At 51.6% G+C, this 138,452-nt stretch overlaps 3 protein-coding genes across 5 annotated transcripts; all 3 read left to right on the top strand.

The window, feature by feature from the left end:
• Positions 376-42,252, top strand: PADI1 (peptidyl arginine deiminase 1). 2 transcript variants are annotated; one of them, XM_003127647.6, is made up of 16 exons: positions 476-567; positions 17,342-17,522; positions 18,305-18,377; positions 19,254-19,315; positions 20,910-21,027; positions 21,112-21,237; positions 23,838-24,010; positions 24,163-24,266; positions 25,200-25,323; positions 25,716-25,823; positions 27,447-27,598; positions 33,330-33,474; positions 34,230-34,323; positions 35,582-35,661; positions 36,647-36,772; positions 39,945-42,252. In XM_003127647.6, exons 1-16 carry the CDS (start codon positions 476-478, stop codon positions 40,176-40,178), a joined length of 1,992 nt encoding a protein of 663 aa, XP_003127695.3. In that variant the 3' UTR covers positions 40,179-42,252. The 2 variants fall into 2 exon arrangements, with proteins under 2 accessions (XP_020951085.1, XP_003127695.3); XM_021095426.1 differs by lacking the exon at positions 21,112-21,237 and having other exon boundaries at positions 376-567.
• On the top strand, positions 44,542-80,536 carry PADI3 (peptidyl arginine deiminase 3). The gene is made up of 16 exons (XM_003127646.3): positions 44,542-44,661; positions 53,024-53,204; positions 55,393-55,465; positions 58,486-58,547; positions 59,799-59,916; positions 60,976-61,101; positions 65,423-65,601; positions 65,800-65,903; positions 66,019-66,130; positions 68,338-68,445; positions 69,895-70,046; positions 72,042-72,186; positions 72,280-72,382; positions 74,618-74,697; positions 76,777-76,902; positions 78,598-80,536. The coding sequence occupies exons 1-16, from the start codon at positions 44,570-44,572 to the stop codon at positions 78,829-78,831; spliced, it is 1,995 nt and encodes a 664-aa protein (XP_003127694.1). The 5' UTR covers positions 44,542-44,569; the 3' UTR covers positions 78,832-80,536.
• Positions 106,232-136,598, top strand: PADI4 (peptidyl arginine deiminase 4). Of its 2 annotated transcripts, none has more exons than XM_003127648.3 (16): positions 106,232-106,342; positions 114,973-115,153; positions 117,763-117,829; positions 119,332-119,399; positions 120,838-120,955; positions 122,995-123,120; positions 125,063-125,241; positions 125,403-125,506; positions 126,953-127,064; positions 128,783-128,890; positions 130,775-130,929; positions 132,216-132,357; positions 132,557-132,659; positions 133,416-133,486; positions 133,941-134,081; positions 136,115-136,598. In XM_003127648.3, exons 1-16 carry the CDS (start codon positions 106,251-106,253, stop codon positions 136,346-136,348), a joined length of 2,001 nt encoding a protein of 666 aa, XP_003127696.1. In that variant the 5' UTR covers positions 106,232-106,250; the 3' UTR covers positions 136,349-136,598. The 2 variants fall into 2 exon arrangements, with proteins under 2 accessions (XP_003127696.1, XP_020951087.1); XM_021095428.1 differs by having other exon boundaries at positions 125,066-125,241.

The following is a 138,452-nucleotide window of genomic DNA, read 5'->3' on the forward strand; positions in this document are numbered from 1 at the left end:
ACCTCCATATGCCGCAGGCACGGCCCTCAAAAGACCAAAAAAAAAAAAAAGTGCAAACCGCTTACTGGCACAGAGTCAGCTCTCGGGAAACACTGACATCATTACCGTGTGGATTCAGGCACCAAGCATCTGAGGACGGGGGGGAGGGGACTGCTGGGGGGGCTTGGTAATTTTCTGTTGGCAGCTGAGCTCCCGGGTCCCGCTGAAGCCTCCCTTCCCCATCCTCCGGAGAGCCCTCCCCTCGGGTATCTCCTCCCTTAGCCTCTTAGCTTGACGGGCCTGAGTGAGGAAGGATGGGCATGGAGCCAGGAGGTGGGGACCAGGCTCAGGCAGGCTAATCAGGTCACAAGGTGAAATTAAAAGGGAGGAGGAAAGCACTGACCCATCAGAACGCACGCTCCTTCCTGGCAACGAGGTGCCCAGGAGAGGAGCTGGGGAACCAGGGTGCACGGAGGTTGGGAGCTGGGGGGACAAGATGGCCCCGCAGAGACCTGTGCAGCTGTCCCTGAAGAAGCCCACCTATGCCGTGTGTGTCGTGGGAGTCGAAACGTATGTGGATGTTCACAGGTGAGAACCCAGGGGCACCCAGCTGGTTGCAGAGGGCTGGGCTGGCCCGGAGGATGCGTGGTGATGGAGTGGGCCCCTGGTGGAGGGGTCAGGCACCTTGGAGGATGCTGGAGGGAGACTGTTTGGACAACAGAGCAGCTGGAATTGGCTGTGGCACCTGGGAGGGAGGCACTAGGGTATCAGGTCCATTCTGGGGCTCTGGACCCTGGGCATTGTGGCCAAGTCTTTGGCCTCCAGCCCCTGGATGAGGGTTCCAGCTCTGAGCCCAGGGGGAAGGTTTTGGGGTCTGGGCTCTGCATTCTGACATCCGAGTGAAACTTGCGTGAAGCTTTGGCGTGAACGGTTGCTCAAAAGGGGGAACAGATACGACCTCCCCCAACTTCGCTCTGAATTTCTTGCCAAGAGGACCCATCTCTCTGAAGGGGAGGGGTGGGGTGTGTGGCTGCTTGATCCTTGGAGGCCAGCCAGGGTGACTGGGATCAGGAGGGAGTGGTTAGGGAACGATTCAATGAGTTAATAAGGGAAAAGTCCTTAGAACAAGACTGGGGCTTCTGTTTGCCCTGATGCTGATGAGGGTGAGGATGGAGATGGGGGTGAGGATGGCAGTGATGACATCTGAGGGGCAGGGGAAGCATCGGCTTCTCCTGTGGGGCCAAACCCTCCCTGTCCTGGCTTTACCCAGATGGGGGTCCAGGGACCTGGCCCAGTGCGTGGTTCCGCACCTGACTACTAATGGAGTTGAACCTGGGGGTCTCTGGGGGCAGTTCACTCTCTGTCTGTGATCCCCATCTCTATCGGATCAGATGGAATGAGATGCCCTGCAGATGGAGGGGTGAGCGGTCAAGGTAGGAGTCTCCCTCCCAGAGGACATGGGGGATGGGGGCTGATACGAGGTGGGATCTGAGTCCTGTCCTGTGCTCTCCCAGACTGGTTAATGAATGGCCTCAGGGAGCCTCTGCCCAAGAAGCCCTCCCTATGCCCCTCTCTGGGGCAATGCCCTGGCTCAGGGGGCGGGAGAGGAAAGCCAAGAGCCTGGGAGGCCAGACCTTGGCTCTAAGTCCTACTGGGGGACTGGGCGCGGGACTGGTTCTCTTGCACCTGAGTGGCCAGCAGAGATTCCTTTTTCTCCTGCCTTTTTAATGTAGGGTTGCCAAACTTAGCAAATGAAAACACAGGTGCCCAGTTAAGTTTACGAAGAAAAAAAGGTTTTTTTTAAGTATATCTCATGGGACGTACTTGTCTTTTAAAAAATTGCTATTTGGCTGAAATTCACATTTAACTAGGAACGCTGTATTTTATCTGATGACCCTGCTTTAACACCAAGAGCATGGAAGGGGGTCTCAGTGAACCTCTAACTTCCTGATTGCTGATCCCTGTTCTTATCTGAGGGGATGGCTCATTCTGGAAGTTAATTTCAAAACCTCAGGTCCTATGTGGTACAGACGGAGGTCAGAAGCATTTGACTGGGAGCCAGAAGACCTGCGTTCTGGTCCTGGCTCTGCAGCAGACTTGCTGTCTGGCATGGGGCCAAGTCACTGGACCTCGCTTCCTCCTCTGAACCCCAACAGGATGAGCTGAGTCCCCTCTTCTGTTCAGTGTGGAGGGAAAACTCTGAGTCTCTGGAGTTGGATAGACTCAGGTTCTCATCCTAGCTCCATGCGTGGCTGTGTGACTGTGAACAAGCTGCTGCACTTCTCTGAGCCTCAGTTTTCTCATCTGATAAATGGGGAAGCAATAGCTCTGATGTCAATGGGTTGGGGGAGGGTAAACGCGAGTGCGCCTATTTTTGCGCCCTGAAAGCGGAAGGCGCTTACAGATCCCACGGGCTCTGTGGGTTCCCTTTCCTCTTTGATCTCTTCCTCCCATCTCACAAGGTGGGAGATGCAGGGACAGATCGGGGTGTGTGTGGTGGGAATGTGGGGTGATGCCATCTGCAAATCCTCTTGGGATGGCCAAGCACCTTAGCATCCTCAAGTGCAGGCCCTGGTGCAGGGAAGCTGCCTGGTTGTCTGGAGCAGCTGTGCTCTGGTTGACTCCGGAGGGAGGGGGCTGCTTAGGGGTCTGAGTGAACACCGTGAGAACCCTGCACCCAAGAGCCCTTCAGGAACTTTCTCCCTGGATGGTGGTGGTGACTAGCGTCAGAGAGTCTCCAAACTGGAAAAGAGAAGTTTATTCTGCAGCAAGTTGGTTTAAAAGTAGACCTAAAGAAGAACTTCCAGCTCCTGAGATCTCAGAAAAGTGGAGAAAGGTGTGGTAGGATTGTCAAGACAGGCAGACGAAGGGGCCTGAGGATTGTCAACTTGGGAAGGTTTCAAGAGGAGCCTGGAGTTCACACCAGGGCCTGGGCTGGCCGGGAGGAAGGGGCTATACTTGGTGATGAACTTGGGGCTTCCCCACCCCCATTGCCAGGTGCGGCTCCAGCTGAGGCCGAGCAAGGGGCTTCTGTTTGGCCTTGCTGGTAGAAGGGAAAGACCCCTCGGAAGAGGCGGTGTGCCGGTCCCCTGAGCTGCCTGGAGTCTGAGCCCTCCAGAGCCAGGGGAGATGGGCGTGTGTGCGTGATATCACAGGAAGTGATTAATTCCCCCATGTGCTCTGTACACTGGTCATTTGGAAAAATATTTGTGCTGGGGTAATTGTGTGCCCCCAAGGTGTCCTGGAAACCTTAGAAACCCCCTGACTCAGCAGATCCTACTTCCTCACCCCAGTTGGCTAGCTCACCATCGAGACGGCCCCTGGGCCTGGCCAGACCACCCTGACTGTCCAGTCCTGGCTCCGAGATGGCCTCTGAAGACTCACGCCAAAAAGAAGAGGAGGTGTGGCCTGAGGAATCCATTCATGTCCAGCCTGGGCTCCCTGTGTGCCCAGAGATCAGAGTCAGAGCTCCAGGCTGGAGGCCATAAGGCACATTTATTCTTGGGGGCGGAGGACAAGGCTGGCTGCCTGGGGTCAGGGACATTCTCCTAGTTTTTTTTCTAGGCCTCCCCCAGCCCTGCAAAAGCATCAACGCAAAAGAGACTCTTCAGATCTGCTGGAATTCAAGGAGACAGGTTAGGGCATCTCAGACGAGCCAGAGAGAGGACCCAGACCGTTTGCTTTTTCTTTCAAAAACCAAAAATGCCAAAACAGTTATAAAACATGTGGAGTATATATATATGTACATACATACATATATATATTCTTAATGTTAACATTGAGTAAATGAGTGCTTTGAACTTGCACAGAAGTACAATGAAGCATAATTGTGCTCCTTGCAGGATAATTATAGGATTGATGCCGACACTAATTCCCAATGACTGACAGGCTCCGAGAGCCGGGCTGGGACCCAGGTTTAAAGCCGGGTGAAGATGTCTCCTCCTCTTCGTTCCCTCCAGTTGTTGCATCAAGTTCCTTGATTGGAAGTGATGTTAAGGCTTAAATTTGAGGCCTGTTGGAGAGGATGAGGCCGGCGTCCCCCGTAAGTTCCATAGTCATGAGAGGCTGGGGGGCTGCAGGATCTGGGCGTCAAATGCTGTAGAGTGTGAGTTCTTGAAACGTGTTGATGTTTTGGCATCAGGGAGGCCATCAGAGATCAGCCACCCCTGAAGCCTACAGATGTCCCTGCCTCTCTGGTCCCAGTTGCCACCTCCCATCTAGAGACCAGTTGATAACCCTTTGTCAATTGTCTTTCCTCCCCATTTCTGGCTCCGTAGCGCCCCGCCCCCGACCCCCTGTTCACCTTCCCAGCATTCTGGTCTCTGTATCTCTACACCCCTTACCGGCTCCTCTTCCCTCTCCTGCTCCTATCTCTTCCAGCCCCCGCTTCTCTCTCCTCCCCGCCCCCCAGCCCCTGCCTTCCTCTCTCTGTGGGTGGGCCGGGGGCCAGCCAGTGGACCCTGAGAGAGGATATGCAGGGAATGGAGGGGTGGTCCCTCACCTGTGATATCCATGCTTCCTCGACCCCCGACTACCTAACCCGTGATGAGTGGTCCTCTCATTTGCTCTGTCCAGAGAAGCTTCCTTGCCTTTTTCTGTGGCTTCTAAGCAGCTGTTCAGCTCCTTCAAGTGGTCCTGATGCTCAAAGACATGTGGGTGGTGGGATGCGGGGCTGGAAGGAACTGGCAAATCCACACCCAGCCAAGGACGACAGCCACCTGGGGATCCAGGAGGGGGACCTCAGCTGTGGTCCAGGACCGGTGGGGGGGATTCCAAATCCCACCACCCAGGGGCTGGTGCCCAGGGAGCTGGGACCTGCCAGAAGTGGGCAGGGTCTGGCCCCGCAGAAGGTACAGACCTGTGTTGGGCCTCCAACTGCACCCTTGGCCCCAGAACAGAGAACCTGGTCACCCTGCTTTTGAGTCCAAGGCCATGTGAAGCCCCGCCAAGCCCTTCTTCATCACACCTTCCCAGAGACCCCTCCTGCCCCCATCTGGGTTGCTGGTGCCCTTGCTGGGAGGGGTGGGCAAAGGAAAGAGCAGAAATTCCTCAGGAGGATCCTGCGGAGGGTGCGGTCTGAGCCAGGCTGCCAGTCACCGGGGAAGAGTGGGCTGGACCTCGGTGAGGAGGAACGAAGGCTGGGCACCGTCCTGACTGGGCCCCAGAGGAGGAAGCTTCGTTGGGGTGGGGCCGTCTGACAGTCAATCAATGACTGCTGAGAACAGGATGGCCGGTAGTCACAACCACCAGCTGGGAGTCAGGCTGGTCCTTGCAGGCTGTGTGACCTCGGGCCAGTTATTTAGTCTTTCTGAGCCTATTTCCTCCCACCCTGGATGGGGATAATATCTCCAGGTGACTGTACCTGTGCCCTGGGCCCACATTTTCAGATGAGAACTTGCATACTCCATGGAGCGCAGCTGTGCATTTCCCCATTTTGCAGATGGGGAAACTGAGGCTGACAGGGAAGAAGTGACTGGTGACTCTGACTTTCCATTCAGGGCTCTTCTCAAAAAGGCATTCTGGCCCCCAGCCCCATTGGCCTCTGCTGGGAAGGCCTAGGGGTGAAAGCTGCCACCCCCCAACTCCAGCCCCCATTCTTGGGCCCACTCCTCCTGGCAGGCTCCCTGGGTGCACCCCTAGCTGAGCGATGACAGCATAAGGCACCATTGATCCTTATCTCTGGGAAGAAAAGAAAGAGGAGGAGACACAGCCTACACCCTGTGTGATTCTACACTTAGGGGAAAATCCTTGTCTGTGACATGGTTTCTATGGGGTGGCAGCCATCACTGTCCCCGACCTCGTCAGCCACAGACAGCACTCAGGGAGGACCAAGGACAAAGCCACGTCAGGGTCTGAAACTTCTGTGGCTTTTACCCTGCTGTGGTCCCTTAACAGATGTTTCTGGACACTGGCTCCTTGTCCAGCTGTGTATTGGGTTGAGGCACTGGGAGATAGTAGAACCCACACCTGCCCCCAAGGGGCTCCCATCTTAGTCTGGACGCGGATGCTAACAATTGCGTAGCTAACAGGGTTTTAGGTCAGGCTGGAGAGTGAAGGGAGATGGGTGAATCCTCTTCCCCAGTGTCTGCCTGCTCCCACAGCCCCCGTGACAGTAACGACAGTGATGGCAGCGCTGTTCAGTGCTCCTGGTACTCACCGCACGATCTCAATTAAATCTCACAACAAGCCTATGAGGTAGCGACTCGTGTGATCTTCATTCTGTAAAGAAACTGAGACACAGAGAGGTCAAGAGACTTGCCCCAAGTCACACAGCCCACTAGTGGCAGAGCTGGGATTTGAATGCAGGTCTGCCTGATCCCCAATTCTGTGAGTTCAGCCCCAAGAGAGCCCATTATCTGGGACTCTTTTGTCTTGCTGGGTCAGTGCAAGGGGTAGGTGGGGGCAGGGCAGAGGATGAGCTTTGTTGTCGTTTTGGAACTTTGGACCTGAGTGGGGTCAGATCTCAGCTTTCCACTGTTACCCTCTGTGTGGCCAGGCTCTGAATTTCGTTCACCTTCTGTAGAATGGGGAGAGGAATAATAACCGCCTGGCTTAGCAGGCAGGGGCCACGGGGATGGAAGTAAAACAGAGTAAACGCACGTTGGGGACCGTGTGGTCCCTGTCCTGGGTGGATCCCACGAGGGCAGAGCCAGGGGTGATTCATCTCTGCTTTCTTGGTGCCCAGGGTGGCGCCTGCTCAGGAAATGCGTGTTGAGGTGGAGCAGCTGCAGCACTCCTGGAGCTCTGTGTGCTCCTGGGGAGCTGCCTCCTTTAGGGCTGGAGTCCTGGGGGGCCGGCTGGCTCTGGGGGACTGTTGGCCATGACGGACGCATCTTGGCTTCTGGCAGAAGTGACCACAGAGCTGGCGGAACCAGAGAGGACTTGTGGGCTTTTGCTGGCGGGTCCCAGAGCATTTCTTTCTTTTTTTTTTTTTTTTTTGTCTTTGTCTTTGTTGTTGTTGTTGTTGTTATTGTTGCTATTTCTTGGCCGCTCCTGCGCATATGGAGGTTCCAGGCTAGGGTTGAATCGGAGCTGTAGCCACCGGCCTACGCCAAAGGCACAGCAACGCGGGATCCGAGCCGCGTCTGCAACCTCCACCACAGCTCACGGCAACGCCGGATCGTTAACCCACTGAGCAAGGGCAGGGATCGAACCCGCAACCTCATGGTTCCTAGTCGGATTCGTTAACCACTGCGCCACGACGGAACTCCCAGAGCATTTCTTGTTGGCTTCAGTCCAGGAACAAGTCCAGGACACCAAGAGGGTGGCATTTCCAGGACTCAGGGTGGACAGGTGGCTGGTCAAGTGTGAAGAGGAAGCCACAGGCCTGGCCGGCCTGGCCTGCTCAAGGGCTGCCAGCCAGCCGGCTTGCTCGTCAGCCTTTTCGTCTAGTTCTGCGTTGTCCTCCCTTCTGTCCTGGCCTCTCCCCCAAGCATGGTGCCCTGGACAAGACTCCAGGGCTTAATAATCCTCTGCCACCCCCCACACACACACTCCCCCAACTGGAGACTAGGTCAGTACCATCCAGTCCCCCTGTCTAGACCCTAGGCTGGGCAGAGAGACCCCCTGACCCCCTGAGCTTGTCCCCAGGGGCTGGTGATGTCCAAGTGGCAGGTAGGATGGACAGCAGAGGAGGGACTTCTCCGTGATGGCTGTGTTTCTAGAGAGACCAGGTGGTTAACATCCAAGTATTCGAGATAAAATATGGCCCATGGAGCCCCAGTAGGAGGAAGCTTTTGGATGCAGGTTGTAGCCAAGCAAAAGAAAAAGCTTTCTAATCTCTCTCTCTCTCTGAGCTGTCAAAGCACAGAGGACGGTAGTGAGCTGACTGTCCCAGGAAGTGTTCAAGCAGGGAGTCTTGCAATGGGCAGGGAGCTGGCCAGGATGGCCTCTGAGAGCCTTCTGACCCAAGGCCTATGAAGATACTCTGTAGTCTCATTGTCTTAGGGCAGAAAGGGGCCAGAAGGTCTTGGGTGTCATCGTCCTGTCTTCGTGATCTTCATCCCAGCAAAATTCAGGTGCGTGGAGGGGAAGGAAGGGACATGGCTTTCCTGTCTCAGCCCCCAAGCGGTCATATTAAGAAACCCGTGTTGTATGTAAAGTTTCAACATTTTCCTTTTTCCTTCCTACATTGTCCTTTTTTTTTTTCTTTTGGTGGCCACACCTGTGGCATCCTACTTCATCTTTGACTGTCTCCTTCCTCCGGGCCCCACCAAGGACATGCTCAGGGCATACACACTCATTTTAATGTTGGCTGAGACGGCATAAGATAGAAGACAAACCTGCTGCTCCTTCCTCCCTTTGCCAGCTGTGTGACCCTAGGAAAGTTACTTAACCTCTCTGAGATTTCTTCACCTGCTAAATGAGGAGAGCAACATGTACCTGAGAGGTTTGTTGGGAAGTAGAGATGAGATGACAGTTGTCAAAAGCTGAGCATGTGCCCGGCCCATAGTAGTGTACGGCAGCTACCCAGCAGCGCTGCCCCGCAGCGTACCAGCTCTGGCAACAGCCCTGTGGCTGTAGGGTACCAGCTCCAGCAGCTCTGTGGCTGCAGTGGATCAGCTCTTTTACCTGGCGAGACACCAAGCGAGCACTGGGAGAGTTGGAGAACTCAGGTTTATTACGCCGGCAGGCTCAGAGGAGATGGATCTCCAGAGTCTGAGCCCCGAAGAAGGGTTTCACAAGGCTTTTATGGGCTCGCTCGTCCGGGTCCATGCTTGGCTAGTTGGACCGGAGTGACGTCAGGCAAGGTGGTAGATGCGGAAACAAATTTACAGGAGCAGGCGTGTGGGGGAGGGGTGGTTGGGGCCATTGGCTGGACTTTGCTTAGTTGTCATGGCCGGGGTCTCTCCTTTCTACATTTTTATTGGGACATTTTCTCCTACAGTAGGTGCTTGAAAATGCCACCCCTGGATATCACCCAACTCCAGCATCACTTGTGAAAATGCCATCCTTATGTCTTAACGGGAGGTTGGGCACACAACTCGCCCAAGCAAGTGGGCATGGCTGGGAATTATCTCTTGATCTGAAATTCCCCATCCCATCCTCTGTGCCTCCTTTTGTGAGATTCTCTCAGAATTGATGCCATTCTCTTGGCAGCCTCTTTATTAACCTGATGAACCAGGTCCTGCTCTCGGCCCAGGGCACGGGAATGTGACAGGGTGAGTCAAGGCGCTGCCCTGTGTGACAGGTGGGCCGTGAAGGGGCCACAGGGAAGCTCTGAACCAGTGACATGGGAGCACAGAGGAGAGAACACAAGGTCCTGGACCCAGTGGGCTGGGCTGCTGGGGGCCCTGGGGGGAGTGGTGGGAATGGTGATGATGGCACTTAACACTCGTTAGGCACCTACTGTGTGCCAACTTTAAATGCACCGTCTCATGGAATCCCCCCACCTGCAACAGCTCTAGGAAGCAGCTCTCTGAATTATATCCATTTTATGGAGGAGGAAAATCGAGGCTCAGAATAACTAAATGACTGGATCTGAGGCCATACTTCACTCCGAGGAAGGGGTGACGTTTCAAGTGGGTCTCCAAGAATGGAAAATCTTGCCCCTCCCCCTCCCATCCTCAGCCCACTTCCGCAGAGACCGGGCAGAGGGCAAGGTGAGGGCACAGGCTCACAGGTTCATCAGCATGACAATGAAAATGACAAGAAAGGTAATAACAAGCATGACACCTTTCAGACCAGGCACCTCCCGTATGGTAATGACTTAGTCCCTTTCATTTAATAAAGGGGTGCTTTCAAATCCATTACCTCACTTGATTCTGAGTTTGGGGACATGCCAGGGCTGCCTACTGGGTTTTGGTTGGGTCTGGGGGCTGCGTTGTGAGACTTGACCAAAGGGAAGCAGCTGAGGGGTGGGTAGGGGGCAGTGCGTGGGTTGGGAGGAACCTGCAGAGCAGCTCAGGAGAACCGGTGAGGCGGTTCCCACTGTGGGGCAGCCTGGGGCTCACTCCAACTCCCACACCTGCCTGTTACACCCCCCAAGAGCAGCCCTTAATCCACAGCCCCACCCATGGATCCAGGAGCCTGAGAGGTGAGGAAAGGCATTTTGAACCCGGTCCCCAAGGCCTGGGGCAGGGGAGGGATAGGATGCCAAGGCGATGAGAATCGAGGTGGCCAGGTGCCTCCCTGGCATAACCTAGGATACCAGCAGCCTCCTTTTTCTCAGAGCTCCCGCTGGGACAGGCCCCTTTTCACCCACAAGGAAAGTGACCTGGATGGGGTCAAGGAGCCTGGAAGGCAGAGGGGCAGGGACCCTGGGCCTCAGCCCTACCCATCAGGTGCCTCCTGCAGGAAACCTCCTTTTCTCCAAAATCCATCCTTGCAGGGACTCACCTGGCACCTGCACGGGAGAAAGAAGCTGAGGCCAGGATCCCAGCCTCCCAGAGAGGCATGAGCTGCCGAGCAAAGTGAGAGTAAATATAGGCTGTAGGAGACCAGGCTGAGCTCAGAAGGTCCTGATAGCCCCCCTTCTATAATAATAATAATAATTATTATTATTATTATTTTCTACCAAGACTCCGATTCAGGGATTGTGTGGCCAGAGCTATGACTTGGAAATGACAACTTTGGCTCAAAGCTGAGGATTGGGTCCACGGAACCCTGGTCCCCTAGAAAGAGCCCTGTCAGTGATAGCAGTCCTAGAGTGGGGTGGGGTGGGGGCTCTCCCAGGAGCTGGGTGCTTGGGCAAGGGCAAGGGCCCTGGGGCCAGGTGGATTGGATTCAAATTCCAGCTTAACCAACCTGCCAGCTGGGCAGTCCAGGGAAAGCCACTCCACTATTGAACCCAACTGGAATTCCCCCCCACCCCGCCCCGTAAATCCCATCGACTGACATAGGGCTATGATGGAGAGAAGCGCAGCGTTTATTGCCGGGCACCAAGCAAGGATACAGGCAGCTAGTGCTTATAAGGCCCGAACTTTCTGAAGGCTTTCAGGGAAAGGCTTTCAAAGACGAGTGTGTGGGGGGGCGGGGTGGGGGGGCTGTGGGGTGTGCAGTCAGCTCGTGGACTGTCTTCTGATTGGTGGGTGGTGAGGTAATCGGGAGTCTGATTACCAGCTGATGATGCATCATTAACCTTCTGGTTCCAACCCTCTGGGTTCTCAATTTCTTCCACCTGGTGGGGGTTTCAGTAGCTGCAAAGCAGCTCCCAGGACAAGGCTCAGTATATTATCTACAGCTTCTGAGAAGGCACTAAACGTTCTTGACTTTGTTTAATGGCTAAACTATCATTATCATTTTTTTTGCTTGGCTGTTTTCCATTGTGTCTGCATTTTATCATTTTTCGGGTTAAATTTACTCTTTGGAACTCAGGGAAGGCCTAAAAAAGTTTTCCCGCAAACAAGAGGCAGGCAATGGACATGGGGGGCGGGGTGGGTCTGTCCTGAAAAGGCTCACAGGGTCCTGCCAGCTCACAGTTCCACGGTCCTGGGTTTCCTTGTCCTCATCCATAAAACAAGGGTGTCCTTACTCCTTGCCTACGTGGGGGACAGCACTGGGGGCTGAGATGACAGTAGCTTTAGTGAAAGTAAATCGGGAAAGGTCCCTGACTTCTAGAGGGAGAAAGAGGAGAGACAGACAATAAGAAAATATGTCAAATAAACATGACATGTCAAGTGACAAGGGCCACGGGTTGAAATGAAGCTGGGTCATGGGGTTCATGGTGTCACATTGCCTTAAATAGGGCAATCAGTGAAGACCCCTGGAAGGAAATGAGGTCGTGAGCGCCCAGCGGATGCCCTTGAGCTGAGCATTCTTTTTTTTTTTTTTTAAAGCAAAGTTTAGGAAGTCACTTTATTTTTTAAAAATTCAATGCATTTTATTATATTTATAGTTGTATGACCATCATCACAAGAGCTGAACATTCTGAAGGAAGAGAACTTAAGTCCAAGTGCAAAGGTCCAAGGCAAGAGGTGCTTGGCAGCTGGAGGGGGAGCTGGGTCTGCAGGAGTGAGGGGGACACCGCCAGCTCGGGGTAGACCATGGGGCCCAGGGAAAGGCTGGGAGCTGGAGGGACACAGGATGACCCTTGTGTTAAAAGGATCCTCTGCTGCTGTATTGAGAAGAGGCCATGGGCAGCGGGAGAAGCCACCAGGGGGCCAGCCTATTGTAAAAATCCACGGGGGAAAGATCCAGGGTGTTGGGCTTGGGGAATGCCCAACATTGAAGGTGGAGCTGATGGGGTTCGATGGCAGCTGGATTCGAGTGCGAGAGCAGGAGAGAAGGCCAGGATACGTCCAAGGATGGGGCGGCTATGGACTGACTTGGGCAGGTTTGGACGGGGCAGGAGGAGGGATGCAGGGCTTTGGTTCTGGACACGTTACATGCGAAATGCCTGTTCAACACTCAAGGGAGATGTTCAAAAGACAGCTGTGGGTCTGGAGGTGGAAAACAGGGGCTCTAAGTGGCAGGTGGAAATCGCCTGAGGGGGGCGGTGAGCATCAACCGAGAGGAGCCAAGGGCCAAGCACAGAGCCCTGCGGCCAGGTGAGCTGTAGCCACTCGGGCACACGGGCAAGGGTTCTAGCGAGGAGCTTCTGCCCGTTACTAGTGTGTCTATTCCAGCCACGCATTTCAGAACTGGGGGAATAAAACCACAGGACGGGCTTGGGGATCCACTGGACCCACTGTGGGTCAGACCTGAGCTAAACTCTGGTCATCACTTGACCTCCATAAGCCTCTACTCTGACTGGTGGCCACCGTGATGTTTTGGGTCTCCCAGAATTAGTGCCAGTTCAAAAGCCAGCATCCAATAAAATTGGGAAAGCACAGAGTCACTCTGGTAAAAGGCTGTAAGTCCCTATGGGGAAGGCTGGGAGAAAGTACAAATTTTTAGCACTGTAGTGGGATTCTTCCACAGGGGGACCTGATTGTCCATCTTTTAAGATGGTTATGAGTCTGTCGCCAAACACAGCCATTATTTAAAATTAAACTACATATACTTACCACTAAATAAATCACATTAAAAACAGGGAGTTACTGTGTTGGCTCAGCGGTAATGAAACTGACAGGGATCCATGAGGATGCAGGTTTGATCCCTGGCCCAGCTCAGTGGGTTCAGGATCCAGCGTTGCCATGAGTTGTGGTGTAGGTTGCAGATCCTGCGTTGCTGTGGCTGTGGTGTAGGCCGGCAACTGCAGCTCTGATTCAGCCCCTAGCCTGGGAACCTCCATATGCTGCAGGTGCAGCCTTAAAAAAAGCAAAATAAACAAATAACATTATATTAAAAATATAGGTAATAAATACTAGAAACATAATTATTCCAAATTCCTAATTATTTTACTACATTCTACCATTATCTACACTCTGTGATCACTTCTCTCTGTGTGGTAGGATAGCTGTATATGAGGGGCTATTGTGCACCTCTTTGCAACTCTGAGTGCAATGATGTTGCCATGGTAACATGAAATTGACAGTAGCGGGCGAATTTACACCATGGGAATTGGTAAAGGCTACAAACCAGAACTTAAAATTTATTTTTTTACTGATGAAGAAAAGGTTAGTAAGGCGGATTAAATTGGAAAGCATAAGATGTCTGTACCTGCTACATTGAGATTAGCACAAAAATTTGAGGAGGCACTCTTCCAGTGTTTGCTGGCAACTCAGCAAAGAATTGCTCATGGGTTTGAAGGAGTAAAATCTGGCATCTTCATTGTTTCACATTCCACTTGAATGAAAATATAACTTGACGTTCATGTCACCTAAACGTATGACAATAAATTTATTGGGGAAAGAATTAGCAGATCAAGATGCAACTCCTTTTGTGGAATGGAGGTTAAATTGCAACCATAGATGTTCCCATTGTGTCTCAGTGGGTTAAGAACCCTACTCAGTGTCCATGAGGATGCGGGTTCTATCCCTGGCTTTGCTTAGTGGGTTAAGGATCTGGCATTGCCATAGCTCTGCCTTGGATCCGGCTTTGCTGTGGCTGTGGTGTAGGCCAGCAGCTGTAGCTCCGATTCGCCTCCTAGCTCAGGAACTGTGTGGCCGTAAAAAGAAAAACAAAAAACAAAAAACGAGTTGCAACCATAGGTTGGTTCCAGTCAAAGGAGAGGCGTTTTGCAAGAGTCAGTGAGCTGTGTAGAATTTACAACAAATTTAGCAATCAAGAGTAATGCGTGTTGTACTACTATTTGTATATTGTATGCTACACATCATTCTTATAAGTAAAATTTTCAATAAACTATGTATATGCACAGAGGGCTCGCACCCCCCACCCCAGTGCTGACGGTTAAACGTTTGCCAGCGCCCCACAGCCTGGGATGTCCTGGAGTTAGAAGAACAGGGTGTGAGGAGGAAGCAGCAGAGGAGACAACCAGGGAGGTGAGAGGAGAGCAGGAGAGCCTTGTGTCCCAGGGGCCAAGTAGACAGCGTTTCCAGGCGGACTGCTGATCAAACGCCTCTGACAAATCACCCAGGGGGTTTTGGGTTTGGCAAGAGTGGTTTCCATGGTGATGTGGGGAGGAAAGCCTGATTAGAGGCAGGTTACAGAGACAATGGGAAGAAAGAATTAGGCAACAAGTAGATATGACTCCCGAGGAGTTTCCCTATAAGGGAACTGAAGAAATGAGGGGGGATGGGTTTTTAGGATGGATGGTATTCACAGCACATCCGTACATTGGTGATTGAGGGCAAGAAGGGCCAAAGCTGGGGCACTGGCCCTGAGTAGGGTAAGTGCACTCAGGGCAGGTTGGGGCAGCCCACCCATTGTCCCAGGAGGGCAGGGGCACAGGGCTCAGAGGCAGGTGGGCTGGCAGGTGAACTGGTGGGACCAGGGAGGGGCTGACTCTGAGTGAGGAGGGGGAGGACATGAGGAGGTGTCTGGGATGGTTTTCTAGGACCATGAGAGAGAAGAGAACCCCCAGAAATATTGGAAGACTGCTGGGCAGTGTCAAGGGTCACTTGATGTCAGCGGTCATGAATCTAAGTGCGCCACCGTCAGCTGCGCAGGTGCAGGTGTGGGGGAGGGGAGAGGTGGACTTGATTGTGGCTGGAGCTTTACCCGGCAGTATGACAGAGGGAAAGATATGCAGCAGAGCTGTTGAGAGTGACCACGATGTGGGATTATGGGGTCTGGGCTGGGGAGGGGCAGAGAATGTAAGGTTTGAGGGCTGGTGAGAAGAGGCAGAGCCAGCTCAGCCTTCAGAGGCTGCAGGTCCCAGTGAAATGGAAAGCCTGGTGGAGCTGGTGTGGCGGAAGGAGTGAGCTGGTGGGCTAGGAGGTGGTATCAGAGTGGGTGCCTAGCAGGGGACTTTGTTGTGGGTGCAATTCTTGGCAATGACTATGTCTGGGTCCACTCTTGGGGGAGGGAGGCTGAAATCCCTGGAAGAGAGGCAGTCACGAGAGTTTAATATTTGGGTGCATTCTCAGGGGTCCAAGAAAGGATGGAGGTAGGAGGATATACCCAAGGACTCTTTCAGCTCTGGCATCTTTGCATTAGATGGATGTCTGCAAGTGGACTTGACCTTGAGTGCTGACCTTGAGGCTAATAGCTCTGCCCTGGGAGATGGCAGTGGAGAATCCTGACACAGCAGAGAGGGAGAAACACTGGCATGTAGTTCCTTGTCTGACTTTCCCTCCAGACTATGGGCTCCGCATGGCCAAGGGCCTTATGGAATCCTGGGGCCCAGCCTAGGGCCAGGACAGGGAGGCAGACAGTTCAAGTTTATTCGGGGGATGAAGAAGGACAAGATGTACCCCTGGAGCTCCTGTTGGCTGGGCTCCGAGTGCCCTGAAGCCCGAGTTTGCAGAGCATCCCCTTCTGAGTCTATGGCCCAGGAAGGCTGGCCCCTACCTGCTGTGGCTCAGAGCAGCTGGTGGCTCGGAGCAGCATGCAGACCCAGGAAATCCATGCCCCCGGCTGAGGCCTGGAAGACCGAGGGCTTCCTGAGCCCTATTTTCTGGAGCCGAGAGCTCTGAGGTATCAGGTGGATGAGGAGAAGCTGGTGCTAGATACTGGCATTAACCAAGTTCTGTATCACTGGGTACAGATGGGCCTGAATCCCCCTGCAGAGCAGGGGAAACTGAATCCATTCCTTCATTTCACAAGTGTTAATGAGCATCAACTACACGCCAGACACCGTTATAGCTGCTGGGACATGGCAGGGAACAAAATAGACAAAACTCCGGGCCCTCGCGGACGTAAACCTTTCAGCAGGAGAGAAGGACAATATGTAACAGCATGATTAAGAGTCCGAACAGGAGTTCCTGTTGTGGCACAATGGGATTGGCGGCATCTCTGCAGCGCCGGGATGCAAGTTCAATCCCCAGCCTGGCACAGTGGGTTAAAAGATCCAGCATTGCCGCAGCTGCAGCATAGCTCGAAACTGTGGCTCAGATCTGATCCCTGGCCCAGGACCTCCATATGCTGCAGGGCAGCCAAAAAATGAAAAAAAAGAAAGAATCAGAGCTGAGTAACAGGGAGAAGGAGATGGAGGGAGAAGGTGGGGCAACGTGTAGCATTAAGTAGAGGGATGGGGAGGGGGCTCACTGAGAAGGTGACATTTAAGCAGATCCCTGAGGAGGGTCAGGGAGGGAGCCTTGTGGACATCTGGGGGAAGAGCATTTTCTGCAGCGGGAACAGCCAGTGCAAAGGCCCTGAGGCAGGACAGCCTGGCAGCTTCATGGAACAGCAGGAAGGCCAGTGTGCCTTGAGCAGAATAAGTGGAGGGGAGCGTTGGAGTAGGGGGAGGCAGCAGGGCGATCAGGAGGGGCCTCGTGTGCCATTGTGAGGACTTGGCTGCTTTTGAGCATAGGAACAGCATGATCTGACTTAGGCGTCCTGGGCCTAGGAAGACTGGTGAGGAAGCCGCCCAGCCCTGGGGGGTGGGGGTGGGGCAGGGATGGCAGTGGAGGGGGTAAGAGTTGGTCCCGAATGGATTTCTTGTTGGGTTAAAGAATTTGGAAGCATCAGAGCAGGAAGCTTTGGGGGAGGGGTGGGGATGGGGGTGTCCAGAGGTTTTGGTCTCTGCTCTCTGGAGCCTCAGGGGCTGCTGTGGGAGTGGAAGGGTTAAATGGTATGACTCAGCACCACCCCCAGCTCCCTTTGGTCTTTCGTCTGTCCAGGGTTCTACTGAAAGGGCTCAGCCACTAAAATAAAGCTCAACAGCCATTGCTTTGCTCCGAGCCCTTCATGTTACAGATGGGGAGACTGGGGCCAGGGGAGGATGCTCCCAGGGTGGGTCCCCTGGGAACCAGTGGAGAGCTGGGATGGAGCTGGGATGGTCTGCGGGCCAGTGGCACTCCCCCTGCAGCTCCCCAACCCTGCCATTGGGGGTTGCTGCTTGCAGAGCTTGGCGGCCCCAGCCTGCTACCCACGGCCCTCCCTCCCGAGCCCCTGACCCTTTCCTCTCTCCCATCAGTGATGTGCCCAAGGGCGCTGAGACCTTCGGGGTCTCTGGGAGCTCCGGGGTGGAGGTCTTCATGGTCTACGACCCGGCACGGGTGGCAGAGCCCACGGGCAAGGCCCGCTGGCCCCTGGACGCCCGTGTGGACGTGATCGTATCTGTGGACGCAGCCAGTAAGGCTTTAAATGATCTCAAGGTAAGAGGCCACTTCCCCACAGAAGAGCCCCCGCAAAGCACACCCGCCTTCACGCATCACCCGCACTCAACCAAACCCTGAAGGGCTGACACCCACATCCACACGGCGCTTCCTGATATAACTCCATAGACACCCTTAACACCTAAGGAAGCAGGAAGCCTTCTCTTTCACAGAAGACCCCCCCCCACTCGCCCCCAGGCACCCACCACAGACCCAGTGGCCCGGCCTGATTCATCGATTCAGCCTTTTCTCCAACGACGCGGAAAAGGCGGGGATTGTGCAGCTGTGGAGGGCCGAGGCCCTGGGCTCAACTCTTGCCTCTGAGCCCTGCCATCCTGGGCGCTCCCCGAGCTGGCCTGGGTCAAGCATTTGGCACGGGTTCTAGGCCATGGGGGAGGCTCTGCGAGCATTGGCTGGTATTATAGGGGAGGGGGTCATTGTTGCCATTCTACAGATAAAGAAACAGAGCCCTGGAGAGGTTGGGTAACTTGCCTAAGTCACTGGTGGCAGCCTTCCCTCACTCTTCTCTGACATCCCCATGGGCTCCTGAGGTTCCCCAGCTGCTCCCTCTGGGACCCATCGCCACCCTGTCTGGCTCTCCCTGCCCCTCCTTGCCCCCCTGCCCTGGGAGCCCTGGAGGTACCCACATCCTCTCCAGCTGGAGAAGGCTGCTGGGGACCCTCTGTGTCTAGGCACAGCTGTGGGGTGTTCCCCCCCACCACCACCACGGCCATCTCGAAGACTGGGGGCGTCCTGGCTTAAGGCTGACGGTGTCCCCACAGGTGAAGGTCTCCTACTTCGGGCAGCAGGAGGGCGGTGCCCTGGGCCACAGTGTGCTGTACCTCACAGGTGCCGGTGAGTAGCCCTTCTCCCCTTCCACGCTGGCGGCTTGAGGGTCTTAGGGCAGCCCCCAAGTGCAAGACCCATGGCCAGCTTCCTACCGCATCAAGGAGCCTGGCTGCTGCAGAGGCCTTCAGAGGCTGTGAGTTTCTTCCCAGCTGCTCTAGAACCTCAGGGGTGGAGCCCCAGCCATACTTAGGATCACGAGAATCTAGAAAGTGCACTGCCAGGTGAGTCACCAGCGAGACCCACACCAAGCCTCCATCAGCCAGAGCCCCGCCCGTGACCCGCACTGGAATTCCAAGACAGCATGAGACCTTCGAGTGGCCACATGCCACCTTCAGCTGGACCTTCGGGCAGCCCGCAGAGGACTAGGGAGGCAGCATCTAGACCTCAGGCCTGGTCCCACCACCAGAGTCAGGGGCCCCAAGAGCTAGCAGTTCAGCACATGTAGCTGAGTAAGAAGTCTGAGAGCCATGGAGTTCCCGTTGTTGCTCAGTAGGGTATGAACCCGACTAGTATCCATGAGGATGTAGGTTCGATCCCTGGCTTTGCTCAGTGGGTTAAGGATCCAGTGTTGCTGTGGCTGTGGTGTCGGCTGACAGCTGCGGGTCCAATTTGAACCCTGGCCTGGGAACTTCCATATGCTGCAGGCATGGCCGTAAAAAGAAAAAAAAAAAAGAAATTTGAGAGCCAAAGCCTTGGGTCCCTCCAATACCCAGGACCATGAGGGGCTGACACAAGGGCCTCCACCTGTTGGATGTTGTCCCTGGAACAGGGCTCCTGGGTTCTCATGAGTTTAGGGGGGATGGGAAGGGGGGAAAACTTGCCCCAACCTGGACATTATGGCGTGAGGATGGGTTTGGGGACCCCCTCTCTGTCCCTTTGCAGACATCTCCCTTGACGTCGATGCAGGCCGCACGGGCAAAGTGAAGAGGAGCCAAGGTGACAAGGTGGGACTCTCCTGGCTACCCCAAGATGGCAGGGTTGACAGAGAAACCTGGGGATGGTCCTGGGGTGAGGTGGGCTCTCCCAGCAGAAGGGTGATGGATTCCTAGGTCTGTGGTATCCAGCACTGCAGGGAGGCCATCCAAGGACAGTCAGATGGGCACCCGTGGGCTCTAAATTACACTGTGTGAGCCACATGCTGTGTGACTCCTGGAAGACAGCTTACCTTCTCTGGGCCTCTCCTGTGCCACCTTAGAACCAGGATTGGTTTTTTTTGCTTGATGTGTCTTCTATTTGCTGGGCTGTATTTGGACCCCCAAATATGGTAGGTGCTTCATAAAAGATTGTCAAGTGACTGAGTGAAGGCTTCTGGTAGAGAAGGCTGGGTGGACAGCCCCAATTAGACCCTGAAGAGTAAGGAGGAGGATGGGGTGGGCTCAAGGCATTATCCCGCAGGAAGTATCTGAAAGCCATCCTGGGAGGGTAGAAGATTTATGGAGGGAAAAGTCCTGGATCACATACAAGACTTTGTGGACAAGCTGGGGCAGGGCTGCCATGGACGGCTCTGCAGGTTGTTCACTGCACAAAGTTGCTTGGGCAGGGTGGTGCGTGGGACCTATGCTACAAACCGTATCTTGGGCCTTGGTACAGGGCAGCATGTATCCAGAGAGGTGAACAAGAGTGCTATATCTATCAGTCCTCACATGAAGTCCTCCAGACCTGAGTTTGAATCCCACTTATGTGACTTGAGGCTCAGTTCCCCAGAGCCTCTTTTCCATCTTCTGAGAAATGGGGAAAGTAAACCCCGGTTTGCAGGGTCTGGTGAGGATAAAGTGGAGGCATGTCGGTAAGCGCTTAGATCCTGAGGCAGGGCTCCAGGCATCTTCCTCACTTCTTAGCTCGGACCTCTTGCAGGCCAGTATGGGACCGGCCCCAGGAGGGCACTGAGATAGGGAAAGTCTCCCAGGGGTTCTCCAACCCCACCAAGGTCAGGGTGAGGCAGTCTCCATTCATCAAGTAGGGCTAGAGCTCAGCAGCTGGCAAAGGCCATTTCTGGATTTGATGACATCATCCTCCTTCTTCCAGTGAGATGGCTGGATGGGGGGGGTCACTGTATGGTTGTTCAGGTTGTTCACTGCACAATCATGGAGTGGCTCTGGGTCTAGATACCTGGGTCTTCTGTTCCCAAATCTATGATCCCTCATTAAATCTTTTTTTTTTTTTAATTTTTTAGGGCTGCATCTTCAGCGTATGGAGGTTCCCAGGCTAGGGGTTGAATTGGAGCTGTAGCTGCCGGCCTAGGCCACAGCCACAATGCAGGAACTGAGCCTCGTCTGTGACCTATACCACAGTTCAAGGCAATGCCAGATCCTTAACCCACTGAGCGAGGCCAGGGCCAAACCCGTGTCCTCATGGATGCTAGTCAGGTTCATTAACCACTGAGCCACGACCGGAACTCCCTGCCTCATTAAATCTTTAAGCAAATGCAGAATACAAAAATCTCCAAGTTAACAAAGCAACCAGCTCTAGCCATGACCAGAACCTGTTCCCAGAGACTCCTGGGTCTCCCTGATCCCAAGGCCTCTTGTTTTGCCGCAGAAAACCTGGCGCTGGGGCCCTGAGGGCTCTGGGGCTGTCCTGTTGGTGAACTGTGACCGGGACAGTCTCTGGTCCAAGGGGCTTGACCTTGCCAACACCCAGCTGACATCACTGGATGGTGAGTAAGAAGGGGTAGAAAAGGCCATCCAGGGTGAGGGTGTGGGTGGAGGGAGGGTTGTCTCATGGGCACTGCTCTCTCTAGACCTGCAGGACATGTCCCCAATGGTGCTGAGCTGCGGGGCCCCCGAGGAGCTCTTTGACAACCACAAGCTGGTCTTGAGTGTGCCATTTTCTGATTCCAAAAGACTGGGTGTCTTCTGTGCTAGGGGTGAGTGGCCTGGGGGACCTCTTCCTTCCCTGCTCCATCCTCTGCTTCCCCAACCATTTCTTTCCTCTCTTATCCATGTCTCTCCTTTCTTCCATCACTGTTCTATAGCTCTCACAAAAGCTTATGAACAGCCTTTCTATCAGGACCTGACGTATCGTCCAAGAAAGAGGTTCCCAAACTAGACCCATTTTACAGAGGGGAAAATTGAGACTCAGACACATGAATTCACTGTCCTAAGGTCACACAACCAACAGGAGGTGGAGCAGGCATTCAAAGCCAGTCTCTTGGGCACCAAAGCCCCTCTTCTTTGCACTGCCCGACCCTTCCCCCAACCCCATCCCTCCTTTGATTGATCAGCATGGAATGAGTTCTCGATGCATGAAAAGCACTATCCAGGCTGGGTGAGTTGGGGGCAGGGACTAGCAAAGCTGAGGCCCAGGTCTGTCCTGAGAATCCAGTTGTTCTGCCAGAGAGTTTATTAATTGAAGTCTGTGACTTAAAAAAACAAAAAACAAAACAAAAAAACCCCCACAATCCTTAACCCTGAGGTGTCCTTACTCATTTTTATAAATAGCAAAAGGCCACTCCTGCCCCTTCCTTCTTCATCCTCCTCTATTCAAACTCAATGAGCCTGGAAAGAGCCAGAAGGTTCCTTGACTGCACCAGCTGATGGAAGATTAGGCAGAGGTCTGGCTTGAAAACTCTTGTGATATAAGATGGAAGCAAAGTCTCAGTGAGTGAGCCGACAAGCTTTCCTGTTGCAAGTGAGCAAGCACGTGCCAGGGTGACACTTCCCAGACAACCCTCAGGACAGGGGAAAAGGGGACGGGCCAGAACGATTATGTGCCAGGTGCTTTCAAAATAAAATCGAGGTGAGGTTCACATAACATAAAATCAGCCATTATATTATTGTTTTAATTTTTAATTTTATTTATTTATTTATGCTTTTTAGGGCCGCACTTGCAGCATATGGTAGTTCCCATGCTAGGGGTTAAATGGGAACTGCCCTGCCGGCCTACACCACAACCAGAGCAATGCCAGATCCTTAATCCACGGAGCGAGACCTGGGTTTGAACCAGCTTCTTCATGGATACTAGCTGGGTTCATAACTGCTGAGCCATAGTGGGAACTTCTATTTTCATTTTTTAAATTAACCATTTTAGCCGTTCCTGTCGTGGCGCAGCAGAAACAAATCTGACTAGGAGCCATGAGGTTGCGGGTTCCATCCCTGGCCTCGCTCCTTGGGTTAAGGATCTGGCATTGCCGTGAGCTGTGGTGTAGGTTGCAGACACTGCTTGGATCCTGCGTTGCTGTGGCTCTGGTGTAGGCTGGCAGTTGTATCTCCAGTTAGACCCCTACCCTGAGAACCTCCATATGCCACGGGTGCAGCCCTAAAAAGCAAAATAAATACAATTATCCCTTTTAAAGTGAGCAGTTCAGTGATATTTCCTATGTTCTAAGAGTTCCCGCTGTGGCGCAGTGGGGTAAAGATCCAGCATTGCTGCACCCGTGGCGTTCCACGTGGGGATTCAATATCTGGCCTGGGAACTTCCACATACCTTGGATATGGCTGAAAAAAAGAAAAGAAAGAGAGAGAGAAAAGACAGAAAGAAATCCAGTCGGACATTCTCAATGTTGTGCAACCACTACAAAAGTTCTAATTCCAAGACATTTTCATCTCCCCCAAACAAAACCCTGTATTCATCCAGTCGCTCCTCTCTGCTCCTCTCTGTGGGGACTCTCCAGCCCTAGGCAACCACTGATCCAATTTCTGTCCCTACAGATGTACCTGTTCTGTGCATCTCGTACAAATGGAATCATACAATAGGTGGCTTTTCATGTTGGGCTTCTTTCGCAGGTGTAGTGTTCTCAGGTTCATCCTTGCTGGAGTGTGTATCAGTATTTCATTGCTTTTTATGTTCGAATAACATGCCAGCATATGGATAGATTGCAATTTATTTATCTATTCACCTGTTGATGGACATTTGGGTTGCTTTCACCTTTTGTGTCAGCAGATTTTTTAATTTTTATGTATTTTTAAAATTTATTTTATTTTACTTTTTTATTTTAGGGCCGCACCCATGGCATTTGGAGGTACCCAGGCTAGGGGCTGAATCAGAGCTATAGCTGCTGGCCTACACCACAGCCACAGCCACGTGGGATCTGAGACCTGTCTGTGACCTACACCACAGCTCCTGGCAATGCTGGATCCTTAACCCACTGAGTGAGGCCAGGGATCGAACCTGTGTCCTCATGGATACTAGTCAGATTAGTTTCTGCTGAGCCATGGCGGGAACACCTGTGCCAGCAGCTTTTATTTCCTTATCTGGTTTAAAGCTTACACCACCCTTGTGAGAAACAGAATGTTATCCCATTTCACAGATGAGGAACTGAGGCTCAGAGAGGTTGGGTCATTGAGCTGAGGTCACACAGCTTCCACATGGCAGAGCTGGAGAGGAGCCCAAGTAGATCCAGTACAAAAGTGGCTCTGCCCCTGGATTCCTGGCCTCCAGTCTCCTGTCCCCACATCCTCATAGCCCCACTCCCCTGTCCCGGCACTGCCCCCACCTGCCGCCCGTGCTGACTCTGGTTTTCCCTAGGTGGGACTTCCCTCTCGGACTACAAGCAGGTGCTGGGCCCCCAGCACCTGTCCTACGAAGTGGAGCGGCAGCCGGGGGAGCTGAAGATCGACTTCTATGTGGAGGGGCTCACCTTTCCTGATGCTGACTTCTTGGGGCTGGTCTCTCTCAGTGTCAGCCTGGTGGACACCAAGGTATGGACAGCGTCGGGGGCTGGGTTGGGGGGGTGATGGGCTTCAGGGACCCATTTGGAGGCTCCAGGGCTGGGAGGCTGGGGGCTTGAGGGTGGGGCTTGAGGTCAGATGGGGCTCCTGCAGGGCCCACTGAGTCCTCATTTTCCCCCCAGACCCTGCCAGAGGTGCCCCTCTTCACAGACACCGTGGCCTTCCGCATGGCCCCCTGGATCATGACCCCCAACACCCAGGCCCCCCTGGAGCTGTATGTGTGCAGGTGAGGCCTCACCCCTCCTGTAGCCCTCCCGCTATCTCTGCACTAGAGATAGGGAGAGATTGTTCCACCGGAGGGCACCCACAGGCACAAGTTGGGTACAGGACAGCAGCTGGCTTGGGCCTGTCAACCCTACCTGCTCTGAGCAGCTAAGGTCCTGGCTGTGGTCCCTGGCTCCAGGGCCAGCACCCCTGCCTCTAAGCTTGTCCTGCCTGTAGCAGCCTCAGAACATCTTGGATTTATTCCAGGCAGTGGGGCCAGGCCCTGTTCAGCCTCCTGGGCCTGCTGAGAACACGGGACCCTGGCCTCCAGGAGCCCATGTGAGTCCTGGCCCAGCCTGGGTCTGGTCCTTCTTCCATCTCTCAGAATCCTTGTCAGGCCCCTTGATGGACAGGTGAGCCTTGACTGGCCAGGCTGCTCCAGGCTCTGCAGCAGAGGTTGGACCAGGGGAAAGGGCCCTGGGTAACTTGGAACCCAAGTCAAAAGGCCGGGAAGGGTGTGGCCAAACAGGTTTGTTCTGCTGACATGGGTTCAGATGTTCAGAAGGGAACTCTTTCTTTCTGTTTGCTCCTTAACCCCTACCCCCTGACTCCTTTGTTTAGGTCTATGGTGAGAAATGGGAAGTGATGGGGCTCCCTGCCCACTTCTACCACCTTAGCCTGGCAGATCCAGACCCCAGGGCTTTGGTGCCCTGCCTCTGGGCACCACAGCCCTGAGCTTGCCCCTCCCCATGATTGGAGGACATTATCCGTCTCTGTCATTAGCCTCCGAGCCTCTGGAATGCAGGGGCGGTGTTTGAACCCCTGCACCCAGGGGCCACTCGGGGCCTATCACGGACTGCATCAAAGCCACCCCATCCGTTCTCTGCCTCCTGGCCCTAAGGCAAGGCCACAGTCAGTGGTCATGATTTCACTCCCCTCTCCCTGTGTTTTGCAGTGTCGTGGATGCTCATGGCTCAAATGAGAAGTTTCTGGATGACATGTCCGACCTGGTGTTGAAAGCCAACTGCAAGCTGATTGTCTGCCCTCAGATTGAGAATCGAAATGACCGCTGGATCCAGGTGGGTGCCAGAGCCACCCTGGCGAGAGAGGCAGCCTGGGAGACCCGACCCTGTCCTTTACCTTGGCTTTGGGAAAATGGGCCTGTGTGGGCTCCTGCCCAGCCTCTGTCTCCCTAAAGAAGCCAGGGCAGCCTGGGCCCAGGACTCAGGGTTGGGGGTGTGCTGTCTAGGGGGTGCTCCCCCACCTGTATCACCCTAGTCTCTGCCGCTTCCCTCCAGATGCTCAGGTCCCAGGCAGAGTTCTCTCACTGCACCTCTTTTCCCTGCCTCCTGCCCTCTCCAGGACTTGGGGAAAATCTGTTGCCCTGCCCTGCCCCAGGCCTGGGGGGATTACCCCATTCTAAATACCACACCAAGGCCGCCACTGTCATCTTTTTCTCTCCCGTTCCCAGGACGAGATGGAATTTGGCTACATCGAGGCCCCTCACAAATCCTTCCCAGTGGTCTTTGACTCTCCCAGGAACAGAGGACTGAAGGATTTCCCTTATAAGAGGGTCCTGGTATGTGGCAAAGGGCAGAGTGGGGACACTTTGGGTGGTTCCTCCTATAGGACATCCAGTCTTGTCTGGACCTAGTCCTCTAGGGGCAGCAAAATTACACAGGCAGTAGGCTCTGGCGAATGCAGTCCGTTCAAAGTTTGGGAAGAATATGTAAATGAAATGCAAATAAAATGCAAATCACCCCTGTTCTGGAATGGGTGGGCCAGCAAAATCCTCCTTGGGGGCCTTTTCTCCCCAAGAGGGAGTAAACCTAGGAATCAGCCCTGAGACCAAACTGCCTTTGGGGGGAATGTACCTCTAGTGAGCCCTCGTGACTCTTGCTTTTGTGAGCTGGGGCCTCTCTTCAGGTAATGAAGGTCTTCTGAACACCTACTATGTGCCAGGCACAATGCCGCCTGCTGTGCACAGGAGGGCAACAAGAGCCACTCCAGCAACTGTGTCCTGAGGTCTGGGCTCTCCTAGCTTTACATGGTTGCTCATTTAATCCACGTGGACTCATGGATACATGCTATTATTATTCTCTCTTACTGAGGCTCAGAGAGATTAAGCAACTAACCCAAGGCCACACAGCTAGTTAGTAGTGGCACCAAGATGCAAAATCAGAGGGGCTGCTAGGAGTTCCCCCTGTGGTGCCACAGGATTGGTGGCGTCTCAGGAGAGCTGGAACACAGGTTTGATCTGCAGCCTGGCACAGTGGACTAAAGGATCTGGTGTTGCTGCCAGTCACAGCTGTGGCTGGGATCTGATCCCTGGCTGGGAACTCCATATGCGGTGGGGTGGCCAAAAAATAGAAAAAAAAAAAAAAAAAAAAAAAAAATCAGAGGGGCTGCTTCCACGGCCCCTGTGCTTAACTGCTGGGCCAAACCTGTAGGCTTTTGAGGTGAGTCTGGGTTCCAGAGCCCACGTCTCTGCCTGTTTCCCAGCCCTCCTCTCGCACCGCCAGGACAATGCCAGTGTCTAATGGGGAAGTCCAGGAGCTCATGGGCACACAGAGTGGGACATTGACCCTAGCTTGTAGGGATCAGGGATGAGTCCCTGGGGAGGTGACAGTGAGCCCTGCAGCCTGAGTCGTGAGTCTGCGTCAACCCAGGGCCTGACCCCAGCGCTGTTTCTACTGATCTCTGGTCTGTCTTCATCGTTTCCTTCTTTCCACTTTCTTTAGGTTAAGTTTGCTATTCTTTTCCCAGCTAGAAATGGAAGCTAAGATTTTTCACCCCTTTCTCTTCCTCACATACGTGTTTAGAGCTGCGACAGTTCCTTATTAGAGCAGCTTTGCTGGCATCCTGCCAGCCTTAATGGGCTGTGTTGTTATCATCTTTCGCTTCAAAATATTGTCTAATCTCCCCTTTGATGTCGCCTTTGACCCATGGCTTCCTTAGAAGCGTGTTACCTTCTTTCCAAACATTTGGGGATTTTCTAGCGATTGTTCTGTCCTGGGCTCCGACGTTAATAGCACCATTCTCAGGGCACAGCGAGGATTTGTGAAAATGGACAGTTGGTTTTGGGGGGATGGGAATCCCCCAGGACCACCCCTCGCTGCCCCACCCCCGCCCCAATAGCAGTCTCTTCCGGTCCTAACTGACTCCTCCTTCTGGGGGGCGGGTCTCACCCGTCCTCCCCCAGGGTCCTGACTTTGGATATGTAACCCGGGAAACCCACTACGCTGGTGTCTCCGGCCTTGACTCCTTTGGCAACCTGGACGTCAGCCCGCCGGTCACGGTGGATGGCAAAGAATACCCGCTGGGCCGGATCCTCATTGGAAGTAGCTTCCCCAGGTGAGAAGCCAGGGCAGTGGTGGAGAGCGGCAGACCGAATGCAGCCTCCACCTCCGACTCCCGCATCCCCGCATCACAGACACGACTCTGACGCTCCGCTCCGTCTGAGAAGTGGTCCTAGCTTCCTGCCTGGAATCCTAGAATGGGAGCCTCAGATCCCTAGAGTCTTAAGTTTGAAAGATCACATAATGTTAGGGAAAACTCACATACTAGTGGCCCACAGTCTTTTGGCCTGCTTTGGATTTAATGAGCAAAATTAGCCACCAATGTTAAATATACATATATCAGGAGGCCACACATAAAAAGCCAGATTTCTGGCTGCTTTTGAAAAATCAGAAGAGCTGGGAGGCAATGTGGAATTCCATGCAGAGGTAGGAGATGGATCTGTTGACCTCTTCTGGGAGATCAAAATAGTTGCTATCAGAGTTCCTGTTGTGGTTCAGTGGGTTAAGGACCTGAGGATGCTGGTTCAATCCCTGGCCTCACTTAGTGGGTTAAGGATCTGGCATTGCCACAAGCTGTGGTTACGTTTGCAGAAGCAGCTTGGATCTGGTGTTGCTGTGGCTGTGGCATAGGCCAGCAGCTCTAACTCCAATTCGACCCCTAGCCTGGGAACTTCCATATGTCGCAGGTGCGGCCCTAAGAAAAAAAAGGAAAACTAAAGTTGCTGTCCTAGCAACAGCTTGAAAGGGCCAATAGGTCACCATGTGATTGCAGGTGAGTGGCTGGTCAGGATACCAGAATGACAGAGGTGACTTGATGGGTCCCACCCTGGACAGATATCATCAGCCAGTTATTTAAGCAAGTTATTTAGGGTTTAGGACTCAGATGACCGCATCTGCTAAATCCCCCTCGGTGGGTCCCCACCCAGCCTGTGGGCAGTCAGAAATGGGGTGTGCAGCACAGGGATGCTCATGGGATCCCTGCTTCCTGCCTAAAGATTAAACCCACCCCAGGCCCCAGAGGCCACCTTCTCATTTGTGTGGGGTTGGCATGGAGCCCAGGTGGGTCCCAGCTCACCTCCCCAGGCCCTGGCTATCTGCTCTAGGGCCCAGAGCAGCCAGGCTGTCCTGGTAAAGTCAGGGTGGCCCCGGTGGCCTCAGGGCTCTGAATCAGGTGAGGTGAGGCTTCCTGGCACCAACCCCAGGCATGACACTGGATGCCCAGGCTGGGTGCCCCAGGCTGAGGTTGGCCAGGACCAGAGGCGTATACTCACCTTGCCAATGACTCATGCTCAGAACTACTACTCTGGGCCAGATCCTGCTCACAGCCCTGGGGGCAGAAGGGCCTCGGGACCTCTGGGCACTCATTCTGTGCTTCAGGGAGGGACCTGGGAGGAAGGAGCCCAGGCTTTGAAATCTGATGAATTTGAGTCTGAGTCCTGGCTCTGCCACTTCTTAGATGACCACGTGATTTGGGGTACACCACCTAACTAGGGCCCACCACAGTGGCAGGCACATAGTAGGTGCTTGATTGATTCATTTAAAATATTTATTGCATGCCCACCAAGTGCCAGGCACTGTTGCAGGTACTAGAGAAAAGGAATCAGTGGACAAAGATACATTATTAAATGAACAAATTATTTTATGCTTCGTGCCTCAGTTCCTCTTCAGCAAAATGGGCCTATAAAGAAGGCCTGTTCTAGCTCAACGGTTGCTGTTACTAGGCATGAAGGATTCGCATTAATTACCTTCCGACCGCTTAGGTTTGTTTAGCTGGACCCCTCGTAATGGATCTGCCTTGAAGCAGGTGTAATTCAATGGATAAAAGTTATTGATCACCTGCCTGCTGTGAGCACAGCCTTTACCCAGGTGACTGACTGCCTTTAACTCTTATAATAGCTCTTGAGGTTAGGACGACTATTCTCCTAATTTTACAGATGAGGAAGTTGAGGCTTAGATAAGTGAAGTGAATACACTCATTCATGCTCTCATTTATCAATTCAATAAATATTTATTGAGACTTTCGATATGCTGGGTCTGGGGTCCAGTGCTGGGGACAAAAGAAATCTTTGGGAAACTCCCAGGCTCTGGCAAGGACCCCAGAGGGGAAGGTGTAGGGTCTCCCGCACAGCTGGGCCCCACTCCATTGGCCATTATGTTGAAAACAAGCAACAAAATTTCTTGGTGGACAGATGGGGCCCTGAGGCTCAGAGAGGGACAGCTGCTGCCTGGGACCACACAGCAAGTTAGTGGAATAGTCAGAATCCAGGTCTCCTTCCTTGGAGCCCAAATTACAATTTAACACCCAGGTGGCTGTGCTAGGATCCTATTTCAGCTTCAGATCTCAGCAATGAACAAAACAGATGACCTACATACATGCTAGCAGAGAGAAACAGACAAGAGGCAAACCTAATAAATAAGTAGGGATATAAAACATTCAGGGAGTTCCCGTCGTGGCTCAGTGGTTAACGAATCCGACTAGGAACCATGAGGTTGTGGGTTCCATCCCTGGCCTTGCTCAGTGGGTTAAGGATCCGGCATTGCCATGAGCTGTGGTGTAGGTTGCAGACGCAGCTCGGATCCTGCGTTGCTGTGGCTCTGGCGTAGGCTGGCGGCTACAGCTCTGATTAGACCCCAATCCTGGGAACCTCCATATGCCATGGGAGCAGCACAAGAAATGGCAAAAAGACAAAAATAAAATAAAACCATTTTTGGTCATGTCTCTGTAGAAGACAAATCTCTTCCTGATCTCAAATAAATAAATAAAACCATTTTTGAACAATTCTGCCTCCTGGTGGCAGCTTTGTTGTGACTCAGAGGCCAGGTCTGAGGCTTCCCAGGGCTGGAGTCATCCAGTCCATCCCCCTGCCACCAGGCAGAGGGCTTCAGGGAGTCCCAAGGAGGACTCTGCCCCTACTCCAACTTTATGTTTCTGATTCCTGCCATTTTCTGCTCAGGAACAATTTCTCTACTTCACCACCTTACTGTTTTATTTTTTATTACTTAATGAATTTTATGACATTTATAGGTGTACAACAATCATCACAAACAAATTTTAAGGCATTTCCATCCTAAACTCTCAGTGCATCCCCCACCCCCAACCTGTCTCATTTGGAAACCATGAATTTTTCAAAGTCTGTGCGTTAGTATCTGCTCTGCAAAGAAGTTCATTCTGTCCTTTTTCAGATTCCACACGTCAGTGATAGCATTTGATGTTGGTGTCTCATCATCTGACTGACTTCACTTAGCATGATAATTTCTAGGTCCATCCACGCTGCTACAATTGCCATTATTTCTTTCCTTTTAATGGCTGAGTAATATTCCATTGTGTATATGTACCACATCTTCTTGATCCACTCCTCTGTCGATGGACATTTATGTTGTTTCCATGTCTTGGCTATTGCAAATAGTGCTGCAATGAACATTGGAGTACATGTGTCTTTGTGAGTCATGGTTCTCTCTGCATAGATGCCCAGGAGTGGGACTGCTGGATCGAATGGTAGTTCTATTTTTAGTTTTCTGAGGAATCTCCATACTGTTTTCCACAGTGGTTGCACCAATGTACATTCCCACCAACAGTGTAATAGGGTTCCTTTTTCTCCACACCCTCTCCAGCACTTACTGTTTGTAGACTTTTCGATGATGGCCACTCTGGCCGGTGTAAGGTGGAACCTCAGAGTGGTTTTGATTTGCATTTCTCTAATCATGAGTGATGTTGAACACCTTTTCATGTGTTTTTTTGTCCTTCTGTATGTCTTCTTTGGAGAATTGTCTGTTTAGATCTTCTGCCCATTTTTTGATGGGATTGGTTTTTTGTTTTTTTTTTTGGTATTGAGCTGTAGGAGGTGTTTATAAATTTTGGAGATTAATCCCTTGTCACCATCTCAAGAGAGGTCTTTTTAAATTGCCAACGCTATATTAAAACAACAGAAATACAAGGGAAATATTTGCCATGGACAAATCAGTGTTGTCATATGTCACTGCTTTTTGGGTCTCCCTTGTAGTTTTATTGATGACATATTCAAGTTATATAGACCGTGGACTCTCAGCTGTTCAAAGCCTTAAAGTCATTCACACATATTTTTTGAGCATCTGTTCTAGAAGAGGTCCTGGGGTTACATCAGTGCACCTAGACAAAAAATCCCAGCCCTCCTTGAGCCTCCATTCTAGTGGGATGCCAGACAATAAGCAAGGTATCAGGTATGCCACATTGTACCAAACGCTGAAAAGAAAGATAAAGCTGGGAAGGCAGTTGAGGGGTTGTTGCCACTCCTAACATCCTCATAGAGAAAGAATGTCATGATTGAGTTAAACCAGGAGATTGTGAGGGATATGCCGAGTGGGCAACAATTCCTGGAAGAGAAAACAGCATGTGCAAAGGCCCTGAGGCAGAAATACATCTGATGTGTTCAAGGATAGCAGGAGGCCAGCTTGGCTAGAAATGAGTGATTGAAAAAGAGTGTGGCAGGAGGGGGCGGTGGGGGCTGTCCTGGCCATTGTGAGGACTTTGCATTTATGAGGAGGGGGATGGGAGAGATGTGAGGGTTTTGTCCAGAGGTGGGACATGGTTGACATATTTAAAGCCACCCTCTGATTAGACTGCAAGAGAGCAAAGGGTAAAAGCCAAGAGACCAGGAAAAGGGGCAAACCACTGCCATTATTTAAGGGAGGGAGGTGTCCTGGGCAGATGGTGGCAGAGGAGGAGGAGGGGAAGGGCTGAATCAAGTTCTGTCTGAGGTAGAACCAGATTGGATGTGGGTCAGGGAGATTGTCCATATGTCCTTACGCCAGACAAGCAAGTGCAAGAAATGTGACCCCCTTTTTTTGTAAAACATATTGGGGAAAAAAAATCTCTCTATAAAGGTGGTATATGTGTGTGTGTTTGCACATGGTAACATGTGCCAGGGAAAAGTGGAACGTGCCCAGATTAGCATATGTTGTTCTGACTTTGGACAAGTGGCCCTCTGGAACTTTCTAGGCTGCAGTGGCCTCATCTGTGAAATGGGGACACGGCTCTTGCCCAAGGCAGCATCCTTGCACACACAGGCAGCTTTTGGCAATGTCTCCTCCCACACCTCAGGGACCCCAGCTCCTGCCCCACCCTGTTCCCTGTTCGAGACCCTCTCAGAACCCCCGCCCTCTGCTAATGACAGGTGGTTTGAAAACACCGGGACCTCATTTCAGGAACTTCTAGGGCTTAGACAGTGTTGAACACACAAGGATGGACAGGAGCAGTTCTCTTGCACATGAACCAGCCGAGATGCCTGTCAAAAGGCAGGTTCCACATTCTCGGATGGGTCTCATCTTCCTCAAAGACTCTGAGACGTGGAGGGTGCCAAGGCCTAGGAGTCTTCAATTTAAACAAGCACCCCTGCCCCAACCAGAATGTTCCGGGCCCCACACTGGGCTAAGGTGGGGGGCAGTGCTTGCCAGGTTCCAGTCATGTATTGAACACAGGGCTGGGCGCTTTGGGTAAAGAGTCAACCTCTCTGACTCCTGGGATGTGAGGTGAGGGTCTTCAGTTCCCTTTGGCAGATGGAGGTCTTTCATTTGTCTCTGCTGCTGGGAGGGGCAGCAGGATCTTCCTGGCCTTGCGGAGGAGGCTTCGGGGTGAGGGAGGGACAGAGTCTCTTGGGCGATGGCCAGGATGGACAGTGGGTGCCTAGGAGTGCCTGGGGGCTGGGACCAGGAAGCAGCGATAAGAGAAGACCCATTCAGAGGGTGGAGGTGAGGCTGGGTGGGGAGTGCTCAGGAAGCACCTGAGACCCTGCTCTTTCCCTCCCCGCCAGGTCTGGTGGGCGGCGAATGGCCAGGGTGGTGCGCGACTTCCTTCATGCCCAGCAGGTGCAGGCACCCGTGGAGCTCTATTCAGACTGGCTCTCTGTGGGCCACGTAGATGAGTTTCTGAGCTTCGTGCCCACTTCTGACCAAAAGGTATGTCCCCTCTCCTCTTGCCTGAGCCACCTCTGCCCCTCTCTGACCTGATGGGTTGGGATAAGGCAAAGCCACCTGAAACTAGCTTGCTGCCTCTGTTCATCGGGAGCTTGGAATCAGGGTATCCTCGAGGCCAGGGGGTTTTAATCAGAGAGGGCTTCCTGGAGAAGGTCGGAACTCAGGTCAGAAAGGTACTTATTCGCTCACTACTCATACTTCCTGAGTGTTTGCTCTGATCCAAACCTCTCGGCCAAGACTCAGAAATGACACTGACAATAGGTGATATCTATTGAGCACCTGTGGGGTATGCGTGTTTTAATGCATTTAATCCTTTAGCAACCCGATGAGGTTGACCTACTCTCATTGCCCCCATTTTATAGATGGGGAACCTGAGGCTCAGAAGGGCAATCAACTAGTAGGGTAAGATTCTGACCCAGATGGTGGGCTTTGGACCAACATGTTGATCATTCATCACCTTGCAGAGGTGACCAGGGAGGACACAGTCTGCAGGGAGCAGGCAGCCTGGGAGAGATACCTCCCAGGGACCAGTAGTTGAGTTTCCTGGTGGACAAAGTGAAGAGGGACCTCCAGGCAAGGAGACAGTCATGGGCAAAGGCCTGGAGGTGTGAACCGGCTTGGAGGATTGGGAGAAATGCAGAGGGGAGATGCCATGTGCTGTCTGGCCTCTGAACTCAGGCCCTCCTGCATTTAGGGGGAACCTGTCTACTGAGCCGTTCTCCCTCCCTCTGTACCAGGGCTTCCGGCTGCTCCTGGCCAGCCCCAGTGCTTGCCTCAAACTCTTCCATGAGAAGAAGGAGGAGGGCTACGGGGAGGCAGCCCAGTTTGATGGTAAGTAGCAGCGAAGCTGTCACCCTGCTGAACCCTGCCCTCTTGTCACCAGCCCTGGGCCTTTCATGGCTATGCTGTTCACAGGCCCTTTGTCTGCCAGGCCTCAGCTCAGAGCCCAGCATCACTGGTACTTCCAGCACCTTCCTATGGGAGCCAAGGATGAGGAGGCTCCCTTCTTGGGCCAAGGATGGAAGCCAAGGGGCCAGTGATTGCCCCAGAGACAGGGTGGCCTCCTCCATGCCCTGGGATGTTCCTGGCCCCACCTCTAGGAGGGGAAAGGAACCGGAAGCCATGAACCCTCCCTTGTGCCTGTCTGCGCAGGCACTTTCACACTTTGGCTCAATGGAATCACCCACCTGCTTCTCCTGATCCCTTTTCACAGAGGAGGAGACTGAGACTCAGCAAGGGGAAGCAGCTTATCAAGGGCTACACAGCAGGGAGCAGCAGGGCCAGGGGCTCAAGAGAGGGAGGGGTGAGAAGCCAGGAGGGTGGTCCCTCTGTGGACCCTCCTCCGGGAATTGGCAGACCCTCCAAGGGCCTGTTTGGGCTCTTTGAGCGCCTCCCCACTCCCCACCAAGGACCTCAGCATTCTCCTCCAAGCACTGGAGCACTGGAAGGGAGGTGGGTAGCCTTCAGCAGAGATGGACCTGGATTCGGATCCTGGTCTTACTACTTGCTGGCTGTGAGGTCAAGGGTGGGTTCTCAGGGCTTCTGTTTCCTCTTTTCTGAATGTGCGGTGATAACTAACCCAACCCAGCTTTATTTTGCTTTATTTAATTTAATTTATTTTTTGACCATGCCAACAGCACATGGAAGCCCCCAGGCCAGGAATCGAACCCTCACCACAGCAGTGACCTGGGCCACCACAAAAACAGTGCCTGCCAAAGCCTTAACCCTCTGCATTGCAAGAGAACTCTCATTATTTTAAAGATAAATAATAAAATAATAAATATAACAGGAGCCCCAGAGCATGGCGGGTGTTCAGTAATGGTAGGTAGCCATGCCTTAATAATTAGGCCCTGAGAGCAGGAGTCCCTTTTCAAGGAGTCTGTAATCCATCCCAGGATTTACTTGCAGCCAGAGCTTGTTCCCACCCCCCACCCCCCGCCAGGGTTTCCTGTCTCTGGCTTTCTCCATCCTACCTGCAGACCCTGGCACTGAGGTAGGAGGAAAATCCTAGCCCGGATTCTGCAGCCCAGGCCGGAGGTGGCCCCAGACAGTACTCCCCGAACCGGCTACTCTCTTCTTTCTCTTGCAGGGTTAAAGCACAAGGCGAAGAGAAGCATTAATGAGATGCTGGCAGACAGACACCTCAGGAATGACAATCTCTATGCACAGGTGAGGGGGTGAGCTGAGCAACCCCAGGACCTGCTGCTTCCAGGGTAGTTCAGCCCTGGGCCTGCCGAGACCTTTGCGTAGTGTAGGGCTTCTGCTCTTGGGAACCCACAGTCTGATGGAAGAGACACAGCCATGCCAGTCTGATAGGGGAGAGCTTACCCTGCTCTGCGGAAATGATGGGTTTTCAGGGAAGAAGAATTGAGTACCCCCCCCCCGCCCCCACGCTCCCTGCCCCAAGAAGTCTGGTGAGGAGTTCCCAATGTGGCTCAGCAGTTAAGGAATTCCATTAGGATCCATGAGGATGCAGGTTCGATCCCTGGCCTCTGTCAGTAGGTTAAGGATCCTGTGTGACTGTGGCTGTGGTGTAGGCAGGTAGCTGTAGCTTGGTTTCCACCCCTAGCCTGGGAACTTTCATATGCCTCAAGTACGGCTCTAAAAAAGCAAAAAAAAAAAAAAAAAAAAAAAAAAGGAAAGAAAGAAAAAAAGAAGTCTGGTGTGATGAGAGCAATGCCTTGGGAAAATGGGGCCTCTTGGGGGCAAGGGCTGGGGTGGGTGGGAGTCAAGGAGACCTAGAGAGGTGAGGACACAGGGCGGAAGGCGGTCCCAGGAAAGGGCAGGGTTCATGCTCGCCACGTGCAGGGAATCCAGCTCAGTAAATGCGAGGAGGGCCTGTGCTTCTGCCCATCCGTGCAGAGAGCTTTTCTCCTAAATGGCTGAACTGAGCAGGAGCATCAGCCCGACTGTGGCGGGGACAGTGTGGGGTGGCGGCAGGCGCTTGCGGAACTAGAAACTGCCCAGGACTCAAACCCCAGCTCCACGCCATCCTAGCTCGGTGCCCTCGGGCGGGTCACTGGAGCCTCAGCTTCCCCATCTAGGGTAGCAATGGCACCAAGCTGTTGTGAGGCTCAAAGGAGCTAAAGGGCACAGAGGAGATGCTGCAAACTTCCTGGCTCCCTGGGTGCCTGTCTCTCTCCTCTGCCCCCAGAAATGTATCGACTGGAACCGGGAGATGCTGAAGCGGGAGCTGGGCTTGACGGAGCGGGACATCGTCGACATCCCCCAGCTCTTCATCCTGAGGGGCTCCCTCGCGGAAGCCTTCTTCCCTGACATGGTGAGAGCAAAGATCTATCCAAGGGCAGTACTCCCCGAACGGACAGAGGCTGGGGCGGGACCTCTCCGGTGTTTGCTTGGGGGCGGATCTAGTACTTCTCCATCACTAGTTCTCAACCAGGGAGATTTTGCCCCCTCGCGGGGGTGGGGGTGGGGGGGCGCATTTTGATTGCCGCACGAGGAGGGGGCTACTGACATCTAGTGGGTGGAGGCCGCCAATGCTGCTAAACATCCCACAAGTGCACACCGCGGACCCCCACAATTAAGAACTCTTCCCCCTCCAAACTGGAAAAAGGAAGCATGGTTTGGTTCCAGTGTCTCAGGCTTTTGTTCCTGGGCCTCAGCTGCCCCCCCCCTCCAATCCCCTGTGCCCTCTGACTCCTGGTTGTCTGCTCCTCAGCAGGGCTCCTGAGTTGGGCAGGGGGGCAGGTGGCAGCTGCTTCCCTGGCTGTCATTAACTCAGGCAGCTGACAAACAGATGAGCAGGTGTGATCTCACCAGGAAGGCCCCTGGGAGGGGCCTGAGCGATGCTATCCTACAGTCCTGCCCAAAGTGCCCATTAACGCCTTGGGAAGGGATGTTGGGGTATTGGCTGATGTGAGGGGCTGGTTCTGCAGGTTGGGAGACCCTCCCTCTTCGGCCTGGGGCCTTTAACTTGAATCTCTGTCACTGGACAAGCCAAAGGTTGGGAGTCAATTCTGGGGTCCTGATTGGAGGCAAATGTATGTGGTGGAGCTTCCCCACCAGGATTGCATTCACTCCTGACTCCTCTTTGTGGGGTCCCAGCAGAGACTTCAAAACATCACACCTTCGGTCCTACTGGTAGGTGGAGCTGGAGAAGGCTTTGCTGTGGGGGCTGTCCTGTGCATCACAGGATGGTCGCAAAATACCCTGGGAAGTTGCAAAATCGCCCTGCATGAGAACTCCTGCTCTAGGGCAGTGCCGTTAGAACTTTCTCAGATGATAGCAAAGTTCAGCATCCCTCCAGTATGACACAGAAGCTACCACGTGGGGCTACCAAGGGCTTCAAATGTGGCTAGTGTGGCTGAGGAATGAAATTTTTACTTTTTTTTTTTTTTTTTTGGTCTTTTTAGGGCTGCACCCATGGCATATAGAGGTTCCCAGGCTAGGGGTTGAATCGGAGCTGGAGCTCCTGGCCTACACCACAGCCGCAGCAACACAGAATCCAAGCCATGTCTATGACCTACACCATGGCTCATGGCAATGCTGGATCCTTACCCCATTGAGCAAGGCCCGGGATTGAACCTGCATCCTCATGGATGCTAGTCAGATCCATTTCCTCTGAGCCACGATGGGAACTCCAGAATTTTTGCTTTTATTTAATTTTAATGTCAGCAGCCACGTGTGGCTAAAACAGCGACTGCATCAGACAGCAAAGCTCTAACGGGTGGCCCGGCTCTGGTTCTGGCTGAGGGTGGAGGCAGGGCCCAGGACCGTGGTCAGCCCTCCTGGGGCTGTGGCTTTGTCCACACCAGCTGGGAGCCCCCTTCCCAGCACATACCACTCTGTGGGAGTGCCCCAGCTTCAGAGCAGGCCCTGCTTAGAGGATCCCAGTATGTCCTCACCGGAGGGCCCTTAGGGAACACTCAGCCCCTCATTTGTCGCATGGGGAAAGACACCCTTTGAGAGAGTGGTTGACTTGCTGAGGTCACCCAGTGAGCACATGGAGCGGCCTCCAGTCTCCAGGAGGAAGCAGAGTCAGGCTGGTGATGCTCCTGAATCCAGCTCCTGGGCCCTCCCCTGGCCCTTAGTCCCTCTGTGTGCCCCACTCCCACCCCAGCATGTGCTGGCCCATTAGTGGGCAACTAGGCAGCTCAGGGCCAAGGCCATGGCATGACCCTATGGGATCCTCCGGCTCCGTGTTGGTCCTAGTTGTGGATGGCCTTGTAGGGCAGACTAGAGGGGCTGGGGTACAGAGAGTGGGAGGGCACCAAGTCCAGGGCAGCCCACCCTACACCAAGGTGACCCAGTAACACTGGAGACAGCGAGTCCAGGGTATCCCCTTTGAACACCAAGGACGGTTCCTCCTTCCATCCATCTGGGCCAGAGGCTTCCTCTAAGAAACTTCCACACCCTGTATTAGACAGACTTGCCTTCCCAGGGTCAAGGCCCTCTACCAGTTCCCTGTGGAGGGAAGCAGGGAGGCCACCAGAGATAAACCCAGGTGTCCCCAAGGGCTCTCTGACCTTGCCCCAACTCCTCGGCACCCAAGGCAGCCCCAGGGCTACACTCGGACAGAGCTGTTATAAACAGCACGGATTTTGACATGAGTCAGATCTGAGTCAAATTCCCATCTCTCCATATTCTCTGTGTGCCCTTAATTATGTTACTTGATGTTTCCAAGCCACGCCCTAGAGGGAGGCTGTGAGGTTTAGTGATGATATATCCAGCACATAGAAGATGCTCAATAAACGGTAACAAGCCTTCTAGGAACAGTTGACCAAGGCGTGCACTGCACAAATGCACCATACCTACAACATTCACACAATGGACCTTGTAGATGCGTACATTTGCTGAACAGGTTTCTGGCAGATGATGGTAAAATCTTGTTCTAACAAAGTTGTCATAATCTAATTTTCTGATAGATGGAAGAAAGTGTTGGCGAAACTTGATTTCTATAATGTTACCATGTATGTTGCCGGCAGCCCCTGCCTGTTATTAATCCTCTCTTCCAAACAGGAATCTTTGTTCACTCTGCTTCTATAAGCCCTAATTCCTAAGTGAGTACCAGCCTTGGTAGCCTGGGGATGCTGGCAAAGATGGGGCAGGCCCTGAGGATGGGTCTGCTATAGCCAGAACCCAGAAGGAGCCTCAGGTTTAAAGCATCCCCAGCTAAACACTGTCTTTCTTGCCTTCTCTCTCTCTCCCTCTTTTTTTTTTTTTTTTTTTTTTCTTCTTTTTACAGCTGCACCTATGTCATATGGAAGTTCCCAGGCTAGGGGTCAAATCAGAGCTGCAGCTGATGGCCTACACCACAGGCACAGCAACACTGGATCTGAGCCACATCTTCGACCTACATCATAGCTTGTGGCAATGCCGGACCCTTAACCCACTGACCCAGGCCAGGGATCCAGTCCATAGCCTCATAGAGACAACATCGGGTCCTTAACCTGCGAGCCAGAGCAGGAACTCCTGCCTTCTCTCGTCTACAGGTGAACATGGTGGTCTTGGGCAAGTACCTGGGCATCCCCAAGCCCTTCGGGCCCATCATCAATGGCCGCTGCTGCCTGGAGGAGAAGGTGCGCTCCCTGCTGGAGCCACTGGGCCTTCGCTGTGTCTTCATTGATGACTACTTGTCCTACCACGAGCTGCTCGGGGAGATCCACTGCGGCACCAACGTGCGCCGGAAGCCCTTTCCCTTCAAGTGGTGGCACATGGTGCCCTGAGTCTGCTCCCCACCCTCCATCCTCGCTGCCCACCTCCTGGGTGACCCCACCAGGGCGAGGAACCTCCACCTGGCCTGCATCCCCACGAGTGCCTACAGACGTGCTGGTCGCCATGGGTACCAGGATGCTGGGATGGACAGTACACACCCTCACCTCTGGAGCGGCCTACCCAGCTCGAGAAGGCTCACCCTCGTTCTCGCTCCTCTTCCCATCCACAACCCCCAGGGGTTCTGAAAAAGGTCAACAGCCTTAGCACGTTCAAGGATGGCTGTGTGTGGCCTCGGCACCCCAGTTGGAATCCCTCCCACCCCACCCCTCTGCCCCCCGATTTGACACTCCCTCGTGTTTGCACCAGGAATGGGGCCTACAGGGCCTGGGCCTCGGTGTGAGGGTCTGGGGTCTAGGCCCCTGCTGGCTCTTTAAGACCAGGAAGGGGGGTTTGAGGTACCCACTTTCCTCTGCCAGCTGTATTCTCCTGCAGGAGACCCCCAGGTTGTGACCTTCTGGCACCCCTCAGCCATACTGACACAGGCAAATGAGGACAGAAAAACTCAGCATCTGAGGGCTTATTTAAAAAAAAAAAATAGAGGCAACAAAACCCCTTTAATACCTGCCTCTATCCTCAGAAGGGTGCTTGTTACCTGTTTAGAAAGCCTTTAATTATGAATGCTGACTGCTTCCGGCTCAAAAACGCTGCGAGGCCAAGGTGAGGCCTGAGGAGGACACACCGAGGAGGCTGGGGAGGCAGAGGAAGCTGAGCACAAGGTTAAAACCTGAGGCCTGGCTTCTGCGCCCTGGGGATCCCAGGCTTTGGATTTTGGATCCCAGAGCGAGGGGGTCTGGCTGCTCCAGCTGCAGCCAAGCGTGGGGGGCCCAGATGTTAGAAGTGGGTGGAGGGGCCATTAGGATATCTCTGAAGGTGGGGTTTAATTTCCTTTAATAGTCTTTAATTATTCCCCTTGGCTCTGCAGGCAGTGGGAGGGAAGGCTGGCCCTGTCTCTCTCAGAACCAGAGGCCTCGTACATAGTTGCTGTGTCCCTTATGAGTAACCCTTGTGGCAGGCCTGTGATTTCCCCCCTTTTTTGTTGTCTTTTTAGGCCCACACCTGCGGCATAAGGAAATTTCCCGGCTAGGGGTTGAATGGAAGCTGCCAGCCTATACTGCAGCCACAGCAATGCCAGATCCTAGCCGCATCCATGCCTTACACTGCAGTTTGCAGCAGCGCCAGATCCTTAATCCAGTGAGTGAGGCCGGGGATCGAACCAGCATCCTCACGGTACTAGGTGGGTTCTTGATCCGCTAAGCCGCAATAGGAACTCTGGCCTGTGTCCCCACTCATAGAAAGGAAGGCAGAGCTGCCAGGGACAGTTCACATCCTGGCCCTGGCTGAGGTCACTGAGATGTACACAGGCAAGCTGGCGGGGCCCCTGCAGGGCGAGCGGTGGCCCCTACCCCAGACAAGCATAGACAGGAGGGAACCAGCCTGTCTTCCTCCCCCCAACTGCCTATGAGGTCATCTCAGGGGCTTTTAGCCCCTGGGCGCCAACCTTCTGGGTTTTTCTCACTGGCCCCCCGGGTGAGACTTAGACTGAGCCAGCTGCCCTTGATCTCTTTTGGCCATGGAACACTTAGCAACCAGAGGTGCCACCAAGGAAACCCAATATATGAAACTGATGGAAACAGAACCACTCTGGTCTCAGGTGGGGAGGGCAGGGTACCTGGATGGCTCTGTGGCACCCCATGGGCAAGCCCCCGCTCTAGCCTGTGCCTTTCTGCTCGCATCCAGTTATGATGCAGCCTAGACTGAGCCAAGACGGGAAGGAAGTGGCTTCGGCAGCCAGGGGTGTGCAGCCGGGGATCCCCAGGGAAAGGGCGGCAGGTGGGAGGGGAGTGGGCACTGTGGAGAGATGGGGAGGGCGGGAAGCAAGCCTTCCAGAGTGGCACTGAGTGCCAGAAGCTCGGGAATGGCTTCTGGGCTATGGAGGGGAGCCCTGATGTTCCCTCTGAGAATGTTCCAGGTGACTGGTCACCGCCTTTCTGATTAATAAAAAATGTCAACATGCATTTCTTCCAAGTGGCTGCCTCCTTAGCTTCTGTTCATTGGGCCGTGGGGAGGAGGGAGAAAAGGGTGGGGGGCTGCTTCCAGTCCCACCCATCATGCTACTAGCTCCTTGGCTCAACTTCCACTGGCCATGGGCAACTCCTGCCCAGCTGGGAGAGCCTCCAAGGCCAGTGCCAGGCAAGCAGGCTGATACAGCAGGATGGCTGGCACATGCCCATTGCCGTGAGGCTGCCTGCCCTGCTGAGACGGTTATTGGGAGGGTGGGTCCCATCTCTGCATCCCTTTCCCATCCCTGGGCCATCTCTTCCATCTCTTGGAGGGCAGATGAGCTGGCCCCTAATGGCAGAGTGGGAGATTCCAAAGGAGCACTGGTGCCCAGAGCCAAAGGCCACTATAATTCCTTTTCATTCCCACCTCTAAAGCTACTGAGTTACCCAGCTTCGGTGGTCTGATTTCAGGGGCCTGAAAAGTATCACCCCTCACATTGTACATACCTCGTGCTGTCTCGCGTGGCTCCCTTTGACACTCACTCACTCATTCATTCACTTCATTTTAGCTTCTCTTGTGGCCTAAGAGGCAAAAAGTTGCTGCCCATTAGTCATGGACACTTTAGTCTGAATGAGCACACAGATCTCTTTCTTAAAGCTGATGTGTGTTAACTAGGAAGAGGTGAAGGTATGGGTCTACTTCCAAAGGAAGATACAGGGCTCTGAGCAGGAGGCTGGTCCTGTCTCCAGCACAGTGGGCTAATGCCCAGAGGGAAGCCTCCACTTTCTGCCTGTTCCCCAACTGTGCCCACAAGCAAGCTAAGGAGACTGCCTGGGGTTTCCTCCTGAGTTCTGATAGTTACCCAGAGCTGAGTTAGCTGCCGAGCCACTTTGTAGCCAAAAAAGTGGAGCTGTCACTGGACCCAGCAGCCCAACATCTCTCCTGGAGAAGAACATCCTTACCAGAAATTGGGATATAGGAATCCCAGTCTTAGAGTCTTGCTGAGATTATTGAACTCATGCAAATGTACCAGCTGGGGACTCGGGAGAACAGATCCAGGTCCTCACCCTGCCTCAGACTGTCAGCATCACCAGAGAAGAGGGAGGAAAACTCTGTTCAGCATCTTTGGAGCCTCTCTGGGCAGGGTGTATCCCTGTCATTATCTCCCCAGGAGCTGGCGATTAGCCGCATTTTCTACAGGTGAGAACACCAAGGCTCTGAGCAAGGGGCAAAACCCCCCAAGGCTACACAGCCAGTGCCTAATGGAGCATGGGTCCCAACCTGAGACTCCTTTCAAAGATCCCTTGCTGTTTCAGCAGGCCGAATGCCCCCGGCCTCAGTTTCCCCACCTGCCCAGTGAATATTCCTACTCTGACATCCTAAGCTCCTCCTGGCTAGAGAGGGTTTTCACCGTCATTACTTTTTCCTTCCAGAGGCTTCTGACATCTAACAGTAATAATAGTAACAACACCACCCATGATAAAATAATGCTGCGCTCCACCCTAGAGCTCTGTGCCTGTTGTCCCATTTAAGTCTCACAATAACCATTTTTCAGATGCCTCAAGTGAGGCTGGGAGCAATTAGGTGACTTGCCCCCCTGTCACCCAGTCAGGATGTGGCTAAGGCAGGGCTAAAATTCAGTCCCACCTCTAAAATCCAGGCTCTTAAGGAAAAGGATGGTGTTCCTTAATGTGTATCAAAATGCTATCGGGGTGCTTGTAAAAAAAAAAAAAAAATTCTCCTGTGATGAGGTGGGTTGAGGATCTGGCCTTGTCCCTGCTGTGGCTTGGGTCACTGTTGTGGTTTGGGTTTGATCCCTGACCCAGGGATTTCTACATGTCACAGGTGCAGCCAAAACACAAAACAAACAAACAGAAATCCTGATGCCAAGCTGCTTATCAAATTGGAGATTGTGTCTGGGAATCTGGAATTTCACGTTTCCCCAGCAGGGTACAGAAGATCCCCACTAAAGTATATCCTCTGAAAATTCAGGAAAGGGGGTGAAGAGATGAATGTGGAAAGCGAAGGGCCCCAGATCAATACCCCCCATCTCTGCACACCCCAAGACCCTGGTGCCCTGGGCAGTTACCTGTGGGAATGTACCTGCTCCCCTTAAAGTGAGAAATTAACTTCCTCTGCACATAGAGTGGAAGCAATAGGTTCATATGCAAATACTGGGTTCTTTCCAGCCAATCCTGAGCTCCTGGCTCTGGGAAGGGGCTGGGCTTCCAGGACTGGAGCCAATGAGCTAGCACCTTGGGCGGGGCTGAGGGGGCGGGGCCAGGTGCTTTTAAACCACATGCCAAGGGGTTTCGCGGCTCAAGCCGGATCCAAGGCAAGCATGTCTCTGCAGAGGATCGTGCGTGTGTCCCTGGAGCATCCTACCAGCGCTGTGTGTGTGGCTGGCGTGGAGACCCTCGTGGACATTTATGGGTAAGAACCAGAAGCCTGGAGGTTTGCAGGCCCCTAGGGTGACCCGGGGCTGACCCCCCAGGGTTCTCCTGGCCAGCCGTGTGACGCTTCCTCAAGGCTCAGGCCTGGTTTGGCTGCCCTCTCCTGAGCCTTGGGCTTAGAACAGCAGCCAGTCACGGAAGCTTGGGTCTTTGCCTTTCTCAGCCAGGCTTCTTAAAGACCCTGACCAGGGCATTTGAATAGGGGTAGAGAGGCCTGCAGTGGCTGGGCTCTGCTGCAGGGCCCTGGAGGCTGCTGGTGCTATGGGGCTTGCGGACTTCCCTCTATCCACAGGATGCTGCAGGCTGAGCTGGGGGTCTCACTGGGCTAGGAAGAGGTGTACCCCGTCCCCGCTCGCTGACTCACAGCCTATGAGCTCTGAAAGCAGAGCGTCGATTTTTTTTTTTTTTTTTTTGCCTCATCCATGGCATGCAGAAGTTCCTGGGTCAGGGATGGAACCCACAGCAGTGAAACACAAATCCTTAATCACTAGGCCATCAGGGAACCCCCAGAAAATCAATCGGTTTTTAAAAAACCACTTATACTTAACATAACATTTACTACGTGCCAAGCACTGTTCTAAGAGGCTGACAAGCCTCTTGAATTTAACCCTGGAACTTTAACTCTCAGATTTGACTTTCACAACAACCTAAGGAGGTAGGTTTATTATCAGCTTCTTTTTGTTTGACAGATGAGAAGACAGGCACAGGGAAGGCAAGCCATTGGCTCAATCACACAGGTACTAAGTGGCCAAAGCAGAGTTTAAACCCGTTCATGTCATGGCCAAGTGTCGGGTGCTTTTAGCTGTCTGCCACTTGAGGAAGAACACCCATGTATATATCCCTGCTGTGTGCCATGGCCACGGCTCTGTCGTTAAAGCCAGTGGCTGGAAGTGAGGCCACTTTCTCTCTCTCTCCCTTTCCCTCTGTCTCTCTGTCTCTGTTTCTCTCTCTCCCTCCCCTTGTCTCTGGAAGTAAAGAAGAGCTTTGGCCAAGGTTTCAGGAGCTGGGCTCTGGGAACTGCCAGGAAGCCAAATACTTTACTTTTTGAGGCATCTCCAGGGGTCCCAGCTCCAAGGCTGCTCATAGGACACAGATAATTGGGGAACTAGGAAGGGAAAAGGGAGAACCATGTCCCTGTTCCCATCTCGAAGGCCTCCTACCCTTTCCTGGACCAAGTTTCTAGCTTCGGCACTGTTGGCATGGGAATTCTTGGTCATGGGGGCCGTCCTGAGCGCTGTGAGATGCTAGGCAGCATTCCTGGCTTCCACTCTCTAGGTACCAGTAGCACAACCAGAAACCTCTCCAGCCATTGCCAAATATACCCTGGAGGGAAAAGCCACCCCTCACTGAGAACCGGTATCCCCACTAAAACTTGAAAAATTAGAGTGAACTTAGAAGCAGAGATGGGGTTGGTCCCAGGGCCCTAGATGAGAAGGGGTGAGTAGCTGGCCATGGGAAGGAACCAAGTCTGGAGCGGGCCCAGCCAAGTGTGGTAGCAGGAGCTCAAGCCCTGTTGTTGGGATAGGTGGTGGGCAGAGAAGTGTGGAAGGGGTTTGGGATGTTCCTGAAGCTCAGAGGGGTGATGGGGGGGGAATCCCTGTGCCAGCTGGTGCCAGTACCTCCCCCAGTGCTGCGTGCCCATGGGGGTGACTCACCTGCCTGTTGGGCAGATGTGTCTCTAGTTTGACCTGCTCCAGGAAGCCTGGGGCTGGCTCCTCCCCCGCAGAGCTTCCTAGAGGATGGAAGACGGATTGGGGCCATGAGAGGCAAAGGCAGCTGTGTCTTCGGGTGATGCGAATAGATGGGCCACTTTAGGGTTGGCCGAGGGGGCTGTGGGTGAGGACAGTCACAGAGTGGAGGCTGGAGCCTCTGGCACCTTCAAACGAGGGACTCTCGGGCCTCCAAGAACCACACCACCTTGGGCTGGGGGAGAGCTCCTGGTTTGTCCATTCACGCATTCATCAAGTATTTCTTTGGGGTCTAGTATGTGCCAGGCATGGGGACCCAGAGTGAATAAGCAGGGGTGGTCCCTGCCCTCCAAGAACCCTGTCTCGTGGTTCTAGCAGAGGCTGGACCACTTCCCAGGGGTTCTGGGAAAGGATTACCTGCCTCACAAGCGGGGGCAGGGCTGGCTTAACCCTGAAGTCCCTTCTGGCTCAGAGATGCCCTGATTTAGCAATCCTGGATGCTCAGACTGCGGGCAGAGAAAGGGCAGTGGGTGTGGTGGTTCAGTCCTGGCTCTGCAGCTGTCTGACCTTGGGGAAAATCACTTAACCTCTTGATACGCTCTCTCTTCCTCTGTTGAATGGAGATAATTATAATATTAGCCATGACCCTTAGAACTCGCTCCATACCAGTCACTGCCCGAGAGCCTTTACCTCTGTTAACTGATGCTCACAACCCTTCTATGCATGGGTATTATCTTCATCCCCATGTTAGAGATGAGGAAACTGAGGCACAGAGAAGTTAAATCACTAGCCCCATGTCACACAGCCAGGGAGGAGTGGCAGAGCCAGGATGCAGCCCAAGCACTTTGGCCTTCACTTCAAAGGGCTATGGGGACAATTGAATGTGACTGTGCGTGTGGAACGCATAGCCAATGCCTGGCATGGGAACATTCAATTATGGTAACTGCTACCATTATTATCACCTTCATCATTATTTTAAGGTTCTTTCCTGGCCCTCTAGACAGCCTCAAGCATTCCCCAAACCTGCCATATACAAGATGACTGGGGAACAACCTCTGAGCCTTTTAGTGAGAAGGAGGAGATGAAAAGAGGGAAATTAACACAGGCTGAGCAGTCAGGACAGGCTTCCTGGAGGAAGAGCACCAACAAGAGCCTTGAAGGTTGAGCAAAACCTTGGGGGCTCTCTCATCTCTGCTGGATTAAACCTTGTCTTCTGCTGAGCTGCAAATGACTCAGACTTGGGAAGGGGGCTTTGCTTTCCTGAGTGGGGATTCTTAGCGGGGATTGAGGAGAAGGGGGATGCACAGTGTGCTGAGCCACGCACTAGGGATAAACGCGCAACTAGGGTTGAGAACCGCTGTGCGAGTTGGAAGGGCAAAGAGCTTACCCCTTGCTCAGCAGAGATGGTCTAATGAAATGAAAAGTCTTGGGGGCACCTGGGGGCCATGAACCCTGAATTTTGATCCTAGTTCTGTCATCCTTTGCTGTATCATCTTTTTTGTTTGGTTGGTTTTTATTTGTTTTTTTGGTCTTTTGTCTTTTTAGGGCCTCACCCATGGCATATGGAGGTTCCCAGGCTAGGGGTCGAATCGGAGCTGCAGCTGCTGGTCTACACCACAGCCACAGCAATGCAGGATCGTTAACCCACTGAGTGATGCCAGGGATTTAATCCAAGTCATGGATACTAGACAGGTTCGTCAACCACTGAGTCATGATGGAGACTCCTGCTCTATCATCTTGAGCAACTTTCTGCTCCTTCCTGGGCTTCAGTTGCCCCATATGTACCCGGAAGAGGTTGGCACAGAAGAGTGGGTTTCAAGCTCTGCTCATGGAGGCCTCCGAGCCTCCTTCCTGACTTGACAAAGCAGCTCCCTTCCACGGCCACCAGATTTTGTGTGAGGGAGGAGCTCCGACCGGGCAGTGCAGAGAGCTGGGCTCTGGGACTGGATGCAACGTCAACTCTCTAAACTGGATTTTATGAGAAGGGTTTGTGTGGCCACCATTTTCCAGGAGGGACAGTGATGTCCGGAACCTGGTCCTGTTGGTGAAGTCGGCAAACTCGGGACCCAGGATCCTGGCCGCCTGGGGAGGGGCAGCTGGTACCCAGAGCCTGAGCTGCTCGAGCCTCGGTCTCCTCTGCTACCATTGATCCTCTTGCTGGGGACCTTGGTGTTCGCTGGGTCAGCCTTTCTGTTTTCAGCCACAAAGGACTTTCCCTGCAGTTTGCCAGCTCTGAAATGACTGGTTTTATTTTCCCAGAGACCATGAGGCTGTGAAGGGGGCGGATGGGTTTATGTTTGGGAAAGAAGAGCCGGCTGTGAGTCTGTCACTCACCAGCGTGTGACTTTGAGAAAGTCACCTGTCCTCAGCGAGCCTCAGTGTTCTTATCTGTAAAGTGGGGGAAATAGCACCAACATCCTTTGGCCAGGGAGCCGTCTTCCAGATCATTGCTGCCATCATCATCCTCACCCCTGAAGAGGGCATGAGTATAAAGAGAGACCTGACCTGTCTCAGTTCCCAGGAGGGTGTGGGCTCACGCTGAGTCACCCCCACACTCCCTGGGGGGTGGGGAAACTGGGTCCAGCATTTCTGAGACAGTCCATTCTTAGCCATGAACCTCAGACTTCCTGGGATCAGGATGACTTAAAATGTCGCTTCGGGAGTTCTCGTTGTGGCTCAGTGGATTGAACCTGACTAGTACCCATGAGGATGCGGATTCGATCCCTGACCTCACTCAGTGGATTAAGGATCTGCAAGATGCGGTGCAGGTCTCAAATGTGGCTTGAATCCCATGTTGCTGTGGCTGTTGGCGAGGCCGGCAGCTGCAGCTCTGATGTGACCCCTAGCCCTAGAGCTTCCATATGCCACGGGTGCAACCCTAAAAAGACAAAAATAATGAAATAAAATAAAATGCAGATTCCAGAGCTCTGCCTGCAGAACTTATGATTCTGGAATCTGCATGTTCAACACAAGTCTGAGCTTGACTACTGTGAGGGTGACCAGCTGTCCCGGTTTGCCCGAGATGTTCTAGGTTCTAGCACTGAATGTCTTGCATCCCGGGAAATGCCGCAGTCCCTGGCGAACCAGAATTGTTCATCATCCTACCGTATTTTGCCCACCATGCAACAAGCTCCTAGGCTGGCTGTGCCACTGGGTCAGTTGGGTCCTTGGGCTGGCCAGGAGGGCTCAGTGCTGGCAAGGGTCTTGGACTGTCCTGTGCATGGACAGCCTCAGCTGGGGAGAGCCTGAGGCTCCCAGCCACCTGTACCCCCAGGGCTGGGCTGGGGTGCTGTTTAGAACATGGTGCTGTGCTTGGGATGGCCTGGCTGGAGGAAGAACTTCATTCAGGTGAGCCTCTGACCACTTTCCTCATTCTCCTGGAAATGGGGAATCCAGATCCCACTGTACCTGATGCAGGCTCTCCTCCCAGAAGCCACCTTTTTGATCATCCTATCACACAGCTTCATGATGGAGCATGAGCACTGGACTGGGAGTCTAGGGCCCCACCTTCTAATCTCTTCTCTTCTGGGCCTGTTTCCCCAGCAGTGAAATGGGGTCTTGAGCTCAAGTGCTTGCAACTTTCACTCACCCCCTCTTTTCGTCTTCTCATCACCCCACTTCATAGATGTAGACACTGAGGCAGAGGGAGGCAAAGGTCACACAGCTGGTGAGCGGTGGGGCTGGGACACCTGGCCCCGGAGTCTGTAGGCTTACCCACCTGGCTGTGGCTCCATTGTGTTGCCCTCCTGGTCAGGAAACATCACTAGCTCCCTATTACATAGAGACCATAATTTAGACTTGACCTCCTAAGGCTCCACAGTGGAAATCCCTTCCCCTCAGAAGTGTCTCCTTCTTGTCCTTGGTTCATCTGTCTTCCTCCAGGGAGCCTTCCCTGGACACCCCAGCCCACCCTCTCAACCTGCTTCCATCCACCCATTACCTGTGTCCTGATTCACTTTAATGATCCCTTTCCCCATCCTGGGCAGGTGGTTTCCCTTCCCATTCATTATCACATCTGAGCCTCAAAATTGGCCGTGAAGTTGACCCAGTGGGTGTCATTATCCTACTTTATAGGTGATTTTGCAGAATCTAGGGAGGCTAGGTGATTTCTTCAAGGTCACTTAGCTGACATGTGACCCAGCCCAGTCTGACTCTTAGAGCTCCTGCTGTAGCGCAACGGAATCAGCAGCGGCTTGGGAGTGCTGGGATGCAGGTTCGATCCCCGGCCTGGCGCAGTGGATCTGGCATTGCTGTGGCTTATTTTGTGGCTGTGGCTCAGATCTGATCCCTGGCCCAGGAGCCCCATATGCCATTGGGTGGCCAAAAAAATAAAAACAAAAAACCTCAGTCTTGACCCCAGTCCTTACTCCACCGAGTTCCCAGCTTCTTTGTGCCCCTTCTGGTCAGGGCTATTTCCATCTTCATCAGGGTGTCCCCTGGCACCTCACACAGGACCTGGGCCAGGGCATGCAGGGAGTTGGACGAAATAACCCCAAACCATGGGCTGGGACCTGGGAACCGGGTGGGCTTCATACCAGAAGGACCATCCAAGGCCTTGAGCTCTACCTTGTGGATGCTTGGGGTCCCAGGAGCAGCTTGGGGTTGGGGGGAGGGTCCTAGGGGCCGTTTGTGGCCAGGTGTGTCTCCATCAGTCTGTCTCTCTGGTTCTACCTCTGTGTCCCCATGCCTCTCTCTCTAGGCTCTCCGTGTCCCCTGATGGTCTGGCTCATACACCTAGGGCACCATGCGAGGGAGCCCTGGAAATGACAGTTTTGGGAGTAGGGTTACCAGATAAAATCCAGGAGGCCTAGTTAAATTTGAGATCCAGCTAAACAATGAAAATTTTTTAAAGTGTTAAGTATATCCCAAATACTACATGGGACATACTTATACTAAAGCAAATTTGTTGTTTATCTGCAATTCAAGGCTGACTGGATGTTCTGTTTGATTAAATCTGGCAGCCCTGCTTGGGAGGAGACACAGGTGTGTCAGTGCCTCCCACCTGGTGAGGACACCTGGCAGGGCAGAGCCAGGGCAGAGCCTGGTGGAGTACAGTTTGGGCTTCATTTATTTCTCTTTTTATTTTTATTATTTTTTTCTTTTGAGGGCCACACCTGTGGCATATGGAAGTTCCCAGGCTAGGGGTTGAATTGGAGCTGTAGCCACCCACCTGCACCACAGCCACAGCAACGTGGGATCCTTAACCCACTGAGCGAGGCCAGAGATCGAACCCATGTTCTCATGGATACTGGTCAGTTTCGTAACTCACTGAGCCACAACGGGAACTCCTATTTCTCTTTTTATAAAGGTAAGTCATACTGAGAATCATGCTGGTGGAGGAGGGAAGAGGATGCTTTGAAGGAGGTCAGCTCTCCTCCACCAGGAGGCAGAGCAACGGAAGGGCCTGGGGTCGGCGGGGCGGGGGGGGGGGGTTGCAGCTGTGCAAGCTTGGGGAAGCCTCTTGCCCATCCTGAGCCTCCATTTCCCCACATGTAAACGGGAGTGATAATTCCCTCATCCTTGGGCTGTGCTGAGGATTAGATGAGCTGATGTTTGGAAAAGTTTAGCCGAGCCCGGCCCTGGTAAGTATTTAGGGGATGGGAACCCTGGGAGCTGAGTGTTGTCATTACTCTCAGGTAAGAATAGAGACTCAGGAGCCTGGAGGCCTGGGTTTGGATTCCAGCCCTGCCACTTACTGGCATCATCAGTTATTTTATTTATTTATTTTGCTTTTGAGGGCCACTCCTGGGGCATATGGAAGCTCCCAGGCTAGGGGTTGAATCGGAGCTGTAGCTGCCAGCCTATGCCACAGCCACAGCAACACAGGATCTGAGCTGAGTCTGTGACCTACACCATAGCTCACGGCAATGCCAGATCCCCAACCCACTGAGCAAGGCCAGGGATCTAGCCTGAATCCTCATGGATACTAGTTGGGTTCATTATTGCTGCGCCACGATGGGAACTCCAAGTTATTAACCTCAGTGTTCCCACCTGTAAAATGGAAGATAATAATAGTACCTATGTCCTGGGATTTTTGAGTGGATTCCATGACATAATACACATACAGAAACTCAAAAAGGGCTGGCACAGAGCAAGAGTTCGACCAGTGTTGGCTACTGTCTCCCCCAGCTGGATGGGTGTGCTGCTTCCTCCAGGAAGTCTTCTGGTCCCACAGTGGCCTCTCCCTACATGGGATCCCGCTGGCCGCCGACCCCGTGGCCCTGAGCCCCACCTGGTTGCCTTGAGGGCAGTGCTGTCCTCAGCTCCCAGCCAGATCAAAGGCTCCGAGGCAGTGCCCGTGTGTGCAGTGGGCACCCCATAGACAATTAGAGGAACAGGCTGATTTCAAACAGACTGGCTAGAGTGGGGGAAATGCAGACTCAGGGCAGTGGGACAGCATGGACTTTTTAAACGCTGCAGTTAATGCCTGGAGAATTCACAGGGAAATGTTTATGAACACAGACCCTTGGAACGTGAGGTGCATACACATGTGTGGGGTCCAGGCTTGACACCCAGGGGCTTTGCTGTGAGGATCTGAGAGGTCTGGGACAGTCAGGGAAGGCTTCTTGGAGGAAGCAAGAGCTTGCGCCAGAGCTCGCGCGTCTGAACATGGGCTGATCTCTAGCACTTCCCACGGCTCCCTATTCTTCCCAGGTCAGTACCTGAGGGCACAGAGATGTTTGAGATCTACGGAACCCCCGGGGTGGACATCTACATCTCAACCAGCAGGGAGAGAGCCCGAGAGCGCGCAGACACCAGGCGCTGGCGCTTTGATCAGGGCTCCGAGATCATCGTGGTCATGAACTCTCCCAGCAATGACCTCAATGACAGTCATGTGAGTGGGTCCCCTGGTCTGGGAGGTGATGGGAAGCCAGTGATCTAGCCCCACAATTACCAGAGCTCCCTCTTTGCCCAGAGATGCAGGGTAACACAGTGGGTCAGCGCCTAGCCCTGAACCAGCCAGCCCTGCAACTTACAAACACAAACTGTGAGTCTGCTGATGCGTCACGTGACTGCTCTGGGCCTCCGTTTCTCCATCTATAAAATGGGCACATGCATAGCACCTTCCTCCTCGTGTTGGTGTGGGGCAGAACGTGAGCCAGCCTTTCCTCCTGCTCTTCCTTCCTGTGAAAGGGGGAGCTGCCCCCCATCTTCAGTGTCGGGCCTCGGTTTCCCCATCTCTAGGCTGACGTTTGAGTCATGGTCTCTGCCACTCGGAATGAAAGAGAGAAAGCAGAGACGGGTGGGGGGGCACCGGTGCCTGGGAAGACCCCCTTTCCCTAACCCATTCCCTTCTCAGAGGCAGGATGGCCCCCTTCCCCTCCTCTCTCTGCCTGTTCAGCTGCCAGGGGTGTGTTTAACAAGGCCCAGCTGGAGGCAATGTTCTGGCCCCAGGGGAGGGGGCATTTAAAAAGCAGGAGAAAAATGTGGCGGGCATTTAGTTTGGCACAGGTGGCGCCTCTTAAAGGGGTGATGGGAACCAGGCCTTGTCATGTGGGTAGCAGGTCCCCACTCCACTTCAGCAGCGATGTTTCAGGAAACTGGCCCTTTAAGGAGCGCTGACCACGCCCCCGGCACTGGGTGGCCCTGGCCTCACCCAGTCCTCCCCGAAGCCCTCAGAGGCAGGGTCTGAGCCTCATCGCACAGGGCACAGGCGGGGTTCCCAAGGTTCAGAGCCCATGTCCTAGAGCCATGTAGCTAATCAGTGCTGAACTAGATTCCCCCTGGGGCAGGCTCACTCCATCACCCCCGCATCTTCGCCATCCACTACCCGAATGAGCCTATGCACGGACCTCGGTGAAGCAGGTGGGGCAGGATGCTATGAACGCATTTTACAGATGAGAAACTGAGACCAAGAAAGGGTGTGGCTGGCCCAAAGTCACATGATCCAGTGAGTAGGAAAGTTGTGGGCGTCAGGACAGAGGCCCCAGGTAGGGCAGGAGGACCAGCCAGCCTGTCCCCTGCACTGAGCCAGAGCTTGTGTGGACACCTCCCCATCCTGAGTTCCTTGGCCCCAAGGACCACAGGGATTGAGGAGGGTCTTTGGAATGTCCCCCACTTTTGGCTGAAATCCAGGTATGCCTGAGGCAAGCACCATTGCTGGGGTTTGACTCATGGGGGTCAGTAACTTCAGGATTTTGGGGCCCCCAGGATGGAGGGATGAGCAGCCTCTATCAAATCCTGAACCTCTGGCCGAGATGAGGACATCAGAGCCAGAGAATGGAGGGACCCGCCTCAGGAGGGGATGTCCAAGGGGAGGGCCTGTGGGCCCAAGGGGCTTTGCTGCATCAGCCTGGAGCTTCTGTATCATCATCACCATCCTGGCTTCCTTCAACCGTTATTGGGTGCGTGCGAGCATGTCACGTGTGTTCCTTCTTTCATCCTCACAGTCTATAATCAATCCTATGTGACTGTTATTAGACCTATTCTTCAGCTGAGGAGATTGAGGCCCAGAGAGGACAGTAACTCTTTCCAGAATATTCTTTTTTTTTTTTGTCTTTTTAGGGCCGCACCCACAGCATATGGAGGTTCCCAGGCTAGGGGTCAAATCAGAGCTGTAGCTGCTGGCCTAAAGCACAATGCGGGATCTGAGCCATGTCTGCAATCTATCCCACAGCTCATGGCAATGCCGGACCCTTAACCCATTGAGCGAGGCCAGGGATCGAACCTGTGTCCTCGTGGATCCTAGTCAGACTCATTTCCTTGGAGCCACGATGGGAACGCCATGAACTCATTTTATAAGGTGACACTTGGAGTCAACGGGGAGTGGAGGCTGGCCAGCACCACGCAATAGTCACCGGCAGCTCTCAGGCGCAGGTCTCCATGGAATCTCTCACAGATAGTTCCCATTTTATAGATGGGCCAACTGAGGCATGGAGAAATAAATGGCACGGAGAAGGCTAAAGGAAGATCTTGGTTGGTAAACTCAAGTGCACAGAGGTTCCTGGGACCCCCTCCTCTCCCTGCCAGATCCCCCAGGACCTGGCTTCAGCCACTTGACCCCGGGGCCCATCTCTTTACAGGTTCAGATTTCCTACCATTCCAGCCACGAGCCCCTGCCCCTGGGCTACGCGGTGCTCTACCTCACCTGTGTGGGTAAGTTGGGGGCCTCGGCCAAGAGCAGTATGCAACTGGGGCAGGGTTAATATAGACCAACAGAACAAATAGACCTGTGCTCCTGTGGGAATCATGGGACACTCAGTGACCTTTCTCAAGGTGAAAGTCAGCGTTTTAAAGCTTTTAGAAGAGGATCTCTTTTCAACTTCATATTAGTTAGAAAACTTCTCTACAGCAGAGGACAAGTACGAAGTCAAACTATGGAATAGAAATTTGCAGTGCATATGGCTGGCTTGGTGCTGGTAGATAATAGAGAACTCCAGGCAATAAGAAAGAAAACCCAAACAATTAGTAGGAGTAAGCCAAAAATGTAAACCAGCAAATCATGGTCACGAAAGCCCCAGTGGGTTGGGATTGACACGTACACACTATTTTATATATAAAATAGGTAACACGGATCTACTGTATAGCTCAGGGAAATCTACTCAATGCTGTGCAGTAACCTATGTGGGAAAAGAGTCTGAAAAAAAGAACAGATATATGTGTATATTCAAAAAAATAGATGAGGAGTTCCCTTCCTGGCTCAGTGGTTAACTAACCCGACTAGGATCTACGAGGTAGTGGTTCGGTCCCTGGCCTCGCTCAGTGGATTAAGGATCCGGCATTGCCATGAGCTGTGGTGTAGGTTGCAGACGTGAGTCGGATCCCGAGTTGCTGTGGCTGTGGCGTAGGCCAGCAGCTACAGCTCCAATTGGACCCCTAGCCTGGGAACTTCCATATGCAGCAGGCCCTAAAAAAAAAAAAAAAAAAAAAAAAGGAGTTCCCGTCGTGGTGCAGTGGTTAATGAATCCGACTAGGAACCATGAGGTTGCAGGTTCAGTCCCTGCCCTTGCTCAGTGAGTTAACGATCCGGCGTTGCCGTGAGCTGTGGTGTAGGTTGCAGACGTGGCTTGGATCCCGCGTTGCTGTGGCTTTGGCGTAAGCTGGTGGCTACGGCTCCGATTAGACCCCCAGCCTGGGAAACTCCATATGCCGCGGGAGCGGCCCAAGAAATGGCAAACAGACAAAAAAAAAAAAAAAGTTGTTACTGAGAACCTACTTTGTAGCACAGGAAAATCTACTCAATAGTTTGTAAGAACCTATATAGGAAAAAAATGAATATATTAAATAAAGAAAGCCCCAATGATCAGAACCCAAATGAAAAGATACTTAACTCAGAGCTGCCAAGGATGTGGAGCTGGGAGCTCCTAGTACGTGGGTATGAGCCCTTGGAGAGCAAGAAAGTTGCAAATGCTCTATCTGCAGGAGGCGTTTTTAGAAGCAGAAGAGTATGTACATTTAAAATTTTGATAGATATTGTCAAATGGCTCTCCCCCAAGATCATACTGCTTCGTACACCTGCCAGCAGCATATGAGAGGGCCCTGCTACTGTACCTTATCAACCTTCTCCATTTTGGCTAGTCTGGGACATCAGTGTCTCATTATTGCTTTAATTTGCTTTCCTTTAGTTAGGACTTTGAGAATAACTGCAAACCAAAACTGTACAATTAATACACAAGTGACTAAGAAAAATCAGCTCAAATACAACCCTAAAGATAGTCATCAAACAACAAGAAGGGAAGAACAAAGAGCAACAAAAGCAAATCCAAAACAATTAATAAAATGACAATGAGAACATACATATCAATAATTCCCTTAAATGTTCATGGAATAAACGCCCCAACCAAAAGACATAGACTGGCTGAATGGATCAAAAACAAGTTAGGACTGAGGCTGGGGCTCCCCCCACCTCCCCCTCCCAGAACACTCACATTCTGGTTCATTGGAAAATACGCCTGCAGAAAAGTACATAAAGCTTTATTGTGTGTGTGTGTCTCCGTTCATTAAGGAATAGTTACAAAGCAAACATTTAAGCAGGTCACCCGGGTCAAGAAATTGAGCAGGGAAATTGACCAGCACGCCAAAGTATCACCCGGCCACCAAGTTCCTCTCTGATCATAATTCCCTCCTTTCTCTAGAGGTAACCACTACCTTGTGGTGTTTTCTTGCCTTTTTCCCCCCCTCTTTTAAATGGCTGCACCCACAACGGATGGAAATTCCTGGGCCAGGGACTGAATCTGAGCCACAGCTGCAAACTACACCGTGACTGTGGCAACACAAGATCCTTAAGCTACTGCGCTGGGCTAGAATCAAACCCACACCTCCACAGCGACCCGTGCTGCTGCAGTCAGGTTCTTAACCCACTGTGCCACAGCGAGAACTCCTCTTTGCTTTTCTTTACAGTTTTATTCATCTGAATATGCTCACCCAAGTAATATTTGCTTATCTTTGAATTTTTCTGTGGATGGAATCACATTATACACATCCTTTGGGGCTGGGCTTTTTGCCCAGTGTTATGTTTGAGAGATTCATCTGCTCATTCCATGGTGGTTGGGTATATTTTCACATGTTTAAAAAGCAATTCAAATTTTTTCTCGCTCTCCCTCTCCCTCTCTCCCTTGAATGTCTCATTTGTATTGTAAAATCTCCCTCACTCTCTAGGGAGAAAGATTAAGAAGGTGGGATGGAGGCTGGGATTGGGGGAAGCTGGGATTCAGAGAAGCCACATAGCCAGTAGGTGCCAGAGCCCAGATTCACATCCATGACTGTCTGACACCAAAGTCCAGGTTCACTGCCCCATCCTAAGAAAATGAGGCAGCTTCATACAGAAAGACTGTCCAGGGCAACCTAAATGCAGTGCAGGATGTACCATAGACTGCGAAGTCTGTAGGGATGCAGAAGAGGGAGAGTTCAGGGAAGGCTTCCTGGAGGGGGCAGCATTTGACCTGGGGCTTTGCTCTGACCCTGCTTCCTCCCCAAAGCCCCTTTCCCCAGCCCAGAGAGGGAGTTTCCAGATGCTCGGGAAGTGTCTTCTTGGAAATGACCTCCATTTCCCTGGCCCCAGCTAGGCCCTGAGTCTGAGGCGAAAAGGTGGAGGCCATAGGCCTGTGGGGGCTCCCGGGGGCCTGTGGGGGCTCCTGGGAACCTGTCATGACTTACCCTCTCCCCTCTCCTTGCAGATATCGCTCTGGATTGTGACCTGAACTATGCAGGCAGGCAGGATAGGGGCTTCGTGGACAAGGTAGGATGTCTCTGCCTGGGCCCAGAAATGGGCATGGAGTTTGGAGCTGCGCTAGGCTGGGTTAAGTGGGATGAGGCCATTATAGGTATCCCCCTGCCTCCCAGCTGAGACCAAGGCCAGGGGAGCCAAATAGGAACCAAGTGTGGTAGGAGACCTTCTTTCACTGGGAGAAAAATCATCACTAAGAATTTTCAAGCACACAGGGGCCAGTCCTGGGCTAGGCCTTCCTTTGTGGGGAAAAATCCTTCTGGATTTTCAATCTACATTGGGAGTCAACAACCTTTTTTTTTTTTTTTTTTTTCTTTTTAGGGTTACACCCGTGGCATATGGAGGTTCCCAGGCTAGGGGTCGAATCAGAGCTGTAGCCGCCGGCCTACGCCAGAGCCACAGCCATGTCAGATCCGAACCTCGTCTGCGACCTACACCATGGCTCATGGCAATGCTGGATCCTTAACTCACTGAGCAAGGCCAGGGATGGAACCTGCAACCTCATGGTTCCTAGTCAGATTCGTTTCTGCTGCGCCACAAGGGGAACTCCGGGGGTTGGCAAACTTTTTCTGTAAGAGACAGAGAGTAAATATTTTAGGCTTTGTGAGCCATCCTGTCTCTGTTACAATTACTTGATTCTGCCATTGTATGGTGAAAGAGCTGTTGTCCACATGGAAAAAAATGGAGGTGACTACGTTCCAATAAAACTTTATTTGGAAAAACAGGCAGTGGGCCAGATTTGGCCTGTGGGCAGTAGTATGTCCACCCCCTAATCTAGGTGAAAAGGGAAGTCTACCAATTCTGAAACTGTTAAAGGACTTAAAGATGAATTATGGGGGCATTTAATGCATTAGAAGTTCAGAGGAGAAGGTCAAGGTGAGCTTTGGGAGCAAGGGAGACTTCCTCTCACATCCACTTGAGCTGGGCTCCAAAGTGATGCAAGAAAGAAGGCATTCCAGGTGGAGGGAGCCAAGGCCTGGAGGGAGGAATGGATCGTGGATCTTGTCATCAGGAAGTTGCTTATTGGGAAAGAGGACATTGGCTGGAGAAATAAGGCAGAGAGCCATGAAAGACAGCCTTGTAGTTTGGACTTGGTGGGGGCAGTAGGGAGCCATGGCCGTTTCTGCAGCAGGAGTGGCCCTATCGTCACAGGGTAGGGTGAAGACGAGAGATGGAGTTAGGAGACTGGCTGGGAGGTTGCTGGGGTAGGAGCCACAGGTCTGCTCTGAGCTCCCATCACCAGCTGTGTTTTGCCATTGGCAGCGGCAGTGGGTCTGGGGACCTGAAGGGTACGGAGCCATCCTGCTGGTGAACTGTGACAGGGACAATCTGAACTCTGATAAGCAGGACAACTGTGATCGGCACGTGCACTGCCTGCAAGGTGAGGGGGATGCTGGGGGCAGCCTGTGACCCTGGATTTCCAGGGTCACTGCTCAGCTACCCTGCAGGGATTCTGACCCATCTGGGCGACTCTGAAGGCGGCGCTCGGGGCCAGCGTTTCAGCTCCTGGACACACCTTGCTGTTCCTTAAAACCTGCCTCAGGCTGGCAGCTGCCCCTCCGCAACATCCCCCGGGGCCAGGGGGCACCCACAGAACTCTGAGAACGAGCCGACTCACTTTTCTCTCTCTGTAAGGGCGTGGAAAATGCTAACATTACTTGAGCACCCACTGTGTACCAGACTCCTTCCCCCAGTTCTCATTTAGCCATCTAAGCAGGAGGGCAGCCTCACCCCCAATTTAGAGATGTGGAGGTTGAGGCTAAGAGGTCAGAAGACCCCCGAGGTCATTCAGCCAGCCTGGGGTAGGTCCCAGGCTTCCTATTCCAACCCCCAACCTGGCCTCCTCCCCAGGCATCACTGGCCTGTGTTTCAGGGAGGCCCTACTTTCTAAGGCTATCTTGAGGTAGGAAGCTGGCCATGAAGGATGCTGCGGCAATGTCCTGGGTGTGGGCCAGGGGCTTCACAGACGAGACCCCCTACTCATGAAAGCGGGCATGATTGTCTCTGGTTTCAGAGACGGGAATGCTCCAGCTCAGCGAGGGGGAGGGGCTTGCCCAGGGCAGCAGTGAGTGATGCTGAAACTGAGATGGGGGGCCCTGACCTGCCTGCCGCCCAGGTAGCCTCCTTCCCTCACCTGCTTCTCCCCCACACCTGTCCTGTCGTGTGCCAGGCACCTGGCTGGCTGCTCTACTCTTCCTATTTCTCGGGGAAGATGAGGAATTGGAGGTGCAGAGAGGGTAGGAAGTAGCGCACCACGTCACACGCTCATAGACATCTTGGTGGCTCTCAATGGCTCCCAGTATTTTCACAGAGTGGGTGGAGCTGGGGCCCAGAGGCTCAGGTCTTGGCATCCTCTGCCCTGGGAGGACAATGGGCAGGAGTTATAGATGCTGGGGTATGGGAGGCCCCCCGGGTCACCTCCCTGTGTCTGGCTCCACAGACCTGGAAGACATGTCTGTCATGGTCCTGCGGACCCAAGGCCCTGCTGCCCTCTTCGATGACCATAAGCTTGTCCTCCATGCCTCCAGCTCTGATGCCAAGCGGGCACGCGTCTTCCATGCCTGTGGTGAGTTTATGCCCATCCTCCCCTGTGGGGGCAGGGACCGGGTTGGGGCCTCCGTTTCCCCACCTGGCTCTGCTCTGGCTCCTGGGCCGCCTTGGGGGTCAGAGGAAGAACAGTCAGATGTGGGAGCTCCAGGACTGGTCAGCTGGCACCCCTGGCACAGCCGTGCCCAAGGTGGTGTCATTGGATGAATGAATTTAAAACATCTATTTTAAGTATGTTTAGACATTTTTATTATTGAAACTTTTAAACATACCCCAAAGTAGAGAGAATGGTGTGAAGAACCCCCAGAGGCCAACCCCTCAGATTCAATCATGATCACGATGTTTCCTCTCACTTTACCCTTTTCTGTCTGCTAAAGAATTTTTGTCATTTATTTTTTATTGACGTGTAGCTGATTTGCAGCACTGTGTTAACTGTACTGTATGGCAAAGTGATATGTGTATTCTTTTTCATATTCTTTTCCCCTATGGCTTATTACAGGATTTGAATATAGCTACCTGTGCCATACAGAAGGACCTTATTGATAATCCTTTCCAATCCTAAACTCCCAATCCATCCCCCTGTCCCTTCCTCCTTGGCAACCACAAGTCTGTTCTCTATGTCTGAGAGTCTATTTCTCTTTCATGAGTTCATTTGTGTGATATTTTAGAATCCACATATAAGTGATATCATGTGGTATTTGTCTGTTTCTTTCTGACTTACTTTGCCTAGTGTGACAATCGCTAGGTCCATCCATGTTGCTGCAAATGGCGTTATTCCATTCTTTTTATGGCTGAGTAGTATTCCATTGTGTATATGTACCACATCTTCTTAATCCATTCATCTGTTGATGGATATTTAGGTTGCTTCCATGTCTTATCTGAGCTACGGGGAATAGTGCTGTGATGAACATTGGGGTGGATATATCTTTTCTTTCTTTCTTTTTTTTTTTTTTTTTAATCTTTTTGCCTTTTCTAGGGCAGCTCCTGAGGCATATGGAGATTCCCAGGCTAGGGGTCTAATTGGAGCTATAGCTGCTGGCCTTCACCAGAGCCTCAGCAATGGGGGATCTGAGCCACATCTGCAACCTACACCACAGCTCACGGCAACGCCAGATCCTTAACCCACTGAGCAAGACCAGGGATCGAACTTGCAACCTCATGGTTCCTAGTTGGATTCGTTAGCCACTGAGCCACAACGGGAACTCCAGATATATCTTTTTGAATTAGAGTTTTGCCCAGTGTTTGCTGAAGTATTTCAAAGCCAGTTCCACACCTCACGGCTATTTGCCTCTATAATAATTCAGTCTTCACCCGCCCCCCTAAACCCAAATTATTGCTAAAACATAGTCACCATGCAGTACCACAAGTACAGGCAAGAATATAAAATACCTTCTAAAAATACAAATGTATACAAGTAATAATATACTCACTTTAAAAATGTAGAAGTAGGGAGGTCCCATTGTGGTTCAGTGGAAATGAATCCGACTAGCATCTATGAGGATGCAGTTTCGATCCCTGGCCTCGCTCAGTGGGTTAAGAATCCACGCTGCCGTGAACTTTGGTGTAGGTCACAGATGCGGCTCAGATCCCATGTGGCTATGGCTGTGGCGTAGGCCAGCAGCTGCAGCTCTGATTGGATCCCTAGCCTGGGAACCTCCATATGCCCTGGGTGCAGCCCTAAAAAGCAAAAAAAAAAAAGGTAGAAGATATGTAAGTAAAAAATATGAGTTCCGGACTTCCCTGGTGACTCAGCAGATTAAGGATCCAGTGGTGTCACTGCTGTGGCTTGAGTGTGATCCCTGGTCTGGGAACTTCCACATGCCATGGGTATGGCCAAAAATAAAAATATCAATCAATCAATCAATCAGTCAATCTCTATCCCTTCTCCAAAACCTGACTCTTAAAATGGGTTTACCATTTTGGAGTGCATTAGCAATAAGATCCTGCTGTAAAGCACGGGAAGCTATTATCTGGTCATCTGTGATGGAACATGATGGAGGGCAATGTAAGAAAAAGAAAAAAAATATATATATATACACATACTTATGTGTAATTGGATCCCTTTGCTGTACAGCAGAAATTGACAGAACATTGTAAATAAACTATAATAGAAAAAATAAAAATCTAAAAAAATGTGTTCACTGTTAACAATTTGGTGTGTCTTCTTCCTGCCTTTTTTTTTTTTTTTGGATTAGGTGTTTTTATATATATATTTTTTAAATTTTTTATTACTCAAATGAATTTATCACATCTGTAGTTGTATAATGATCATAACAATCTGATTTCACAGCATTTCCATCCCACAGCCCAGACACATCCCCCCAACACCCCAAACTGTCTCCTCCGGAGACCGTAAGTTTTTCAATGTCTGTGAGTCAGCATCTGTTCTGCAAAGTTCAGTCTGTCCTTTTTTAAGCTTCCATATGTCAGTGAAAGCATTGGATGTTGGTGTCTCATTGTACAGCTGACTTCACTTAGCATGATAGTTTCTAGGTCCATCCATGTTGCAAAAAATGCTGGTATTTTGTTCTTTTTAATGGCTGAGTAATATTCCATTGTGTATATGTACCACATCTTCTTGATCACTCCTCTGTCAATGGACATTTAGGTTGTTTCCATGTCTTGGCTATTGTAAATAGTGCTGTGCCTTTTTTTTTTTTTTTTTTTTTTTTTCTGTAGGTGGCAAACAGCACTGGGCTGGGCTCATCCTTTTAAAAAAATTTCTTTTTAAAATATAGTTGATTCTTCCTAACATATTTTTTTGGGCCATGTCCTTGGCATTCAGAAGTTCCTGAGCCAGGGATCAAACCCACACCACAGCAGTGACAATGCCAGATCCTTAACTACTAGGCCACCACGGAACTCCCCAGCTTTTTCTATATGCAAGAAATGTGCAAAGTGGTGTGTGTGTGTGTGTGTGTGTGTGTGTGTACATATTCTATTTATTTATTTATTTTGCTTTTCAGGGCTGTACCTGAGGCATATGGAAGTTCCCAGGCTAGGGGTCCAATTGGAGCTACAGATGCCGGCCACAGCCACAGCCACAGCAATGCCAGATCTGAGCTACGTCTGCGACCTACACCACAGCTCATGGCAACACGGGGTCCTTAACCCACCGATAGAGGCCAGGGATTGAACCAGCAACCTCACGGTTCCTAGTCAGATTTGTTTCCTCTGAGCCACGGCAGGAGCTCCATGTGTGCCTGTTCTGCTTTCCAAATGGTTTCTTTCATTGAGTTACACATCCTGCACGTCTCTGTGTATTTATGTAGCTCTGCTTCACTCTCCTCCCCAGCGGCAACGTATGCCAAAGTGTGGAGGTACTGTAAATTATCTGGTCCTCTGAATGTACAGTTTTTGCAGTGTTTTGATTTTTTTTTTTTTCTGTCTTTTTGCCTTTTCTAGGGCCGCCTCCTGCAGTATATGGAGGTTCCCAGGCTAGGGGTCGAATCGGAGCTGTAGCCACCGGTCTACGCCAGAGCCACAGCAATGAGGGACCTGAGCCATGTCTGCAACCTACACCACAGCTCACGGCAGCGCTGAATCCTTAACCCACTGAGCGAAGCCAGGGATTGAACCCGCCACCTCATGGTTCCTAGTCGGATTCGTTAACCACTGAGCCACGACCGGAACTCCTGCAGTGTTTCGATTTTACAACAACATAGGTTCCTGAAGGGCAGGGACCTTGTTCATGGCTGGGTCTTGAGCCCAGAGCCACACCTCATAGATGCGTAGTAGGTGCACAGTAAATATTTGTTCAGTGAGTGAATAAATAGGGAATAAATGAATCCTTGTACATGGATTTTGTGGGAGAGATCCTTACAAGTAGAATTGCTGATTAAGGGTGAACATGACTTTGTTAGATGCCACCAAATTGCCCTCCAGGGAGTTTCTGTTGTGGTTCAGTGGTAATGAACCTGACTAGTAGTCATGAGGATGCAGGTTCAATCCCCGGCCCTGCTCAGTGGGTTAAGGATCCCAGGTTGCGATGAACTGTGATGTAGGTCACAGATGCGGCTCAGATCCCATGTTACTGTGGCTGTGGTGTAGGCCAGCGGCTACAGCTGATTCCACCCCTAGTCTGGGAGCTTCCACAAGCCACACTTTTGGCCCCAAACAAACAAAAATTGCCATCCAAAGCATATGAACACCAATCATAGAAAGGGATGCCCTCCTCACTCCCACCCCAGCCCTGCCCATGCTGGATATTAAGCATCTTTTTCTCCTTTGCCCGAGGGAGGTGAGAGGCAGGGCTTGTTGCCTGGGTTACACGTTGTTGGGGAGGTGGCACAGCCATTCTTCTCCCCAGGGCCGTGGCCACCCCTTCTGTCCCCTTCCAGGTCCTGAAGACTCGTGTGAGGCCTACAGGCACGTGCTGGGCCAGGACAAGCTGGCCTACGAGGTGCCCCATTTCCATGGCGATGAGGAGCACTTCTTCGTGGAGGGCCTCTCCTTCCCCGACGCCGGCTTCTCGGGACTCATCTCCTTCCATGTCACCCTCCTGGATGACTCCAACGAGGTAGGGTGGGCAGGACAGAGAGGGAGGGAAAAGACCTCCATTCCCGGGCGAGACGGCCACTGCTGGCATGGAAGATTCCAGACGTTTCTGGTGCCTCTAGAAACTCTGGAGCAAGCAGCTCATTCAAGTCCATGGTGGTCCTCAAACACCCCCGGGCTCTGGACCCTTGGCTCCTTCCCCTCTGCTCTTCCCCTGCAGGATTTCTCCGAATCCCCCATCTTCACGGACACCGTGGTGTTCCGCGTGGCGCCCTGGATCATGACGCCCAGCACCCTGCCGCCCCTGGAGGTGTACGTGTGCCGGTGAGTGATGGGGTGGGGAGCTGGGTGTCCTTCTGACCCTGGTGGCCCCTCTGACCCCCTCCCCCCGCCCAGGCCTGGCTCTGTCCTGAGCCCCTCTCCCCGGGCTTGTCTGCAGTGTGAAGAACAACACGGGTTTTGTGGATGCGGTGGCAGAGCTGGCCAGGAGGGCTGGCTGCAAGCTGACCATCTGCCCGCAGGACGAGAACCGCAATGACCGCTGGATTCAGGTACTAGGGCCCCCAGGCAGCACCTCGCCCGGCACTGTCCTGGAGGCAGAAGGGCTGGCTTGTCCCCACACGGGTGCTGCTGGGGCTGGGGCTCTGCTGGCCTCCCCAGGGCACTGGTCTTTTTCATTCTAGACCTAGAGCTCTCCCTGACTCTCAGAACCTTCTGGAGACTCGGGCACCCACTCACCCGCAGCATCAGGGCGCACACTCCCTGGCCTCAGCAGCCTGGACAAGTGGGTCTCCACGGGTGACTTTGTCCCCACAGGGGACCTTTGGCAGTATCTGGAGACATTTAGTTGTCACACTGAGGGTGGGAGGGCCATTGGCTTCTAATGGCTGGTGTCCAGAGATGCTGCTAAACATCCTACAATATACAGGACAGCGCCCACCCCCCGCCCCTCATCAAAGAATATTCCGGCCCCAAATGTCACTCTTGCTGAGGCTGAGAAGCCCTAATGTGGAGAAGGATTGCAACAAACCCTCCTACTCCAACAGTCTAAGATGTAGCACAGCGGCGGTGGCGGAGTGCCTGCCGGGTTTGGAGAGGGTAGCCTCGCCTCTATCTGGGGAATCAGTGAAGACTGCCTGGAGGAGGCATCTGTGCTGGACCCGATTTTTGTCGTTTATTGAGCACTCAGTGCGGGCTACGCCCAGCCTCACTTTATCTTCCTGGCAACTCCCTGTCAACACCCCCTCCCCCCCATAAAGAAGGAGCTCTCAGGGGGGCAAATGCCTAGGGCCACAGAGCTGGTAAAGGCTGTGCTGGGACTCAGTGGTGGTCCTGGCAGAGGACTGGTATGCGTGGAGGCGTGGAAAGGATGTCAGCAGTTCTCTTTGGCCAGGGCCAAGGTTCTGAGAAGGGCAAGAATTGCGGAAGGAGGCCTTGAACGCTGAGCAAATTAGTTTTCATTTCAGCTGGAGCTTCGTCTAGGGAGGTGGTTCAGGGCTGGACTCTGCAGCCAGACAGGCTGGGTTTGGATCCTGGCTATGCTGCTGACTTGCTGTGTGCCCTTGGACAAATAACTAGGTCTCTCTGTTTCTCATCTATAATATGGGGTCATCATGGTGCCTGCACAGAGGCTTGTCATGAGGACTAAAGGAGGTAATATTTGTAAAGGGCCTAGGGCAGGGCCAGGCACAAGGCAGGGTGAGGCAACCGTGAGCCTTGTGGGGGATACACAGCTCATCAGTGCTGGGCCATCTCTGCCTCCAGAACCACAGGGCTCAGGATTGACCCAGGAGTGTTTACGTGTTTGCAAAGAAGGCAGATCAGAGTTCCTGCTGTGGCACAGTGGGTTAAGAACCCGACTGCAGGAGTTCCCGTCATGGCTCAGCAGTAACAAACCCAACTAGTATCCATGAGGACACGGGTTGGATCTCTGGCCTCGCTCCGTGGGTTAAGTATCCCACATTGCCATGAGCTGTGGTGTAGGTCACAGACGAGGCTCAGATTCCGCATTGCTGTGGCTGTGGTGTAGGCCCACAGCTGCAGCTCTGATTCAACTCCTAGACTGGGAACCTCCATATGCCATGGGTGCGGCCCTAAAAAAAAAAAAAAAATGGAATCCAACTGCAGCGGCCCAGGTCTCTGCAGAGACACAGGTTTGATCTCCGGCCCAGTGCAGTGGTTAAAGGAACTGGTGTTGCTGCAGCTATGGCTTGGATTCAGTCCCTGGCCCAGGAATTTCCACATGCTATGGGTACAGCCATTGGGAAAAAAAAAAAAAGAAAGAGGGAAAGAAAGAAAGAAAAAAAAAAGAAAAAAGAGAAGAAAAAAAGAGAAAAGGAGACACATCTGTCCCTCCTCAGGTCCCCTCAGCCCTGTCCAGCCCTCAGTCCCTCATGACCACTTGTGGAGGCCAGATGTGCTGGCTGATGCCCAGCAGCCCATTTGTCCCATTCAGACCACCCTGCACACCTCTCAGTACCCACCCTGCCCTGACCCAGCTGAGGGACACCCCCAAGGCCATGTTCTAATTCATTCTGGACCTGACGCTAGGTCCTGTGTGACCCCAGGCAAAGGACCCCCTCTCTGAGCCTCTAGCCCCTCCTTCAGCCAGCAGACATCATGGCCCCTGCCCTCCTCACCCCAAGGACAGAGCAGGCTCAAGGCAGAGAACGCCCGTGAACTCTCCCAGAGTGCTGAGTGCCAGGCAAGCAGGGGCAGCTGGAAACCGACCACAGCTGGGCATCCCTCATGTTTGCAGGACGAGATGGAGCTGGGCTATGTCCAGGCGCCGCACAAGACTTTCCCGGTGGTCTTTGACTCCCCAAGGAATGGGAAACTGCAGGACTTCCCTTTCAAAAGGATCCTGGTGAGTGGTCTAGGTTGCAGCCTGGCCCTGAGGGCCGAGGGACACTACCTCGAGGGCCAGCCTGGGAGCTGTGTTCTTTAGGGACAGGCATAGAGTTGCCAGGTTAGAGAGAGGAGATGCCCAGTTCAGTCTGAATCTCAGCTAAGCAATGAGTTGTTTTTAGAATAAGTATATCCCATACCTATACTAAATAAGTGTAAGTATATCCCACATCCCATACTTATACTTAAAATCGATTTGTTGTTTACCTTAAATTCAAGTTGAACCAGGGATCCTCTGTCTTTATTTACTAAATCTGGCAGCCCTAGATGGAGAGGGGAGGCAGGACAGTGCAGCGCTCGAGAACATAGGCTTTAGGAGTTCCCTTGTAGTGCAATGGTAATGAATCCAACTAGTATCCAGGAGGATGCGGGTTCAATCCCTGGCCTTGGTCAGCAGGTTAAGGATCTGCATTGCTGTGAGCTGTGGCTGGAAAAGGGGAGATCCGGCTTGGATCCTGCCTTGCTGTGGCTGTGGCTAGCAGCTGCAGCTCTGATTCGACCCCTAGCCTGGGAGCTTCCATATGTCACAGGTGCATCCCTAAAAAGACACACACACACACACACACACACACACACAAAGCTTTGCAGTCTGAATAACGTGACTTTGTCACTCATATACTGAGCGACCTTGCTGAGTAGGTCCCCCTCTCTGAGCCTGCTTCCTCATCAGTAAAAATGCTATGTTAGCCCTGTTCTCACAGGTGTTGGTGAGGCTCCCCATGCCTACATGGAGAAAACATACAACATAGACAGCAGATATTATTACTGGCAATAAATGAAGAGGGTGTCTTAGTGGACCTCCACCCTGAGAAAAGAAGAGGGGTTCCCTTTGTGCCATAGAGAAAGGAAGGCCTCTCCGACCCTGCACTGCATCAGAGAGGTGGGAGGAGTTCTCTCTTGGGGCTCAGTCTTATCTAGTTTCTTTCTAAGAGTTGGCCCTGGAGAGTTCTCCCCTTTTCCAGAGTTGAAAAATTGAGGCTCTGAGGACCATCACCAGTCTCTTTGTCCCCAAGAATTGGCAGCTCTAGCGTAGTCAGATACCTGCCCTTGGGCTGGACTTGGCAGAAAGGCCTCAGAGGGTAAAGGGGGTGGCCGTGGCCTCAGGCTCTGTGTCCCATGGGGAGCAGCTAGAGCCTCTCAGCTGACTCCCCGTGACCACGGGGAATAACACGCTCGAACATGGCAGCAGGGCCAGGGGGCTGTGTGTCTCCCAGCTTTGGTAGGCATGGCTGTCCGAATGTGCGTCAACCATGGATAGTCAGATCTCCATGTTTGACTCAGTATTTCCCTCTGAAGAATGGGTGGCCACTCCCGTCCCATCTTTAAGGAGCTCGGAGCCCAGCAAGTTGATTCACTCTTCCTGGTGAGCCTCCCCACTCCCAGCCTAACTCAGTTTCCCTTCTACCAGGGTCCAGATTTCGGCTACGTGACTCGGGAGCCACGAGACAACTCTGTGAGTGGCCTGGACTCCTTTGGGAACCTGGAGGTCAGCCCACCGGTGGCGGCCAACGGAAAGGAGTACCCCCTGGGGAGGATCCTCATTGGGGGCCACCTGCCCGGGTGAGAGAGGAGTCGGGTGGAAGCTGAGGGTGGGGAGGGTGACGATGTGGGGGGAGGGGCCGTCCCACTCCCGGAAGAGAACCAGAGAGAAGGAGTAATGAAACTGTGGACCTGGACCTGATGGTGGTGGGAGCAGTGGCCCCTTCTCCTGACATTGGCCACACTTACCTCGGGGACTTTGATAAGACCAGAGCAAGCAGGGACCTAAGAGATCACTCGGTTCAACCCTTTCATTTTATAAGTGAGCCCAGAGAAGGCGAGTGACCTGGGAAAGGTCACACAGAAGGCAAAGTGATGACTAGACCCAGGTCTTCCAACTCAGAAAAATAAATAGATGTTGCTATCAATTAATAGTTTTAGAAGAAAAAGCTTTAAGTCTCAATAGTCCTGGGAGAAATTGCATTTAAATCAATGCTTGTTCATACTATGATGTAAATGACTAATATCAGGTCTTTTCCTGAGAGCAGAAGGGAAGGATTGGATGTGAAAAGTGAGACAGTATTAACACAAAGAGAGAGGAACAGATTATGTCCTGTTCAGCATGTGACACAGAGGTACTGATGGAGAAGAAAAGGAATTATATGGTAATAGTTATTTGCTGTGGAATAAACCAAGACAGAGCCAGCCAAGTTCAGCAAAGCACTTAGAACAGACTTGCGATCAAATAGCAGGTGAAACAAGAGGCTCTGGAGGGGACTCCCCGCCCTCAACGCATGACCTCACAGAAAGAGGACATTTGGGCCAGAGCATTAGATACTTTTTCAGAAGGCAAAAGAAGAATTAGATTTAAATTCATCAACATAAAATGCTGGGGCTGGGAGACAAGATGGCCCTCTCGCCCCACTGATGTGCAAGAAGGTCAGGCTGCAGCAAGAGAGATGCAAATCAAACTCTAGGAAGAACTGCCCAGCCCTTGATTGAATATGGGAATGAAGTCAGCCTCTTAATGTGAGGATGGGATCTGAGGGTGGTTCTGAGGATTTGCCTGGACAGTGAGACCTGGGTGGGTCACTGACCTGGTATGATTGACCTGTCCTGTGTCTGCCTCGGCAAGAACTCACCTTGGATGTAACTTAAAAATGTGGATGGGTAGATAGATAGGTAAATAGATAGACAGATAGATGGATGGATACTCTTCCTGATTACAAAAGCAATGCATGATTTTTGCAAATGTTGCTGGAATCTTGAATTCTTTTTTTTTTTTTTTTTTGTCTTTTTAGGGCCACATCTGAGGCATATGGAAGCTTTCAGACTAGGGGATTGAATTGGAGCTACAGCTGCTGGCCTACACCACAGCCACAGCAACGCCAGATCTGAGCCTCATCTGTGGTCTACACTGTAGCTCATGGCAATGCCGGATCCTTAACCCACTGAGCAAGGCCAGGGATCGAACCCGAATCCTCATGGATACTAGTTGGGTTCGTTACCACTGAGCCATAATGGGAACTCCTTGAACTCTTGTCATTCCATTGCTGTTTAGAACCACAATGTATAAGTACCTTTTTTTCTTTTTTGGCAGCCCCGAGGCATATGGAGTTTCTGGGCCAGGGCCAGGGATTGGATCTGAGCCACGACTGCAACCTACACCGCAGCTGTGGCAACACCAGATCCTCCTTAACCCACTGTGCTGGGCAGGTATCGAACCTGAGTTCCAGTGCTCCAGAGACGTCACCAATCCCTTTGCACTACAGTGAGAACCCCTTAAGCAACTTTTTTTTTTTTTTTGGCTTTTTGTGGCCTCGCCTGCAGCATATGGAAGTTCCCAGGCTAGGGGTTGAATCAGAGCTGCAGCTGAGACCTATGCCCCAGCCACGGCAATGCCAGTTCCGAGCCACCTCCTCAACCTACGCCACAGGTTGCAGCAGCGCCAGATCCTCAACCCACTGAACAAGGCCAGGGATTGAACCTGAATCCTCATGGATACTAGTCGGATTCTTAACCTGCTGAGCCACAGTGGGAACTCCAAGCAACTTTTCTCATCCCTTTGGGCCCCAGGTCAAGGGGTCGTAGGGTCACCCCAGTGGTACGGAACTTCCTCCACGCGCAGAAGGTGCAGCCCCCCGTGGAGCTCTTTGTGGACTGGTTGTCTGTGGGCCACGTGGATGAGTTTCTGAGCTTTGTCCCTGCCCCTGATGGGAAGGTAAGGACCTGGGGGACAATTCCGGGTCAGGGGAGGACTCCAGGGAGCCATGATGAGGCTGGGGAGCTCAGCCAGGTCTGCTCTCTCACACAGGGCTTCCGGATGCTCCTGGCCAGCCCTAGCGCCTGCTTCAAGCTCTTCCAGGAAAAGCAGAAGTGGGGCCACGGCAGTGCTCTCCTGTTCCAAGGGGTTGCTGGTGGGTACCAGTGCCATGTCCCTCATCCCAGCTTTCCCGGCCCCCTCACCTCTATCAGCACACATCGTGGCTTGAGAGAGGAATGGCCCATTTTAAGGCAGGGCTGTCCCCTTAAATTCGAGATCCCCTGCTTCACCAGCCACCAGCATCCATGGCAGGACGGAGGTGAATGATGAGCACCGTGGTGGATGATGGGCTTGGGGTGGGCGTGGCCAGAGCGGACACATGGCCCCTGGAGGGCGTGTGACCAGTGCAGTCACACAGGGCCCTCTGCTAGGAAGGGCCCAGCACTTGGGATGTAACACTCTGCCCTCACTGGCTTAAAAATCTTAACCATTTGTATTTTGTGAGTGAAATATGATTGGTTAATGGAGCACCTACTGGGAGCTTGGAGCCTGGATTCATAAACAGTCCCACCCTGGTCCGAACCTACCTCCAGGAGAAAAGCCTCCACAGAACTGAGACGCTCCCAAGCATAACTTCCCCCGTCCCCTTACTGCCCCTCACGATCATCACCCTGGAGCTCCGGCTGCAAAGTGGGAGAAATACAATTTTCCCCACCCCACTGCTCCCATTGGAACCATGAGGAGCCTCCTTTGAGCCCAGACCAAACCTGAAAAATCCTCCAATCCAAATGTCATGTGCCAGGCACAGGGTGGGCCGTCTTCTTCTTTTCCTGGAAGTACCCAGTTTACAGTGAACAAGGCTCAGAAAGAGGCTGAACAATTTTTCTTTCTTTTTTCCTTTTTTTTTTTTTTTTTTTTTTGCTTTTTAGGGCTGTACCCCCAGCATATGGAAGTTCCCAGGCCAGGAGTCAAATTGGAGCTATACCTGCTGGCCTATGCCAGAACCACAGCAGTGCCAGATCCGAGCCACATCTGCGACCTACATCACAGCTCATGGCCACGCCGGAGCCTTCAACCCACTAAGCGAGGCCAGGGCTCGAACCCGCATACTTATGGAGACTAGTTGGATTTGTTTCTGCTGCGCCACAACAGGAACTTCTGAACCGTTTTTCCTAAAGCCCAGATGAGAAGGACAGTGAGGAAATTCATAGCTGTCAGGCTACACATAGCCACTGTGTGGCCCTGGAGAGCTGTCACCCAGGGCAGTGGCCCAGGAGGCCCTGTGCTCCTTAGCGGTCAGCTCCTGTGTGCCAAGTACCAGGCTGTGTGGTCTGTGCATATTATCCCATTTGACCTTAGAGAGCCTTTGAGGATCACTGTCACTTTGCTTCCCACTCAAGCATGGGAGGCTTAGAGAGGGGAGGTGAGCCTGGACCCTAGCTGTCTGAGTCCATCTGGGGTGGGGGAAAGCCAGGCCTGCAGGTGGGCAAGTGGGTCCAGCATCCCTCTTCTTTCCCTTGGTCAAGGCTTCAGTCCTTCCTGAGCACTAGACTGGGGTTTGAATCATAAGCACCTCATTTCCTAGACGCAAGATCTGGGGCAAGTCTTTTTACCTCCCTGAGCCTCAGTTTCCTCATCTGTAAAGTGGGGATGATAATGCATACTGGGGAATTCCCTGTTGGCTCAGTGGGTTAAGGATCCAGTGTTGTCACTGCTGTGGCTTGGGGCACTGCTGTGGCGTGGATTAGATGCCTGGCTGGGGAACTTCTGCGTGCTGTGGGTGTGGCCAAAAACATACCTGGCAGGGTTGCCATGGGGCCTAAATGTAGAACACTGAACTCAGGGCCTGCACAGGGTCAGAGCTTAATAAATGGCAGCCATAACGGCTGTGAGCCTTTGGCTCTAACCTCCCCTTCCCTGAACTTCTCCAGGGGCATCTCATCCAGCAGGCAGGAGAACTGGGCCTGGCAGGGCCCCTTTGCCGTGGAGTCACCTCTGCATGGAGGTCAGGGACAGGGTCCAAAGGTGTCCATCAGGGCCAGCACTGGTGGGCAGGTGGGTGACCCAACTCCCCGCTCCACCACTAGCCAAAAAGAGCAAATCATCACCCACTGCCCTGGGTGTGTGTGTGTGTACATTTCCAATAAAAGGAAGCACCATTTCCACTGTCCTTAAAGGAAGGTGTCAAGTTCATAGCCCTGAAGCAACCAGCCCCTGCCCTCCGCACACACCCAGACTTGGCCAGTGGCCGAGCAGAAAGGCCAGGGAGCTGCTGACTCAGCAAGACGGGTACCTGCAGCTTGGCCCCCGCCTGACTACTTCCCTGCTGGTGGCCCTCACCGCTGGCATCATTCCCTCCCCTCCCTTCATGTCTCTCCCCGCTTCACAGGCACTCAGAATGTCAACACCATCTCCCTCAACCAGGTCCTCTCCAGTGGAAGCCTCATCAGCTATAATAAGTTTGTGCAGGTACGAGGGCTGGGGGCCCCGAGGGGCAGGTGGGCAGGGCGGGGGACCGGGATATGAACCGAGGTCTGAGGCTCACGGTGGAGCAAGAACCGATGAAGCAAAGAGGCCAGGGAGTTCCTGCTGTGGGGCAGCAAAAACAAATCCGATTAGTATCCACGAGGACTCAGGTTCGATCCCTGGCCTCGATCAGTGGGTTAAGGATCCTGTGTTGCTGTGAGCTGTGGTGTAGGTCGCAGATGCGGCTTGGATCCCGCATGGCTATGGTGTAGGCCGGTGGCTGTAGCTCCCATTTGACTCCTAGCCTGGGACCTGCCATATGCTGTGGATGCGGCTCTAAAAAGCAAAAAACAAACAAACAAAACACACAAGGAGGCCAGATGGGCAGCTGCTGCAGGCAGCTGGCAGGAGAAGACACCTGTCTACCACATTGTGACTGAAAAAAAATGCACAGCTTAAAAGTTGAGCGTTATGTTTTATTTGGCGGACTTTCTGAGGGTGTAAGCCTGGAAGATGGCCTCTCAGGTGGCTCTGAGGGACAGCTCCAAAAAGGTAAGGGAGGGGCCAAGATAGAGGAGTTTTGCTGCAAAAACCACGTAGTGGGAACATCAGAGAACTGTTAATTAAAGAAAACCAGTCCTCTCAAGTTCATGAATTTAGCACACTTTTCTACGTAAGGGAAGATGCAAGAGTTCCCTGGTGGCCTAGCAGTTAAGGTTCAGTGTTGTCATTGCTGTGCCTCAGGTTGGATCCCTGCGCAGGAACTTCCCCAGGCCTCAGGGACGGGCCAAAAAACCCCCCAAAATAGGAGTTCTCATCGTGGCTCAGTGGAAACGAATCTGACTAGGAACCATGAGGTTGCAGGTTCGATCTCTGGCCTGGGTTAAGGATCCGGCGTTGCCGTGAGCTGTGGTGTAGGTGGCAGACGTGGCTCGGATCTGGCATTGCTGTGACGGTGGTGTAGGCCAGCGGCTACAGCTCAGATTAGACCCCTAGCCTGGGAACCTCCATGTGCCTCGGGCGCATCTCTAAAAAAGACAAAAAACAAATAGGAAGATGAGAGAGTCGGGCCCATTTAAATCACTCCTTTAATAAGCACCTCAGCTATTGAGGGTGAGGATCCTGCTTTTTTTCTGTCCTGAACCCCCTCAGGATGGTTGCTTAGCTGCTGGCTTGATGGCAACATTTTTCATCCTTGAGGTGGAGGCAGTAGAGGTGGTGGGAATGGGTCAGAGTGGGGTTATATTTTGGAGGCAGAGCTGTTGATGGATATAAAGTGAGCGAAAGGAGATATCCAGAATGAAGTCAAAGTTTTGGGCCCCGGGCAGTGATTCCATTTACAGAGCTGAAGAATGCGGTGGGAGCAGGTCGAAAGGAATAGCTTGTCTTAGCGGGTTAAGCTGGCATAGTCTCCATGAGGATGTGGGTTCCATCCCTGGCCTGGCTCAGTGGGTTAAGGATCCAGTGTTGCCACAAGGCGTGGCATAAGTCACAGAGGCAGCTCGATCCTGCGTTTCTGTGGTTGTGGCTTAGGCCGGTGGCTGCAGCTCCAGTTCCAGTTCAACCCATAGCCTGGGAACTTCCATGTGCTGCAGGTATGGCCATAAAAGGGGGTGGGGGCAGAGTTTATCTTTGGACCCATCACATCCAATGTGCCTTCAGACATCCAAGTGAAGATTCAAAATACTGGTTATACTTACAAGTCTGAGCTCAGGAGAGAAGCTGGGCTTTACAAAGTGGTCAGAAGATAGAGATTAGAGAGTTGTCTAATTGTAACCTCCAGGCCACCAAGGAACTCCCAGTGTCTGATGTTTTAAACCCTAACACTGAAGGAGATTCCCCTAAGGAGTGAAGGATCTAGAGAAGGGTGAAGCTCAAGGATGGAACATTCTGGAACACTCTTAGGTCTGTGGAGGGTGGGATCTGGGGCAGGTATATTTCAATGAAAGGGCACAAAGAGAAGGCTTATGTAGAGTTGATCCATGGGTACTTGGGCGTCCTGCCTGTCCTTGACCAGACATGACCCCTTGGGTTCCCCCCAGCACTAGCAAGTCTCCCCGACTCTTCTCTCTCCTCCCCCAGAGCTGTATTGATTGGAACCGAGAGGTGCTGAAGCGGGAGCTGGGCCTGACCGAGGGCGACATCATTGACATCCCCCAGCTCTTCAAGACTGAGAAGAGAAAGGCGGTGGCCTTCTTCCCTGATTTGGTGAGGCCACCACCTGTGACTCGAGGGTTCATCAAATTAGGCTCTGAGCCTCCACTCCCCCGTGGGCAAGATGTTCGGTCGCTACCATACTTGGGGTTGTGGTGGCTTGTTGGGTGGGGATTGGCAGGTGGCAGGGAGGATCCGTGGTGCCCGGCAGAAGGACTTCTAGGTGGCTGACTGCATGCTCACTTCGGGATGCTCACTGGCCAAGCCCGTGCTCTCAGGCCATCAGGGACTTCTCCTCCCAGGGACCCCTCGATATTTGTGGCGTGAACAAAAGATTGCATGAGGTTGTGCACGGAAAGCACATAGCAGGCACTGGAAGCTCAGGGGCCCGTTCTGCTCCCTCTGTCCCAGTTCACAGCTATTCACTCATCCCCCAGATATTTAGGGCACCCCGTGTGTGAGTTTCAGAGAAGACCAAGGCTGATCCCTGCTCCCAAGGAGCTTTCAGGCAAATCCGGGCAGGGGGAACTCTCTTTACCTCTCTGAGGGCATGTCTCAACAATCTATTTCATATAATGAAGTGATGTTGTCATCAGAGATGGGACAGAGCACTTCCAGCCTAAGAGGTAGGACTGGAGGTCCAAGAGGGCTTCATGCTTCCTGTGACTGAGCCCTGAGGGCTCTGCCTCTGGTGCCCCTGACCCTTAAACTTGAATCTGGAACATCTAGACCACTGGGGCCCCACCTCGGGGGTTCCAATCCAGCAGGTCTGAGATAGGGCCTGAGACGCTGCTGCCTTTCTAACAAGTGAGCATCCAGCTGGTGCTGAATTTGCTCTCGAGGCCCACACTTTGAGTAGCACTGCTGCGGTCACCCCCTCCCTCCTTCCTCTTCCCCCCACCCCATCCCCCAGAGGAACTAGACTCACCCACCATCCGAGCCTTGCAGGGAGTCTGTCCACAACACCGTTGCTCCATCCCTGCTTTTTCCTTCCCCTTTCTGGCTAACTTTCTGCCCTCTTCGATTTCCCCACTTACAAAGCCTCTCATCACCCCTCACTTTCCTGCATCTCTAAGGAGGCCTTGCCATTATGCATGTGCTCCCAGAAGCTTGTGCAGTGGTCTAGGTTCTTGTGTTTGCAGGACAGAGAGGACACCCAAGCCGGCTTCAGCCAGAGAGGAGATTTAATATAAGGACGCCAGGAAAGCCAAGGGCAAGGGTGGCTGCTGTGGGGGCATCAAGAGGGTCTGGAACTATCTCTTGTCTACATCATTCATCTCCCCCACCCCCCACCCCCGCTTTGCTTGACTTCCTTGGCTTCTCTATCCCGTGGGATAAATACGGCCACACAGAAATATAGACACAGAGACTGACTCAACTCTCCCACCATGTCAACTTCAAGTACCTGAGAGAGAGAGAACCTGATTGGTCCAGCATTGGTTATATGACTACCATGGTCCAATCAGCTACAGCCTAGGAGTTTGGGATTCTGCAGCACAGACATGGCAACCGCCACAATCCACCAAAAAGGAGGGCAGTCACCAGGGAAATTAATTGTCATTGTGAGCTCTGCAGATGTGTCCCTGGGCATGCCCAGCTGGCTAGAGTTCTTACCAGCCCAAGTTCCTCTCCCATTGCCTGAAGGGGCGAGTAGCTATTTGCAAGGCTCCCTGCTGGTACAGGGAAGGGGCTGGAGGGCGAGCTGATGATGAAGTGCTGCCCTTGACCTGAGCTCCCCCTTCTTTGCAGGTGAACATGCTGGTGCTGGGGAAGCACCTGGGCATCCCCAAGCCCTTCGGGCCCATCATCAATGGCCGCTGCTGCCTGGAGGAGAAGGTGCGCTCCCTGCTGGAGCCACTGGGCCTCCACTGCACCTTCATCGACGACTTCACCCCGTACCACATGCTGCACGGGGAGGTGCACTGCGGCACCAACGTGCGCCGGCAGCCCTTCTCCTTCAAGTGGTGGCACATGTTGCCCTGAGCCCGTCCTCCCAGCATCCTCTCCCCATGGGGCGGGACACTGGCCTGGGTGGTGGACACTGAGACAGGCCCGTGAACAATAAGTATCGAGAGACCCCCACGCTTCCAGATGCAACACCTGCTTGGAACATCCCCAGGAAGTGTTCATGCCTCACCTGTGACCCACTTGGTTCTCGGGCTTGATTCCCCTTGACCTCCCAAGAAGCAGGACCTCATTTCTTGTCTTTCATGCGGATGAAAGACACACACACGCAAATCCTCTGTTTGGGACCTAATTCACTTTGGGTTCTCGAAACATCCGTGCATCTCCTCTGCCCTCTTGGCAGGTATGTCCAAACGGAGGGAGGACCAGGATCCTGCTTTGGTCTGATTGCTTCTCACTCTGCAGGGGAACAAATGCCTTAATATCTCAGGACAGGGGAGATTTGGCCCCTAGCCTTACCCACAGGGAAGGAGTGGAAGTCCATTCAGATCAAGGCAGGACCAGCATTCTAACTCCCAAGCTCGATGTTGAACTCTATCCCACCCAGCACACAGTAGGTGCTCCTAGATGCATGTTGAAGCAAGGGTTGTCACCCTTAGCCTTAGAAATGCCTCATCATCTGACGTTCAGAAATCTGGCTTAGTTCTAAAACCTCCTGGGATTTCTCAGAAGTGAAAATTATCTGGGGAATTCCTGGAGTTTGGGCAAATTGGGTGCAGGGGTGAAAAATGTCTTTAATATAATACATAGGGTGCATCAGTGGCCCAGGGCCTCTCTCTGCAGAAGGGGAGACCCCTGGTAATATCAGTCCTAGGCTTTCTCTGGACCCCTGGTCAATGTTCCCATAGCCTGCTCAGCCTCAGGAGAGGGGGGCCTAGTGGGGCTGGACCCACTGAGACCGCTCTTGAGACAGCTCTGGGAATGAATCATTCTGAGCACTGGGGAGCGGGAAGAGGGGGTGGGTGGTTTCTCCAGACATGTGTCAGTTACATATGTGTTCTGTGTGGGATCACTGGCTAATACATCTACAGAAACACAAATGCTTTGAGTCTAATTCGGGCCTTCTTTGGACTTAGAACATGAAAGCAGGAACAGAGCAGTTTCTTCCAGTGGAAGCATTTGCTTGCCTGGCCCCCCAGGAATTTGAGGCTGATGAGCCCACATTTTGGTAAGACTGAGAGTGCACTGCCTTGGCCACAGGAGGAGGTAAGGCCACCATGGACAATTGCAATGATACAGACACAGAAATGCAAGCCTAGGGGTCAAGGTCAGGCTGCCAGGACCAAGTGAGCACAGCAGGCGAGTGTCTGGCCTGTGGCCTGAAGGTTGCGCGGTGAGTGTGGCAGTGGGGGAAGCCAATGTGTGTGGAGCATGGGGAGGCCTGCTGTGTGCCCTCGGCGACATCCTCTTTCCTACCTGTGGGGAGGCCATGGGCACCCCAAAAAGGCCAAGCAGGCTTGCCATGGAGCCCCAGGACAGCACCCTCTTTGCTTGTCTCTTCCAGCCCCCCATTCTCTCTGGAGATGCAAAACCCAGAAACAACTCAAGCCAGCCCCAGCTGGGTGGTTAGAGACGATACCACAGCCTGCCCCCAACACCCCCTCTTCACCATGACTGACTTACATCTCTGGAACAGAGGCCAAAGGCCCCTCGTGTGACCAGATTTTAACAAAATAAGCCCCCCTCCAAGGGAAGCTGAGCAAATGAAGATGGTGAGAAAATCGTATGTTTTTAAATTATGTATTTATTTTTAGGGCCGCATCTGCCGGCATATGAAGTTCCTGGGCTAGGGGTTGAATCGGAGCTGCAGCTGCCAGCTTACACCACAGCCACAGCAACACGGGATCTGAGCCACATCTATGAACTACACCACAGCTTGTGGCAACACTGGACCCTTAACCCACTGAGCAAGGCCAGGGATCGAACCTGCATCCTCATGGAGACTTGTCGGAGTCTCAACCTGCTGAGCCACAGTGGGAACTCCTATTTTTTTTTCAGTTGATCTATAGTTGATTCACAATGTTGTGCCAATTTCTGCTGTACAGCATAGTGACCCAGTCATACACATATATACATTCTTTTTCTCATATTCCATCATGTTTTATCCCAAGGGATTGGATATAATTCCCTGTGCAATGAATAGGACCCCACTGCTTATCCATTCTAAATGTAAGAGTTTGCATCTACTAACCCCAACTCTTAGTCCATTCTACTCCCTCCTCCTCCCCCTTGGCACCCACAAGTCTGTTCTCCACAAGTCTGTTCTCCATGTCTGTAAGAAAATCACAGTTTGGGTTGGGGTGTGTGACTCTAGAAGGCCAGTGCCTAAAACTGTAAGAATGGGGTTGAGTTTCCAAGCAGGTTTTTCTCACCCCCAGATGCTCTCAGACTAGCCAGCGGGTGCTGGGTGGACCCAGGAGAAAGATCTAGAAAGTTTTCACACCTCAAGTTGGTAACCTGTGCTCCAGGTGTGAGTGGAACAATCAGGCAGCCTAGAAATCTAACCTCAAAACAGAGGAAGCAAAATAAATCCTTGTTTGAAGCCACGGAAGATGATATTCACCTGTCCACACTGCAAAGGCTAGAGCCAGTGTATTTGTTTCCTCTCTGGCTGTCACAGATGACCACGAACTTAGTGGCTTAGAACAATGCAAATGTATCATCTCATAGTTGAGGTTGGAGATTGGCAAGGCTGTGTGTCTTCTGGCAACTCTAGGGGAGAATCTGTTCTCTTATATTTTCCAGCTTCTAGAGGCCTCCTGCATTCCCCGGCTTGTGGCCTCTTCCTCCACCTTCAAAGCCAGCAGTGTAGTATCTCCAAATATTTCTCCAACTCTTCCACCTGCCTTTTCAACTTATAAGGCCCCTTATGATGACATTGGGCCCCCTCCACCATCTCCGAGTCAGCTTATTTACAACTTCAGTTCCATCTCCAACCTTGGTTCCCCTTGGCCCTATAAGGTAACACATCCTTAGATTCTGGGGATTAGGATGTAGACATATTTAGGGGCCTTTATGCTGCCCACCACAGCCAGGCTGGTCTTTGTGGCCTCCACATTCTGGACCACTCATGCTCCCTGTGACATCCAGCTTGGCCTCTTGACAAGTGTCATGGAGTCAGCAGGTGAAAGATGCCATCAACAGGCATCAAGGGGATGCTTCCAGAGCTGGCACTCAGTGCTGGACCCTCAGTGACACTGGGCTGAGACCTGGGATCCCATAGAGATAGGGTGGGTGGCTCCTAAAAGCATGAGCTGCCTTATCAAGCCTTCAAGCCTGGAGGCAAGAGTCCGCTCGTTGGCCACTGCCTTCCCGTGTAACATCCCCAGGCCCTCTCCAAGGGACTGCTGTCTGTATATGCTCCAAATTCATGTGTTCTAATAGGGGACAAAGCCCCTTTGGGGACCCAGAGGTCAGATTTGGGAGGAAGAGGAGGAGGGGGGAGAGGAGGACGGGGGGGGCTGTCCTGGCAAACCTCAGGTCCTGCCCTGCTGTTCTCAGCTGCATAAGATTGACCCAGGAGGAGGCTCCTGCCCGGACAGGAAGCCACAGCCTGTCTTTCTTGTGGGGATTTACAGCTCCGGCGTCACTGGACGTGCCTGACTCATATGCTTTATTCAAGATTAGGAAGCAGTAACTGCAGGGCCCTAGCAGGAGGTTGCCCCATCCCGTGATCTCCTGTACCTTCCCCCGTAGCCCTGGGGTTGGGGGGTGGGGCTGGGATTGCGGGGGCTCCATGGGAGGATGGCCGGAAAGGAATTCTGGACAACTGGACAGGGTCCACGGGAACCTTTCCCACAGGGTCAATATCATTCCAGTGATGATGAGGGTGAGCCACGTGCCCGGCGTGTGCTGTCACCTTACGCATGTCATCTTGTTTGCTCTTCCCGGCCGGCTGACAGGTAGTTGCAAATATTGCCCTCACTTTAAAGACAAGGAAACTGGGGCACTGAGAAAGGAAGGCACTTGCCCGGGTCGCAGAGCTGTTAAGTGGGGAAAACAGGTTTGAGCCCGGACAGGTGACCTCCAGAGCCTGGGTTCTCAGCCAACCACGCCAATGGTTCTTAAATTAGAATCATCTGGAAGCTGTTTAAAAACTAGCACAATAGAAAAAATAAAAATCTTAAAGAAACAAACAAACAAACTAGCACCATCCTCCCCCTTGGAGATTCTGTCTGGACGTTGGGATGTTGCAACAAGCTGCCTGGTGATTCTAATGTGTGGGCCGGGGTAGAGTGTCAGCCATCCCCACCATATTGTCCCCCAAAGTATCCCCCCTGTCCCCACCCTGATACCCCTCCCCACACCTGGAATCAGCAGTTTCTGGGGGGCCACGGTCTCCCTATTGTGGCTCCACTAGGCGGTGTGGCACTTCCAACAGCTGACAGTTCCTGCTACTTTCAGATTTTCTTGCTGGGCCAGTGCTTCTCAGAGCTCATGCCAGATTCCCCTGAAGATTCTTGTAAAGACACAGATTCCTGGGCCCCCTCACCCCTCCAGTCAGGGCTCCTGAGGCTGCATCCCTGGGCCTGGGCATCTGGATGGTGTAAAGCTTCCCAGACAGTTCTGATGCACACCTGGGTTAAAGACCCCGACTCTTTCCTGTTCCTTGTAGCAAAAGCATTTGGACACGAAGTGAACATTTATCAAGAGTGTGTCTTGGGGAGTTCCCATCATGGCTCAGCAGTATCAGATCCGAATAGTATCACGAGGATGTGGGTTCGATCCCTGGCCTTGCTCAGTGGGTTAAGGATCTGGCATTGCCATGAGCTGTGGTGTAGGTCGCAGATGCAGCTGGGATCTGGCGTTACTGTGGCTATGATGTAGGCCGGCAGCTGCAGCTCCCATTCAACCCCTAGCCTGGGAACTTCCATATGCCATGGGCACGGCCCTAAAAAGACAAGAAAAATTGATGCTTTAATTTAAAATAAAATATTTCAATAAATGCAACACTTCATTAAAAAAAAAAAAAAGACAGTGTCTTAGAACCCATTCTGGTATATTCTAACCCTTGGATTATTATACTGTTATTTAATAAGAACAAGTAGGAAATATCCCAATTGACTTGGAGGGATTTCACAAGATACTGAGTGAGAAAGACAAGACACAGAATAGTGTGTGCATTATGCTGTCAGCATGATCACTGTGACCTCAAAACCACCCCTCGTGTGTGTGTGTGTGCGTGTGTGCATGCACGTGCTCATTTATGATTATATGATCATGGATAAAAACATGGACCAGTCCACACTAGATGTTAGCATGGGTATGATGGCGGGAAGCAAGAAGGAGCCAAGCAGACAGATCATGGATTAAAAAAACCACGAAAAGTCTCTGTGGTAGCTCATCAGGTTAAGAACCTGACCAGGATCCGTGAGGATGTGGGTTCGATCCCTGGCCTAGCTCAGTGGGTTAAGGATCCAGTGTTGCCCCACACCGAAGTGTAGGTCACAGACGCAGCAGCTGGGATCTGGTGGTGCCGTGGCTGTGGTGCAGGCCAGCAGCTACAGCTCCCCTTCAAGCCCTAGCCTGGGAACTTGCCACAGGTACAGCCCTACAATGAAAAAAGGAAAAACAACAACAACAACAACGACAAAAACCCCACTAAAATGAGAATGTGGTTTGGCCATACGTGTGATTTATGTATTACCATTACATGGGTATGTATATGTAAAAAAAAAAACAAAACTTTAAGCAAATAAACACGAGTTGTATTTTGGGTCAAAGACTGTGGCCACCTTTGCAAGCCAAGGTCCAAGGTGAAGTTCTGGAGAGAAAGTAAAGACAAGATGGCCTTGTCCCAACAGGGACCACAGGGGAGCCCCTTCCTCCATGGAGCCCGCAGTCTAGATGACAGCACAGCGACGAGGCAGCAGCTGAGCCGGGAGGAAGCATGCGCCCAGGGCTCTGAGCCACAGGGGACATTTCCTTCAGCGAGAGGTCAGGGAGGCCTTCAGAGGCGGTGGCATCTCTGGCTGGGTTGGAAGGGTGGGAAGGAGCCAGGTGGAGAGAGGAGAGCAGGCCAAAGCCCTGAGGGGACACTGGCTTGACACGTTTTAGACTCTGACCAGTGGCCTCTGGGGCAGCAGAGGCAGCCAGGCGAGTGGTGTGGGTGGTGGTGGAATAGAAGGCAGGTCCCATCTCTGGGGTCTGGGAGGCCGCAGTGATGAGTTTGGCTGTCACTCTGATGCCACAGAGAGCCCTCTAAGCAGGGTGGGATGTGACTTGGTCTACGTTTGTTTTAAAGAGTGCTCTGGAAGGGCAAGGGTGTAGTGTGAGCTTTGGGGGTCAGGAATGAGATGTGAGCACAGACAAGTCAGAGGGCTGGGCACTAGGTCGGCCAGAGAGAAGCAACTTTGTTCACCATATGTGTGAAAACAAGAAGCAACAAGAAAAGGTACCTGCACCCCAGTGTTCACAGAGGTCCTGTTGACAAGAGCCAAGACACAGAAGCAACCTAAGCCCCCATCAACAGATGAATGGGTAAAGATGTGGTGTGTGTGTATATATAAAATGGAATACTGCTCAGCTATAACAACAACAAAAAAAAATCCAAAATTTTGCCATTTGCAAAAACATGGATGAACTGGGAACGTATTATGCTAAGTGAAATAAGTCAGACAAAGACAAATACCGTATGATATCACTTACATGTGGAATCTAAAACAAGGCGTTCCCTGGTGGCCTGGAGGTTAAGGACCCAGCGTATGTGTACACACACACACATACACACTCACACACACACATATGTATGTGACTGGGTCACTTTGCTATATTTACAACATTGTAAGTCAAGTACACTTTAATAAAATAAATGAAAACAAAAAATTAAAAATTAAAACAGGAGTTCCTGTCGTGGCACAGTGGAAATGAATCTGACTAAGAACCATGAGGTTGCGGGTTTGATCCCTGGCCTCAATCATTGCCGTGAGCTGTGGTGTAGGTGGCAGACGTGGCTCAGATCTGGTGTTGCTGTGGCTGTGGTGTAGGCCGGCGGCTACAGCTCCGATTAGACCCCTAGCCTGGGAACCTCCATATGCTGCGGGTGTGGCTCTAAAAAGACAATAACAAAACAAAACTAGTAAGTATAACAAAAAAGAAGCAGACTCAGGTATAGAGAACAACTAGTAGTTTCCAGTGGGGAGAGGAATATAGGGGGAGGGAATTAAGAGGTACAAACTATTACATATAAAATAAACTTTAGGAGGAGCTCCCTTTGTGGCTTAGCATGTTAAGAACCTGACTAGTATCCATGAGGATGCAAGTTCAACCCCTGGCCTCGCTTAGTGTGTTAAAGATCCATTGTTGCTGCAAGCCATGGCATAGGTCACAGATGTGGCTCGGATCTGGCATTGCCGTGGCTGTGGTGTAGGCTGGCAGCTGCAGCTTGCATTGGACCCCTAGCCCGGTAACCTCCATATGCCGGAGGTACAGCCATAAAAAGAAAAAAAGTAATAATGAAAAATTAAAATAAAATAAACCACAATGATATATTGTGCAACACAGGGACCACAGTTAGTATTTTATAATAACTATAAATGGAGTATAACCTTTAAAAATTGTGAATCATTCTATTGTCCACCTGTAACATGATATTGTACATCAACTATACTTATATTTTTTTTAAAGAGAGAAAAAAGAGAAACAGTAAGCTTGCTGATGGATAGGATGTGGAAATGGGGAGAGGCAGGGTCAAGAGGGCCGGCTAGGTTTCCAGATTTAGTATTTATTGATTTATTATGAAGCAGATAAAGGGTACAAAAAAGTTTTTATGATGTTTCTGAATGACTTAAAGGATAATTAGGAAGAGAAAAACCTGTGTATTTGGTACAGTTTTCCTTAAAAATAGAATATTCCAAACCCCTCTGCTGTCCTGTGAGGGACCCTTCCCATCCCTCTCCCACATACACACAGGGGTCTCATTAGTCTGAATTTTGTGTTTATTCTTACTTTGCTCCTCCTTATAATTTTACCATATCTATCACTATCTCCAAAATATCTCCTCTTTCATTTTGGCTGTTTTTAGAATTTATACACATAGAGCCATATTCACTGGGTTATTCTGTGACTTGCTTTTTTCACTCAACACTGTGTTGATGAGATGCATTCATGTTATTTGTCACAGTAATTCATTCCTTTTCACTGCCATCTAGTATTCCACTTTGCAAATGAGATTTATTTATACTTCTTCCTGTCGATGTGTCTCAGGTTCTTCCCAGGTTTGCTGTAACACAATGTGGCTTTCCCAATTTTGGGAGACAGTTTCCTGGTGAACACAGTCATGAGTCTCTCTAGAATACACATCTATAAGGTTTTTAGCTCAAGTAACTGGGAGAACAGTGATGCTGGGGGGAAAAAGGGAAAGGGCCAGCTTGGGAGGAAGTATGCATTCAGGGAGGCCAGCTGCCCTAACCAAGAGACTATAAAATGTATAACAGCTCAGGAGTTCCCTGGTGGCTCAGCAGGTTAAGGATCCAGTGTTGTCATTGCAGTGGCGTAGGTTTCACTCCTTGGCTCAGGAACTTTCATAGGCCATGGGCACAGCCAAAAAAAAATGTATAATGGCTCAGACACAGTGTGTGCTCATTTCTTGCTCAGGCCAACAGTCTAATGCGGTTCAGGTCTGAATGGCAAGTACATGTGCTGCAGTGGAGAGGGGGAGCTCTGCTCCACACTGTCACTCAGGGACCCCGGCTGATGGAGGCTCTGTCGGCTCTGCTCTGGGCATTGACCATGAGCCCACAGAAAAGAGAAGAGAGGGGGTAGAGAAAGCACATCTGAACCACTTGGGCCGGAAGGGACGCACATCCTTTCGGCTTACAGTCCAGGGGTGAGAACTCAGTGGCCGCGTGTGGATGCAGGGGACTCTGGGAAATGTGGTCATTGGCTGGGCAGCTGCCTCCAGAGTTGGGTCCATGTTATAGACCAGGGGGAAGGAATTCCTTGTTGAGCCCTAGCCGCCCAAACCAGAGGAGAAGGACAGTGGGCCAGGAGAAAAATCTCTTTTTTTTTTTTTTTTTAAGATCATTTTATTTATTTATTTATTGACTTTTTGCCTTTTCTAGGGCCACTTCCCGTGGCATATGGAGGTTCCCAGGCTAGGGGTCTAATCAGAGCTGTAGCTGCCAACCTACGCCAGAGCCACAGAAACGCGGGATCCGAGCTGCTTACGGCAATGCCGGATCATTAACCCACTGAGCAAGGGCAGAGATCGAACCCACAACCTCATGGTTCCTAGTCGGATTCGTTAACCACTGCACCACGATGGGAACTCCGAGAAAAGTCTCTTTTATGGAGGGAAGTTTCCCAGGACCCAGGCTTCAGTTTTCAGCTCCTGTTTCTTTTCTTTTTTCTTTGTCTTTTTTGTCTCTTGAGGGCCACACCCACGGCATATGAAGTTCCCAGGCTAGGGGTGGAATCAGAGCTACAGTTGCCAGCCTACCCCACAGCCACAGCAATGCCAGATCCGAGCTACATCTGGGGCCTATACCACAGCTCATGGCAACACTGGATCCTTAACCCACTGAGCGAGACCAGGGATCAAACCCAGATTCTAGTCGAGTTCATTACTGCTGAGTCACAAAGGAAACTCCTCCAGTTTAATTTCAATTCACTTTGTGTCTTACCCTTAGGGATGCAGAGCTGGCCTTAGTCTCACAGTTGTGGCCAGGTGGGACGGGCCCACTCCTGCAGGTTCTTCTCTGTCAAATCCTTCGCCCCATCCCAGCCCCATTCATGCTGCGCTTCTGGGTCTAGCCTGCTGAGAGCCCAGTAAGCAGGATTTCCTGGAGAGAGATGAGTGAGTTAAGGGTTTCTGCAGGGGAAGCCGACAAAGGGCCTGTGACTGATGAGGGTGTGGGCAGAAGTGTCTCCTTCTGTCTTCCTTTCTCCCCTTTTTGTGGCCATTGGGCAATGGGGTGCGCACTCGGAAGTAGCTTGAGGTTTATCTGCCAGGCTCTCCCTGCCCTGGCTCATGAGTGAAATCTCTGCAGATGGGAAAGAACCAGGAACTGGCTCTGAAATGCACTTTCATTTAAGCCAGTGGAGCTTCGTTGAGCAGGTCTGACATGCCCAGGCAGTAAGCGACAATGACGGTAGCATAGTTCAGAGCCTGGGCTCCGGGGGCCAGGCTGCCAGGAGTGCTTCCTCGCTTTGCCATTGTGTGACCTCGGGCATGTGTGACCTCCCTGAACTCTACTTTCCTCGTTGCTAGAATGGGGAGAGTGACAGGGCGGTGTTGTGAGCAGAGGGACAGATCCCCGTAGGTGTTTGGCCTAAGGCCTGGCACTCAGCAAAGGGCAGCTAAGTGACCAGGAGGATGTTACTTGAAGTAACGCGCCCGAGGAGACTAAAAATGCAAATGTGTTTGCCTCTGAAGATTCGAGTTTTCTGCCTCTTAAGGAGTCTTGCTGGATTTTTCCTGATGATCAATCTTTTTTCAGTTAAAGCTGGACACAAAAGAAGTCAGGTGACAGCGAAACTTCGTTAAGGCCACGGGTATAAACAATGAGGTCCTGCTGTTCAGGCCAGTCTCTTGGGATAGAACATGATGGTGGAGTCCCCGTTGTGGCTCAGCGGTAATGAACCTGACTAGCATCCATGAGGACGTGGGTTCGATCCCTGGCCTCACTCAGTGGGTTAAGGATCCAGTGTTGCCATGAGCTGTGGTGTAGGTTGCAGATTCGGCTCGGATCTGCCACTGCTGTGGCTGTGGTGTAGGCTGGTGGCTACAGCTCTGATTCGACCCCTAGCCTGGGAACGTCCATGTGCTGCAGGTGCGACCCTGAAAAAAAAAAAAAAAAAAAACATGATGGAAAAGAGTATGAGAAAAAGAATGCGTATGTTATGGCTGGGTCACGATGCTGTACAGCAGAAATTGGCACTATACTTTAAAAAAAAAAAAGCCATGGGAATAAACACTTTCTACCCACTAACAGGTGAGCAGTGGGGTCTCCCATATTTGCCCACTGTGATGTGGCCAGCAGCCACTCCCTTCTGACTTGAAGCTGAAACAAACATCGAGCAGGTTTTCAAGAGGCTCAGGGTGGGAGAGGGGCTGGACTCCCTCTTTGCCCAAGTCCATCACCTCAGTTCTGGGCACCAGACCAGGGTCTCCTTCTCCCCAGCACTTCCTTGGTGGTAGTGAGGATTGGAGATGCTTGCTGACAGAATGCAGGGAGGGAGCAGGGGTCACCCTCAGAGTTCCTAGAAAGTCTCGCATGCTCGGAAAACCCAAAAGCCGGTATGGACATGGATCAGATGTGTGTCATGAACCAGCAGATGCAAAGAAAGTGCCACCATTGACTCTCTGAAGCAGAGCTGCCTTCAAAGGGTTTAAGGCTAACAGTAAAGTTAATTCCATAGTTTCTTTTTTGAACCCTTCTTGGGTCTTAAAATGAGCCTCAGCCTCCTGAGAAACAGCAGCTCAGTGCTAATTATCTTACTCTGAAACAACTCAATTGCAGAAATTCTGGCTGCCCCAGGCCCTTCCCAGGGCTTAGGCAAGCAGGGACCTGAGCAGGGCTGGGCAGGGTGTGATTTGGAAACAAGTTTTCATGTGAGTAACACAACCCAAGAGGCTACTGAACAGCTCCGTCCTCATACTTATTTTCCACTTTCAAATGTGTAATTCCCTTTATGCATTTCTCCAGGGATTCCAGGCCACTTATAATAAGGAGACATTTAGCAAATGGATGATTAAAAAGTAGAGAAAAACAAAGGCATCAGAGCAGAAAAGATCTCGGGAAAGGACAAACGTGTCTATGACCATGAGGATCAAATAAGCTCCTGTGGTTAAGCTCAGAATTAGAATCTGAGCATCCCAGCAGCCCATGCAAAAAGGGAACCAGAGTTAGGCACACAATTATTATTAGAAGGAAAGCAGCATGCCAAATGATTGCCACCACACATGGACCTTTGTAAAAGGAGTGAAGATGTTACTGTCCTCCACCCCTTCGCAGCAGCAAATCTGATGAGAGACTGCCTGGAGCTGGGCCTCTGTTTACTCATCTGTAAGATGTAAACCATGCTTTTGGATTGTTTGAGGGCTAGGCCAGCACATGGCAGATAGGAAGCACCCAATAGATGTTAATTCTTTTTTTTTTTCTTTTTCTTTTTAGGGCTGCACCGGCAGCACATGTAGGTTCCCAGGCTAGGGGTCCAATTGGAGCTACAGCCGCCAGCCTACGCCAGAGCCACAGCAACGCGGGATCCGAGCGGCACCTGCAACCTACACCACAGCTCACGGCAACGCCAGATCCTTAACCCACTGAGCGAGGCCAGGGATAGAACCCACGTCCTCATGGATACTAATCGGGTTCGTTGACCACCAAGCCACAATGGGAACGCCTAGATGTTAATTCTTTATTTTCTATTTCTCTCACTCCCAGCAGGACTAGTGCCTTACTATAGTTACTGGTGTCTTATTATACAGTTATTTAATCCTCACACCTACTTTTTTTAGGCACAATTATACCGGCTATGTTTTCAGCTCCCTGGCAGATCTTGGGGAAATAGCAATGAATGAGCAAATGCAGACTCTGCCTTTAGGAAGCTCACGGATTAGCAGAGAAGCAAGGCAAACAGATAATCACAACAGAGCATGATAAATACAATTGCAGAGGCATAATCATAACTATAATGGCTTCCATTTTTCTAGCACTTAATCTAAACTGGATACGCTACTTCACAAGAACAGCGTGAGAAAGGAAACCTGTAGACAAAACAATGAACCCATAAATACAAAAATTCTAAGTAAATCTCTAGCAAATTGCATTCAAAAAGGACACACTACGGAGTTCCCGTCGTGGCTCAGTGGAAGCAAATCTGACTAGCATCCATGAGGATGCAGGTTTGATCCCTGACCTTGCTCAGTGGGTTAAGGATCCAGCTTTGCCATGAGCTGTGCTGTAGGTCACAGACTCTTGGCTCAGATCTGATGTGGCTGTGGCATAGGCAGGCAGCTACAGCTCTGACTGGATCTGTAGCCTGGGAACCTCCATATGCTGTGGGTGCAGCCCTAAAAAGACAAAAAAAAAAAAAAAGGAAAGAATTAACATCTATGGGGATTATGACTGCAGAGGCTCTGATTACTGCAGAGTTCAATCCCTAGTCTGACACAGTGGATTAAAGGATTGATGTGTATATGTTATGTCTTGCCCGTGGCTGGGATTCAATCCATGGGCTGGGAAGTTCCATATGCTGCAGGTGTGGCCAATCAAAGGAAAAAAAAAAAAAGAGGACACAGTATCAGCTTGTAAAATATGAGATCAAATTAAATGGATCCCAGGAATGCCAGGTTGCCTTTATATCCGCGTGCATTGCTTCAGATTGCAAACCATATCGTGCCTTTGGACAAGTGAGTTAACATACAATCATTTTAAGGAGTAACAAGAAGTGAAGACCATGTCAACACCCCCCTTGGCTAAAGAAGGGAGAACGTCTTCAGGGGGACGGAGTGGGACAGACTGGAGGTTTGGGGTTTGCAGATGCAAACTCTCACTTTTAGAATGGATGAGCAATGAGGTCCTGCTGTATAGCCGCAGGGAACTGTATCCAATCCCTTGTGCTAGAACATGATGGAAGATGATATGGGAAGCAATGCACTCCGACAGTAAGGCAACCACGGAAAGCATGCAGGAGTGGATCACATTCATCAACTCAGCCCACTCTGGCCGGAACAAGAGCAGATCGCATCGTCCCGTGGCAGGTGGCGGAGGATTTGCTTCCCCTTGGGGAGGGTTGCGGGGGTGGGGGCGGGGGCTGCCAGGGGACTAGCAGGTCCGGAGCTCAGGGCAGAGGAGGGCGCCCACACACACCGGTGACCAGACTGCAATGTCATCACTGAGCCACTTCTCTCCGGAAGAGTCCCTGAGCCAGTGTGGGTAGAGGGCAACTGTGTCAATAAATGTTACCTCCGGGGGCGGGGTGGGGGGAGGAAGGAAGAGTCGCAGGAGACAGGGATCTTCATCCAGAGTCGCCAGGGGTCTGTGAACCCTTCAAGCTGCAGGCAAAATGTTTCATGTGCATTGTTTTTCAGAGAAAGTGGGTCCCCAGCTCTCTTCTGTTCTTTGAAAGGCTGGGGATCCCTCTAATCTCCTATAACAGATGCTACTGGTGCCCCCATACCTCCTCCCTCGGAGGTCCAGCCCCCGAGTGCCAGCACCTGCACTCTGCCGGAGGCTTTGTCTGGCCACCAGAGCCTGCTGATGGACGTGCAGGGAACAAACACCCCTCACCCCCTCACCCCCACCCCAGGAGCAGCCCGTTAACCAGTAACTGATGAGGGCGTTGTATTGCTGCCCCTGCTCCGCTGCTCCTGGGTGGGTGCTCTCTGGGGTGCGAGCTTCCCAAGGCTCCCCAGCGGGTTAGGCTCCAGTTGCCCACAAGTGGTTAGCATGGTAACCAGCTCACCATCACACCTTCACTGACTCTTGCTGACCTGTCTCATTTACCCACTCCCTCCCAGTGTATGCTGTGCCTCCCGCAGAAATGACTTGCACTCAGATCCTTGCTCAGAGTCTCCTTCTCAGGAAACCCAAACTAAGAAACCCTTCAGAAGATGAAGAATGCTCACAAGAAGCAGACTGCAGTCTTGGTTTTGCACCAACTTGACCATGACTCTAGGCCAATTACAACGCTTCCCCAAGCCTCAGTTTCCCCATCTGCAAGGGAAGGAAAGCTAAGGGCATCTCTATTGCTTCCTTTAAAGGCTCAGAAGCGCAAGTGACCCCTTAAGCATTAAGAACACCTGTCCTATTATAAGCTGGTGCAACCACTATGGAGAACAGTATGCTGGTTCCTTCAAAAATTAAATATAGGAATTTCTGTTGTGGCTCAGGGGTTTTAAGAATTCAACACCGTGTCCATGAGGATGCAGGTTCAATCCCTGGCTTTGGTCAGTGGGTTAAGGGATATGGTGTTGCCTCAAGCCAAGACATAGGTCACAGATGCTGCTCCAATCCGGTGTTGCTGTGGCTATGGCATAGGCCTGCAGCTGCAGCTTCAATTTGAGCCCACCCCATGAGCTTCCATATGCCACAGGTGCAGCCATAAGAGAAAAAAAAAACAACAACCCTAAATATAGAAATAACATAGGATCCAGCAATCCTGGACCTGATCCCCATCTGCCACCTACACCACAACTCACGGCAACACCGGATCCTTAACCCACTGACCGAGACCAGGGATCAAACCTGCATCTTCATGGATACTAGTCAGATTCATTTCTAATGAGCTACGACGGGAACTCTGGGATAACATACTTGAATGCGGGACATCCCAGGAAAACCAAGACTGCTCCCCTGGATCTCTAAAGACTTGGGAAGAGGCTCTGACACACAACAAAGCCACGGGGAACTATATCCAGTCACTTGTGATAGCTGAAGGAAAAGATGGGGCACAGATAGAATGGGGCAGCCGATTTGAGGGCCAGCTGGTGAAAATTGGAACGAGAGCCCTAAATGTGAAGAAGACAGCAACCCCAGGCTTCATCCTCCTCCATGATGGCTTCTGGGCCCTGGACTTTATAGGACCAAGAAGCTTGTTCATGCTGTACCATCAGAGCCCTTAAATGGCAGCTGAAGATGCCTGGGCAACTGTCCTTAGTCAGAGGGACGCACCAGGAGATCTGGAGCCGCCGGGAGAAGCGCATAAGAGGAACCAGCCCCCAGACAGGCGCGCGCTGCCAAGACCTCCGGCAACACCATTCCCCAACCTGCCTGTCGGCTTCCCCGCTTCCTGGCTGAATATAAATCCACTGAGCTGACTAATCCCAGAAAAGATCATCACCCAAGCCTGGCTGAGCAGAATGTGAGGTGTCAGTGTTATTTTAAGCCAGCTCAAGGTTCAAGTGTGTATGGCAGTGTTATTTTAACATAGCTCCAGATTCCACCTGCAAGTTGCTGCTGGAGAAAGACCGTCATTGTCTAACCAGACGAAGTGCAGGGATGAATTTGTGAGGTGACGAATTGCCTACAGGACCTGGCTCTGGCCCTTTCCCTCCCTAAGATCCCTCCTGATCAAAATTGCTCGAAAACAGCAAGAATATGGGGTGGTGAACTGGATGACAACTATCTGGAACATCTGTCAGTCTCGTTAGGAACAAAGCACAATATACCACAGTCAAAAGAGCAGAAGCGAAAACAAAAACAGAAGTTGCTGAGGCGGCCAGGATGAAGGGAGCCGTTTTGTGAATTGCTTATGTAGGTGCGATTTGATGTAAAGCTTTGGAAAGGAGTTTCAAACATTGGAAATTCTGCCTCCAGGAAAATGAACAAGGAAGTAACCCTACTCAGAAATAAATGTTTATTTTGGGAATCATAAGAACAAAAATCTGACTAGGAACCATGAGGTGGCAGGTTCGATCCCTGGCCTTGCTCAGTGGGTTGAGGATCCAGCGTTGATGTAAGCTGTGGTGTATGTTGCAGACGAGGCTCAGATCCCCATGTTGCTGTGGCTGTGGCATAGGCTGGCAGCTGCAGCTCCAATTCAACCACTAGCTTGGGAACCTCCATATGCCAAGGACGTGGACCTAAAAAGCAAAGAATGAGAATCGTGCTTGGTCAAAATGTAAAAGCATTTGGGAAAATGTAAAAGCAGTAGGGAAATTGTGGCACCTCCATTTGATGCATTCAATGAAACCTGCAAGGTCTTTACTGCAATGTGGTAAATGCCTTTGTGTTAAGTAAAAAAATCTGGCTACAAAAGGAAGTGACCTGTGAAATGGCTAAATACTAAATGAAGAAGCGGGGGTGATTGTGGTAATTATTACCCATGGAAATGGATCAAATCAAAGCAAATATATGAATATATCGTTTAAATTTTAAATGCATGCAAAAAGAGGATAACATCAGATTTATATGCACAAGATAGACAGAAAGTTGTTTGACACCTAGAAAGTGAAAAAAGTTGTTTTGGCATGATTTCATCATCTACAATGCTCTAGAAGAAATTCTAGAAGTTCCGCATTTAAATGATTACAGAGGTTACAGGTATGGAGTGGAATGAGGGATGTGGGTGACAAGGCGAGTTTCCCTTTCTACTTACAAGATAATATTACCTTTGTGATAACTGGGGCATTTAAAAAAAATTAAAATTATATAAGAACAGGAAAGAACCCATAAGATATGAAATTAAGAATTCTATGTAAGGAGTTCCCGGCGTGGCGCAGTGGTTAACGAATCTGACTAGGAACCCGTGAGGTTTCGGGTTCGGTCCCTGCCCTTGCTCAGTGGGTTAACAATCCTGCGTTGCCGTGAGCTGCGTGTGGTGTAGGTTGCAGGTGCCTCTCGGATCCCGAGTTGCTGTGGCTCTGGCGTAGGCCGGCGGCTACAGCTCCCGTTGAACCCCTAGCCTGGGAACCTCCACATGCCGCAGGAGCAGCCCAAGAAATACCAAAAAGACAAAACAAAACAAACAAAAAAAAATTTAAAAAAAAAGAATTCTATGTAAGAAAAAAATAGAAAGAAATAAAATTATTTTCTATAAGTGACTGAAGGAATCAAGGAATTTTTTTTAATGATTTTTATTTTTTCCATCATAGCTGGTTTACAGTGTTCTGTCAATTTTCTACTGTACACACACACATATATACATTCTTTTTCTCACATTATCATGCACCATCGTAAGTGACTAGATATATAGTCAGGTGCCATACAGTGCTACACAGCAGGAGCTCATTGCTTATCCATTCCAAAAGCAATAGTTTGCATCTACTCACCCCAAATTCCCAGTCCATCCCATTCCCTCCCCCTCCCGTTTGACAACCACAAGTCTGTTCTCCATGTCCATGAGTTTCTTTTCAGTGGAAACGTTCATTTATGCCCTATATTAAATTCCAGATATAAGTGATATCATATGGTATTTGTCTTTCTCTTTCTGACTCGCTCAGTATGAGAGTCTCTAGTTCCATCCATGTTGTTGCAAATGGTATTATTTTGTTCTTTTTTATGGCTGAGTATTTCATTGTGTACATATACCACATCTTCTTGATCCATTCATCTGTCGGTGGACATTTAGGTTGCTTCCATGTCTTGGCTATTGTGAATAGTGCTGCAATGAACATACGGGTGCATGTGCCTTTTTCAAGGAAAGTTTTGTCCGGATATATGCCCAAGAGTGGGATTGCTGGGTCATATGGTAGTTCTATGTATAGTTTTCTAAGGTATCTCCACACTGTTTTCCATAGTGGTTGTACCAATTTACATTCCCACCAGCAGTGTAGGAGGGTTCCCTTTTCTCCACACCCCCTCCAGCATTTGTTATTTGTGGACTTATTAATGATGGCCATTCTGACTGGTGGTACCTCATAGTAGCTTTGATTTGCATTTCTGTAATAATCTGTGATGTTGAGCATTTTTTTTCATGTGCTTGTTGGCCATCTGTGCTTCTTCTTTGGGGAAATGTCTATTCAGGTCTTTCGCCCATTTTTCCATTGGGTTGTTGGCTTTTTTGCTGTTGAGTTGTATAAGTTGTTTGCATATTTTAGATACTAAGCCCTTGTCAGTTGCATCGTTTGAAACAATTTTCTCCCATTCTGTAAGTTGTCTTTTTTTTTTTTTAATGGTTTCCTTTGCTGTGCAAAAGCTTGTCGGTTTGATTAGGTCCCATAGATTTATTTTTGCTTTAATTTCTGTTGCCTTGGGAGACTGACCTGAGAAAACATTCGAACGGTTTCTGTTAGAGAATGTTTCGCCGGTGTTCTCTTCTAGCAGTTTGATGGTGCTGGTCTTATACTTAGTCTTTCAGACATTTTGAGTTTACTTTTGTGGGTGTGAGGGTGTGTTCCAGTTTCATTGATTTACATGTGGCTGTCCAAAGGAATATTTTAATTTGTGTTTCCTCCAACTAGCCTTTTTCCTCCAAAATGTGTCATTATCACCCATTTGTGGTAAGAAGGGGGAAACATCCCATAAACTTTTAAAAGGAAATTGTGGAACTCACTAATCCTGCTAGGTGAAATCAGATGTCTCCTCTGGGAAGTATCCATCCGCAGGATACAAAGTTCCGATCCTGGAGGCATTTTGAGTTTCTTCCAGCAGCTATAGACAGAACCTGAACTCCTGGGATGACAGACATGTCTATACTTTAAAATCTCAAAAAATGGAGTTTCCTGTTGTGGCACAGTGGAAACAAATCCGACTAGGATTTATGAGGCTATGGGTTCGAACCCTGGACTGTCTCAGTGGGTCAGGGATCTGGTGTTGCCGTGAGCTGTGGTGTAGGTCACAGACGCAGCTTGGATCCCGAGTTGCCGTGGCCGTGGTGTAGGCTGGCAGCTGCAGCTCCAATTTGACCCCTAGCCTAGGAACTTCCATATGCCTTGGGTGCGGTTCTAAAAAGCAAAAATAAATAAATAAATAAAATGGTACAAAAACGAAAAGGGACTCTAATAGCTAAAACATCTTTGAAGAAGAAGAAAATGGGAGCAATTTCAAGATACAGTTGCAGTTATTAAGACTGTGCTTGGTTGGGAGAGAGACGCATAGATCAATGAAACATAATAGAGGACCCAGGAATTCCCATCATGGCTCAGCAGAAACGAATTTGATTATATCCATGAGGACTCAGGTTTGATCCCTGGCCTCGCTCAGTGGGTTAAGGATCTGGTGTTGCTGTGAGCTGTGGTGTAGTTCGCAGACACGGCTCGAATCTGGTGTGGCTGTGACTTTGGTGTAGGCTGGTGGCTACAGCTTCGATTTGACCCTTAGCCTGGGAACCTCCATATGCCGTGGGTGCGGCACTTAAAAAAAACAAAAACAAAAACAAAAACAAAAACAAAAACAAAACACGAAGACCCAGAAATAGTCCAAACAGGTGGGGCCGACTGATTCTTTGACGAAGTTGCAAAAGCAAGTCAATGGAGGAAAGACAGTCTGTTTTTCAACAAATTGTGGTGGAGCAAGGATGTGTCTTAAAATAAACGGTGTTTGCTCCTTAATAAAATACGGCATTTCTTGTACACCAACTCTGTGCCAGACACTATTCTAAGCACTAGGGATACAGCAATGAATGAAGGAAAATTCCTGCTTTTGTGGTGCTGATACTCTCACGGTCATGGTCCCCAAGAGCAATCCTGGGTTCTAGAGAAGGAATGTGGGCACCTGGGGTCAAAGACAAGGTAGGAACCAGCTCCAGAAAAAGAATGCAGGGGCATTGACCTTCACCTGGCTGGGTCCCCTTCCTTTTCTCAAAGATGGCACAGTGGACCTTCACAGGCTTTTGACGTAGACAGACCTGTATTCCAGCTCCTGTCTCTGCCTCTGACATAGGGCTCACCTGTCGGTGACTAACAGGTCTTTCCTTCATCGCAATGCTGTGGGGTTCACATGAGTGGGAGCAAGAAAGACGGTGCAGGGTGGGGGCTGGCGCATCTTAGTGTCTGATGGTGCGCTCATGTGCCCAAGTCCTTCCAAGAGCCTGGGGGCTTCTTCAAGGGAGATCAGAGAGAGGTGCCGGGGGCAGGGCAAGAAACAAAGGGAACAAAGAGCAAGAAAGGGAAGGCCCAGGGCTCTTGGACGAACCCCTTCGTAAGAAGGGGGAGATTCTCCACTTGGGGCCCTTCTGGATGAGCTAGACATGCTCCCAATTTTCTACTTGAAGTTATGGAGAGGCTGGGGGCAAGGGTCAGGGGTGCTTAAAGGAATTACCAAGGTCATCGGCCAAGGACCTGACCAGGAAGCGGCTGCACACAGCACAGAGTGGGACAAGGGGCCAAGTTAAAGGGCCCACGTGTCACCACTTCCTGTCTGTGCAACCGTGGGCAAGTTACACAACCCATGCAAGACTCAGTTTCCTCATCTGGAAAGATGCAGAGGGTATAATTCAGGCATTGAGTTTGCTGTGAGGATTAGAAAGGTTGCCTGTCAGCAGCCTGGCACAGGTAAGGGCCACACCGGAAAGCGGAGCGTGTTAGACCAAGCTGGGTTTGAAACCCGCTTAGATGCCATGAGGCCCTGAGCACGACCCTTCACTCCTCTGCAGAATGTGACTGTAGGCGGGGGAGGGGTGGCCTGGGGGTGTGGGATTGGCACAGGCACACCGAGGTGTATGGAATGATTGGCCAACGGAGACCTGCCGTGTAGTGAACTCTCCCCAGTATTCTCTGAGCATCTATGTGGGAAAAGGATCTGGAAGAGAATGGATGTGTGCATACGTTTGGCTGAATCACTTTATCGTACAGGGGAAATGACCACGACCTTGTAAATCAACTACGCTTTCATAAAACTTAAAAAGAAAAAAGAGGCGTTCCCCTTGTGGCTCAGCAGAAATGAACCTGCCTAGCAACCATGAGGACGCAGGTTCAATCCCCGGCCTCGCTCAGTCGGTTAAGGACCCGGTGTTACTGTGAGCTGTGGCATAGGTCGCAGATGAGGTTCAGATCCTGTGTGGCTGTGGCTGTGGCGTAGACCGGCAGCTGCAGCTCTGATTGGACCCCTCACCTGGGAATTTCCATGTGCCTTGCGTGTGGCCCTAAAACAAGAAGAAAAAGGAAAGAAAACGAAATGTGACTGCAATCCTGCCCCCTGGGTCATGGTGAGAGTTCGAGATAATACAGCCCAAGGACCTGGTGACAGATGTGGCACGTGGAGGATGTCTGACAGACTGAGGTCTCTGTCATCACCTTTGTCCACGTAAATCTGTTTTAGACAAAGCCTAATGAGCCTCTAAGAGCGTGCCAGGGACTTGGGAGGCGTTCAATGTGTATTTGTTGAGTGAAGAGCTAAAGGAATATCTGGACCGTATCTATGAATGAAGAATGCCGGAGGGATGGCCGGGCGATCAGCTCCACACACAATTTTGCGCCATCATCAGTCCTGGAAAGACCCCTGGCGCCAGTTCCTTTTCCAGGAATGATGTCCTCACAGTCACCTGGAGGACGATTGCCAGGCCAGTCACTGGGGCATCAGCTCATGCACCCAGTGACCTGGGCCCTAAATGCCCAGAGTGCCTTGGGCAACCTTGGCAGAGCCTTGCCTCTTCCGGGGGCACCGCTGGGCTGGTGATTCAGCAGAAAGAGGGGGCCCTTCCTCCAGGGTTGCTGGTCTCGGTTCTGAGCCTACTGTCCCCCAGTGCTCAGGAGTGTGCTTCCCAGGCCCAAGGCCCCCTTTGGACTCTGAAATGGTTCATGTTTTCTGTGAGGCTAAGGGCCGGGCCAGGCTCACGGAGATCCTCATAGGAAACCCTCAGGAGCCCCTGTGGGTCAAGGGCTGGGCTGGCTGCTGAAGGGCACGATCTTCAGCCACAAGGGTTTACTGAGCACCTACTATGAGTCAGGAGCTGTCCTAGGCATGGTGGGTGCAGCCGAGACTGACCAAGGCGCTGCTCTCACAGCTAGTTTGGGGACAGATATTTAAACACACAGAGACAATGACACGCTGTGGCAAAGTTCAGGAAAAAGAAGCAAATGCAAGAGAATAAAGAGGAACAGAGATAAATTGACATAGGCCCTGCAAATAACGGCAAACAAGGGCCCAATGAATGCATCACCGTGTCCTTTATGATGCTGAATGTCTGCAAACAGCCTGCATGGCCAACATCCTTCATGTGCTCTGTGCTGGACTGCGTGCCCCTTGACCTGACCTGTTCATGTGTTGAACCCCTGACTCCCGATATGATGATATTTGGAGGTGAGGTCGTTGGGAGATAACGAGGGTTAGATGAGGGCATGAGGGTGGGACCCTGATCTGATGGGATTCGTGCCCTTATAAGAACAATAGAGGCCCCCTCCCCACCCCTACCATGTGGGGACATAGCAAGAAGACAGCCATTTGCAAGCCAGGATAAAGGCTCTCACCAGAACCCAACCATGCTGGCACCCTTATCTAGGACCTCTCAGCCTCCAGAACTATGAGAAAATATTTTGTTGTGAGGTTCCCCAGTCTAGGGTATTTTGTTACAGAGGCCAAACTAAGACAGGGAGCAGCTATGTAATCACGCAGCTAGAGATGCTGGCGTAAGTGGTACCCCACACTGCCCCCAGGTCTCTCAACCTCTTGCCCCACTGACCTTGGCCCCTTGGCCTCATCGCTGCCACCAAGGAGCCTTTTGACCTTGCTCTGCATGCCAGATCCAGTGTGAGTCTGCAAAAAGGCTTTGCTTGCAAAGCATGGCTCCTTCCCCTGTGCGTGCGTGCGTGTGTGTGCGTGTGTGTGTGGTTTTTCATTGCCCCTATGAAATATCAGCTAACAATGATGTGCCCTCTTTGCTGCTTCTCCTCCTGCGGGTCTCTCCTTCTTCGTCTCTGGTGGAGGGTTCTGGGCCTTCATCCTTGACATTTTGCCTTTTCCATCCATGCTCATTCCCAGGGAAGTGCTAGGTGTTAACATCTCACTGATACATCATTTCTAGACTGGTCCTCGCTCTTAAATCACATGTCCAACCCCGCTTTGGGGCATTTCCACATGGACTCAGACACCTCACACTTGGCACAGCCAGGACCGAACTTCCCACCTCCCCGCTGCCCAAAGCCTTCCCTTCCCCCATCCTCCCCTTCCCAGGACTCAGGCCCCAAACCTTGGACCCATCTCTGAGTCTTCTCTTTCCCTTACACCCCCACACCTGGTCCAGCTGCAAATCCTATTGACTCTATCATCACAACATGTCCAAAATCTGACCTCATCGCGCCTCCTCTACTGCCAGCTCCCCGGCCTGAGCCCCAATCATCGCTCACCTGCTGGGCTGCAACAGGCTCCTCACTGGCCCGTCTGCGTCCCCCCTTGTCCCGTACAGTAGATTCTCACACAGCAGCCAGAGTGACCTGCTAAACCAGTCAGATCACAGTCCACCTCTGCTCAAACCACCTCCACGTCTCCCCATGTCATGCAGAGTAGATGCCAAAGTCCTCACAGTGCCTGAAACTCCTGTGTGATCTGTCCCCTCCCCCGTTTCTCTGAGCTACTGCTGCTCTCTGCTCCCTCCCTGAACTCTAGCTGCGCTGGTCTCTTTGCTCTTTCCTGAACCCGCCAGCCAACTCGGGCCCTGCCTCAGGGCCTTTGCACTAGCCGCACTGGCTCTTCCCTCGGCTGGAACGTTCTCCCACCAAATATCCACATTGTCACCTCCCTCGAGTTTTGTCACCTTCTTTGACTGCCCTAATTAGAACTGCAATCCACCCCTTGCCCTGGATTCTTGATGGCCCTTACCCTAATCTATAGTTTCATTGTCCCATAATGCTAAGATGCTGTTTAATTCATTATCATATTTATTGCTCATTGGCTGTCTCTTTCTATTTAAAAAAAAATGCTCCATGAAGACAAGATTTTTGTCGACTTGGTATCCTCAGTGCCCAGAACAGTGCCTGGCAAACAGTAGGCCATCAAAAAATATTTGTTGAATTAACAAAACTGCTTTTGGCTTGCCCTCCTTGTGGTTTCTTCCCAGCAAATTTTATCCCCAAATTGCTGAAGAAGAAAAGGAGAAAAAAAGAAAACTACTCACAGAAACCTAAGACTTGGGGTAGAGCTCAGCCCTTCCCCTGACTTGCTGTGTGACTGTGGTCATGTCACACCCCCTCTCTGTGCCTCAGTGTCCCAGGCACAGAACGAAGACTGGATTTGGCTCTCTTTGAGGGCCCTTGAAACTCTGGCAATTGACAGCTCCCTCCTCCAGCTTCCACAAGAAGCTCAAACTAGTCCTAATCATGTGACCAGCCAGACAAATTGGGTTTATCAAGACCCACGGGGCACTATTTACAACAGCCAAGACATGGAAGCAACTGAAATGTCCATCAACAGAGAATTGAATAAAGAAGATGTGATAGGAGGAGTTCCTGTCATGGCACAGTGGATAATGAATCCGACTAGGAACCATGAGGTTGCAGGTTCGATCCCTGGCCTTGCTCAGTGGGTGAAGGATCCGGCATTGCCATGAGCTGTGGTGTAGGTTGCAGACATGGCTCGGATCCCGCGTTGCTGTGGCTCTGGTGTAGGCTGGCGACTACAGCTCTGATTCGACCCCTAGCCTGGGAACCTCCATATGCCGCCAACTTCTAGGGAAGCGGCCCTAGAAAATGCAAAAAAAAAAAAAAAAAGAAAAGAAAAAAAAAAAGAAGATGTGGTATACGCATGCAATAGAACATTACTCAGCCATAAAAAAGCATGAAATAATGCCATTCACATCAACATGGATGAACGTAGAAATTATTTAGTGGAATAAGTGAGACAAAGACAAATTTCATGAGATCACTAACATGTGGAATCTAATAGAAATGATATAATAGAACTTGCAAAACAGAAACACACGCAAAGATTTTGAAACCAAATTTATGTTCGCCAAAGGGGAGATGTGGGCGGGAGGGGTATATTACGGGGTTGGGATTGAGATAGACATGCTAATATCTATGGAATAGACGGGTACTGTAGAGCCCGGGGAAATTTACTCAGTACTGTGTGGTAGCTTGTTTTGAGAAAAAAAAATATGGAAAGGAATGGATATATGCGTGTGTGTAGCGGATTTACTTTGCTATACTCCTGAGATTAGCACAATTTTGTGAGTCAACAGTATTCCAATAAAATTATTTTAAAATGCTTACCAAAAAACTGCTACTATGTACACGTAGTCGTGTTACAGCCACAGAGCATCATGTCAGGCACAGAAATGGGCTTTGAACCAGAGAAGGTGGTTTGGAACCCAGATCCCTACTTTATGGGTCCTGTGTCCTTGGGAATATCATTTAGCTTTTCTGAGCCTCAGTGGCCTCGTCTGTAATGTGGGCATGGTGACAGGACCCACTTCATGGTGACGGTGTGAAGCAGGCTTGGAACTCAGACCTGCCTAATCCCACAGCCCAGCTCTTTTTTTTTTTTTTTTTTTTTTTTTTTTTTTTTTTTTTGTCTTTTTGTCTTTTTAGGGCTGCCCATAGCATATAGAGGTTCCCAGCCTAGGGGTCCCGTCAGAGCTACAGCTGCCAGCCTACGCCAGAGCCACAGCGATGTCAAATCCAAGCCATGTCTGCGACCTACCCCACAGCTCACGGCAACACCAGATCCTTAACCCACTGAGTGAGGCCAGGGATCGAACCCACAACCTCATGTTCCTGGTCGGATTCGTTTCAGCTGCGCCACGATGAGAACTCCATTTTTTTTTCCCAGCTCTTAATTTATGGGGCAAATTATTTATTTCAAAGCCAGAGAAAACAGGAGTTAAGAACCTGATCAGTATCCATGAGGATATGGGTTCAATCCTTGGCCTTGGTCAGTGGGCTAAGGATCCGGCATTGCCATGAGCTGTGGCACGTCACAGATGTGGCTCGGATCTGGCGTTGCTATAATGTGGTGTAGGCCGGCAGCTGCAGCTTGGATTCGACCCCTAGCCTGGGAGCTTCCTTTCATATGCCACAGGTGTGGCCCTAAAAAGGAAAAAAAAAGCTAGAGAAAATAAAAACACACGTGTGCTATCTCCAACCCCCAAGATGCACTCTGCTCACTCCAGATCCCCGTGCGTGCCTCCTCGGAGTGGTCCCCCTGGACCTGCCCCTCCGTCCCCTCCCCCATCACCCCAGGAGCAGCCAGGGCTGCTCTGTGGCCAAGCGAGTGTCTATCCCCATGTATTCTGTGAACAGTGGCTTCCAGCTCTGCCACATACGAGCTATGGCACCTTGGGCACGTCACCCTTCTTCTCTGTGCCTCTGTTTTCCCTTCTATAAAATGGGTAGTAATAACGAGCCCATATAGACCTTGTATTGCAGTAAGAAGCAGATGTGTTAAGCTCTGAAAAGCTCGTGTTACGTGGTCGGGCAGCTGATGAGGTTCATACCCTGGATGCCTTTGGTTCAAATCCTGGCTCTGCCACTCTCTGTGACCTCACTGCGCCTCCAATTCCTCCTCTGGAAAATGGGGATAATAGTGGTGCCAACCTTCGAGAGCTGCTATGAGAATGAAATGAGCGAATTACAAGAGTACCTACCCTGCAGGTTTGCCTGAGTGAGGTATTCCACACGAGGGCCAGAGAAGGTCGCCAGGCGCACAGAAAATACCGAAGGAGGTGCGGTCATGGGGAAGTCCCCATGGAGGCTTGTCCCAAGCCAGGTTAGTCTTTGCATGTGTGGCCTGGGCTGTAGCCTCGTGCCTGAAACCCGCAGCCTCCCCGCGTTTCTCGCTTTCTCCCATCTGGCACCCCTGTTTGGCACAGGGAGGCCAGGTGTTTACAGCCTCAGGTAGGGATGGGACGGTGGGCACGTGGCCTCAGACCTGCACCCCCACCCCCAGGGCTTCCTGAACTGTCTACCATGTTTTCTGGCTTCAACACCAAACAGGGTCCCGGTCTGGGGGGCAGCTTCAGGGCAGAAGAGGCGCTGAGAAGGGAAGCCGGGGGCCTGAGTGGGGAGGGGCTGAGCCGCTGGGCCACAAACCACAGGTGCTGATTCACAGCCTCCTGGGCCGGGCGCTATAAAGGAATGAGCCCCAGGGCCTCCTGCAGCCGGAGGACGAGCTGGCCAGACGATGGCCCAAGGGCCTGTGATCCATGTGGCCCCAGAGAAGCCCACCTATGCCGTGTGCGTGCTGGGCACCGAGACTCAGCTGGATGTCTACGGGTGAGCGGGGCCCTTTTGGGGTGGCGGGGGGGGGCAGGTCTAGTGCTGCTGGATGAGCAGGTTCTGCTGACACAAGATGTGTGTTAGGCTCGGGCTTCAGGCTCCAGCCTTGGTAGCCAGAGCCAGGGGCAGGGAGAAGCTGGAGAGCTGAGACCGGAGTGATCCTGGGATGTGCCTGGACTCAGGGCAGTGGGTTCATTGCCACCTACAAGTGGGGCTTCCCCAGGGCCTCAGCACGAAGAAGTGATTATAGGGCAAGCAGGACCATCTCCTTTCACCATTGAGGCAGTGGAAGCTCAGAGAGGATCTGTGACTCCCCTAAGGTCTCTGGAAGCAAGGCTGGACCTGGGCTTCCTGCCCCAGACCTGACTCTCCCTGCAGTGTGCTGCCCCGCATCTCTCAGCCAAGCCTCCTTCCATGTGTGTGTAATAGCGTGGGTGTGATGAGACAGGCTCGGGCACGGAGAGGCCGGGGTGGAGACCTGGCCCTGCTGTTGGCTAGCTGGGCTCCCTTGGACAACCGAACTTCAGTTTCCCCATCTGTGAAATGGGGACGATACCCCCTTCATAGAGTCCTTGTAAGGGATTAAATGTGAAAAACACGAAAATGTTCAGTCCTTAATGCAGGGCTGGGCCTATCCCTGGTAGTTGTTCGTTTGTTCATTCATTCATTCATTCAACAAATACCATTGAATATCTATTATGCGCCACACCCCGTGCCAGGCTCTGGTTAAACAAGATGGTCTAGGCACGCTCTTGTGCGTGTGCCCGGCTGTGGTCACTGTTGTCAGCGATAGCAGCAGCGGCCTCTGGCTTCCTCCATCCTGGGCTCAACGTCTGTGCTCCTAGAACAGCACCCACAGGAGTGTCTGGGACGTCTCCTTTAAAGTGTCCCTTGCTGCCTGAACCTGGGCAGCAGGAGAACAGCAGTAAATGCCTGGTGGCCTCCCAGGGACGTGGAGGGAGGCAGGAGACCGAGAGGCTGATGGGTAAAGGAAAAGGGGGCTGGCTGTCATTGGAGGCCACCCGACTCCTGGGAGAGAGGGCTCCCCTGTCAGTGAGAATTGAACCCTGTCATTCCAGCCCCTGATGGTTCATATGATATCGGCTGATATTTACATCACACTTTGTACACACAACACATTCAACACAATGAGGCAGGCAACGCAGTTATTCCCATTTTACAGAAGGGGAAGCTGAAGCTCTGAGAGGTTGAGCAACCTACCTGAAACCACAGAGCTAGAAAGTAACGGAGTCAGGGTTCAAAACCAGGCAGCTTGACCAGGAGATCTTCCTCTGCCCCCCACTCGGTCCCTGGACCAGCCCTTCCTGTCACTTCTTTCCTGCCCTTCACGGCAGCCCCCAGCCAGCACCTGTGTCCTGGGCAGTCACCACCCTCCCTGTGGCTGAATTCCCTTCCAAAAACAGTGATGGGGTTGGCACAGTCCCCAGCACTACCTCCTTGACCCCCCCTCCCAGCACAAGCTCACCATCCTGAGCCTCAGTTTCCCCATCTGCAGAGAGGATGGCTGGAAGGCCCCAGCAAGTGACAGACCCCCCCGGTCTGGTCCACACCTTTCTCCCTGTTCCTGGCAAGGAAGCCACACCGGGCAGAGCGAGCGGAGGAGAACAGCCCCTCGGGCCAGGGCTGCCTTCCGCTTCCTCCCCCGTTGTCTCTACCCCCCAGGTTTCTGTCTCCTCGTTGTCCTTTGAGCCCCTTGTTCATTTGCCTGTTGTAGCTGACACACAGCGTGTCCCTGTCCTGTCCCTCTCCTGCTGCCGCAGCACCTGGGCAGCCAGGGAGGCCCGATGTCCCCCCTGGACTTTGGGAGCATAAAGGCAAACAGCCACGGATGGAGCAGAGAAGGAACCTCCGGGCTTCGGCAGTGAGTCCAGGGCCCCAGGGCCTTTGGGAAGTTCTGGTTTGGCCAGGGAGTGTGTCATCAACCGAGGCGCTTGAGCAGAGGGGCACGGGTTTTGCTGCGCCATCCCTCTGGCCTGAACTCTCCTCCAGCACAGGCGGTGCCTCCCTTAGTGTGACTGTTATTATGATGTCCTGTCATTTCTGATATCATCATCCAGCCACCAAAGAGGAGCAGGGAACCATCCTCCAGACTTCACGGCAACCTAGAGAGCATGTCAAAAACTGATCCGGTATGCGTTCTCTATCGCTGGGTAACAAATCGCCCCAAACCATCATGACTCAAAGCAGCATCACAGTTTCTGTGGGTCGGTGTAACCTGGCTGGTCCCTCTGCCTCAAGGCTTAAAGGCTGCCGTGGAGGTGTCAGCAGAGGGACTTCCCGTTGTGGCGCGGTGGAAACGAATCCAACTGGTATCCATGAGGATGCGGGTTCCATCCCTGGCCATGCTCAGTGGGTCGGGGGCCTGGCATGGCCATGAGCTCTGGTGTAGGTCGCAGAATTGGTTCAGATCCCGAGCTGCTGTGGCTGTGGCGTAGGCCAGCTGTTTCAGCTCCAATTCTCATGGAACAGAGAGGGAACCTTGTCCTCTCTTGTGATGTCGCTTGTCTGGGGCTCAAGTTCTTGGTACTGCCTCTGCAGAGGTTATTGAAATCACAAGATTCAGCTCATATGGGAACTTCCATATGCTTCGGATGTGACCCTAAAAAAAAAAAGGCAAAAAAAAAAAAAAAGTGTCAGCAAAGCTAAAGTTGTGTTGAGGCTTGACTAGGTCAGTCCTGCTTCCAAGCTCACTCACGTGGCCGTTGGTGGGAGTCCACTCCTGGTGGGCTCAATCCCCAGCCCAGTTCAGTGGGTTAAAAGGTTCCAGCATTGCCACATCTGTAGGTCAAAAGCTGCAGCTCAAATTCAATCCCTGGCCCAGGAACTTCTGTATGCCACAGGTGCATCATAAAATCAAAAACAAAAACAAAAAGTATTTTTTTTTCAAAAGGTGTTTCTCTTTCTGTAACATTTTTAAGGCTATTAATTAGCATAAACTTTTAATACATCGTTCTTTTATCAGCAGACAAGGGCCTTTCATAGATATTCCCTAAATAGTCTTGTGATATTCAAGGTGGGTTTTTTATGTAAATTTTATTGGAACTCAAGTGGCTTAAAGACTTACAAGACATGACACCATAAAACACCTAGAAGAGAACACAGGCAAAACATTCTCTGACATGAGCCATACAAATGTTTTCTTAGGTCAGTCTCCCAAGGCAATAGAAATAAAAACAAAAAAATAAATTTTGTTGGGGGAGTTCCTGTTGTGGCTCGGCTATAGTGAACCTGACTAGTATCTGTGAGGACTTGGGTTTGATCCCTGGCCCTGCTCAGTGGGTTAAAGATCCAGCATTGCCGTGAACTGTGGTGTAGGTCACAGACGTGACTCAGATCTGGTGTTGCTGTGGCTGCGATGTAGGCTGGTGGCTGCAGCTCTGATTTGACCCCTAGCCTGGAAAATTCCATGTGCTGCAGGTGAGGCCCTAAATAAATAAATAAATTTATTTTGTCGGTGTATAGGTGACTCACAATGTTGCCTTAGTTTCAGGTGCATGGCAGTTAATCAGCTGTACATATACATATGTTTTGGTAACAAGGTAATAGCCTTGTTACCAATCAATTTTGTATATGATACTGTGTAATTGCCAATCCCAACCTCCCAACCCATCCTGCCCCGCCTCATTTCCCCTTTGGTAACCATAAATTTGGTTTTGAAATCTTTGAGTCTGTTTCTGTTTTGTGAGTAAGGTCTTTTGTATCATTTTTACCAGATGCCACATATTAGTGATCTCATATGATATTTATCTTTCTCTGTCTGACTTAACTTCACTTAGTATGATAATCTCTAAGTTTATCCACGTTGCTGAACATGGCATTATTTCATTCCTTTTTTATGCCTGAGTAATATTTCATTGTATATGTGTACCACATCTTTATCCAGTCCTCTGTTGAAGGACATTTAGGTTGTTTCCATGTCTTGGCTATTGTACGTAGTGCTACAATGAACACTGGAGTGCATATATCTTTCGGAATTATAGTTTCTCCAGGAATATATATGCCAGGATTGCTGGATCATTTGGTAGTCCTATATTTAGTTTTAAGGTACTTCCACACTGCTCTCCATAGTGGTTGCACCAACATAGTCCCACAAACAGCATAAGCATGTTTCCTTTTCTCCACACCCTCTCCAGCATTTATTGTTTGTAGACTGATGATGGCCATTCGGATTGGCGTGAAATGCTATCTCATTGTACTTTTGATTTGCATTTCTCTAATAATTAGTGACGTTGAGTATTTTTTTTCATTTTTTTTTCCATCTGTATGTCTTCTTTGGAGAAATGTCTATTTAGATCTTCTGACCATTTTTTAATTAGGTTTTTTTTAATATATAAAGTTGTATGAGATATTTGTATATTTTGGAGATTAATCCCTTGTCAGTCATTTTATTTGCAAAGAGTTTCTCCCATTCTGTGGATTGTCTTTTCAGTTTTTTAATGGTTTCCTTTGCTGTGCAAAAGCTTTTAAATTTCACTAGGTCCCCTTTGGTTATTTTTGTTTTTATTTTCATGACTCTGGGAGGTGGATCCAAAAAGATATGCCATGATTTAGGTCAAAGAGGGTTCTGCCTATATTTTTCTCTGAGTTTTATAATATCTGGCCTCGCCCTTAGGTCTTTAATCCATTTTGGGTTTATTTTTGTGTATGGTGTTAGGTTTCTAATTTCATTCTTTTACATGCAGCTGTTCAGTTTTCCCAGCACCACCTATTGAAGAGACTGTCTTTTCTCCATGGTATATTCTTATGTCCTTTGTTATTTCTGAGCTTTCTGTCCTGTTCCATTGATCTATATTTCTGTTTTTGTGCCAGTACCATACTGTTTTGATGACTGTAGCTTTGTAGCAAAGTCTCACATCGGGGAATCTGATTCCTCCAGGTTCATTTTTCTTTCTCAAGATTGCTTTGGCATTGAAAGGAAAGAAAGAATGGCATTTGCAGCAACATGAATGGACCCAGAAGTTATCTTGCTAAGTGATATCAGTCAGACAGTGAGACATCAACATCAAATGCTATCACTTACATGCGGAATTTTTTTTTTTTTTTTTTTTTGGCTTTTCTGCCATTTCTTGGGCTGCTCCTGAGGCATATGGAGGTTCCAGGCTAGGGGTCGAATTGGAGCTGTAGCTGCTGGCCTACCCCAGAGCCACAGCAACTCAGGATCTGAGCTGCGTCTGCAACCTACACCACAGCTCACAGCAACGCTGGATCGTTAACCCACTGAGCAAGGCCAGGAATCAAACCCTCAACCTCATGGCTCCTAGTTGATTCGTTAACCACTGTGCCACGATGGGAACTCCACATGTGGAATTTTAAAAAAGACACAATGAAGGTCTTCGCAGAACAGGCACTGACTCACAGACTTTGAAAAATCTATGGTTTCCAAATGAGATAGGTTGGGGGTGGGGGGATGCACTGGGGAGTTGGGTTGGAAATGCTATAAAATTTGGTTGTGATGATTGTTGTACAACTATAAATGCAATTGAGTAATAAAAATGCTCTATATAAAAAAATTGCTTTTGCAAAGAAAAAAAAATGTGTTCTTGCTGTGGCACAGTGTGTTAAGAATCTGGCTTTGTCTCTGAGGTGCTCCACCTCCCTAATAAGGAAGGACACGAAAATAACAAAGCCTTGAGGCAGAGTTTTATACCAATTTGATTGGTGCAAAACAACACTCTACACCACATGGTTCAAAGGAAACTCTAACACATCACTCATGTGGGTGGGAAGTTAAGCACTTTGTAAAATAACTTTGTGTTATAAAGTCAAACATCAGTCCACCCCAAACTCAGCAATTCCACTCTTAGAAAATGTTTTGCATGTGTACTCCAGGAGACACATGCAAGAATGTCCAGGGCAGCCCTTTCTGTGACAGTGAAAAGATAAGCCACAAACTAGGAGAAGACATTTGCAAAAAGTATATCTGATAAAGGGCTGTTATCCAAAATATACAAAGCGGAGTTCCCACCACAGTGCAATGGGTTAAGAATCCCATTGCCATGGCTCAGGTTGCTGTGGAGGTGCTGGTTCAATCCCCAGCCTGGCACAGTGAGTTAAAGATTCAGCATTGCTGCAGCATAGGTTGGAGCTGTGGCTTGGATTCAATTCCTGGCCTAGTAACTCCATATGCTGCGGTTACTATGTTTTATGGGTGTGGCCATAAAATAAACCCACAAAATACACAAAGAATTCCTAGCCTGCTGAGCCATACAAGAACTCTTGCTCTTCTTTTTTAATCTCACAATTTTGACATTTTTTACAAACTTTTAAAATGCAGGGAGTTCTCTTGTGGCACAGTGGGTTAAGGAGCCAGCCTTGTTGCTGCAGTGGCTTGGGCTGCTGCCATGGTGCAGGTTTGATTCCTGGCCCAGGAACTTCTACATTGCCACAGGCACGGCCAAAAATTGTTTTAAAACCTACAAATTAAAATAAAAATGTTTTAAAATACATTTTTTTTTTTAGATTTACCAAAATATTTGCCACCTTATTTGCTCATCATTCTTTCTGGCATCCAGCTGCTTCTGACATCAGATAGCTTCTTCTTAAAGTTTGTCTTTAGAAATTGCTTTGGTGGAGTTCCCGTCATGGCTCAGTGGTTAACAAATCCGATTAGGAACGATGAGGTTGTGGGTTTGACCCCTGGCCTTGCTCAGTGGGTTAAGGATCCGGCATTGCCATGAGCTGTGGTGCAGGTTGCAGACGCAGCTCGGATCCCACGTTGCTGTGTCTGTGGTGTAGGCCGGTGGCTATAGGTCTGAATGGACCCCTAGCCTGGGAACCTCCATATACCATGGGAGTGACCCTAGAAAAGGCAAAAAGATAAAAAAAAAAAAAAAAAGAAAGAAAGAAAGAAAAAAGAAATTACTTTGGTAAGTGTGCTGGTTTTAAAATATCAGTTTTGGCATTCCCATCATGGCTCAGAGGGTTAGGGACTTGATATTGTCTCTATAAGGATTCAGATTCTATCCCTGGTCTTTCTCAGTGGGTTAAGGATCCAGTGTTGCCACAAGTTGCAGCATAGGTCACAGATATGGCTTGGATCCGGTGTTGCCACAAGTTGCAGCATAGGTCACAGATATGGCTTGGATCCGGTGTTGCCACGGCTATGGCATAGGCTGGCAGCTGCAGCTCTGATTCAACCCCTGGCCTGGGAATTTCCATATGCTGAAGGTGTGACCATTAAAAAAAAAAATCAATTTTCCTTCATCTGAAGATGCTTGTAGTAAAATATAAATTTTAAGTGCACAATCTAATAGTTATTTTTTCAAAATACTTTGAAGATATCATTCTACTGTCTTCTGGATTTCATTATTGCCATTGTGATGTCTGCTTTCAATCTAGTATTTATTCCTTTAGAGGTGATCTGACTTTTCTTCTTTCTGGATACCTTCAGGATTTACTTGTCTTTTGTATTTTTTTTTTTTTTTGATGAGAACTCTTAGGATTTATTCTCTTAACAACTTTCATATTTAGCTTACAGCGGCATTGATTATTTCTATCATGTATATTATGTCCCTGGCATTGTCTTTTGTATTCTTAACCACTGTGCGTGCGCGCGCGCGCGCGCGCGTGTGTGTGTGTGTGTGTGTGTGTGTGTGTACACAGAGAAGGGAATTCTTGGCAATTTCCCTTACATTTCATATCTCAGCAACACTTTTAAAAATATATTCTATCTATTGGAGTACCCATCGTGGCTCAGTGGTTAACGAATCTGACTAGGAACCATGAGGTTGAGGGTTCAATCCCTGACCTCGCTCAGTGGGTTGAGGACCTGGCGTTGCCATGAGCTGTGGTGTAGGTCACAGACGCGGCTCAGATCCCCCATTGCTGTGGCTCTGGCGTAGGCTGGTGGCTACGCTCTGATTCGACCCCTAGCCTGGGAACCTCCATATGCTGCGGGAGTGGCCCAAGAAATGGCAAAAAGACAAATAAATAAATATATATATATATATATATATATATATTCTATCTATGATCCAGTTTTTTTTTTTTCTTGTATTTTTAGGGCTGCAGCCTCAGCATATGATGGTTCCCAGGCTAGGGGTTGAATTAGAGTTGCAGCTGCCAACCTGCACAATGTGGGATCTGTGCTGGTCTTTGACCTACACCAAGGCTGTGGCAATGCTGAATCTTTAACCCACTGAGCGAGGCCAGGGATCGAACCCACGTCCTCATGAATACTCGGGTTCATTATCCCTGAGCCACAGTGGAAACTTCGATCCAGGGGAAGGTCCTTCATGAAGAGGAATGGCTTGCCACAACTCCAGAAACAGAAGTTTGCGTGATTCTTCATCTCTGTACAACCCTGTGTGTGTGCATTTGTGTCATGTTGACCTCTGGGTGTGCGTGTCACTCTATGCCTGCCTCTGTGTGTGTGTGCCTTTGGCGTGTCTTTTCCTAGCTCACGTCTAAGCCCTCCAGGTCAGGGGATTTTCTCTGTTTCTCGCCTCCTCCTGACCACCCACCAGTACTTCCTCCCACGGTCAGGGTCAGTCTGGCTGCCTTCTGGCGTCCCCCCTTGTTGGGAAAAGGGAGAACAGTAAGGAGAGCAGTGGTGGGCCAGGGCCTGCCTCATCATGTCTCTCTGTCCCCCTCTGTCTCTTCCACAGCTCTGCCCCCAATGGCTACACCTCCTTCAGCATCGATGCCTCCCCGGGGGTGGTCGTGGATGTTGCTCACAGCCCTCCTGCCAAAAAGAATCGCACAGGTCCCTCCAGGTGGCTCCTGGACCCTGGGCTGGAGGTGAGCCTGAGGATGAGAGCTGCCAGCAATAGCACAAGTGACCAGAAGGTGAGTGTGGCAGCCGTGGCTTGGGATGTGGAGGGGGCGGTCAGCAGGGGACATCAGATCAGCCGCTCAGTCTGTCCTGCATTGACCCCCCAGCCCTAGCAGGGCCTCCTTCTCTCTGGAAAAGCTCACGCTAGGTTGTTCTAGCCATAGGACAGAAAATATTAGGATGCCAGAGGATTATGGAAGCCAGCACTTCAATTAAATGTATTCATCCAGTAAATGCTTAATAATCAGCTCTTCCACATCAGGCACTGCCAGGCACTGGACATACAGAAATGTACAAGACGAGGTCACCACCCCTGTGGGATTTACAGCCTAGGGTAAAAGTATCAGATAATATAACCAATTAGCGATGGAGGTGACTGCCACGAAGGCCACAGCCAGGTGGCCCCAGGAAACTCTGGTCCTCGCCCATGTATTTTGCTTCTTGTGACTTCTGCAACAAGTTACCACAGTCGGTCTAAAACATGGCACAGGAGTTTCCATTGTGGCGCAGTGGAAATGAATCCAACTAGGAACCATGAGGTTGCAGGTTCGATCCCTGGCCTTGCTCAGTGGGTTAAGGATCCGGCATTGCCGTTAGCTCTGGTGTAGATCACAGACATGACTCAGATCCTGCATAGGCTGGCAGCTATAGTTCCAATTCGACCCCTAGCCTGGAAACCTCCGTACGCTGCGGGTGCGGCCCTAAAAAGACAATAAAATAAAATAAAATAAAATAAAATAAAATAAAATAAAACAAAACAAAAAAATGGCATAAATGAACCTATCTACAGAACAGAAACAGACTCACAGGCATAGAGACTTGTGGTTGCGGGTTGCAGGAGCAGGGCGGTAGACAGGGAGTCTGGGGTTAGTAGATGGAAACTATTCCATTAAGAATGGATCAGCGGAGTTCCTGTCGTGGCGCAGTGGTTAACGAATCCGACTAGGAACCATGAGGTTGAGGGTTCAGATCCCTGACCTTGCTCAGTGGGTTAAGGATCCGGCGTTGCCATGAGCTGTGGTGTGGGTTGCAGATGTGGCTCAGATCCCACATTGCTGTGGCTCTGGCGTAGGCTGGTGGCTACAGCTCCGATTACACCCCTAGCCTGGGAATCTCCATATGCCATGGGAGCAGCCCTAGAAAAGGCAAAAAGACAAAAAAAAAAAAAAAAAAAAGAAATACAGACCTGGGGATTAAAGGTGGTTGGGGAGGGTGCAATCAGGGAACGCTTCCTGGGAGAAGCAGCAAGCTGGAGGATAGTATGCATGACCTGCTTAAGCAAGGGAAAGAGGAGGGCCAGCTCTATAGAGAGGTTGTGGTCTGTTTAGGAAATCCAGATAAAAGTGAGGGACGCGTGTGCTGTAGGGAAAGAAAGGAAAATGGAGAGAAGTCGGGGAGAGGGTGCCAGTGTTAGAGGGCTTGGCATCAGGAACTCTTCTCTTAGGGCGACAGGAAGCCAGTGAAAACCTTTCAGCCGGGAGTATCACCACCACCTCTCTGTGTTAGAAAGATCCACGGCTGCAGTGCCTCTAGGCAGTAGACGGGGGTAGGGCGCCCAGCCAGCCAGGAGGCTGATGCCACGATCCAGACACCGGTGATGGTGGCTGTGACACTTCCCTGGATCCCTGCCGTGTGTACAGGACAGGGCCAAACACCTCAGCGCATCCCCTTCGAGTGCCTCTCCTGCTGGTGTCAGCTCTTCGTTTTGCCCTGGGGGCCTCCCCTTCACCATCTTGCTTAGAAGTGTGGCTCCTGGTTCTCTGGCCGGCTGGGCTAACCGGATGCCTTCTTCCTGGATGGTGAACGCTGGGCAGTCAGGTTGGTGTTTCTTTCTTTTTTTTTTTTTTTTTTTTTTTTTTTTTTTTTGCTTTTTAGGGCCGCACCTGCAACATATGGAAGTTCCCAGGCTAGAGATAGAGTTGCAGCTGCAGCTGCTGGCCTATGCCACAGCCACAGGAACATGGGATCTGAGCCGTGTCTGTGACCTACACCACAGCTCACGGCAACGCCAGATACTTCACCCACTGAGTGAAGCCAGAGATCAAACCTGCATCCTCATAGATACTCGTCGGGTTGTTACCACTAAGCCACAACGGGAACTCCTGGGTTGGTGTTTCTTAATCTCAAGAGCACCTGCCCTGCAGAGACCAGCATCACCCAAAGCTCTCACTCTCCAGACCCTCGAAGGTCCCAGGCTCCAGCCTTTCTGGGGGTGGGGGGTGGGGGGGGTTCTTCAGGTCTCTTCCCACCCTCTGTTTGCCAGCCAGGTTCTGCGACTTATAATCAACACTCCCCTTGAATGCCTCTTCCCCCGCATCTCCAGGAGAGCAGCTGCACGCCTGCTCCCTTTCCAAGATCTACCTCAAAGGGTACCTCCCTGACACAACGCAAGCAGAGTAAGCCCCTGCATCCTTCGGCTCCCACGGGACCATCTTCTCTGCATCACAGTCACTCGAGTGTTTTGCTACCCCTCCACTCTGACCAACTGTGATGTTCCTAACAGGCGGGGAGCCCCAGCCATGTCTCCTCAGCATCCCCCTCTGAGCTGGCACATAGCAGACCAGTTAGTGTTTGTTGAATGACTAAGAGAAATCATCGTTTGTGGTTTGCTTTTGTCCTGTAGGTTCAGATTTCATACTATGGACCTGAGACCGCCCCAGTCCAAGCCCTGCTCTACATCACTGGGGTTGGTAAGTGATGCCCAGGATCTTGGGGCACTGCCCCCACCACCTCCACAGACACATCCCCAGAAGGCATCTTTCCAGAGAAATGACACCATGAAGCTTACTTTAGACCCGGCAGAGAAAAGGAGTATTTCTAACCAGTCATTCCTCAGTCCATGAGTCACACATACAACTGGGGAGCAGAGGGCATTTGCAGGAAGCTTCAATTATTTCTCAATATTTTATTTCTCAACTTAGGAAGTGGTACATGGATTTTCAATAAATGAGTCTCCATACCTTTTTGAAACCTCAAATATTTATGAGAACAAAATAGATGATAACACTGTCTTACACAATAATACAAACTGGTGTTCCCCCAATTTCATTATTTACATCCTATTTCATCATTTTTGCCATATCAATGATCTACTCATATGCGTATTTACTTAGTATTCTTCTTTAAAGTACATTTTTAACTTGATCCCATCTTGAACAATAACACCATGATATTATTATTACGTAAATGTTCATTAACTACATGAACAGCATGCGAAGACTTCATTAGTGAATTTCATTCACTTTTTTCACTGATCCATATGTTATTAATGCTAATAATAATAAAAATACAGCACTTGATCTATGCCAAGCACTGTGCCAAGAATTTACATTTAAACTTTACAACAACCCAATGACATGGGTACTATTAGTATGCCATTTTATGGATGAAGAAACTGAGGTATGAGAGGTAATCAGACTTACCCAAGATGACACAACCAGTTAGTGAAGGAGCCAGGAGGTCCAGACCCCCAAGGGCTATGGTCTCTGGCTCAATACAGATACGTGGCTATGGATCAGTTTGAAAGGTCATCCATCTGCTACTGTGAGCTCGCCAGGTTGCTACACAGTGTCATGGGAATGGTCTTGTACTCATTCGTTCTGATGAAGGGGATGCGTTTAGAAACAAAGGTGCAATTTCTCAGCCCTGCCACCGGGTTGGAGCAGAGTATGTGTAGGACCATGATTTGTCCCCCGTGTCATCACAACACACAGAATGAAGAGCCAGGTGGGGTAGGAGTAACCCCTGTGTCCCTCCACCCAAGGTCATGGGGCTGGAGATGAGGCCAGAGGCCTCTGAGAGCCTGTAAAATGTCCTTGCAAGGGCTTGGCACCATACGTCCATTGGGATGGCCAGGAACTCTTTCTGAAACCTCTGGGGTTGGGCCCCACTCAAGGAGAATGGGTGTGGTCAGAAGCCCTGGTTCTGCTGCCTGAATGGCAGCCAAACTCCTTCTTGGGAGACGTGGCGGTCTTTCAACCTGTGTCTCCTCTGAAGCAGGGTGGAGGGGGTGGGGGTGAGGAGTTGGGGGACAGGGATTGGGGGTATGGACTTGGGGGTAGGGGTGGGGGGTGGGGAAGAAGCCTTTGCGCAGGCACGTCTCCTGGGGAAAGGACTGTCCAGCTGGGGCCAGACTCTGGGCCCCTACACTGTGCCCTTGCCAACCTTCTCCTCTTCCTCCCTGGGATTTCAGAAATCTCCCTGAGCGCAGACATCGCCCGCACTGGCAAAATAAAGCCCACCGGAGGCAGGAAAGACCAGGTAGGACTCAACCTCGACCTGCACCCCAGAAGCTCTCTTTACTTCACTGGGTTCTCCTTGCGCGTCCCCTGGTGGTGATGGGGTGAACAGCAGCCTGTCTTTTGTCTCATGTTAATAGTAAAAGAAACACAATTTAGGAAAAACAAGAAAAGAACAGAGAAAATTAAAATCACCAATACCACTACCATTTAGGTTTATATAAGTCCCATCTCTTTCACAAAACTAGATTGTGGGTTCAGAGAATGTGTTGTCCCACTAACCGGAAACTAGAATCACCCAGTTAATAAAGAGCAGAGAGAAAGTCTGCAGATAAGTCTCTGCTGTGGCTCACTGGGCTTTAGCCACTGGTGGGAGAGAGTCACACCTGGTGAATAACAGAGAAAGGAAGAAAGGGGGAGAGGAGGGAAAGAGCCAGGTGGGGGCAGGGGCCGTATGTTGCAGAAAGATAAGGTAAGGAGGTACCCGGGGATGAGCTGTCTTAACTGGGGCTTGTGGATAAAACTCAGGCTGTCCCTGAAACCCCAAAGCTGCCTGCACAGTTTTATACTGGTGTACACTGTAGGATCTGATTAGGATCTGTCAAAAGTGAAGATCCCTTCTTGGAGCCAGTCAAAAGTGGGGAGAAGAATTACAGCTCTGGGAGTGGAAACCCTCCATCCCCAAAGGCAGCCACTCCCCCCCTGCCCTGGGGAAGAACGCCCCCCTACAAACAGAAGCCCTCACCCCTATTAGATCCCTCCTGGGAGGGGCTGCTTAATGTGCTTTCATCTTTGGGCAGATAGTAACTGGCTGCTAAGCATAGGACCAACACTTTGGTGAATGAGTAATGAAGAGGTCTCAAAAGAGGAGCTATTTATTTATTTATTTATTCATTCATTTTTAGGGCTGCGCCTGAGGCATATGGAAGTTCCCAGGCTAGGGGTGGAATTGGAGCTGCAGCTGCCGGCCTACGCCACAGCCACAGCAACTCAGGATCCGAGCTGCGTCTGCAACCCACACCACAGCTCACAGCAATGCTGGATCCTTAACCCACTCAGCAAGGCCAAGGATCAAACCCACACCCTCATGGGTACTAGTCGGGTTCACTTCCGCTGAGCCGCACTGGGAACTCCCAATAAGAGAAATTATTTAGATTTGCATCTTGACACAAATATGTGGCTCTGTTTGGCTTGCCAGTCCAGCAGTTGCTTAAAAACTGTTGAAATCGGTTTTCCTCTCTTGGGCTCCTTTTTTTAAATGGATGGATTGCATTTGTTGATGACTTTGGGGGCAGGCAGACCTCTACTCTGGGGACCAAGGAAAGACCTGATGTGGGAACAAGGTATGAAAATCATGCAAAGCTTTTCAGGTGCTGGGGAAAGGTGGCTGTGCCTTCCCAAGAGCCGGGGGGACAAGCACAGGTTCCTAAGTGTGCCCCATTTCTGCCGGGTGTCCACAGAGGTCCTGGACCTGGGGCCCTCGTGGGCAGGGCGCCATCCTGCTGGTGAACTGTGACAGAGACAGTCCTGAATCTCCCACCATGGACTGCAATGATGACCGGGTGCTGGACAGCAATGGTAAACACCCCCAAGAGCTAATGGGGATAGAGCTTTGTCTTTTGGGGGTTTTTTGTTTGTTTGTTGTTCTTTTATGGTCACACCTGCAGCTTATGGAAATTTCTGGGCTAGGCGTTAAATCAGAGCTACAGCCACAGCAATGTGGGATCCGAGCTGTATCTGCAACCACACCATAACTTGTAGCAATGTCGAATCCTTAACCCACTGAGTGAGGCCGGGGATTGAATCCGAATCCTCATAGAGACTATGTTGGGTCCTTACCCCACTGAGCCACAATGGGAACTCCGAACTTTGTCCCATTGTATGCCCTTTTGCCTGAGCCTTGCAACAGCCCTCTGAAACCCGGGTTATTGGAAGTGTGTTCTTGTTAGCCTGCCCATTATATAGGTGAAGAAATGGACAAGGGTCCTGAGAGGGCAAGTGACCTGTCCAAGGTCACACAGCAGGCAGGAGAGAGCTAGGAGCCATGCTGAATCTCCTAATGCCTCCTCTGGGGCCCAGTTTCCATCCCCAACCTGCTACCCAACCCAAACTTCTGCTCTTGGGTCAGACCCGGGCCTGAAATAATTCAAAATGAAACCCTGTCTACAAGAGTTCCTGTTGTAGCGCAGCGGAAATGAATCAACTAGGAACCATGAGGTTGCAGGTTCGATCCCTGGCCTCACTCAGTGGATTAAGAATCTGGCATTGGAGTTCCTGTCGTGGCACAGTGGTTAACGAATCCAACTAGGAACCATGAGGTTTCGGGTTCTATCCCTGGCCTTTCTCAGTGGGTTGGGGATCCGGCGTTGCCGTGAGCTATGGTGTAGGTTGCAGACTCGGCTCGGATCCCTCGTTGCTATGGCTGTGGCGTAGGCCGGTGGCTACAGCTCTGATTAGACCCCTAGCCTGGGACCCTCCACATGCCGCAGGTGTGGCCCTAAAAAGATGAAAAGACAAAAAAAAAAAAAGCCTGTCTACAGCCCCAAACTCAGATCAGGGCAGCCCAGAGCCCCTGCCGTGGGGCTGGGCACTGCTGTAACCAGCTCAGAATTATTGACTCACTTGATCCTTCAGCTCAAGGCTCTGAAGTGTGCACTGTCCTGATGCCCACTTTACAGGTGGGAAAACTGAGGCATGGGGAAAGGAAGCAATTTGCTCCAGGTGATACAGCCAGTAAGTCACAGGCTCAGGATTTGAACCCAGGCATCTTAGCACCAGGGCAGGTTTAGGGGCACAAGGCGGGCCCTCTGAGACGTGGCTGAGATGGAAGACGCAGTGCCTACCTGTACTGGAGGAGGGCACGGAGGGGACGAGGGCATTTGCCCAGGGCAGCGGCTGCTGCCTTCTTAGGAAGTTGCTAGAACAGTATAGATGTAGATGCATTTTGAAGTTGCATGCAGTTGGCCTGGCCTGGTGCCTGAGAACAGCTTCTGCACGGTGCCTGGCACACGGTAATCATCCCACAGCCTGTGGGTACCCTTTGTGCACTCCCAGGACGCCGGATGCTGTAATAAGCCCTTTATTCATATGACCGCACCCTTCCCTCTGTGTGGGCACTGCACTCAGCCCTGCGCATTGACGAGGAGGCGCCGCGAGCTAAAGTAACTCCCCAGGCTCACGCAGATCCAGGGTTTAAACCCCGCTGACGCGGTGCCCTCTACCACGTGACTCTTGTCCAGCTTTGCTCTCCCCACGCCTCTGTCGGCCACTGTGCAGATTGGTCCGTTTCCCACGCAGGCCCAGGGGAGAGACCTTTCCGCACATCCATTCCTCCACTAGTTACGAAGCACCTGCCTTGTGCTAGGCAATGTTCTAGGTGCTTCTAGGAGCTGGGGACGGAGCAACAAACAAGGTAGACATGATTTCTACTACGCTGAGCTCGCCTCCTAAGCTCATCCCAGTGGGAGGAGACAAAACCTAGATGCGCCTTCCTTCTAAAACGAAAAAGATACTGAAATACTCGAAAGAGTGGAAAGAAAGTAAAACTGGGTGACAGAGTGGGGCCGGAGGGGTGGGCTCATGGACCCGAGTCTCAGGCCACGCCCTTCTGGTTCCAGACCTGCAGGACATGTCCCTGGTGACCCTGAGCACGAAGACCCCCTGGGACTTCTTCAGCAAGCATCAGCTGGTGCTCCACGTGGCCAAATCCATGATGGACAAAGTCAGGGTGTTTCAAGGCAACGGTGAGTCGCCCTTGGCCGGCACCTCCATGTTCCCTTCCTGCCCAAGCCAGTGGGTCACAGCCCCTTCCCATCTGCTTTGGCAAATCATTCCTGAGCAAATACCATGTGCCAGGTTCTAAGAACTGAGGACGCAGCAGTGAGCAAGATGGACAGCATCTCTGCCCATGGCCTTCTAGAAAGTGCACAGGCAAGACGCAGGCAAACCAGATGACATCTGGTGCTGTGAGCACTGAGAAGGAAACAACCTCCCTCCCAAGGATGGGTGCAGTTGTACTTTGTGTGTCTGTCTCTGTCCCTCTGTCTCTCTCTGTGACACACACACACACACACACACACACAGGACTCTCATTTTTGTTTTTGGTTTTGTTTTTTTTTTTTTTTTTGGACTGCACCTGCAGGCAAAGGTTCCTGGGCCAGGGATTGAACCTGTGCCACAGCAGTGACCTGAGCCACAGCAGTGACAATGCCAGATCCTTAACTCCTAGGCTACCAGGGAACCCCTACAGAGGTTTTTGAATCCAAGCTGGCTGTACATGTTATGTAAAAATTTGTTCTCCAACACCTTTCAGATCAAAGATGTCAGTAACTTTTTTTTTTTTTTTTTTTGGTCTTTTTAGGGCCGCAACCTTGGCACATGGAGGTTCCCAAGCTAGGGGATGAATCAGACCTGCAGCCGCTGGCCTACACCACAGCCACAGCAACGCCAGATCCGAGCTGCATCTGCGACCCACACCACAGCTCACGGCAACACCAGATCTTTAACTCACTGAGCGAGGCCAGGAATTGAACCTACGGCCTCATGGATACTAGTCAGATCATTTCCGCTGAGCCACAGCGGGAACTCCGATGTCAGTAACTCCTTAGTGGCCCCTGAGGGCTGGCCAGGCTGGGTTCTAGGCATGGGGCACAGAACACAGACCATAACGAAGTCCCTGCCCTCCTGTCCATTTAATCTCAGCAGGTTGAGAGTGATGATGTGTGAAATCATTAAGTAAATCTAGTGCATCACGTGGTGTCAAACACCAAGAAGGCTATGACAGGAGGGGAAGAGGATGAGTGGTGTGGGGAGAGGGTGGCCAGGGAAGGCTCCCCCCGGGAGGTATCATGTGAGCAGAAGGAGAGGCAGGAACAGCCTCACAGATGCCCAGGGGAAGGGCACTCCTGGCAGAGGGACCCGCAAGTGCAAAAGCCCTGAGGTGGGATGTGCCTGTGGGCGCGAGGAATGCGGGGAGGCCAGCACACCTAGAGCGCGTCACACAGGGTTAAGAGGTAGATGAGGGTGCAGAATAAAGGCCAGAGGGGAAGGGGCCGTGTCAGGGAGGAGGGAAAGACAGCGGCTCCTAGTCTGTGGGAGGTGCAGGGCCACCTGAGGGCTGTGCAAAAGCACAACGTGATCTGACTTGCTTCCATTCAAACCACAGTGATTCCACTGACGTTAGTTTGGCCACACACCAACTCCTTGCCTCTGCCGAGGCATCACCTCCTCCAGGAAGCCTTCCTTGGCTCTCCGGGCTTTCTTCCATCACAGTGGGGTCGCTATCACCTGTGATTTTGACTGTCTTTGCTCCTCCCTACTCACCCAGGAGACCGTGCACTCCCTGGGGACCAGGACAGCGATTGTCTTCCTGGTCTTTCCTGCTCTGCTTTCAGCTGAGAGCAGGTGCTTGGGGATGAACAATGAATGAATGAATGCACTATAATGTATATTGGACTTTCTGTAAAGTTGGGAGTGACTCAGGCACCCCATCACTCCATCCAGTGGGAGCAATGTCCCAACCGAGGCTTCAGTCGCTTCCTCCTAAGGGGAAGCTCCTGCCAGATCCATCTGTGAGGGGACCTCTGGGTGAGATGTGGCCTTGGGAAGACCTGACAGCACCGACGAGCAGAAGACAGAGTCTCAGAGGTAGGGGTGCAGACCTGAGTGCCCCCTGCTCTCTCCCAGCAGACAAACAGCCCTCCAGCTACCGCATGGTCCTGGGGCCGCAGCAGCCATGTCACTCGCTGGAGCTCCCTGGTGGCCAGCACAGTGTGGACTTCTATGTGGAGGGCCTGGCTTTCCCCGACGCCAGCTTCTCGGGGCTTATTTCCCTCCAGGTCTCTCTGTTGGATGCGTCCAATCCGGTAGGAAGAGCGGGGGACCTGGGCTTCCAGGCACTGGTCCAGCTGGGGTCCGGGGTATAGAGCCCAGCTGGGGAGGGGGCTCCCTGGGAGCCTGGGAGGACAGGATGGGGGCTGGGCTCTGGCTGCCATGACGACGCCCTCTCCTCCCCCTCCTCCTGCAGGAGCTCCCCAAGGCCCTGATTTTCCAAGACAGCGTGGTCTTCCGTGTGGCCCCCTGGATCATGACCCCCAACACTCAGCCCCCCAAGGAGGTGTATGTGTGCAGGTGAGTGCTGGGGACAGGGCACAGACACCCCAGGGAGAGCCCGGGCCCAGGAGCCGGGAGCCCTGCACTCTGGCCCCAGGCCCATCATGCACCTGCTGCGCAAACAGGAGAAAGTTTGGAATCCCTTCTGCAACGTGGGGAGGGCTGCCACTTGCTTGGAATCGTGAAAACACAGGGACTATATGACAGTTGTTGGTTGTGGTTGTCGTCGTGGTAGTTGGTGTCACTATCCTGCCCTGTTGCAGCCCCGTGGCTGCTTTAGCTCCTGGGGCCTCTAGAGTTTGCCAGACCTAGAAGCTGAGGACTCTCAGTTTCCAGGCCAGGCTTCCAGGGCTCCTCAGAGTGTGGCCCAGGGCCTTGTACGCCAGAAGCCCCGGGGCAGTCATTTAAAGTGCACGTTCCCAGAGTTCCCGTCGTGGCGCAGTGGTTAATGAATCCGACTAGGAACCATGAGGTTGCGGGTTCGATCCCTGCCCTTGCTCAGTGGGTTAACGATCCGGCGTTGCCGTGAGCTGTGGTGTAGGTTGCAGACAGAGCTCGGATCCCGCGTTGCTGTGGCTCTGGCGTAGGCCGGTGGCTACAGCTCCGATTCAACCCCTAGCCTGGGAACCTCCATATGCCGCGGGAGCGGCCCAAGAAATAGCAAAAAATAAAAAAATAAAAAAAAATAAAATAAAATGCACGTTCCCGGCCAACCTCTGAACTTCTAGGTCTTGGCTCTAGGGCCCTGCCCAGCTCCACTTTAACAAGCTGCTGTGAGAGTTCTCTTTGTGGCTCAGCAGTTAGGAACCCGACGAGGATCTATGGGAATGAGAGTTCGATCTCTGGCCTCCCTCCGTGGGTTAAAGGATCCCACATTGCCACAAGCTGTGTTGTAGGTCACAAATGTGGCTCGGATTTGGCGTTGCTGACCCTAAAAAGAAAAAAACAAAACAAAAAACAAGCTGCTCTGGGAGCCTGGGCACCCATCCCCCCGCCTGAGAGCCCCTGTCAACTTGCAGGCTCCGGGGGCCCCTCCCCCTTCTCTTCCCATTGCTTTGAGGATGAAGGGGTGAGAAAATATATGGTGTAACCCAGGGCTCAGGACGCAGGCTGGAAGCTGGCAAGGCCTGGGTTCAAATCCCAGTGCTGTCCTCAGTGCTGACCTGGAGCCTCGACCTCCTCATTCTGTCCTCTCGGTGGAAGGAGGAGGCACCTGCTAGTTCGGCTCCCAGGTTGTTACAAGAGTTCAGTGAGATAAACTTGCTAAGTAAGAACAGGGAGACAGGGTGGGCTAGGGTCTCCATCCAGTGTCTGGGGGGGCACCCGCCGATCCCCTCCCCCACGCTAGCCAGGCCTGAGCTCCTAGAGACCTCCGGGGGTCCAGCTTGCCCCATCAGAGCCCAGCCAAGGGCACTGGCTGCTGAATCAAAGGCACAACGGAAGCTTCTTTTCTGCTCTTTCCAGGATAATTGAAAGTGAGGACTTCCTAATGTCAGTGGCTGCTCTGGCCAAGAAAGCCAAGTGCAAGCTGATCATCTGTACCAAGGAGGAGAGCATGGACGACCGGTGGATGCAGGTACGTGGCCCTCAGGGCAGACGAGCCAGAAGCCAGGCTCCTGGGGCTTTGGCCCAGCGCCTGGCTGGCCCCCCTTCCTCAGATGGGCCGGGGGTTAGGAGCCTCTGAGGGTCCTCACAGATGGGGGTTCAGGCGAGTTACTCCACCGACACTTACTGTGGCTGCGCTGTGCCCGCCATTGTCACCAAGACGAAAACCACCTTCCTGCCTGAAGACTCAGGAGACCTCAGGAAATGCCGCAAAGCTCAGGGGGCTGGAGCTCAACCAGTCCCTCCAGTGGCCTTCGCTCCGGGCTAGGCTATCAGACCAGGCCACAGCCCTGTGCCAGCCCTTTCCATGGCTCTGTCTCCTCCTTCTCGGCCTGCCTCTAGGACCCTCCCAGCCTAGTTGCCCCTTCACCAGCCACCCTATGTCACCATCCCCTTTCTGGGCCAGCCTCCCCATGGTGCCATGAGCCCTCGAGGGCACAGAGGGAGACTCAGCCCAGCCCCCAGGGCCTGGCATCGGGTGCTGCCAGCTGGCAGTTGGCAGGCGAAACCAAGCTTCCATGCTACTCCCCCGCCGTGCCTGGGACTCTGCCCTTCCACACCATCCTCCCTGCTGCCACCCCAACCCTTAGCCCCGTTCCTTCTCTCCCACCTCCCTCCCCACACCCATCTCCCAGGTCCACATCCTATCTCTCCCATCCCAGCATGAATCCTTCGATACATTTCCTCAGCCCCTCCAATGAGAATTTATTCCCCTTCCTTCCTCCCTCCTCCCCTCCCTCCCTTCCTTCCTTACTTTTTTGTCTTTTTAGGGCTGCACCTGCGGCATATGGGGGTTCCCAGGGTAGGGGTCGAATTGGAGGTGTTGCTGCCAGCCTATACCACAGCTACAGCAACACAGGATTCGAGCTGTGTCTTCCACCTACACCACAGCTCACAGCAACAATGGGTCCTTAACCCACCGAGTGAGGCCAGGGATCGAACCCCCATCCTCATGGATACTAGTTGTGTTTGTTACAGCTGAGCCACAACCGGAAGTCCCTATTTCTTTTTCTTCTAAAGCCCCCAGTGGTACCCTCTCTTCCTTTCTCATCTTTCTGTCTGTGTTAAATCTGGTTGAACCAGATTAATTCACTGCTTTGCCCCCGTTCCGACCTCCAAAGGGGGTTTTGTCTGGTTCAGTTGAATAGTGATTTGGCAGCATCCCGGCTGCCTACTAGCATACAGGCAGGATTTGTACCCGCTTCATTTCTGCACCCTTCCCCTCTGCCCCATGGGCTCGGCTGGGGCCTCACTGCCCTCCTTTGGGACAAGGCTACTCCTCCAGCTTCAGCTTGCAGCGCTCCCTTCAAGAAGTCCCCTCTGCCAGTCCAACCATATCAGGAGCCCCTCCTCTGTACTCCCGCTGACCCTTCACCCCCTCACATCACCTCCCAGCGCTGGGTGCTGAGTGCCCAGCTCCCCCTTGAGGACAGGGCCCGAGGGGGACCCAGCCCAGCACTCACCAGGAGCAGGAGGGAGGGGCAGGCCAGTGAGTCCACTACACACTGGTGATGCAAATACAGGACAGTACGCTCTGCTTTCCCGGAGCCCCTCCTCTAAGGCTGAATATCCCACATGCCTTTGCCCTTGACCACAAGGGGGAGAGAGGGGACGGGCCCACACCCCCATCCCCGTGCTGGGGGTCAAGACCCAGGCAGCAGGTGTAACGGCCTCCCTTCCTCTGCCCAGGATGAGATGGAGATTGGCTACATCCAAGCCCCACACAAAACAATGCCGGTGGTCTTCGACTCACCGAGGAACAGAGGCTTGAAGGATTTCCCCGTCAAATGCATGCTGGTATGTGCTGAGGGGTGGGGGGTGGGGAGGACAGCACTGAAACCCCCCCTTGAGGCCTCCTTCCTCATCGCCTGTCTCCCATCCCCCCCACCCCTGCTGCTGAGCGTCCCGCAGGTGTGTGTCCTGCCCAAGCAGCCATCACGCAGGAGGCCGGGGCATTTTTGCTTTGCGAGGAGATCAGGCTCTGCCTTTCCCAAAGCTCTTTCCAGCCACGAGCTCACCTCATCCTCAAGATAACCCTGCCAAGGACGTAGGTCAGGCAGGAGCATCCTTGTTCCACTGGAGATGCTCTGGCGGTAAAGTGGGGGTGGAGCCAGGGCCAGAACCCTCCCCAACATCCAGCTGAAGGCTCTATCTTTTTTTGGGGGGGTCTGGCCTTTGGGGGCACCATATGGGACATGGGAGGTTTCCAGGATCAGAGCAGCCATTGCCCAGGTGTGACTTTACCAGCCAAACTATCTCTACATGTGTTTGGGGGTGGGGTGGGGTGACGAATTGGTGACTCATGTTGACTAACCTGGCAGTTTGGTGCCAACTCGGCACAGAATAATAATAATAATAATAACAACAACAACAACAATAATAACAATGTTTATGTTTATTGAGAACGCATTCTGTGGCGGTCATAGTGCTACATTCTCACATGAGCTGACTCATTTAATGTGTCTGACAACCTCTCATGTAGAAGCTATCACTAGGCCCATTGTACAGATGCAGAAACTGAGGCCCAGAGAGGTGAAGCAGCTCTCCCAAGGTCACACAAACAGAGAGTGGAGAAGTTGGAATTCACACTGGACTGCTCTGGCTCTGTGGGTACCCTGCTCCTCCCAGGACAGCCCCCTGATCTCAGGCGCCCAAGGAAAATGGAAGAAAGAGTGTGGGGTGCAAGGTTTTCTGGGGCGAATAGCTTTCCAGGGAGCACCATGCCGCCTAAGGGGAAAGGAAGCTTGGTGAGGAAACCTGGGTTTAACTCACTCTCCCTGCTGAGTGGTGCTGATGCGGGCACTTGGTTGGGGTCACGGAGTCTCTTTGCCATGGAAGCAGGTTAATCCTGTTTCAGGAGCAATGGTTTAAATTTACCAGCTGCGGAGTTCCCACAAGGATTAGTATCCATGAGGATGCAGGTTCGATCCCTGGCCTTGCTCAGCGGGTTATGGATCCGGCGTTGCTGTGAGCTGTGGCGTAGGTCACAGATGTGGCTCGGATCTGGCGTTGCTAGGGCTGTGGTGTAGGCGGCAGCTGCAGCTCTGATTCGATCCCTGGCCTGGGAACCTCCATATGCTGTGGGTGCGGCCCTAAAAAGAACAACAACAAAAAAAAAGAAAGTAAATTTACCAGCTGTGCTGAGACTCTGGCCCTTCCTGCTGGTTTCAGTCCTACTGTGTTCAGTGACCACATCTCTGAAGCTGACCAAGGCCGGACTTTCTAATGTCACAAGCCAAACCTCCAGGCCAACAGACACCTTAGCAGAGGCATCCTCACCCTTCCCGCAGACAGCCTTGGCTGGAGGGGCCTGCTGGGAAGACAGCTCAATCGTGTCCTCCTGCGAACTGGCTGGGACCTGAAGAGCCACGCGCCCCTCTGACCTTAGGTTCTACTCCAAAAAGGAGGAGAAAAATGATACACTGCAGATTCCTCATTACACCTGGTCAAGGTTTATAAAACAATTGGTGTACATCAGGGACTCAGTGAATTCTGGTCCTTTTTCTTGCCTCTCTGGCCCTGCTTTCCGTCAGCAGTCCACAAATCGTAAGGCTGCTGCTCCGAACCCGCAGCTCAAAGGTTATTTCCTGTGACCAGGCTGATTCTTAAACCTGGATGCCACCATCTCTTCAGCCAGGGACTAAGTTCTCTCACTCTTGGCACCTGCTTCTCCCGTCTCAGGGTCCAGATTTTGGCTACGTGACTCGAATGCCCCAAACAGGGAGGGTGACTGACCTTGACTCCTTTGGGAACCTGGAAGTGAGTCCCCCGGTCACGGTCGGGAAGAAGGAATACCCGCTGGGCAGGATTCTCTTTGGAGACAGTGGTTACCCCAGGTAAGGAAGGGAGGGTGGAGAGGAGTGGGCAGGATGCAGGGATGCCGGGCAGGGGTGGGGGCAGAGGCCAGGGCAGCCTGAGTAGGCTCAGCAAACTTGAGGGGGTGCGAGAGGGATCAAAGATCCCAGCAAGGAACAGGGGCTGAGGAGCCCCCGCGTCACAAGCTCAAATTCCAGCTTTGCCATTCAGGCTCTTTCAGTCAGTGAACATTTACTGAGTCTCTACCATGTTCCCCGGCCCTGTGCTAGGAACTAGGAAAGCATGCAGCCATGGACACAACGGATGAGTCCCTGCCACTATTCTCAACAAAGAAGATAATTTCTAATTGTGAAGAAAATACAAAAGCAAGGGGCAGAGGAGGAGTGGGAGCTATGTTAGTCCGGGTGACCAGGGAGGGCTTCTTTGGGAAGGGGGCTTTTGAGCTGATGACAAGGAGGACATGACTGCATGGAGATCTGGGCGAGAGGGTTCCTGGCAGATGAAAGGGCATGAGCTAAGGCCCTGAGGCAGGAATGAGCTTAGCTGGTTCAGGCAGGCCAGAGCGGCTAAAACTGAGCAAGAGGAAGAGGAAAGAGCTAGATCATGAGGGACTGGGGAGGCCAGGGCAAGGAGAAAACTGAAGCTCAGAAAGGTGAAGGGGAGTTGCTGTGGTGGCTCAGCAGGTTAAGGACCTGACTAGCATCCATGAAGATGCGGGTTTGATCTCTGGCCTCGCTCAGTGGGTTAAGGATCCGGCGTTGCTGTGAGCTGTGGTGTAGGTTGCAGACACAGCTCAGATCTGGCATTGCTGAGGCTGTGGCATTGGTCGGCAGCTAGAGCTGTGGTTCGAGCCCTAGCCCAGGGAGCTTCCATATGCCTTGGGTTTGGCCCTAAAAAGAAAGGGAAAAAAAAGAAATTAAAAAAAAGAAAAAGAAAAGTGAAGAGATATCCTCCAGGCCGCCAAGCTAACGCAATCCCCAATACAGTGGGACCGGCTCCATATCCCGTACTGACTACGCTGAGTCAACAGGCAGTGCTGAGGCTTCTCTGAGGCTAAGCTCTGGTCCTTCTTGCCTTACTGACTTGGGGCCTCCGTTTCCCCCAATAAAACTGGGGTGACAATTTCTAAATTCCTCGGGTGTCAGATGATATAATAAAGGTGTCCCAGGGTCCTGAATCCCGTCCGGAAGGAGAACACTGACTCCTTTGCAAGTCTCAGTCCCTCAGAGACTACCTTGTTAATCCCCACTCCTCTGGACCCCCCATCCCATCTCCCCATAATGCTCCTTTAACCCTGTGTTGGCAGCCAGGAAAGCCAGGAGATGCACCAGGCCCTGCAGGATTTCCTTGGCGCCCAGCAGGTGCAGGCCCCAGTGAAACTCTACTCTGACTGGCTGTCTGTGGGCCACGTGGACGAGTTCCTGAGCTTCGTTCCGGTGTACAAGAAGGTGCAGTCCAGGGGGGCTGCCTGGAGGAAGCCACACGCCACCTTCCTGGGTTTCCAAGCACAGCTCTGCCCAGGAAGGGGCATGGAGGAGGCAGCCAGCCTGGGTCCAAGCCCACACTCCCTGCACCTTCGGCAGAGCCCTCCTCCTTGGGAGCCCCAGGGGCAAAGCTGACCTCTGACTCCAGGGTTTCTGCCTCTAGGGTTTCCGACTGCTCCTGGCCAGCCCCAGGTCCTGCTACAAACTGTTCGAGGAGCAGCTGAAGAAGGGCCACGGGGAGGCCCTGCTGTTTCAAGGGCTCAAGAGTAAGTTGACCACGCCTTGTTCTTTTACCTGGCAACCTTCCTCTGCCTTCAGGTGGTCCCCTATTGCCAGATGGAATCTTCGGTGCTCAGTCCCAGGGATGCTGTGTGAACAGGGCAGGACAGCTCCATGCCCTTGGGAAGTGAGTCAAGGAAACAACTAAACACAGGGGCTTTGAGAGCCGTCTGGGAGGAACTTAAGGAAGGCCTCCCAGAGGAGGCAAAGATCAAGCAGGAGCATGAGGGATGGGAAGGAGCCGGCCAGGCACATGGGCAGTGGGCTGAGAGGCAGAGAGATATTTCAGACAGAAAGAACAGTGAATGCAAAGACTCAAGAGAGAAAAGTTCAGTCTGGCTGGAGCACAGAATATTGTTTTTCTTTCAGTAAAGTCCACAAACACGGGCCAGAGTCAGAGGTTGAAGTCACCAGAGGTGAGAGTTCTCACCTCTTATCTGTATAGGTCATGTAGGATCAGGCAATGGTCAGACCTCTGTTTGCCCCTTGAGAAATGGGATCCCTTTGGGGGAGAAGAGAATTTAAGGAATGAAGGTGACACTTTTAATGAGACCTTACCCTGATAAATTACTTATTAAAGGCATTTGCTCCCAGATGCTCACAACAAACCTGTATGTTAGGAATCACTGCTGTCCCATCTTTGTGATGGGAAAATGGAGCCCCCACTATATCTTTTGAAAAAAGGGAAATGGACCTCTGAATTAATTCATCCGCTTTTTTTTTCTTCTTTTCCTCCATGACAGGAAAAAAACAGCAGAAAATAAAAGACATTCTGTCAAACAAGAAACTGAGAGAACACAATTCCTATGTGGAGGTACTAGGAAGCCAAAATCAGAGGAAGACAGGAAACTCTCAGAGACAGAGGGAAAGAGGCCAAGCGCAGGAGTGACCAGAAAGGCAGGGACTCGGAAGACAGAGGACTGAGCAAAGGGAGGGGAGGAGGGAAAAAAGGAAGAGCCCATCACACAGCCTTCCAGACCCTGGCTCTGGTCCTTCCCTTGGAAGGGCCTCGTCCCCACCTGCTTCTGCCTCCGGGACAGCGGCCCCGCCCCGTGGTGGCCCCGCCCCGTGGTGGCCCCGCCCCGTGGTGGCCCCGCCCCGTGGTGGCCCCGCCCCGTGGTGGCCCCGCCCCGTGGTGGCCCCGCCCCGTGGTGGCCCCGCCCCGTGGTGGCCCCGCCCCGTGGTGGCCCCGCCCCGTGGTGGCCCGCCCCGTGGTGGCCCCGCCCCGTGGTGGCCCCTGCCCACCACCCTCCTCCCCGCTCCCCCAGAGCTGCATTGACTGGAACCGGGCGGTGCTGAAGCGGGAGCTGGGTCTGACCGAGAGGGACATCGTGGACATCCCCCAGCTCTTCAAGCTCCAGGAAGACATCCGAGGGATCCTCAAGGCCGAAGCCTTTTTCCCAAACATGGTGAGGAGGTGGTCTTCCGACTCGTCCTGACTTTGCTCGTGGCATTAAATCAGAGAGGCCAGCTGAGCTCTGGGACTAGGGAGGCTCGGTTGTCTCCTCCCACCTTGGGCTTTGCTCGGCCCTGTCCGGCCTACAGAGCCTCTCGCCCTCTCACAGCCACCTGAAGTTAGATTATCATTGCCCCCACTTTACAGATGATGCCCAGCGAGGCCAGGTCTCCAGCACAAAAACTCACAGTTGGCAAGAGGTGGGGTTGAGAGCTGGGATTCAGAGCCGGGGGGTCTGGCTGCCCTGCCCCCTGTGGGTTTTCCTGTGGCAGGTGAGGTGGGGAAAGCGGAACAAGCAACAAGCAAGATGCTCTCAGATGGGGTTAAGCCCATGAAGGGAATAAGGGTGGGGCACCTTTTCAGACCATGTGGTCCAGGAAGGCCTCCTGGAGGAGGTGAGGCTGGCATTGCCTGAGCTAAGTGGGATTCACCTGCTGAAGGGAGAGCTTGAGGGGGATCTCACCTTTCGAGAACTTCTAACTGTGACCCCAGCACCATCTTGAGGTTATCTAGTGTATATTTCCCATCCCTCTGCCCTGTTACCCTGTCTCTTCAAAGAATACCCGCTGGCCAGGCAGAAACCTCACCCAGTTCTACTGGGACCCTTCAGCTGCCACCTCTGCTGCAGCTGGGCATTAGAGTTCAGGGAGGAGCCAGTAGCTCATGACACAGTGGTCCTCTGACTGGGTTCTCCAGGGCTTTGGGGTTCCAAGGCAGGGCCTCAAATATAGTTAGTAGCTTAGATTTTTTATCACTGAGGTGCTGCAGAAGATTTTGTTTAGACTAAAAGGTTCGTTGGAGTTCCCTTGTGGCACAGTGGGTTAAGGGCCTGGTGTTGTCACTGCAGGGGCTTGCGTTGATGCTATGGTATGGGTTCAATCCCTGGCCCAGGAACTCCTACATGCCTTGGGCATGGCCAGAAAAAAAAATAGTATTCCTTAGCTAAAACAAGACAGAAGACCCTCTCCTAACCCCCCTGAACAAAATTCCTTGGCCCCAAGCCTTTCATTTTTCTTCCTTTTTGGCCCAGCCAGGAAGGAAAGCTGATGCTGGCAGCTGGGAGATAAGGCATGTCCATGAAGTCAGTAGCTTCACTGAGGGCTGAGGTGGTGCCTCCACTGTGTCAAGCCCTGGAGGGAGCTGGAGCCAAAGCCATGACCCTCCCAGGAGTCTGTGATGGGAGGTGGGGATATGGGCCTGATGCGGAACAGGTGGAGGAATTAAAGAGTGCCACGCACTCAGCCTGGGCTGGGACTGAGCAGTGACAGAAAACAAGGGGCCCTTTCAGTGTCTCTTAAGCCCTGGAGGGTGACTCTGCACCGACACAGACTCTGCATGTGTGTTCTTAGCCACTTGTCATAGCAATGGACATGTTTGCAATCTTTTTGCTGATGGGTCTCAGAGAGGTAAAGTGACTTACCTAAGGTTGCACAGCTCTCCAGTGGTAGAGCTGGGATGCAAACCCATGTTGGCCTGGGACCAAAACACTCATCCTTTCACCTCACCAGGCCACCTCCCAAAGTAACGGAGGAAACAGAGTCATTTACATAAGGTATAATATATGGAAAGTGCTAGCAAATAGGTAGTCACGTATTCACCCATTCAACCGGTATTTATTATGTGCCTACTACGTGCCAGGCACTGTGCTGGGAGCTATGGAGGAGGAGGACTAATTGCCAGAGTTTGGGGATTCACAGGCAGCTTCACAGAGATGATGGTATTTGAGCTGGGCCTCGAATACTAGAATTTGCCAGAAGGGGGCAGTGAGGAAGGAGAGAATGGTGTTAAGAGCATGGACAGGCTTGAATATAAGTCCTAGACTGGCTGGGTGGCCTTAGGTAGCTCTTGTTAACTGTCTGGGCCTCAGTTTTCTCATCTGTGAAGTGGGACTCCTACTTCCAAAGGTCAGAAGAGGAGGAGGAGCACAGGGATGGGGCTGCAGGCTGCGCACGGCTGCCCCTGACCTGGGCTCCCCCTTCCTTACAGGTGAACATGCTGGTGCTGGGGAAGTACCTGGGCATCCCCAAGCCCTTCGGGCCCATCATCAATGGCCGCTGCTGCCTGGAGGAGAAGGTGCGCTCCCTGCTGGAGCCGCTGGGCCTCCACTGCACCTTCATTGACGACTTCTTCTCCTACCATGTCCGGCACGGGGATGTGCACTGCGGCACCAACGTGCGCCGGCAGCCCTTCTCCTTCAAGTGGTGGCACATGGTGCCCTGAGCCCGTCCCCCCACCACCTCTCCCTCTGGATGCTCCCAGCCAGAGGCTCTGGTCCCCTGCAGTGCGGCCCAGTGAGGGCTCTTGGGGACATTTTGGCTCCCAGGGTGGGTTGGGGGGCACCATCCAGGCAGCAGCTTGATTCCTTTCCCTGTTCCCCGGTTCCTGGAACCCCCGCTGAAGACCCCTGACATTGAAAACTCAGTTCTGCTGTGAGACGCTGCAATAAAGTTTTCTATCACTTTGAACATGAGGTCAAGCTATCACTTCTATCATTTTTTCATTCACTCATTGTCATGGTCAAATTTAATGTTATAAACTTGAAGGTGCAACTGGGATGCATTGAAGGCCACTGTTCCTGCGTGTGTCTTCCTCTCCCTGGCATATATTTGGTCTATAAGATTTTCGCTGATCTGGAGTTCCCGTCATGGCTAATTGGAAATGAATCTGACTAACATCCATGAGGATGCAGGTTCAATTCCTGGCCTCGCTCAGTGGGTCAGGGATCTGGTGTTGCCGTGAGCTGTGGTGTAGATCTCAGATGTGGCTCAGATCCTGCGTTGCTGTGGCCGTGGCGTAGGCCAGCAGCTACAGCTCCAATTCAACCCTTAGTCTGGGAACCTCCATATGCCACAGGTGGGACCCTAAAAAGACAAAAAAAAAGATTTTCTATGATCTGAGCCTAGTTGATGTTAAGCTTCCTGAGGAGTCTTTGAAGAAGGGAGAGGTGGGAGAGCTGAGCCCCCAGGGGTGCGGCACGTCCCCAAAGCTGCATTGAAGTCCGTTCCCAAACAGCCACAGCCAGATGAACATGCCGAAGCCTATGGATGTTCATTTGATTATTTGCTTTAATGTATATGTATATAAAATGCACTCCTCTGTGTACCTATTTCATGATGAAAAATAAAATTATAAAAATTAGACTGGGATAAGAGGTTGGGGGAGGGATGAATTAGAAGTTGGGGATTAATATATACACACTACTGTGTATAAAACAGATCACCATCAGGGACCTACCATATAGCACAGGCAACTACACTCAATACTTCGTAAAAACCTATAAGGGAAAACATTCTGGAAAAGAAGGTATATATATATACATATATATATATATATATATATATATATATATATATATATATGTATGTATATATATGTAGAATTGAACCGCTGTGCTGTGTGCCTGAAACTAACACGATATTGCACATCAACTATATTTCTTTTTTTTTTTTGTCTTTCCTAGGGCTGCACCCGAGGTATATGGAGATTCCCAGGCGAGGGGTCTAATTGGAGCTATGGCTGCTGGCCTACACCACTACCACAGCAGCACGGGATCTGAGCCACGTCTGCGATATACACCACAGCTCACGGCAACGCTGGATCCCTAACCCACTGAGCAAGGCCAGCAATTGAACCTGAAACCAGTCGAATTTGTTAACCACTGCACCACGATGGAAACTCCTCCACTATATTTCAATTAAAAAATTTTTAACTGGGAGTTTGGGGTTAGTAGATGCAACCTATTATATTTAGAATAGACAAGCAATGAGGTCCTACTGTACAGCCACAGGGAACTCTATCCAGTCTCTTGAGCTAAACCATGATGGAAGATAATATAAGAGAATGTGTGTGTATATATATATGTGTGTGTGTGTGTGTGTGTGTGTGTATGACTGGGTCACTTTATTGTACAGCAGAAATCGGCTCGACATTGTAAATCAACTATGCTTTAATAAAAATAAAATAACTTTTAAAAATTTTAGAGGGAGTTCCCGTTGTGGCTCAGTGGTAAAAAACCCAACTCGTATCCATGAGGATGTAGGTTCAATCCCTGGCCTTGCTCAGTGGTTAAGGATCTGGCATTGACCTGAGCTGTGATGTAGGTCACCGAGGTGGCTTGGATCCACGTTGCTGTAGCTGTGGTGAGGCTGGCAACCACAGCTCTGATTCGACCCTGAACCTGGGAACCTCCATATGCCATGGGTGTGACCCTAAAAAGACCAAAAAAAAAAAAAAAAAAAAAAAAAACCCACAAATTACCACAACCTTGGTGGCTTAACATGACAGAAATTTATCCTCTCACAGTTCTGGAGGTCGGAAGTCAAAA

Source organism: Sus scrofa, chromosome 6 (genome assembly GCF_000003025.6).
Source record: "Sus scrofa isolate TJ Tabasco breed Duroc chromosome 6, Sscrofa11.1, whole genome shotgun sequence".
Classification (NCBI taxonomy): Eukaryota; Metazoa; Chordata; class Mammalia; order Artiodactyla; family Suidae; genus Sus; species Sus scrofa.

Excerpts from the sequence above, each read along its gene's own strand:
- PADI3 (XM_003127646.3), top strand. The coding sequence starts at position 44,570 with ATGTCTCTGCAGAGGATCGTGCGTGTGTCCCTGGAGCATCCTACCAGC. Across the intron at positions 65,904-66,018 it reads CTGGAGGTGTACGTGTGCCG|TGTGAAGAACAACACGGGTT; the intron begins GTGAGTGATGGG and ends GCTTGTCTGCAG. Across the intron at positions 76,903-78,597 it reads TGGCCTTCTTCCCTGATTTG|GTGAACATGCTGGTGCTGGG; the intron begins GTGAGGCCACCA and ends CCTTCTTTGCAG.
- PADI4 (XM_003127648.3), top strand. The coding sequence starts at position 106,251 with ATGGCCCAAGGGCCTGTGATCCATGTGGCCCCAGAGAAGCCCACCTAT. Across the intron at positions 115,154-117,762 it reads ATAGCACAAGTGACCAGAAG|GTTCAGATTTCATACTATGG; the intron begins GTGAGTGTGGCA and ends TTTGTCCTGTAG. Across the intron at positions 125,507-126,952 it reads AAGGAGGTGTATGTGTGCAG|GATAATTGAAAGTGAGGACT; the intron begins GTGAGTGCTGGG and ends TGCTCTTTCCAG.
- PADI1 (XM_003127647.6), top strand. The coding sequence starts at position 476 with ATGGCCCCGCAGAGACCTGTGCAGCTGTCCCTGAAGAAGCCCACCTAT. Across the intron at positions 21,028-21,111 it reads CCAGCTGACATCACTGGATG|ACCTGCAGGACATGTCCCCA; the intron begins GTGAGTAAGAAG and ends TGCTCTCTCTAG. Across the intron at positions 33,475-34,229 it reads TGCCCACTTCTGACCAAAAG|GGCTTCCGGCTGCTCCTGGC; the intron begins GTATGTCCCCTC and ends CCTCTGTACCAG.